At 34.8% G+C, this 128,550-nt stretch overlaps 2 protein-coding genes across 2 annotated transcripts; both read left to right on the forward strand.

Annotated features, from left to right (window-relative positions):
* The first annotated feature begins 10,147 nt into the window (after positions 1–10,147).
* Positions 10,148–27,921, forward strand: LOC138712086 (sodium-coupled monocarboxylate transporter 2-like). The gene is made up of 9 exons (XM_069843480.1): positions 10,148–10,211; positions 11,881–12,035; positions 12,699–12,839; positions 15,178–15,286; positions 17,512–17,621; positions 18,911–19,094; positions 20,710–20,796; positions 23,324–23,481; positions 26,937–27,921. Exons 1-9 carry the CDS (start codon positions 10,206–10,208, stop codon positions 27,223–27,225), a joined length of 1,239 nt encoding a protein of 412 aa, XP_069699581.1. The 5' UTR covers positions 10,148–10,205; the 3' UTR covers positions 27,226–27,921.
* A 17,410-nt stretch (positions 27,922–45,331) lies between these two features.
* On the forward strand, positions 45,332–121,525 carry LOC138711644 (uncharacterized). The gene is made up of 25 exons (XM_069842776.1): positions 45,332–45,469; positions 48,346–48,554; positions 52,626–52,785; positions 54,861–54,978; positions 57,390–57,457; positions 59,024–59,178; positions 61,018–61,158; positions 62,366–62,474; positions 65,150–65,259; positions 67,906–68,089; positions 70,121–70,207; positions 73,072–73,223; positions 76,930–77,168; positions 87,913–88,141; positions 90,033–90,192; positions 91,640–91,757; positions 93,289–93,356; positions 93,707–93,861; positions 95,436–95,576; positions 99,049–99,157; positions 106,253–106,362; positions 108,923–109,106; positions 112,925–113,011; positions 116,626–116,777; positions 121,086–121,525. The coding sequence occupies exons 2-25, from the start codon at positions 48,346–48,348 to the stop codon at positions 121,339–121,341; spliced, it is 3,501 nt and encodes a 1,166-aa protein (XP_069698877.1). The 5' UTR covers positions 45,332–45,469; the 3' UTR covers positions 121,342–121,525.
* The last annotated feature ends 7,025 nt before the right edge of the window (positions 121,526–128,550 follow it).

Raw genomic sequence — 128,550 nt, forward strand, 5'->3', positions numbered from 1 at the left:
ACTCAAGCTGATTTTTTTTATTTTTAATTAACTACATTATGTAGAATTACTCAGATAATATCTCAGCGGGCTATTTCATGAAAATCCCATTTCTGAAGAAAACATGTCGAAGTGTGTTCTATCTATCTATTAGTCCCATTTCAGGGTAGAGCACAGACTGGGACCATCCTCGCACGCAGGCTACTCTGTTGGGCTCCTTGTACTACTCAGGATGGAATGGTTTGCGTGCCCTAAGGCTCACCATGCTACAGATCCCCCTGCGCGCCGCCCCTGAACTCTCCTACAGCCTTTGATTTCTTGTACCTTCCAACAAAGGCGTAACCGCGGTCCCTAAATCCCGGTCTCACAAGTTACCAAGCCCAGTGGAGTGTCCACAGTGCGTAGTGCTACCACCAACAACGAATGACCACATATCCACGGGGTTCAAGTTCGCCGACGACCCGCAGCCGACTCTACATCGGAGCAAGCCCGAAACCTAGGAAAGAAACGGAGATGATGAAGAAAGTGTAATCACAGTCTAGTATTACAGTCACGAAGCTTGAGTTTATGAGGGTATAATGAACAATATTATAGACTGTGCAGGTACTATTTCGCATTATCTGTAATAGGCGATTGTAGCGATCCTAGTGGTTATCAACTATCTATGGGTGCATATTTACCACGTATTGAGCTTCGTGACTGTATATACTAGACTGTGGTGTAATTATGTTGGCAAAATGAAACCAAGGTTCAACGCCGAGCAATTCAGCTTCGATTGGCTGAGGTAAAACCTCGGCAAAAACCTCAACCAGGTAACTTGCCCAGCCAGGACTTATAACCGAGCCCGCTCGTTCAACGGTTAGGCATGCTAACCCTTACTCCAGTCGTGGACGCTTCCATTACGCGAATCGCCTGTTCTGAATTCACGGAAAATCCATCGTCTTGTCGACCTGGTTGGCGAGTTGGTATAGCACTGGCTTTCTATGCCCAAGGTTGCGGGTTCGATCCCGGACCAGGTCGATGGCATTTAAGTGTGCTTAAATGCGACAGGCTTATGTCAGTAGATTTACTGCCATGTAAAAGAACTCCTGCGGGACAAAATTACGGCACATCCGGCGACGCTGATATAACCTCTGCAGTTGCGAGCGTCGTTAAATAAAACATAACATTAATTCCATCGTCTGACTCTTGTCTTTCTACATCTCGGAATTCCGATGGTTAATACTGATATACCAACCTTGGTTTTCTGGTTTAATTCCGTCTACATGTAGCATCCAGTTACAGAGATACTGTTGTAACTTAACCATATTTTATTCTTTTCAAAACTACGTAAATTTACACTAATTTTATATCACACACTCTGTAATGCAATATTTATCTATATCTTCAGCTACATATCGGGAATTACTGTACTGGGAGCGCCATCTGAAGTCTATCTTTTCGGAACTCTGTCGTGGCTATATGTAGGAGGAATGATGCTCATGGGTGTGGCCAATTACTACTTCTTCCTGCCCGTGTTGTACGAACTCAAACTGGTATCAATTTATGAGGTAAGAAGAGACACATTTTAACATATTAAACATCACCATATGTTTTCTTTACTAAAAATAAAAATAATTTATTCTAATTTCGTCTTCCATCTACAAAATTATTTCACAATTTTTTTTTTATTTTGCTAATATTTGTAACATAAAATATAATATAGGCCTATACACAAAAACATTTTGGCTCACCCCTGAAAGAGTAAAACTCGTGATCAGGGTCGGATTCCTGCTTTAAAATTAAAAAAGTGTATAATACAATTTGATTTATATCTACTACACAATAAGAGTATATAAATTTAATTTCGGAATATGTAGTTTATTGCTTTTGCGTGTTAAATATAATGTATGGTATCTTGTTCAATAGTTTCAGCCTGTTCTGAGCTATCTTCAGAACTGGTTGGTCCTGGTCTTCGCGCCTTCTGTTTGTGTTTCCTGTGGGGGTGTGTTTGTGTAGTGTAATATGGAGTCAAAAAGTGTGTGTGTTCTGAAATTGAGTTGTGTGTTGAGAATTTCATGCAGGTGAGTTTTTGTGTTCCTGTACATTTCGTATTGTTCTATTATGTTTAGTTTCTGGTTTTTCGGTTCAGTATGTAGAATTTCTGTCTGTGTTTATGTTTCAGTAGGTGTGGTTGGCATTTGTGATGTGTTCCGCATTTGTGGAAGTATTCTGTAGTTTTGTTATGGCTGTGATGTGTTCTTTGTAACATCTTTGAAATGATCTACTCTATGTTCTATGTAGAAGTTGTTGCTGGTGTTGCATTTGAATTTGTATACACCTGTGTTATTGTATTTGTTTGTTTGTGTTGTTTGCGTGTTGAGATGCTTTTGTAGTCTGTTTTTTGTTCTGTATGCAATGCTGTAATTTAATTTCTTGAATGAGGTTGCAATCTTGTATGTCTTTGTTTTCGTATATTATTGTGATGTATGTATAATAGGCAACATAATAAGAAAGAAAGAACCTAATTGTTGTGGGCTATCTTCAGAACTGGTTGGTCCTGGCCTTCGCGCCTTCTGTTTGCGCTTCCTGTGGGGGTGTATTTGTGTAGTGTAATGTGGAGTCAAAAGTGTGTGTGTTCTGAAATTGAGTTGTGTGTTGAGAATTTCATGCAGGTGGGGTTTTGTATTCCTGTATATTTCCTATTGTTCTAGTGTGTTTAGTTTCTGGTTTTTCGGTTCAATATGTAGAATTTCTATGTCTGTGTTTGTTTCATTCATTCATTCATTCATTCATTCATTCATTCATTCATTCATTCATTTATTTTATTCCATAGATCTTACATGAGCAATGAAGCTTTAAGATGTGGAACATGTCAACATTTTACAATATTACAATTACAACTTTTACAAATTTTTATAGTTTTACAATTTAGTAATTTTCTACAATTTTTACAATTTTGTACAATTTTTTTACATTTTTTTACATTTATTTATTTATTTATTTTTTTTTACATTTTGGCGAGATGTAGTGAGATGAGATGAGGTCCGAGGATTCGCCAAAATATTACCCGGCATTTGCCTTTTCGGTGGGGGAAACCTCGGAAAAACCCAACCAGGTAATCAAATCAAAGGGGGTAATCAAATCAAAGGGGTTGATGCCAAGGACTCGCCATAGACCATCCGGCTTCAGTCCCACGGATGGGGAAAACCTCCGAAGAAACCAAAGTCCAAAGGGGGATCCAACCCAAGCCCGAACGCAGCTCCGGATCAGCGGCCCGGCGAGTCTGCCGACTGAGCTACATCGATGGCTCTACTAAAAGTATACAATACATAGCCAATCAGATTATTAAATTTACAAACGCAAACGATCATTCATAAGTTGAGCTATATTATAATGCAAAACAATTTAATTAAATTTAAGGCATAAACAATTCAACCAGTTGTGATATACAGAAATTGATCATACATATCATGCAAACTACTTCAAATTACAAACACAAACAATATCAGTAGAGCTATATAGATTACTATTCAATTTAAAGCATATACAATTCATCGGTCAAAACTATACAAATATATAAAATACAATGTAGCATACTTTCATTAAGCTATACAAATTTGTGCAATTAATATCAAGTAGATTAATTCAATTTATAATCATAAACAATTCATCAGTTGAGCTATACATATTACCATTCAATTTACAGTAGGTCTATATACAATTCATCAGTAGAGCTACACAGACTAGAAATAATTTTAAGAAGATATACAATTCATCAGCCAAACTATACAAACATATACAATCAAATTAGTTCAATTTACAAACTTATTTTCGTTAAGCTATACAATTCATATGAAGTAGATTAATTCAATTTATAAGCTTAAACAATTCATCAGTTGACCTATACAGTATACTCTTCAATTTACAGTACATACAATTCATCAGTTATGCTAAACAAAAAATACAATACATAGTAAACAGATTAAGTCAATATAAAAACATATTTTAGTTGAGCTATATAAAATTGTACATGTCATTTAAGTAGAATAATTCAATTCACAAGCATAAACAATTCATCAATTGTGTAGAAGGTATGAGTATGTAGAAATTTGGTTAATTCTTTTCTGAACCTTTTCTCGTTGTTCTTCAAATCTTTAACATAATTAGGCAGTTCATTGAAGACTGTTATACATGAATAGCGAACTCCTTTTTTAAAACAGCTTAGACTAACAGAGGGTAGATGAAGATCTGATTTATGTCTTGTATTAAAATGATGGAGTCTTGATTAGTACTGAATTTATTTTGGTTCTTAATATACAGCATCATTAGGGAAAGAATGTATTCACAAGGTAAAGTCAAGATTTCTAAGTTTCGGAAAATATTTTTTACATGAGGTCCTTTTATGCACACCGGCCATTATTCTTATAGCTTTCTTTTGTAAAACAAAAACGTGTTTAGCTTCAGACGAGTTACCCCAGAATATTAATCCATATTTCATTACAGAGTGAAAATATGCAAAGTATGACATTTTAAGTAAGTTTATATCACCAATAGTAGATAAGGATCTTAATGCATAACAGGCAGAGCTCAATTTACGAGTAATACATTCTATATGCGTTTTCCAGTTCAAGTGATTATCCAATTCTAAACCAAGAAACTTTGTGCTTATAGATTCTTTGAGATGAGTTCCATTTAATCGAATATTGTAGGAAACCTGAGCACTATTGTGTGTACTAGATTTGACTGCACTGGTTTTATCAACATTAAGTGCTAGTTTATTTGCATGGAACCATTCATTCATTAGATTCAGCACTGTATTAGAAGTGTTTATAAAATGATCGTATTGTTTGCTTGAAATAATTACACTTGTATCATCTGCAAATAAAATTACATGGGATGAATTGTTTATGGTCTAGGCTAAATCATTAATATAAACTAGAAACAACAATGGACCTAAAATTGACCCCTGCGGAACACCATGTTTAATATTTCTAAATTCTGAATAAGTAATTTTATGACTATTTGGTACATTTATTTCTACTTTTTGTTTTCTATTTGATAAGTACGATGTAAACCAACCCAACATCTCATCTTTAATACCATAAAACTTCAATTTTTTTACTAATATACTATGGTCTACACAATCAAATCCTTTAGCCAAGTCACAAAAAATCCCACCTACATGTAGTTTCGAATTTAATGAATTTAGTATTTCATCCACCAAACTAAAAGCAGCATTCTCTGTCGATTTTTGTTTTCTAAATCCAAACTGTTCTAAAACTAATATATTGTTGGACTCCAGGTAATTATATAATCTATTATACATAACTTTCTCAAACACTTTTGAAAATGTTGTTAATAATGATATGGGTCTGTAATTAGCAATAGAACATTTATCTCCCTTTTTGTATATTGGTTTTACTATTGAATATTTGAGTCTTTCTGGAAAAATACCACATTGCATTGACAAATTGCATAGATAGCTTAACGGAGGGGATAATATTTCAGAACAAGCTTTCAGAACTTTACTTGGAATTTCATCATATCCAGAGGAATATTTTGTTTTTAGTTGTTTTATCACATGCATGATTTCTGCTGCGGTAGTGGGAATAAATTTGAGATCTAAAAACTCAGTGTTAAATGCATCAGTTAGGTAACCAAGTGCAGCATCTTCTGCACAATCTTGAATGTTTAAGTTCTGAATAATATTTATATAGAAGTCGTTAAAATGATTTGCAATTGATTTTGGGTTATCTATTTTACTATCATTGATTTTAATGCAAGTAATATTTTCACTCTTTGAATATCGATTAGTTTCATTTTTAATAATATCCCAAATAGTTTTAATCTTATTATCTGAATTTTGTATTTTTTTCATTCAGATACATTTTCTTTGCATCTTTTATAACTTTTGTCAAAGTTTTACAGTAATTCTTGTAGTAATTAAGAACATGAGGATCATCACTATTCCTACTCATTAAATATAGATTCCTTTTTCTAGCACATGATATTTTAATTCCCTGAGTTATCCACATGTTTTTACTTTTACATTTTTTCACCACCTTGACTGGAAAACATTCATTGAAATAATTCGTAAATGTAGTGAAAAATGCATTAAATTTAGTATTAATATCAATGGTATCGGTACTATATACATTTTCCCAAGATTCATTTTGTAGACATGTATTTAAATGATGAAGAGATTCAGCATTTATAATCCTTTTTCTTATTTTTAGATTAACACTTTGGAATTTTTCACTCATATTGAAAACACTTAGAATTTGTGCATCGTGATCAGACAGGCCATTGACTAATGGTACTGTTGAATAGGAATTCAATCTACTTTTATCTATAAATATATTATCAATGGCAGTACTACTTCCAGCTTGTGTTCTGGTTGGAAAACTTACTGTGTGACTAAGATTATAAGTTTCAAGAAGTGAGTTTAATTTTCTTTTACATGAGCTTTCTGATAGATAATCTATGTTTATGTCACCACAGATTACATATTCGGTATGTGATTTATAAAGTCTTTTCAATAATGAATCTAAGTTAGTTGTAAATTTCTTATAATCTCCCATTGGCGCCCTATAAACACATAAGATAATTAAATTTGATATCTCATAACCAATTTGTATTCCACAGATTTCAATATCTTGTTCAAGGCAAAAATCAGATATATCAATTTTACTAAATAATAGATCCTCTCTGATAAAAATACAGGCACCCCCTTTTTGGAAGACATGTCTACAGAAATGAGAACCTAATACATATCCATGTAAAGACAGTTGTAATATTTCCTGTTGCTTCATATGATGTTCAGTTATACATAATATCTGAGGTTTATGCTTTTGAGTTGCTAAAGAAGTGATCAATTCATCAGTTTTTTGTTTTAATCCCCTAATGTTTTGATGAAAAATAGTGAAGTTACTGTGTTCATTACTAGAAACATCAGAGCATTTACAATTTAGTTGAACTTGTTTCAAACACCTTACTGGTGGGAGGTTTAACCTAGAAAAGGAGAAGCCCTAGCATTAACTAACACAGGAATATTACAACTCTGCTTTTTAACATGGCTGCCTCTGATGCTATTAGCAATAAGAACCGAAAGGTGCTCCTTGCCTCTACCATTCAGATGCAGGCCATGTGACGTATATTCATACCTTCTTATAGGACTTACATCTATCAAACCAATGTGTGATGCCCCAGGTCTCATCAGAGCCCGCTCAAGCCGCATATTCACACTCCGCACCCTCCTGTGAAGATACGGCTTGTCGTACCTGCCGAAAAGACTGAGAAATCCCACATTGGTATGGCTGTTCATCTCAATTATGTTGTTGACATCTTTCTCAATAGAATAGTTACAATCGTTATCAATACTGGCCCACCCACTATAACTACATGATCCCTCTTAGAAAAATCTGAACTCAATTTCATCATATCCTCAACAACATTCTTGAGAGGAGCATTAGGTGTGGTTGGCATTTGTGATGTGTTCCGCATTTGTAGAAGTGTTTTGTAGTTTTGTTGTGGCTGTGATGTGTTCTTGTAACATCTTTGAAATGTTCTGCTGTCTGTTCTATGTAGAAGTTGTTGCAGGTGTTGCATTTGAGTTTGTATACACCTGTGTTATAGTATGTGTATGTTTTCGTTGTTTGTGTGTTGAGATGCTTTTGTAGATATTTTTTGTTCTGTATGCAATGCTGCAATTTAATTTCTTGATTGCAATCTTATGGGTGTTTTTGTTTTTGTATAGGCTATTAGTGTGATGTATGTATAATAGGCAACATAATAAGAAATACAGAACATAATTACAAAAAACATAGCAACACAACACAAACAAAACAAAAAATACGCAAACAGAAAGCGCGAAAACCAAGGCCAACCAGTTCGTAAGATAACCTACAACAGGTTGAAACTAATCACCAAGTTACCGTAACCTAGTATTTAACACGCGAAATCAATAAACTACATATTGTTTTTATTTTAGTAGGTTATTTTACGACGCTTTATCAACAGCTTAGGTTATTTAGCGTCTGAATAAGCTGAAGGTGATAATGCCGGTGAAATGAGTCCGGGGTCCAACACCGAAAGTTACCCAGCATTTGCTCATAGTGGGTTGAGGGAAAATCCCGGAAAAATCCTCAACCAGGTAACTTGCCCCGACCGAGAATCGAACCCGGGCCACCTCGTTTCGCGGATAGACGTGCTAATCGTTACTCCACAGGTGATATATTGTTAGAAGTTGTGTAGTCAAGATAATATAAATTTAAATTTAAAATTTTTCATTATTTATAATATCAAAACATAAATTTTTAAATTTAAAACTAGAACTATTAGAATTGACAAGATTAGGATATTTAAATATAAATTTGTTACAAATTCTTGGACCTAAATTAGTACTATTATTAAATATTGTAGCAGTGCTGCATTTTGGTAAACAGGAGTTGTTCGAAAATTAATAAGGAGAAAATAATTTTCTTAACAATTATTGTTCTCTAATTTTCTAATTCTCAAATATCTACCTTGTTCAGTCCCTCTTAAAAAGGAAATCATCTTATCCTGTGTACTAAAATTAGTTAATTCATTGATTCATAGTTTTATGCTAAATAGCCCTTCACTGCAATCCAGCATTATCCAATTTCCTATATTTTCCGCCTTTCTCTCAGTCTCCGCATACGATCCATGTATCTTATCTTAATGTTGTCTATCATCTAATACCTTCTTCTGCCCCGAACTTTCCTCTCGTTCAACATTCCTTCCATGCATCCTACAGTAGGCAGTTTCCTCTTAGCCAGTGTCCCAGCCAATTTTCTTTTCTTTTTCTGATCAAATTCAACATTATTCTTACTTCATCCACTCTTACTAGCAAATCTTAATTCCTTATTTTGTCTGCCCATGTCACACACCCCTTTCTTCTCCATATCCACATTTAAATTTATTTCAGCTGTTGTTCCTCTTCACTTCGTCATCATGTCCATATCTCTGCCCTACACAATTCCACACCCCACACAAAACATTTCACTAGTTTCTTCCTCAGTTATCTTTCCTGAGGTCCTCAACAGATTCTCCTTTTTCTATTAAAAGCTGCATTTGCCATTGCTATCCTCCTTTTGACTTCTGGCAGAAGCTCATATTACTGCTTATAAAATACCCCAAGTATTTGAAAATGTTCAGTATTGTTCATGTACTACCTCATTTCGAATTCGTAGATTCACTTCCGCAAGATTACTTTCTTTAATGAAAGATTAGTGGAACGGAGAAAAATTCTCTCCGGATTTGAACTCGGGTTTTTTTAGCTCTATTTGCTGATGCTCTATCCACTAAGCCACACCGGATTCCCATCCCGATGTCGGATCGAATCCTCTCAGTTTAAGTTCCACCTTTTGGGTTACCTCTAGTGGCCTACCCTCATGCACTGCGTCGTAGATGTATGACAGTGGGACCATGTCCACACACACATGTGCAGAGGTACACTCATTATGAGTGACCAAGTGGCCGGGATCCGACGGAATAAGTGCCGTCTTAAATCACTAAGTGATTATTCGCATATCATAATATATTATTATGATGTACCAAAGTACATATAATATCTGCACGGAAATATCATATGTACTTCGGTACATGATAATAATAATTACTTCCTTTGCTTTTTTTTCTATAGCCATGTCCTTCGTTTTGTTTGCATTTACCTTCATTCCATATTGCTCACGGCTATCATTTAGCCCTTAATGTTATCTCCTCTTGTGCTACAACGTCGTATCATGAGCAGTCTTAGGCTTTTCATCAGAGAAATTTATCTCTCTCTGTGTTCCAGTACTTAGAGCTTAGATTCAATCATCATGTACGAAGAGCGGTGTCATTTCTCTCTACAATTGACCAGATCTTGAGAGTGTCAATGGCTGTTTATGTTACGTCGCTGGCTTTCAGTCAAGGCAAGTAAATTATATGATATATTTGCTTGTCAAAAAAGTACGTATGTTTTGCAGACAAATACAGTAGTTTCTTTCATGAGCTGATTGTACAAGTTTGTTCATGCCCAGTATCAGTAATTGAGTCCTTGCTCGTATCATTCGTTTCACAAACCAATGTAAACCATAAGTATGTGATCACTAAACTTGTAGTACAATGTGACCAAACATTGGGCTTTAGTTATAATTATAACACTACCTTTCTTAACAGTTATAGGTATCGGAGTAGAGGTGACATCCCCAGCTATCTCATTTCTTTGCATCTTGTACACCATGTTGGTGAGTTTGAAGTGAATTATACTCACACAACCATTTCAATATATATAGTTTCAAATCGTTGTGAACTACAGGCTCGTGGAAATGAATAATATAAGTTAAACTCAAGCAATCAATGAAGTTATATCCGTGTTGAAAAGAGAATTAGAAAATATAATACAGTCTGTCTGTACTGCTTCCCTGCAAGCTTGTGCAGGGCAGACACAGTTTACCGAGTTCTTCTTGAGATTTCGAAACATTCATCATATGTTTACAAAAATAATAATAAATAATTTTCACTTCTTGTTCATATTTCATGACTTCAATAATATCCTAAATCCTAGTAATATGTGTAATGGTGCTCATAGTTCAACGGGAGTGTCTACTGAATATAAATTTGGTGTCTGAAAAAGATTTGTGTGATTTTATCTGTGGGCCTAAAAATTGAACTGAATAATGAAACAAATAATAAATAAAGATAATGCAAGTTTGACTCTCGAGGCATGTAGCTCATATTTCTGTAACTTTATCAACCAATCAATAGTTGACAGTTCGATATGTTAGAGGCTCCGATGTTCAAGAACTAATAAGCAAACATTCTGATGGGGACAGATAAAATAGTCTTTTTTTTTCTTCCATCATATTAATAATGTGAAAACAAATGCTTATACAAATTTTGGCCACTCCATCGCAATTACAAAGCCGTCTAGAAAGTGATTTTCCCTGGAATCGTTTACAAAAAAAAAATCACAATATCATGGGAAAGATTTATTGAAGCAGATACAGCATTTGTTGAACTATTTTTTAACGTATTCCCCACTGGAACCGAGACATTTGTCATACTATGGGACCAATATTTGTATCCTTGTGTCGTGTTGTGCACCTCTCTGTTGATCCCACGGTGTAACAAATGTTTCAATTCTGATGGGAAATATGTTGCAGAATAACACAACAATTGCTGTATCTGTTCCAATAAATATTTCCATGAAATTGTAATTTTTTTTCTGTAAATGGCCCCAGGGAAAATCACTTCTGAATGGCCTCTTAATTGCGGTGGAGCGGCCAAAATTTGTATAAGCACTTGTTTTGACATTATTAACATGGTGAAAGGAAAAAAATTACTTTTTATCTGTCCCCATGAGAATGTTTGCTTGTAAGAGAACGATTTAACAAATTAATAACATAAACAAATCAATGGTAACTGAATAGATATCTCAGTGTTCTAGAAACTGACATAATTTAATTTACATGCATGAATAGTTAATTAGTTGAGTAAAAGATATTTACATGTAGAAAATTTGTTAATTCTGTTGTAAACCCTATGTTTTGTTTGCCCTATGAAGCTCTAAGGTCATTATTTACGAAGGGCGTTGTGAATTATTAATGAATAGTGAACTCATTTTTCATAACAAGTGAGACTTACAGAGGGTAGATTGAGGTCGTCTATTAAAATTACTAATGTTCTGATTAGTACTAAAAGTATCCTTATTTTTAACATGCTACAGCACAGAGAAAAAGTATTTAGTAACAATTTAAATTAAATTATTACAACTTTCAATATATTTCTCTTCATATACACGTATATGACGTAAACATCTTATAAGTATTTTACCATGATATTTTTAATTTATCACATTTATCGATATTACTTAAAGATATTACAATCTGAATTACGATGATATAACATACTCAGGGTGGAATCAGAGCTGTTGTATGGACAGATTTACTGCAGGGAATAATGATGCTCATGTCAAGTTTGGCTGTTATCATCATCGGAATTCAGCAAGTGGGTGGACTGGACACTGTATGGCGAAGGAGCGAAGCCGGAGGAAGGATAAGATTTTTTGAGTGAGTACAGATTATTATTATTATTATTACTATTATTATTATTATTATTATTATTATTATTATTATTATTATTATTATTAGCCCCCTCCAGTACTCGCCCGGTATAAATTTGTAATCCACTGCTGTTTATCACGTCATCATCTCTCTGCTTTGAAAATCGACAACGTGTAATCTGCGTGAGTACTGGTGTCAAACATTATGGCGCCAACACTGAAGGGTTAAAGATGACATATTAAGGTCACAATAATTATACAACAATGTTTATTTAAAATGAGTAATTTGTGAAGTAGCTACTATCTTCTTATTGTACATTGTAGACAATTATAGAAGATTAAAGTCTGCAGAAAGTTTCCTTTTCTACCTTTCAATTGTATATTGTTTTATGGGTTCATGAATTTGTTTTCATATATGTAATTGGGACAAATGGAATGTAATATGTTTTTAACTCAGTAAATATTTCTACAATAGAATTAGGTTGTATCAATTCTCTTCTGACAGCTATTAAGGCCTGATCTAAATGTAATAAATTTTCATTAGATTCTAATATAATTCAAGCGCTTTCTTCGAAATATTTTATCCATGCTTAAGTGTATATCGCTATATTTATTTGCATATTAATATTGAAAATGTATCGGGTTGTAATAATATGAACTTTATTTCCAGATTTAGCGCTTCTCCTTACGTAAGACTGACTTTTTGGAATGCCATATTTTGTCAAATGTTCTTTGAAATTGGATTCGTTTCCCTCAACCAGTCCATTGTGCAGAGATACGTTTCCCTACCAACGTATTCAAGAGCACGCATGTAAGTTATCTACATTAAAAGTTCATCACTTTGTGTTGTAATCTCTGAAAAAAAGACTACTCTCACATGTTACACACTGTGTAACTGAGATTCATTTACATAATGATGAGTAGGTTGCCATCATAATATAAATAATGAGTAATTTGTGAAGTAACTAGTAGTCTATCTTCTTATCTTACATTGTAAATCTAATAATTTTATTGTTATTTTAAGCTACGTTCTTGCTAATGAATTTTCTGAAGAACAATGAATTCAAATTCACGTTGTTCATTTCTTATTGTAATATCTGAAAAAAATTACTACTGTCAAATATTTTAGTGTGTAAGTGAGATTCATTCACTTCAGCGGTCGTCAGCACGGAGCACTCTGGGACTAGCGTCTCTTACCCGCGGAATACACAGTGCACCATGGTGCACTCGTAGCTGCTAGCGGGTATGCTCTCTACCTATTCCTGCTGCACGACGGGGCTCATGGGACGGCTCTGCTTACCCTTTTCACATTTCAGCGAGTGCTGACGACACTGATTCACATAATAAAGAGAAGGATACTACCATTGTTAAATTTATAGCGAGTCTATTGAAAAGTAGGAAGTATTTTCTTATCATTAAATGCAACAATTTTATTGTTATTTGAAGCTACGGTCTAAATCAGCGGTAGCGAAAATGTAATCGTGCGCCGAGCCACTGTGTAACCTGCAACGTGCATAGCATCTATGGAGGGAGGCGGACATCCGAAGGGGAAGTAAAGCAACTGTCTGACTTATTAACGGATTTTCATTTTCCTTCCGTCAAGCACTTAAATATAATTTTATACAGTACAAGGCTACAAACCAATGTTTAGTACGTGTAACGAAGAAATAAATGAACAGTAAATGAACATCAACCTAAAATTAACTGTCTTCAGAATGTCTCTGAGAAAAAGTTTCAAAATCAGGAATTATGTCACTTACTGCCAGTCGTAGTTGATCACGAAGGTATTTGTCTGTCAGTCGTGATCTAAATGTGGTTTTTACTATTTTAATTGTTGGAAATATTTTTTCACAACGCAAGTTGTAGCGAACATGGCTTCAACAGAGCAAGTGAAAAAACGAAGCTTCGGATATTTATTTTTCGGCAAAGATTTGAAAGTTCAACATTTGTCAAGTCCTTACATCTAGCTTTCATTTAACATCACACATTGTAAATCTGTGAGTTTAAATTGAAGAGCTAACCGCATTATTCGTACATCTACTGAAAAAGGATCGACGTACAGAGATGATGATGATGATGATGATGATGATGATGATGATGGTGATGATGATGGTGGTGATGATGATGATGATGATGATGATGGTGATGATAATGATAACACTTAACCTTTTCATGTTTCATGAGTAACATGTAGTATAATGCCGTTTTATGTTATACAACCGTTTTTCTCGTAATACTTGTGAACAAATCATGCATTTAATATTACCATCATATTGACAGCAAAAAATGCGTCCTCCCATCCTACTTGGAATTATCGTACATGGTTTCGAGAGAGACATATGCCACTCGCAGGTCAGAGACAAATACATGGAACGGAGTTTGACTCCAGTGAGTGGGAGGGTGGGGGTTGGAGGAGGTTAGAAGCTGGCGAAATGCACACTATCACTGCGAGCCACAATGTCTCGCGAGTCACGTTCTCCCCACGGCTGATCTAAATAATCAACTGCCAGAAATATTGTGATTTCTGTTTCATTTCTCGTTAACACAAGTTTTATGTAGTATTATATAAAAATTTATTTTCTTATTTTTGATCACATACAAATAGACTACCTGTTATCATCTCATATTTGAATATTTGAATGAATTTGTCATTAAGCAATACCTTTTTGGTGAGGCGGCACTTCACAATTGGTATACAGTGCCGTCTTCCCGTTTTACAACGCCTCTCGTACAAGTTATTAGGTCATTAATTATTTGTAATTCATTATTACATTTCTTCTACTCTGTCTTTTCTTGTCCGTCATCATTTCTTCGACAAACCTTATTCCTCTTCCATTAACACACCAAAATATTATACTTATTATCATCTCATATGAATTTTAATTATAATAAATAGTTTGAAATAAGTTAGGCCTACGTTCATAATTTTCATTTAGAATTCTATAAAAAGAAAGGAGTCTCTGTGAAGTGCTCAAAATATAAGAAGACCTATGTATCAATTTGAAGTCAACGATTTTAAAACTGAATTGCGTGATAAAGTTTATTGATAGTCTCCTTTGTTACTAATTAAAGAAGATAAAGAGAAAGTGTATATAGTGTTCATTTCCAGTGTTTGGTCTGTCATATTTATCATCTAATAAATGTTACAGGTCTGTAATTTCTTCCTGCATTGGATTGGTGGTACTGTGGTCTCTAGGCTGCTTTTCAGGACTTGTCATCTACTCCAAGTATTATGAATGCGATCCCCTCAAATCTAAGGTATTTATTATCTAGTAAATTTTAAAATAAATTTCAATACATCATTTATGATTTATTAAAGATTCAAACACAACATTTCGGTTCAATTTGTAGCAACTGGAGGGCGTGTATTTCTGCCCGGTCTCTGTTGATGTACGTATGTCAACGGCTGTTGACAGTTATTTCTGCGAGGTTTATACGAAACTCGCAAAATTACGCAAGATGTTTAAATAAGCCAAAAAAATAATTTGGTTAGATACTTATTATAAGGTTTATTTCGAAACAACTTATTTTGTAATAAGCAATTAAAGGATAATCATTTACAGGGAGATTTGATTTATATGAATTTGACAAAGCGTGTGTTATAACCTCATGTCGACTTTTAATTTCATGAAATTCCATCCTACTTTTGACTAACATGTAGGTTTGCCTTGCATTGTTTTGAATGTCATATAACCTCATGTATAAAAACCCGAACGTATCTTTTATTGTCATGTCATCTACAGATAGTGTATTTTGGATATCATATTGGTTTTGCATGCCTCAAAGCTTCATTCTACATTTCACTGCACTGAAACCTTGTCATATAACCTTCTCCTATATTTTAATGTGAAATTACCGCAGGATACTTATTTATGTCATATAAACTCATATTATTTAGGGATGTAATATACTTTCAATTAATATTTAATATCACAAAATCTCATTGAAATTTTGGATGTCATATAACCCGAGGATTTAATGGCAAACCATATATTGTACATTCAACCTCATACAATTTCATTTTATTTTTTAATGTCATATAACCTCAATATTGTTTTGGATGCGACATAAAATTCTTTTATTTCTGGATGTTATAACCTCCGAATTTTGAAGTCAAATTACCGCATGCTATTCATATGCCATATGATATCATTCTATTATTCGTTGCCATGTAATATCTCTGATATTTAATATCATAACACTTCATTCTATATTTGGATTCTATACAAAGTTGTGCTTTAATTGACTACCAAAAATATTAAATTATATCCTCATGAATCACTCTATATACCAAAAATGAACAATTTAAAGTGATGTCACATCCAAAACTAGGAGGAATATATATACATTTACTAGTATTTATTTATTTATACCTATCAGAGATAAGACCATTAGGTCTTCTCTTTCCCTCTACAAGTGGATTAAACTACAATATGAATAAAATTTAAATTATAATTGCAATTAATATTAAGTTAATATTAAATTTATAATTATGACAATTACAATAAAAATCAGTGTACGAAAATATTATCTGACTAATAAAGGTTAGACAATTTACATAGTTATATGACATCCAAAAGCTGAACGAGATTATATGATATCCCAAAAATATAATGAAGTTGCATCCAAAAATAGAACAAAGATTATTACGATATCGAAAAATGAAATGAAATTATATGATGTTATATGCTATCCAAGAATAGATTTAGGTTAGATGACATCCAAAAATTGAACGGCGTTACTTCACATCCAAATTAAAGAAATGGTTTATGTATTTGAATATACAATCTCTTAAACCCTATTTTCACCCGAAAGTACATTAGGGTTATAGTTATAGACGGAAATTTTGTATTATTATAATAAGAATAACATTTTACGTATAGTGCTTCCAAAATTAGAATGAGCTTACATGGCACAAATAAATGGTATGTGGTAATTTGAATTACAAAATCAGTAGGAAGTTATGTCATATCCAAAACGTAATGGAGTTGTATGCCATTTAAAATAAGAATAAGGCTATATGAAATTCAAGAATAAAATATAGTTGTACGAGGTTAGACACTCAATTTGTATGACCTTTAATTAAGGCATGAGGTTACAAGACATCCAAAATTGGAATTATGTTTCATAATATTAAATATTAATCGATATTATATGACATTTTAAAATTGCATGACGTTGAATTTCATAAATGAATACCATGCGGTAATTTCGCATTCAAATTTAGAAGGAAATTATATAATAATGAGAAATGAAATGAGGTTGTATGACATCGAAAATGTTCATTAAGTTATTTATGAACAAAATAAAGTTTTATGGAGTTAAGTATACAATTTCTCCAAATTTCTTTGGAAATATTCTCCGTAAGTGCCGGTAAGCCTTCGTGAATCATGCCATATAACCTCCACGATATTTGGGACGTTCATTGTATAGTACTGTAGGCCTATTTCCTTTTTAAAATGTATTATTTACATTTGAAACAGGTAATTCAGAGGCCAGATCAGATATTTCCCTATTATGTGATGGATATCTGTGCCTCGATTCCAGGACTCCCTGGTCTCTTCGTGGCAGGAGTATTTAGTGCAACATTAAGGTAATTACAAAGTTTATATGTCACCATCACCTGCCTTCACAGAATTGAGCCCTTGGGTATTTATCATTTATTAGCGAATATATCAATGATAGATAAAAAAAACTCCCTTGATAGTTGGTCAGCATGTAGCTTAAAACAAAAGATAACAAAATTACACGTGATACGTATCTAATCTCTTGGAATCGAGTTCCGGTCCCTTGAATTTGTTTGTAGAAATGATATATTTGAGCCACAGCAAATTCCAAGTTCATAGCAACTGTACTTCTGGAAACAGGTTCCGCTTAGTACGGCGCAGTTCGATAAGTGACATGGGCAAGTGACAGCCCGCTTAGCGGTGATTCAGCGCAACAGCTTTCGTCAACAACATCACTCAATTAACATATTATATTACAGATGTCATGCATTAGCTTATCTTATAATAATATTGGAACTCTTAATAGTGAAAGCTTCGTGCAAACATTTCGTACTATTTCTTCTCCCTTTCTAATGTACGGTAAAGTTGCCTATTTCCGTGATACTCCTAATCCCGTGATATTTTTTCTTAAATTGAATGTCAGTCAAAGATTAGCCATTTGATCATAGAGCCAGATATCTTTCTCGAAAGAGTGCATCTTCCGCCTACTTTTGAGACATCGGTAAACTTCCTAACAATATACCCAATCTTGTGACATTGAGTGAAAAAAAGTATCACGGCATTAGGCAACTTTACCCTATACTGTGCTGCTACTAAACTGAAGTGTACTGAATGGAAATAAGCTATGTGTTAATTCTCTAACCTTGATGTTCGGTCAGTCTGTGCTTTCTGTTCATACTATCCAACACAGATCTATCCCATGAGAGATTCAGGGGAAATGTAGACAATATTTCTTAGGCAGTCGCGTTCGATTTATGATAGTAAAAGGACAACGGATGGCATTTACCTGAGTGAAAATAGTTTCACGATGAACGCCTTCTAACTTCAGAGCACTTCATTGAGGGTAGTAGCCAACTTTATCAGATACATCATATCGTAAATAGTCTTATGTTTATATAAACGTTAGAATTACACTTCAGATAAGAGCATTTGCAGATATTGGACTCCAATAAAAATGGTAGGAGGAACCTTTGTAAGACGTTATCAGGCTACCATGTATGTAAAATGATAATAATGAATATTATTTTATTTTAAATTATAGAAAATGTGTTTGGTGTCAAATTTATGACCCGGTATAGTTTGCATTTTATATAGGCCTAGTTGACACTTCTTTTGCTATGTTTAATTACACAATAATTTTTGTCCCTTTCCTCAGCACGATGTCCAGCAGTCTTAACTCTATGGGAGCCACACTTTACGAAGATTTCATCAGACCTTGCCTGAGAAGAAACGTAACGGATAAGACGGCAAATAACATTATAAAACTCATTGTGACTTTATCTGGCTTGCTCTGCATTTGTGTAGCTTTTCTTGTAGCAGAATTAGGCAATATTGTGCAGGTAAATATAATACGTTCTTTTAATGTGGGTCGGTATAACTTCTTTCCCGAGATCGAAGTGTAATGATGCATTTCTTACTACTGTTTAAGGTAAGGTAAAATACTCGTACGATTAATTCTCTACTTATTTCCAAAATATCGCATTGTTGTCCCATGAAGTTGTGTAGTGAACTCGAATTCAATTGCTTCAGGAGCTTATGTTTTATTTTCTAGATCAGGCCTAAGTCAACAATTTCTGTGAACATAGATCAGAAAAATAAAAACAGCTTTCGAGGTTTGTCTTTGTATTTTCCAAACTGAAACTTAGTCATTCCTCCTTTTTCATGACATATCAAACTTTTGTACATTAACCACAGTTTCTGCAATTCAGATTAGATTTGATTGTAAGCAGTAGACTTTCAGAAAATGTCACGTTCATGTACGCCAGTCATGTGAGTGTATAGCGCTTTCTCTTTCGAATCTGTTACCACACAAGTCGTCCAATCTTGAGGATGCTATAAATTGTAATTATCAACTTGAAACGGTTCAATATTACAGACATAACGTATCAAATTCGTTGAATGCTGTAAAAGAAAGTATTTTCCTCGCCTTAAGATACACAATAACTTTGATACAATAATTGCAATCGCTGTGCAGTAAAACAAAATATGTAGTTGTTTTTATTACAATGAAGAAAACTTGCATACAAACAAACTCATATGCGTTGTGTTTGAACAATCCTGATTGTACAAATATAAATTTTGATTTAGAAATTTACTTCAGTTTGTGGTTTTTCATGATATGAGAAAATTATGTGAGCATTGAATGTATTTATAAAACATCTTTAGATCCTGTCATAAAAACTGACTTAACTCGTTTTGGGATCAAACTCTTCAATTGGGTTATGATTGATTTTTGAGTTTTGCTTTAATTAGATTAGAGTGGGATGTATGGTAACATTCATCTCAAGAAACAATAATCCTTATGAAAATAATACAGCTTTTGTGAAATTGAATATAGTCTATTAAGGAAGTTGTGAGGTACACATTATATGAATGTGATTCTTTACATGAAATATATTATATGTATACAGGTGAAACGTAAGTAATGTCATTGATTTTAAGGGATTATTCTTTTAGATATTTCAAACAAAATGTTTAATTCAATTTTGCTATTTTTTGCTTAATTTTCGAGATAAAAATTGTTTTATGCGAAACATTTCATAGCGTATTTTTGGAAAGCTATTAATTTAATTTCCAATATGCTCAATCAATTTAAGAGATCAGTGTATTATGATAACAAATGATTTGAAGAATTTTAGTTTTTTCCTTTGAATGTCCAGAAATTCTTTCAATAATGTATTATCATAATGCACTGCTCTCTTAAATTGACTGAGCATATTGGGAATTAATTGAATGGCTCTCATGAAACACTCTATGAAATGTTTCATATCAAACAATTTTTTTCTCGAAAAGGGAACAGAAAAGAAGAAAATAGTATGGAAAATTTTTGTCTGAAATATTTCACAGATTAACCTCCTGGAAATAATTAAAAAAACATATCTTACAAATATTAAGGAATACACTATGCAACAATTTTACGACTTTCCAATATACCCATTCAAATTCTATTTTCAGATGCTTTATGCATTTGGAGGTATAACTTTGGGAGCAATTGTAGGAGTCTTCACTTTTGGGATGTTCTATCCTAGAGGAAATTCTAAGGTTAGTACCAGACACAAATAAAATTTTTCCACATTTCTTCTTAAGGTTTAATTTGACGTATTTTTCAGTGTATGCACCTTTCCGCTTTTATTGTGTAAGATCGTATATTTGTGTACCTATCCTGCAACATACACAAGTACTTACATCTACCTACATACATACCTACCCAACTAATTACACATCTACATACTCAACTAACTACTTACCTACGCACTTAGGCCTATCCATTCTTTTATCTATGAGCCCATCTAGCTATCCACTCAAACATCCCGGCATTTATTTCTCTACCTATTGTAGCCAAGTTGTGGGCCATCCTGCATCAGCCCATTATATAGCCAGTGCCAGCGTTTTTGGCGTGTGTCCTTGAGTAAAATGCCAGTCAGTGAGCACTTGTTGCCAGTGCAGCTGAGAACGGTACCACTGAGCACGTCACGTCATCAATCTGTCCACTGCGTCAAAGGCAAGACACTCGCACTTCGCATTACTGGGATGTGTCCTTGAGTGCACTGTACAATCTGTTGCTACTTAGGCTGAGAATGGTACCACCCCCTAACCACATGTGACGTCAACGATCTGTCAATGACAGTTGTCAGCTTTCTCGCCCACATTTTGTGGCAAAGATGAGATACTCTCTCTCAACGTTCCCATTACATATTTCACATGCCAGAAACGGTGGCAATGGCTGTACAGCCCGGTGCCATCCGCAGACGAGTAGCCCAATAAGTCTCAGTAATCATTAGCCGCAAACCTACCAGAATCAGCATCGTGAAAACTAAGCTGATAGTTGGGCCATCCTGCTTCAGCTTCGATACAGCCAGTGCAAATCCGCAGATGTGTATCCTGATAACCTTTAGAGAACCGAAGCTCCAAGCTCTCCCTATATCAACATCGGAAATCCGTACTACTCCTAAGACTTTACCCCAAGCATACTGTACCTTACTGACGAGTCTGACTCTGACCTACATGAGCATCTGTGGTTTCCCCGTGCGAGACAAGACGAACAAGTGGCGATGAACACTTTTCCCAGATCAGATTCAGCCTGAAGTGTAATTGTGGTGTGCTGTGCACATTAACTGAAGTTCAATAACACCCAATAATAATTGTCTGATTCTGTGTGAAGATCAGGCCTGTTCTTCATAGCCTAAATTACAAGGTTCCATCTCCTAACTTACAACATTCCGTTCTCAAGAACTGCAGGAAATGATAACGCATACGCTCGTCGTCTATGCCCGAAGAAATAACGAAATATATTTTATTAATTTATCAACAAAATAAAAGTAAAAATAGATATTACATTTCAGTCTCTTACCGACTTTATATAACACACAATAATTCTAACCATATAGTGGTACAGCGCCAGGCTGCAGCGTAGCTCAGGCTGTAGAGCATTTGCCTTCTGATTCGGGCTGCGCTCGGGCGTGAATTCGATTCCCGCTTGACCTGATTATCTGATTGGGGTTTTCCGAGGTTTTCCCCATTCGTGAGGCAAATTATAGTTAATCTAGAGAGAATCCTTGGCCTCATATCGCCAAATACAATATCAGTTTCACTAATTACATCGACGATAGGTAGGCCTAGTTTATACAAGTTCGTTAAATAAAAAAGTAAAGAAAGTAAAAAAAAATGGAGTAGGTTGTATCGGAGTGATAGCCACAAGCTTCTTGCGTCATACATCGCTGATAGAATTGCTGTTAAGTTAAACGTCAGTAGTAACAATCAACTTCTCTTCTTTTCAGATAATTACCAAAAACCCGGTAGGCTACATCTTCGCTGTGCTGGGAATCCTGGGAGTAACATTTTCTACGCATTGACAATAAACATTTCGCTTGCAATAGTAACCATCGTGCTCTTTCGTTTGTTACTCGTTGCTTATACGCCCACTCCCATTTGCGCTGCTTATGCTTCGATAATGTGATTTTTTCATTTTACTCAAGTTCACTCTTTAATTTTTTTCAATTTAACCTGTCTTCTGTTGATTTTTGCCCAATTGAGATTGTATAATCGTTACGAATCGCTTTACATCACTGCGAACGATCTATCCCTTCGCATTCTGAAGTTACACTGCCTTGGCTACCGCGCGACCTGCTAATTCGTGCCTCAAATTCCCCCCTGTTGCGTATCGCTGAATGATGTCACCCGATATAACACAAGGTCACGTAGGTTACATTGATCTTTTATCTGTCGATTGTCGTTAACTTTATTGGAATATGTCGTGTAGTTTAGAAATTATAGGCGCGACAAAATTGGCCTGATATTGTGTCGGTCGACATTCTCGGACGGCACCCTACTACTGGACCGATCTTAGAGACATATTCACGTCAGGAACAGCGTCGAAGGTTCGCGCAAATTCACCCGTACTCCTGTAATAATTATAAAATACGATTCGCCAACATGTTTATAAGCATATCTGTTTCGCAGATGGACCTTCAATGTACATGGGAATCTTCAAGTAATGTTTACTTTATAGAGGTATAAGTGTAACGTTTGTACTATTAATAATACTTAATGTGCTCATGTTGTTGATCAGGGCGCTCTAGCAGGCAGTGTATGCAGTTTCCTGATTATGTCTTGGATCGTCATCGGCACCGAGAAGGCCATTGCCGACAAGAAGATCGAGTTACCAGTACTACCAACCAGAATTGATGGATGCCAGTCAAATGTGACCCTTACAAATTCCACTCCAAGGTTAGTCTTCACTTACCGTAAAACAAGCGAAGCAAATTAGTTTGAAAATATAATTATGAAGCAATGTTACAGAGGACGAAACTGAAACTTGCTATAATAACCCATACAGAGTGGAAGTGATACAACTGTGCAAATTGAAGAAGGCAAAGGGGTACATCATAATAATAAAAAGTATTTTTTTAATTAAGTGCTTAGTACAGCCTTGGTTTTTCTCAACCGACTCATGCGAGGTGCGAGTCCCGCCTCACACAAATCCGGACTACACGAGACATAGTGAGTGGTAGAAACCACTCACTACTGTACTCCAACCACGAGAAAATCTTTGGGGAATGAAACGAAGCGGGGTAATGCTGTGAATGAATGTTGATGTCATAAGACGTCATAAGGTCACACACGTGGGTACTCTTATCTCTATTGACTAGCTCTCACAGCACAAACCATAACATTGATACACACATATTGATACTACCCTAGTTACAAAATTAGATCACTGTTAATCTCCTGGTCTTTTAATCTTTCCATACAGGAAATAACATATGCAGGAGAGAAGCATGGTTTTTAAACTGACGTTATAACGGTAATATTATCTATATACTTCGTTCCAATAGATGACGCAATAGTAAGCACATTCCTTTCACGGTTGATCTCCTGGTTGGAGAACAGTATCTCTCGTGTAGTCCGGATTTGTGCGAGGCGGGCCTCGCACTTCGCATGCGTCAGTTCAGAAAAACCAAGGCTTAAGAAAATTAAGCTCAAAGTCTGCGTAGTTTGGCAACAGTGCATTGCCGGCTCACCTACGAATACACCAACTCAGGTGTAAACTGCAGCATTCCGTTCCTTACTCACTTCAGCAAGGTTCCGAGACTTCCAAATGGTAGCAAATAACGATACGTGCTAGTCCCTTTGTTTAATTTGTAAGAAAATCATCCATTTTCTTTAAAACCTGCAGACAGATAAATCACTTCTTATCAGTTTCTCTAATGTTAAGAATTAAAATAGAATCCTACGTATAGAACTTATCGAGTGAAACACTGTTAACATTTAGGTGATAGTTATTTTTTCTGAGAAAATTATTCATTTGGGACTAATATGGTATTTGCATATTTTCTTTTTCACTATCCGAGGAATAAGCCGTTAAAATCTTTACAGTCATATTACTTCTACTCAATATGTTGATTAGGTAAGGTTATTGGAGCGAATAGAGTGGTCATCCCCCCGTTCAAAATGATAGGTCGAGGTCGAAAGACATACTCATCTAATTGAAATATTCTGGAACTGCTGAGCGATACTGTCACCTCTTAGACATTCCCAAACTACATCAGTATACGGGAAGTACGCAATGGATCTAACCACAAATTTCGAAGCTACTCGTACCTATAACCCGACCAGAATATTATTACCCGTGGCAGAAATCGGAACACATCTGTGTACATATTCGTCCGTCCCCTCAACATCCCGCAGCTTCAAACTGATGAAAGATGATGTAAGTAATAAACAAACAGCAGCGCCGTCAAGGCCAGGAGTAATAACATTCTGGTGAACTATAGATCGCTAACTGCCTATCACGGAAGCTTTAGGGACTGAGACAGTGAATTACATGTTCCGCCATTTGTCCAACAGGCACGAAATTATGTATTACTCACGTAATTCCTATTTGTGCACCCAAAAGCAGCACATATCACTGTCATAACGTCACACACGTTCTTGTCAGCATTAAAGCTGGCGACTTCTGATTATACTCATTTCAGTAGACTTAAAACCGGTGGTTTGTGCGCCTAAAAGCGACACGTGATATTGACACCTTTGTGCTAATATCACACTCAGTATGTATACTGCTCTTTTATACATTGTTAATAGAAATCTCTGGAGCAAAAACAGATTCTTTCTCACTTTAAAAATGGCGGCTTACGGCCTCACTTCCCGCTGCGAAGTTAGCGATCTGGCTAGGTTTGAAATCTGTCGGTTTAACTTTGTGTCATCACTAATAATGAAACCTCTCCTTCCTTGGACACGAGGTTGCTTACGCTTCAACTATACAGTGTGGGGTTCTTCTGAACTCTGCACAACAGTTAGAAGTAAACAAGAGTAGGTTTAAGACATACAGACAGAGTGGAAAATAAACGTTGCGCACTACATAGGCTATTCAGAACATTTGGAGTGAAATATCATCATCATAATCATCATCATTGGTACTACAGCCCGTTATGAGCCCTGGCCTCCCTCAGTAGGCGTTGCCATCTGTCTCTGTCCTGTGCAACAGTCCTCCATTTCCTGTATCCCATTCTTGCAAGATCCTCCTCCACTCCATCAATCCATCGCAGATGTGGTCGTCCTCGTATCCTTTGTGAGAATAATTTTTTACAAGGTTCTGATGCATCCATTCTTATTACATGTCCCACCCACCTCAATCTATTGGTTTTCATTATATTTATTATATTGAGCTCTTTAAACATGCTATATAATTCCCCATTATATCTTTTTCTCCATAATCCATTTTCAAAAACTGGACCATATATTCTTCGAAGAATCTTCCTTTCAAAAGGAGTGAAATATGACCACTAAAAAGTTGTTACTCTTGGTAGTCCTGTATGGAGTGTACAATTCAACTAAGGCGTACCTATTATTCGTATATTAGAAAAGATATATAAAGTAATGTCCACACCTGTGGAGTAACGGTTAGAGCGTCTGGCTGTGAAACCAGGTGGGCCGAGTTCGATTCCCGGTCGGGGCAAGTTACCTGGTTGAGGTTTTTCCGGGTTTTTCCCTCAACCCAGTATGAGCAAATGCTAGGTAAATTTCGGTGCTGGACCTCGGACTCATTTCACCGGCATTAATACCTTCATCTCATTCAGACGCTAAATAACCTAAGATGTTGATAAAGTATTGTAAAGTAACCTACTAAAATAAAAAAATATATAGCTAAAGTAATGACAGTAACACTACACTATAGGTTATAAATCGACTCGCTCAATTACTACGACACAGGACACGTAGTAGCAAAGTTCAGCACTGTTGCTGTAACCAGACAGTACAGAAAACAATTATTCTAAACCCTTTTCTCTCTGACGTCATGTACAATACTCGAGTCACATATATCGTTTTTACGAAGGAATTGCTTCATCTCTAGTAATCACATTCATATGAATATCATCACTTACCAGCATATTACTCTACCGAGGCGAGTGTAACCGCGGGCGTAATATGAACTATCGCGATGACGCTATTCGAACGCACAGAGCAGTACAAGTGGCGCTCTGGGCTGCAAGACTCCACTGGCCTCGGTCGAGTATTACCAATAATAATGTACTTGCCCGCTTTCTGTTTCGGGCATTTACCTTATCTCCCGTCACACAGGACGCAAGAGATAAGGCGTAAAGATCGTGTATTATAGCAATAAAAACAATCGTACTATTACTTATACTACCATCACAGAACAACTTATGCATATGTTTCAGGACAGAAACCGCAGTACAAGACGTTTTCTTTCTATATCGAATTTCATACCAATATTACACGCTGATAGGAATGGTCATCATGCTAGTCGTCGGAATTATAGTCAGTTTCCTGACAGGAGAACAAGACGCAGAGAACATTAATCCTGTTTTCTTCACACCAATTGTGAGGAAATACATTGAAAAGAACAGACAGAAATCATGCAGTATGCAATCCGCTCTACGCAGCTTACTACAACAGGATTTAGCAAGATGGCAGAAAGAGAATACGACTGCTACCGGTCTCTTGTGAAACTTCCTAATGACAATTATTGACAAAGTTCATTCCGAAGTGATACAGTGTTAAAAGTTGTGTAAGCAAGATGTATGGACAACGTTCATTTCTTTGTTAGTGTGAACTGCTTGTAATTGGAAAATGAAAAGTCTCAACTAAATATACCATCATGGAGGAAATAATTGTGCATTTTGCGAAGACTCAAATTCTAGTGGGTCAGTGAATTCACAAAATTTGGTGACATTGTATAGATAATTCATTAATTCCATTTCATTGTTTTTAATTAAATACACTGCTCCATCGATTTAGGAGTAAGTAAATGTCCACCTACTTTGATATAACACGCGGAGCAAGTTCCCTATAATCACAAGTATGGTGCTTGAGTAGAACAAAGACAAGTCTATGTACAGTAGTGGCAAAAAAAACCGGGTCGACCCTTACAGCTGATTTCAGAGCTTCGATCACTTCAGAACACGATAGACTGGTAATAAGACTTTCGTGGTTCCAATCTTGCGTGGGAAGGAAAATTTTTTGTGTTTCTTATTCAAATTTATTCTAAATACTTTTCGATTGCAGCGATATTTTATTACTTAATTAAATTACTATTCCCAGAACATGAATATTACCATCAATCGAAAAGTATTGGGAATAAATTTGAATACGGAACAAAAGAAAGTTTCATTCCCAGGCAGGATTCGAACCACAAAAGTCTTAGTTACCAGTCTATCGTGCTCTGGAGTGAACAAGGTTCAGAAATTGGTGCAAGGTTCGGACCGGTTTTGTTTTTGCCACTACTGTACACTGGTCTCGGTAGAGCATGAAAGTCGAGGAATATGATAGACAGTAAAATATTCATCATACGGAAATGGGTCTTTAAGATTTGTTAATTAATTATAAATAGTGAATCTCATGCAACGTTAATGCAAATTAATTTTATTTCCTATAATTTACCTATCTATAAAATACAATGATAAATAAATCAATAAATAATAAATAAATGTATGACTAAATGACTAAACAAATAAATTATAAATTGAATGACTGAATGAATAAATAAATAAATAAATAAATAAACAAAACCTTAATCTCTCGAGCAATATTCTTAATATTTGCACCGTTTTCTAGGCGTTGATTAATATTTACTTCGTCAGAAATACTTGGACGTGAACGTTTTGTAACATGATGCCTTATCGGTATGCGGAGGCTTGGATTCTCGTCACAACAGACCACATGTACTGTGTTCTTCTTTCTTAGGCGCAAACGCATTCTACTAAATCGGTGGAGCAGTGTAATTAATTAGGCTACAAGTATATAACAAGAAGAATTTTTAAAAATAAACACTAAGGACCATATTCATAGACATTCTTAGCGCGGGCTTCCGGTGGATGATCAGCGAACTAACGTTTTTCGTATTCATATGATATGATATGATATGATATGAAATGATATGATATGATATGATATGATATGATATGATATGATATGATATGATATGATATGATATGATATGATATGAATCCCGTACAAGAAACCAGTTGATAGCCGGGTCTAGTTTAGCACGTTCTTAGCGCGGGCTTGCGAAATGTCTGTGAATAGCATACTAGAGAACTTTGTCTAAGCTACCCTTGGTGACGGTTAAGGATATGGAAACTGAGAAATATGAGGGTAAAGTAATGAATACAATAAGATATTCCTCTGCTTTCGGTGATTGCCCGTGTTTGCCAGTCGTAAAGCAACACTAGAAATATGCAGATTATCTTGTACCTTGAACTTCAGCTTTCTTCGAAACAGTGTACAATAAGATTAATTTTGGACTCCAGAACTCGTTCCGTGCATTTGTAATACTTGCTATTTCTTTGCTTCTTTTCAATTCATTGTAGGGTTGATAGACGTCGGAAGGAAAAAAATCCCAATCCAAGAAGAGGAGAAATTAAAACACAATTATTTCGCACAAATTAACATAAAGGTCTCATATTCCCTGTAATCATGACTAATGTAGATTTATATTTTTAAAAATTTGCTTCAAAACGTCGTATTAATGCTAAATACATAAATACGTATATGTATAATGAGGATATATGAGACAATTTTCTTAATACTCTCATCAAGATGTTCTCTCAGGTGTAATAAAATGCTTTCTCTTCTTGGTAACATATTCAACTGAAGTAAAGAAGACATTATGCCATCCCATGTTTTATTACGTTCGTCGTTTGCATTAACATACATTTATAATGCAAATGGAAATGATTATACAGGGAGTAAACGGCATACGTGAACAGTATTAGAGGTAATCAGGTTAATAACATGATGTAAAAAATTTCCCAATCTTCGAAGATTTCGTGTATTGTACATGAATAACAGCCTGTTTTTAAGTTTGTCCATATTGCTTGGGTGAAGGGATTCTGTATCCTGGAATATTTGATGCACAGCAAAGAACATTATTATATTTGTAATCCAAATATCTAGAGATATTTGATGACAAATCTCCTTAGTACGCTTACGGATTCTTTTTATACTATCGACATTAAATGAATGCAGGTTTAATTCACAGTCAGTGAATCCTTCTATTACGTCAAATATTGGCGAGTTTCCTATCAAGTACAGAACAATCAAGTGAGGGTACTTTTTGAAAAGATCTTAATGAGCATATATATATTGGGTTTTCCATTTAAACCAGAAGTAGCAAAAACTTGGTAATATCATTACTGAGTTGTTAGTAGGCTATATGGTTATCCCCACACACCAAGTTTAATGTCACTGAACCACATGCTTCAAAAGTTATTTAGGTGGTGCTAGATTTTTAACTAACCCTGTATATACGAATTGGAGTGATCAAATAACTTTCGTGTAGTCGATTATCTAAATATAAATTATATAATTTATCATTATTATATGTGTGTTTCTTGTTTACATTCAGAAAATAATAAAAATTTTGTTTCAAAAGACCTCAATTATTTATTTGTCCTTTACTTATTTATTTCTTTATTTAGTTACAGTAGAATCCTTCTTAACCGGCACCAAAGGGACCTGGCTAGTTCCGGATACAAGATTTTGCCGGATAATTGAATAGACACCGGTGTATATAAAAAAATGTTCGTATTTTATGGTGCCAAATGTTGAAACCGCAGCCAAGTGAGGCTAATTTCTCTCTCACTTGCTCATAACTGAATTAAATTAAAAACTGTGGTGATTTTATTTATTAGAGCACATCACACAACACAAATAATACATTAATTTTTGGTTCGAATATTCACTGAAAACGAAAGTTCGTGAGGACTTCCTAATGTGGCAACACTGACGGTCCGAACAAAATTAAATAAACATAAGTTAAGTAGGCTAGGTAAGTTAAGTAGGTTATAAGTTAAGTAGGCTAGGAATAGATAAAAGAGTGGTGCTATGGATCCAAGAATTCTTAAAAGGTAGAACCCAGAGAGTTAGAGTAGGTCATGAAATATCGGAAATAGGAAATATAAGTTCAGGGGTGCCACAGGGCAGCGTTCTGGGTCCATTACTCTTTATAATATAAGTAAATGACTTATGCCAGAATATTACATCAAATGTGAGGCTATTTTCAGACGACTGCATTATCTATAGAAAGATTAGAAGTAATTCAGATGTAGATGCTATTCAAACAGACTTGAATAAAATTTATAACTGGGAGTTAATGCATAGGGTGAAAATAAATGGTTCTAAAAGTAAATCTATAACATTTTGTAAAACCCGAGAGGAAACTAGTCTTAATTACGAATTCAGTGGTGTTGTAATTCCACAAGAACAATGTTGTAAGTACCTAGGAGTGTATTTAAACTCCAAACGTTCTTGGGGAGAGCATGTTGATAATGTTACGGGTAAAGCATGGAGGGCACTTCACTTTATTATGAGAATCTTGAGAAAGGCTAGCCCCAAATCGAGGGAAATAGCTTATCTAACGTTATTGCGACCGTTAATGGAATATGGAACTACGTGTTGGGATCCCTATAGAATATATCAGATAAATTCCTTAGAAAGAATCCAGTATAGGGCAGCTAAATTTGTTAAAGGTAAAAGAGAAGATGGAAACGATACGATAAAAGAACTTAGATGGGAAACTTTGGAAAACAGACGTAGGAAAACTACATTAACATCATTATATAGAGCACATCTAGGTCAGAAAGCATGGGTAGACATAACGGCTCGGTTAGAAAAGCCAACGTACTATGGTAGGAACGATCATGATTTTAAAATCAAATGTAGGCCTAGGAAACAGAAAACGGATGTAGGTAAATTCTCATTTTTAAATAGAACTATAAATGATTGGAATGACCTACCTGCAGCGGTCTTTGAGGGCTGTCCTTCCTTAAGGAGATTCAAGAATAACTTAAAAAGTTGTGTATCAAGTGCAAATTAAAATTAAGGTGACATTTAACATTTAATTTTTTAAGGTGACATGTATTTATCTAGCCTGACGAGTTACTTCCTTGGTTTGAATTGTAAATTATTTAAAAATAGCGTGTAAGAGGGCCTTAGACTATAAATGTTTAGTTTAAATGTAGTTCTGTTTATAAGTATGCATAAGGATGCAATTATTTGACTTATTTGAACTGTTGTATCAGTGAAGCGAGGTGAGTCAGTGAAGTTATGGTTTTACAGTGCAGTGAACAGTTCCGATCAGTGATAATTTATAGCGTCAATGAAATGTGTCCTATAGTGTCAGTGAAATGTGTTACAGAGTGTCAGTGAAATGTGTGCTAAAGTGTCAGTGAAATGCGTCATAGTGCCACTAGAGGGAGTGAGATGAGAGTAAAGTGAAAGACTATTGAAACTTATGTACGGCCTATGCATAATTATGTAGGTTGTATTGTAAAATTAGGTATTTTATTTATGTTTTATTATTATTGTGTTAAATTGTATTGTGTATAAAATGGTATGTGTATTGTAAAATTGCATTGTGTACTGTAAATTTTATTGTGTATTGTTTATATTGTGTATACCACTGCCACCGGGTGCTTGCCCACTTGCAGTGTAAATACATACATACATACATACATACATACATACATACATACAACTGTATTTTTTTTATTAAAACAAATCACTAAACACAAATAATATGATTAATTGGTTAACTAGCGGACTTACTCGTGTTAATTAGGTAAGATTTGTGCGGCTTACAGCTGTTTCAGTGCTTCACGCACCATCCTCAGAGCCTACTAGATCTCGGCGTCATTTCGAACTTCTCTGCCTGTTATGTGGGTGTGTTTGATTATTGAAAGTTGTTGAAGTGTGGAGTCAAATAGTGTATGTGTACTGAAATTGATCTGTGTGTTGAGAATTTGATTGGGGTGTGTTTTAGTGTGTTTGTATATTTCGTATTGTTCTAGTGTGTTGAGTTTTTAGTTCATGGGTTGTATGTGTAGGATTTCCATGTCATCATTTATGTTATTGTATGTATGGTTAGCATTGGTTATGTGATCGGCATATGTAGATCCATACTTGTCATTGTTGTTAGTCTAACAGTTACCTTGGGTGAGTTAGGACGTGTTGATTTGTCACTGGGTCAGACTAACCCCCACGCGACTAATAGTGTAACTTTTTGTTGGCGATCAGATTTTCAGCTGAGAGAGTTCTAAAGCCTTCATCTGCATACTTATGAGTGAGAATATATTTTATTTTATGTCCTTTTGTTTTTTTATAGCCTACTTAATTAATTATTTAATTTATTCATTATTTTGAACAGGCCTAATTCAGGTAACCCGAGTTTCTTTCAGATAGAAAAAGTAACGAATTACACCAATGCCTAAGCCATATTTATTCACATCTGTCACACTACAAATTTTACGATATATATATATATATATATATATATATATATATATAGAGAGAGAGAGAGAGAGAGAGAGAGAGAGAGAAATTGGCTGTGATTTGGCCAAACAACAAATAGCGAATAGAGCAATGACTAGCCACATTCCAAGACATCTTCGGGCTAGTGCTGCTACAATTGCTAAACTCGAAACACTCCCCCGCGCACGCACGCACACACTCACACACAGACGAAAGAAATAGAGGAGAATCTCCGACGTGCAAGATGTAGTGTTATTTCCGAGAAACAAACACAATAAAAGAAGCAATTTTTGTGTCGCATCCAGGAAACGTATGTGTACCCAAAGCTAATATATGAAAAACGTAGTGTGTCTAGAAGATAGGGAAAATGAAGAAAATGAGTAAATTCCTCCACAAAGGTTATTAATCTTGAATTTAATTAAATCTTTATTACCTTATTTGAACGAGACTAGCTTAATAATTTATATAATGTAAATTCATGTTTTACTCGACTAACATCTATGAACATTTTGCAGGATTTGCATTTGTGTTATTTTCTGTGTAATTCCTCTTAAAGTTTTGTGTTTTTTTAGAGTAGAAATATTTAACACGCTTATAAACTAATACTATGAGTAAAATGATTTACTAAAAATTAATTAAGGGCCTTTTTTTAGATTTTGTTTGGGGGTCAAAACAAACCCTACGCGACTAGCTGTGTCCATTTGTTTCACGCGACTACTTAAGGGTTAGTCAAGTTAAATCTATTATTATTATTATTATTATTATTATTATTATTACTGTTAACGAAGATCTAATGTGAGATAGCTACGTTATATAATAAGTTATTGAAATAACATGGCAAAATATATAATTTTAAGTTCTCAGCCCTCTTTATCGATCGATGGACAGGCTTCCAGATACTTTGTGTTGAATTAAGATTCAACTACCTTCGTTTGAATTTAAGGAAACTGGGTAGCGATTCCTGTACGATTAAAGAATTTCTGTACAAAAGTTTAGTTCAGGGATGTCAAAGCGCCTGCACTGCGTGTTTTCAAGAACCAGCATAACTTTCCTTAAGAGCGATGATTGTATATATATTTTGCTGGAAAGTGAACGTTATTGGATTTGTATTGCTTACAGTATGAGCACGCAATGCAGGCGCTTTTGCATCTCAGGTTTAGTTCAATATTTCAGGGGTTTTAGTGCTCAGAGTGGAAAAAATTTCCATACGTGTACAATACATCATTCTGAATTCAATGGTATAAAAGTCAACTAATTATTATCAAGTTCACATTATCTGCTACAATATCGTTCATATTCCTTGAATTTTTTTAGTTATCATGTAATATATATTGTAAATTCTAAAGCAATATTTAGTTAAATGCGCATTTCATCCTTAGTAAATAGAAAAAAATATATATTTATTTCACAATTTTTGCCATTTTCTCAATCCGTATTATATTTTCTTTTTTTTATCTTATGTGTGTTATACCCATAAGTCTGTAGATCTACTTTGTAGAACACAGGCTGCAGAAAACACTATAAAATAACATATACCTAAATAGATTCAGTAATTTCAGAGAAAAATGGCTTAAGTTTAAAAAACCTAAGTTACGGGACTATGGTTTTAAAAAAGAGAGAGAATGTGTGAATTATATGTGGCGCCATATATTATATAGTAGTTCCGTACGTAGTAGTATTGAAGAAACCATTTAAAGGGCTTATCTACAGAGATAACTCCACAACATGTATTGCTTTAAGGAGCAAATTTTGTATTTTTTCTTTGAAACACAAAACAAAAATCGGGTTTTTCACCTCAAATCACTATCCTGTTCTCTTAAAATACAACACTTTATAACTACACAGTTCCTGTAGGTACACTATTTTCTTCGACAGGAATTAACTAGGTTTCTTCTTCTTCTTCTTCTTCTTCTTCTTCTTCTTCTTCTTCTACTTCTTCGTCTTCTCAGTCAAGCATGAACCATTGTTTCATATTCTCAGTCTGTACCTTCTAATATCTCTTTCTTGAGTGGTCTCTATTCTGTTTACCAGCAGGGTCATAAAAACATGCTTTCGTAGATAGACATTCCGGGGGCATTCTTCTTGACTGTTTTTGGCAAATGTTTTTATTGCTTTTTATATTTTCCATGATATTTCTTACTTTCCATCTTTCTCATATATCAGTGAACTTTATTTCATTCAACAATCTGAAATTTACCAGAGATCAGATTAATCTCATCTGTGCTGTCTCAAACCTTTTTTTTCTTGTTGAAATAAACTCCTCGTCTCAAACCAGATAGTGGCGTTGATTTTGGGAGTATATTGCAGAAGCTTATTTGAATATCTTCTGACATCGATTTATTACAATGCTTTCTTATAAAACAATTAAGGAGCTTGGTATCAAAATTGGACAACTCCACTTTTGCTTTTTTTTTTACAGGAGAGGCGAAAAAGTAGGTCCTCGGAAACGAATGTCACTGTCATACGTACATTTTTTTAAACGTTCTCGTGGATCGTAGAAACATTTTTTCAGTCTCAAAATGTGATTAAAATTAATATTGAGGTCGCAATTTAAGTTTAAAAAGTGGAGTTGTCCATCTTTGAAAATAAGTCATGGAGTTGTCTGTTTTTGAAACCAAATGAAGATACATTTAAAGTGCAGTTGTCTGTTTTTGAAACCGAACGAAGCTTCCTCGCTTCCTTTTGAGGAACTTCTTTGACATTAACTTCCATATACTTATTGAAATAACGATGTAGCCTAACATAATTTTACAAAGAAAATTTACGGAAAACAGTAAGTTTTATTCATCCACAAACCGCATATATAAACAATGAGCCATGTTGGATTCGCGATGCGTGATAGGAAAAGGTGATACGAATGTGGGCTTCTCATTGGCTGCTGAAGGAATTGTCCTAATTTGAAACCAAGCCACTGTGGAATTGTCTATATTTTGATTCTAAAGCTTACAATTAAGTGCCATTTTCGCTTTCTATCCGTTTTTTAACCTAAACAGTTCCAAAATCGTATTTAGCATACAAAATTCTATAAGAAACAATTGATATCTCGAAGTCGAAAAAAATGGATTTGTCTAACTATGATACTATGCTCCTCAATTTATTCTACTTTGTTTTCATAACATTTCCTCATTCATTCATTTTATAGTTCCGTACAGAGCAACAGAATACTTGAACTCTTCAATTTGTATAATCGTACTATCATTATGCTAAACTATTTTTTCTATTAATCCATAGAATTTTAAAATTTTTAAATTCATGTGCAAGAAATTGGTTATAAATTTTATCCGAAAATATTTAATTAATAATCACAATCAATTTGTTTTCACTAACATCACGGCTAGATATCTTGTTCTTATTTTATTTTCTGTAATTTGGCTATAAGTCTGATTCCACTTCAAGAGGAGAAGAATCCTTCCACCTTTCAGAGGACGGCGAATATTTCTTCTTCCTGTAGCTATACAGTGCTGTAAAATGTGTGGTATTCTATAGGGTGACATACTTAGTATACAATTCTCCCTTGTCATAATCATCTATTACGACTGTAATATGGATCCACTGCCGATGGTGCGCTCTGGGTAGATTCTGACGAACTAAGTTGTATACGCTTCTCGACACAATCAGCGTATTCCGAATCTCACCGGATCGGTGGACAACAATGACGTCACGCTGCAGAAAAATAGGAACAAAACTGCTGGAAGGTTCGATGGCTATCATGGCGGCTGTAGAAGTTGTTGTCAGTGCTACGCTAGCAAGATTTTGCCAAAAATTTCCGTACTGTCATCTCGTTCAAAGAAAAGAGAGCATAAACAATTTATTTCTTGAACCAGTAGTAATAACTGGTCCGTTGATATGTTCGCTCATAGGTAATTAACATATTGTTTTTACGTTATGCTCCTTACAAACAATACAGCAGAACTAAAACAGAACACACCGCCATGACACAACAGTGAACGATGTCATTCGTCTGCTAATTCCCGCCCTATACAAGAACAAATCAGATTCGCTGATGGCGGCTGATGGAGACTCCCACCACCTCTGCAAGCAGATGGAACCGGTGCGACACCGGTGGAGCATCAGTGACATCATCGTTGAAATTCGGAACACCGTCATGCCGTCATATTGCTCAGCGCTGAGATTCGGAATACGCTCTTTTGATATCTATGAGGCACGCTCGTAGAGTAAGGGCGAATAACGGCAAATTAAGGACTCTGCCATTGGACAAAAAAAAAATTTCAAGCATTCGTATTTATTTATTGGTCTCGTGATATGGATGTATTATATGAAATGTTTTCCCTTGCTTCTACCGCAACGCAAATATTAACTGGTGTTGTACATAGAATAGAACAGGAAGTTACTTTGTTTAATTTAATTGAAAAACCTTTCAAGCTTGCTCTCTGGAGTCTCCATGCTGGGACGGCCTACGGAAATTTACATGAACGGAACCATGATGTGGCTGCAGGTCGTCACCATGGTGATCGTGGCAGTGTTCACATGCAGCTCCTACCTATCCGTGTTCTATGAACTCAAGATCCTTTCCATTTACGAGGTAAGAACAAAACAGCATCGTACAGCACACAATAATAACAGTTATACATTTATTATATACACATATTACATCGCAGGTATAGGTTACATTTGGCATTTGTTTTACTCGGATTTATGAACATCAGTATTGAGGCATTAAAAAATTCTCAATGGTGGTAAGTGATAAACTGATAGTCCTGTGTCACATTTTATCATTTTTCATATACAGTGTGATTCAGGAGGAGTTACCACCACTAACGGAGCTTATTTCCCAAGACATTCTGAGCAAAAAAATGTCATATAAACATGGGTCCGTTTCTCAATATTTTCAGAGATAGGCCTACGTTAATTTGAAGTTGTTTCTAAAATACCTTTTTCCTTTAGTTTTAGGAGCAAAGGAACATTAAAAATAGAAAATTAACTATTCAGAAATATTATTTCTTTAATTGCATAGTATTCTGAAGCTAAAAATGTGTTCTTAATTCCTTAATTGTTTTGTACAGAATTTTAATTTTTTCAATTTTTAACTAAAAATTATATTATTCTTACTCACTTAACACAACAAAATGATTCTTTAGAGTTAAATTCTGCATCCTAATATATAGAGTGTCCATAAAATAAGTAACTATTTCGTGATTACGTTACTTACGAATATTTTTGTTATAGTTTGACCACTAGTCTATGCTAAAGCAGGACGGGAGGATATTTTTAAACCGACTATTGGAAAAGAGAGCCTACACATAACTAGTAATGACAATGGAGTTAGGTTAGTCAACTTTGCCACATCAAAAAATTTAATTGTCGAAAGTACAACATTCCCCCATAAGGATATGCATAAATATACTTGGACTTCTCCAGATGGATTGACACATAACCAGTTAGATCACATCATGATAGATAAAACACGTAGGTGGGAAGATAATATTAAAATGGATATGAGGGAGGTGGGATATGATGATAGAGAATGGATTAATCTTGCTCAAGATAGGGACCGATGGGGGACTTATGTGAGGGCAGCAATGAACCTCCGGGTCCCTTAAAAGCCAGTAAGTAAATAAGTAAGTAACTAAGTAAGTAAGTATAGGTTGACCACTAAGTACAATGTTGTCTATTGTTGAACGTGTTGCCATTGTGACATGGCGTCTACAGGGTGTTCCGTACGATGAGCTGCGACGACAGTTTCAACGGAAATTTTGAAAGGATGGTCCAACGAATAAATCCATATGGAGGCTGTTGAATAAGTTTCAACGAACAGGCAAAGTTGGTGGCGATTCTCGCCCAGGTCGACATTCCACAAGCCCAGCTGACATTGACGCTATACAGGAGTCAATTGAACGGAATCCTAAATCTCTACGTTGTCTTTCGCGTCAATTGTAAATTTCGAAATCAACAGTGTTCAAGGTGCTGAAGTTCACCTTGAAAAGCGTGCATATGCGTTACTGGTGCCTGTTACTTAGATATGCTGACAGAGTTTCTGCAGCCACAATTAGAACAAGATGGTATCGTAGACACTGTTGTTTACCAACAAGACGGGGACCCTTGCCACTATGCGACATTTGTTAGGGACTACTTGAATGAAGTCTTTCCCAACCGGTGGATAGGACGAGGCGACCGTAGACCATGGGCAGCAAGATCCCCAGACCTTACCCCATTAGACTTTTTTGTACGGGAATTTGTTAAATACAAGGTCTACACAAGAAAAGTGTCTAACTTTTATGAACTGAAACAAAAAATTCGTGATGCAGTGTCACTAATCACACAAGAGTTTCTGCGAAATGCATTCCGTGAAACCGTGTCCAGATGGGAAATGTGCAGGGACATCAATGGACGACATGTCGAAAGGAACCAATGAGTGTGTATGAATGTGTTTGTAGTGTACAATCGTCTTATGAATACAAATATCATGAACTATATCGTTTTCATGAAAATAGTTTCTTATTTTATTGACACTCTGTATAACCTAGTGTTAAAGAGTTAGAAGACTATCGCCATTTGTAACAATTGTTGTGATAAGTGCGTAAGAAAGTGTAGTTCTGTAGTTAAACATTGCAAAAAAATTCTGTACGAAGCAATTATAGAATTAACAACACATTTTTAGCTTTACAATAATAGCCAATTACAGAAATGATGCTCATAAATAGTTCATTCTCTATTTGCAATACCCTTAGCCTACAACTCAAGAAAATAGGTATTTTACAGACAACTACAAATTAGTGTAACTCTGAAAATATTGGGAATAGGAGTTACGTTTATATGATATTTTTTTGCTCAAAATGTATTCGGAAATAAGCTCCGCAAGTGGCGCTAACTCCTCGTGAATCACCCTGTATTGTAACTTAACATATTTATTCAGGAAAGGTATTAATGAACACGAAATGAAGTGTATTAATACAAAAATATCAACTTGAAAAGTTTTTGTTTTCACAAATTGAGTTAAGACACTGAAAACATAATCGTTGACACCACGTATTTTACGAAAAAGAAAACTGTATATTTTTACTGAGGACAAAAATCAAGTTTTGGAAATTTTTGTCTTCTCTCTGTCTGTCTGGATGTTTGTTACCTTTTCACGCGATAATGGCTGAACCGATTTATATGAAAATTGCAATAAAATTTAAAGTTGTATAACTTAGATTTTAGGCTATATAACATTCAAAATAGTTTATTTGAAAGGGGGTTATAAGGGAGCCTGAATTAAATAAATCGAAATATCTCCCTTTTTATTGATTATCATGAAAAATGTTACATAACAAAACATTCTTTACAAATGATTTCCGGTAAGTTTTACTTTGTGCAAAATTTTGGTAGGACTGATATTTAACGAGGTACACGAGTGTTAAAATAACAATGCTTTTTATGTCATTGTCGCCTCAGATTATAGGACTAATAAAGATAAAACAAATGAATCTGCATTTATTTAAAGCGTTCTTCGACAACACTCGGATTAATATTAATTTAACAGCTCTTTTTATATGGATTATATTCATATGTGTTTATAATATACTAAAATTATAAAGAGCGAGTGTTTGTATGCTTGTATGAGGCAGTGTTAGGAAACTATTTAGGCCGAATCGATTTGGATAGTTCCTTCATCATTGTAAAGCGTAGTTCCTTCAGTGGACTTAGGCTTTATGTCACTACAGAAGCTCCTGAGTGAATTGAGGACTGGGATCAAATGCTTAGTAAGGTATGATTAAAACAGACACAGAAAACTTGGTACGCGGTCGAAAGTAACGATGAATGAGCGATATGCAGTTAAATTTAATGCTATTAGAAGGTAATAAGATTTTATGTCCGATTTGTGTTGCGCTTATTTATGAACCAATGATAAGGGTGGATGCGTATCATGTTAACTTTAATGTGTTTTTATTTATGTAAACAAAGATGCGCAGTGAGGCCAACACAAAAAATTACCTTCGTACCCAATCAACGCTATATTCATATTGGTTTCGAGTGGTTTGTTAAGGAATGTATTCAAGACTAATTTAGAAACATGTTAAAATAATTATTTTTGCACCAAAAGCGGATGCTCCCTGGACCAAATAGTTGTATATAGATGTCTTGATTTTGAACATGATATTTTAAAAGGTCAAATCACAATTTTTTATACTAAGGTAACGATTGAGGTATGGATTTAAAATTTGTGTTTGTGATTATAAGAAGACATTTAAAACATTTTATGGTAAATAATGACTCGTAACTCACCTAGAGATCTAGATATAGGCCTACCAGGAATGTTGAGCGCGGGAAAATTCGGAAACACCATTTTCTCTTACCTGAAAAAAGAACAACATATTTCAATGAAAAGTCACTTTATATTGCTTAAACGTTCCCTATAAATAAATTAATAAGGTATATTAGGCCTAGTTTAAAAACTCTCTTATCTTGAACTGGTAGTCAAATCCTCACATTATTTCACAACAAATAGCCTACACAACAGGAATAGATGGCCATTGGGATGGTGTCAACTTCTTTTGTTAACAAGTAATATCATCATTAGTATTTCAGCTATATCAATTTCGTCCAGAACTTCTTGTTTTATGTTTATTTCATCAACAAATGGGCTTCAAAACGTATCAACATTTAACATTTACCATTGTACACATAGCGATACAATAAATATGTCTTTCAGAAGATACTAAAAACTGTATGGTGTCATTTCAAATTGTTTTAGATGATGTTATAACTCCCACAACAATAGGCTAAAACATATTGCTTTTCCGTGAAAATATTCGTTTCTATACTTATACAAAGTATGATGTGTCTGAGTTTTTAGTTAAAAATCCCCGCATACAATTTTAATTGCAATTATCATTAATTAAATCTTATATCTTGGAACTTGAAATAAAATATAGCTTACATTATCAATTCTGATAATCGCATACGGATGTAGTACATAGGCCTAGGCCATTTTACGTGTTTTGTGTCGCTGTCATATGTATTACATATCCTTTTACATACACAATTTTCCAGACTTTCACGAAATGTATCTTGTGAAAAGTTTTAATATAAGCTTAGTAAAAGAAGAAAAACCTATTTGAAAGTTATGTGTATGAAAATTACGCTCACTTAACGACTTTGCACAAATAAATAGATAACCAAGTTGAAGCCGGTAAAGGTTTTAGAAGTAGAAAAGAAACGCAGTATTAGTTTTCAGTTTATTATTATTGGAGTACCGGATTAACACTTCATTTGATGTATGTTACAAATTTATGCCATGCGCTATTACCTATATCCATTAATTAAAAACGTAATTAATATTGCACTATGCAGCGTATAGACCTATACTCAAAATAGCATTCCTAATAAATATTAATTTCCATGCATAATTCAATAATAATAAATACTCATTCCATCAGCTGAAACCCGAGATAAAATGAAAACAATAAGTTCAATTTCATATGAGTGCCATATCACAGGCTATTGCGTTTGGTTTCAGTACTTGAGACTCTATACTGCGTTTCATAAACACTGCCTGTGAAGGAAGGGAGAAAATTAACTGCTACTCAAGCAATGGCAGAGTTCACATCTAACGTTTATTTCCAAAGTTGGGCGGTCTGAAGCGTTCTACTTTCGTTCAACTTTAAGATAAGTCTGGAATGTGACCTCTGCCATTGCTTGAGTAGCAATTATCCTTCTCCCTTCTTCTACAGGCAATGTTTACTTTGCCTGTCAGAAATTATGAAACGCAGTATAGATCATTGACAGTAAATGGAAATTGACTTGTATTAGGCAGAGACGTTGTAGAGAAGATTCTACCGGGGTACTATGCTCCATCTTACGCAATTCTAATAATCTGAGTAAATCACAACCGACATCACAACAGAAGAAATGAAAACTACTTTACCGTCCCATTTATTCAATAATAATAATAACAATAATAATAATAATAATAATAATAATAATAATAATAATAATATTTATTTGACAAAGTGTGTAGGGAAAAGGAGGGGGATATGAAATAACAGTTGATTTCTTCAATCCTATCGTCTAAAATATTCGTATAAAAAGAGTTTTTTTTTTAATTAAAATCTTACTACTAGCAATGAAACATTTAAGTCTACATATTGCAACATTCTTTTACGTAAAATTTTAACTTAAAATGTTACTGAATGAGAGGCACAACTCCTAACAACATTCTAAAGCCTACATTACAATAATATTTTATGTAAAATTTTTAATCAACATGTTACTGTTTCATGGGTACTGTTCTTAACGCAATGTTTAACCTCGTTTTACGATAATCTCTGTTATGCTATTTCAACTTAAAAAGCCGCTATAACTGTAACACAAGTACCGCTCTTAATGCAATGTTTAAGCTTATATTACTATAATCTTACAAGCAAACATTCTGATGGGAACAGATAAAAAAGTTAAATTTCTTTCTTCCACCATGTTATAGTAATAATGTCAAAAGAAGTGTTTATACAAATTTTGGCCACTCGAAAGCAATTACGAGGGCCGTAAAAAAATAAGTTCGCCTAGGGCCGTTAACAGAAAGAAAACAAAATTTCATTGCAAAAATATATTGGAACAGACACAGAAATTGTTGGGCTATTTTTCAATATATTCCCCACCGGAATTGAGACATTTGTCATATCACGGGATCGACAGAGAGGTGCAGACGGCTGTCAAACGCTGGTTCTGATCCCAGGCGGCTGACGTCTACCACACAAGGTTACAAAAATTGATTCCATATATTGTCATATATTTCAATTGCAGTGGGGGATATGTTGACAAACAGCACAACAATTGCTGTATCTGTTTCAATAAGTCTTTCCATGCAATTCTGATTTTTTTCTGTAAGCGGCCCAGGGAAAATCACTTTCTGGAAGGTCACGTAATTGCGGTCGAGTGGCCAAAATTTGTATAACCACTTCTTTTGACAATATTAACATGGTGGAAGAAAAAATTTAACTTTTTTATCTGCCCCCATCAGAATGTTTGCTTGTTATTTGTAAAATTTTAACTTAGGCTATAACATCAGCACAACTGTAACACGTAATGCAATGTTTAAGCCTATATTACGATAATCTTTGTTGTACTCGTAATATTTTAACTTAAAACACTGAAATAACTGTAACATAGGTACCGCTCTATCTACTTAAGAAACCGATACAACTGTGACACAGATACTGCACCAAATGAAATGTTTAACCCTATATTAGGCTTACAATAATCCTTGCTGTAAAATTTAACTTAAAACACCGATACTACTATAACACAGATACTGCGCTTGTGTCCAAGTGTACTTATCAATAAAATGTTTAAAGTTATTGTCCTCAACTTTGTTGAACTTTGGCCTGCACCATCATTTCATAACGATCTGTATTAACTTCGTCTGTAGATACTGAATTACCGAGTATTAGCCTAGTTGAAGGTAGATCGACAGACTCACTTCTTTCTTCATCGTACTTGTAGTTGTCCATATCGTGATCCTTATAGTGGTCCTAATTGTTGTCCTCATTGTGGTCGTTTATTGTCGTGGTCCTTGTCTTTGTCATGGTTTTTTTGTCTTTGTCGTGGTCGTTATAGCTATCCTTTTCGTGGTGTTTGTCGTGGTCCATGTCGTGATGCTTATTGTAGCCCTTTTTGTTTTTCATCTAGGGGCACTTATCGTCGTCCTTATTGTCTTCGTCATGGCCATGTATTTGTCATTTCGAAATCATGTTTTTTTCCCTCTTTCGGCAAATGATTTTCCTATAACACGGTATTTGAGTTGTTCGCAAAGTGTGAGAATTCAGAAATCTGGCAGCACATCGTTTGTCTCAAAATAGATCTATCAGAACTGATGAAACTTAGTTTTTTTCTAGCACTATTTACAATGTAAAACTACCGTTAACTTTCTGTCTCTGAATTTTTTAATCTGCATTTATACTTATATTTATCCAATGAAGAGTAAGCTGCATAAAAACAGAGTGAGTCAAAGAACTCAGTTTCATAATGCTGAAGATTGCGATGTTGATGGTGATTATTAACGATGATGATGGTGACGACGACAACGGCGACGACTACGACGATGATGATGATGATGATGATGAAAGAAGTGACGAATGTACTGAAGTTGATCCTAACACAACTCAATTTGGCGAATTTCAATAGGTATAAAAGAAATGGCATTAAGAGATCCAGTTCTCCCTTGTTTCAAGCATGATTTACAATTCACGGTCTGTCTCTATAATCCCGCTTGTAATCTCTTTAATACTGTTACAACATAAAAAAGAATGTTGAGGTAAATCATACCTATTTTGCACGTAATGCATTTCTTTGATAAAGTTATCTATAAGTATACCAGCAAGTGTGTTTGACCTCATCTTTCTCATACATATTTTTCCACAAAAGAAAGTCTGAATAGTTCGTTGAAATTACCCAACACTGTTGTATCTTGTATACAATTTCAGTACTCTACCTTGCAGAGTTGGTGAGTAGAAATTTGTTATATAGATCTATGTGTCACATTCTCAGTTCTTCCTTTGTTAATAGGCCTATGTGACTCTTTGTTCAACGTTCCCTTTAAGTAAAAAGGCTATTCAGGAACTATAATTTCATAACTTTAATTGTTAATATTGATTTAACGCCCGGTTCCAGTAATAGACGTTCACTTACTTACTTACAAATGGCATTTAAGGAACGCGCAGGTCCATTGCCGCCCTCATATAAGCCCGCCATCGGTCCCTATCCCGTGCAAGATTAATCCAATCTCTATTATCATATCCCACCTCCCTCAAATCCATTTTAATATTATCCTCCCATCTACGTCTCGGGCTTCCCAAAGGTCTTTTTCCCTCCGGTCTCCCAACTAACACACTATATGCATTTCTGGATTCGCCCATACGTGCTACATGTCCTGCTCATCTCAAACGTTTGCATTTAATGTTCCTAATTTTGTCAGGTGAAAAAAAAACAATGCGTCCAGTTCTGCGTTGTGTAACTTTCTCCATTCTCCTGTAACTTCATCTCTCTTAGACCCAAATATTTTCCTAAGAACTTTATTCTCAAACACCCTTAATCTCTGTTCCTCTCTCAAAGTGAGATTCCAAGTTTCACAACCATACAGAACAACAGGTAATAACACTGTTTTATAAATTCTAACTTTCCGATTTTTTGACAGCAGACTACATGACAAATCTTAACTGAATAATAACACGCATTTTCCATATTTATTCTGCGTTTAATTTCCCCTCGAGTGTCATTTATATTTGTTACTGTTGCTCCAAGATATTTGAATTTTTCCACCTCTTAGAAGGATAGATCTCCAATTTTTATATTTCTATTTCTTACAATATTCTGGTCACGAAACATAATCATATACTTCGTCTTTTAGGAATTTATTTCCAAACCTATCGCTGTACTTGCTTCAAGTATAATTTCCCTAATCGTTTGTGAATTTTGTCCTAACCTATTCACGTCATCCCCATAGACAAGAAGCTGATGTAATCCGTTCAATTCCAAACCCTGTCTGTTATCCTGAACTTTCCTAATGGCATTTTCTAGAGCGAAGCTAAAAAGTAAAGGTGATAGTGTATTTCCTTCCTTTAGCCTGCAGTAAATTGAATAAGGATCAGATAGAAACTGTCTTATATGGACTCAGCTGTACGTTTCACGTAATAGAAGCTCACACACACACACACACACACACACACAAATTGTAAGTGTAATTCTTTATTTATTCTTCTTTTTAACTGCAAAAACTATGAACGATAATGAGAATTAAGGACTAATTACGACTAAAATCATAAATCCACTTGTAAATTACTCAAAAGTATCTTAGAAAATATAAAGTTATAATTGAAAAACAATTCTTAATTTCTTTGAACAAGAGAATAATAAATTAAGCTGACTTGGAGACGCGCAATGCAATATTATAGATATTTTAAACTAAATTTGAATGAGATGGAATTAATACTCCACATTGTAAGTTTTATTGTTTGTTTAGTAGAAGTTTAAGATGAAACTTCCTGCATCAAAGTTTTCCATTTTGTCAGTCACGTTCTGTTCTCTATTTACAGTGGGTGATCGTAATATTAGGGCCAATTCATTCATTCATTCATTCATTCATTCATTCATTCATTCGGCTTTGCGAACTCTTAACGTAATAGTATACTCATAATTCAGTCTAACTTAATAATTCGCCTCTTCATAAATTAAACGTCAATTCAAGCACAGAGTAAGTAATTAAACTGGAAAGTCACAGGAATAATGGCTTAATCAGTTATGTACCTGGTTTTAATGAGTGCACTGATTCTATAATTAACATGGAGGTTTGAGATAATTATTCTGCCTGAGATGAGACTACAATTCACTCTTGCTCCACTCCTATTTCACTGAATAATTTAATGAAAATCCATTTCTTTCCAATAGCTAATTATCGGAAAGGATATACTCATCCTGCCTGTAATATTAGGCGTAATTATTTAATCCTTAAACTCAACTACACGTCGGCCTAATCCTAAATTTACACGCCAAGAATGAAGACGTTTCACGTAATCCAAAGGGTTCCATAAATTCAATGTCACCTTTTTAATCGATCTAAGCAATATAAAAGCCTTCATAAACGATGAGATGAGAAGCGTCATTGTAAATGTTCCCTAAAAATATCTTTCTGATTATAGACGACATTTAGAGACGATAAATAATAATTCTAATTTTGTTATCATTATTATTATTTTAAATGTACTTTAAAATATAACTTAATACAGTACAGCATCGATTATCCGAAACAACTGGGGACGGGGGGGGGGTGTTCGGGTAACTGATTTTTCGGATAACCGATCATTTACAAAAAAAATTGTAGCGGTGTCATAGGAGCAGTATGAAACAAGGAAACACTGATACTAAACACAAAACTGTACATACGGTATATATTTTGTATCACACGTCTTACAAATAACACAGAGAACTGAGTAGCCTAGATTGGCAAGTTCAAAATGGTCATTAAAGTAGGTCTACAGTTTAGGAAAAGAAGTCCAATTTCTTTTTTCTAGCTTCAGAGATGAGACTCGTTTTTTGCCGCTAAATCTCGCAAACAGCGCTAGTGAAACTTCTACATGGCGCGCGCGCAAATCTCAATTTGCCGCTGAAACGCTTTCCGTTAACCGATGTTTCGGTTGATCGATATTCGGATAATCGATGCTCTACTGTAGTAGACTAAAAGAAGTAATGAGTAAATAACTTTTTTTTTCGTTAGCTACAACTAGACAGTAGTTGTTCCTGGTCATTATATTCCGAATAATTAATACAGTAAGGAAATTGTTTACTGCCATTCATCCAATTTAATTTTTCCATTGCTGATTACAGATGAATTCCACAAATATCCGTGCCGGCACCGAGAATGAACTCTTCTTCGGGTGGCTGGACTTCACCATATTTGGGTGCATGCTTGGATTATCCACACTCATCGGTATATATTTCGGATTTTGGGGCAAGAAGGAAGATACTCCGAAAGAATATCTTCATGGTGGGAAGACAATGAGTACTCTTCCCGTAGCGATGTCGCTTATATTCTGGTAAGACAAATAAAACCGAACAATAAGGTTTATAATATTCTCTTAAGAGTTCATGTAGCCTGAATGTAGAATTCATTTGCTATATTCATTGCGGGATTCTGAAACTTGAATTATCTTCCAGATTCAGAATTTTGTCAAACATAGAAAATTGTTTACATTTATTTACGATGGCCTAACTAGTTCTGCTATTAGTAAGGCACGGATTCTCAGGTTTTGACCCATTTTATTATTTTGAATTGAATTCGAATTCTGTAAGAATTGTATTGTATAATTACAAACTAAATAATTCAAGGGAAAGGATATTAACATTCAAATTTTTTCCTAATTGAAGCATAATTTTATACTGAGTATGTAGAAATATTATTGCTGCAAAAAATTAAATTCAAAATTAGTTCTTGAAAACAAAAATGAACAACCAAATTTTGAAATAAATACAAACATACAGTGATTCATTACAATTGGTAAAATGCAGTCATTTTTAAAGATAAATTCATATTTCCTAAGCATTATTATTCCTATAGGCCTAATCACGTTCTTTAAAATAATTAGCGCACAATTTTGATGGTGAATAAAAATGTTTCCTTAGTAAGTTTGAATAATATTTATTTTTTTGCCTTATTTTGCAAGAATTTGTGTCATAACTTGGTATTTTCAGGGCATAGATATATGCATATTTCCAGAGCTTTTATGTAATAAAAATCAGAGCCCTAATGATGATAGGCTTATAGGCCTAGATAGTGACTTTGTAACCGCCGATCTTGAGGTGAACCAAAAATTATCTCTAGGCCTAACTAGGCCTATTTTGTATATTTAATTTTCATTGAATGATATTTACACAAAAAATTAATTATGCTTTTCAGCGCATTATTTTAGTTGTTCTTGACTGCGTTTTTAGTTGGAAAATTATTGTAATACTGCAAGTTGCCAGATAGGTCTTTTCACGCTCCGGTTTGAACGCATACATAGCCTATCGTTTAAAATACACTACAAAGTACACACATTTTCTGTCTTTGTCTTCGGGTAAGGGCAATCTATGAGAACAGTTGTCATTTCTTCCCAACACAAAAACATCCCGTCCGCACACATCAACCAATAGGAACGCAGAGTCATCGTCTCTAGTCTATTATCGTGTCGAGCTTAAGTGCAGTGTTACTCCAAAATCGTCTTCTATATTTCCCGGAGTAGGTATTTCAAGTTAGGCCTATAGTATTGTGTTGTTCATTCATACATACATACATACATACATACATACATACATACATACATACATACATACATACATACATACATACATACATACATACATACATACATACATACACAGGGTGTTTCCGAGGTGGTGTTACAAACTTTCAAACTTTCAGGGATGATGGCGAAGGGCACATATATCAATTTGAGATAAGGAACCATTGCCCGGAAATGACTGAGTCGAAAGTTATAAGGAAACATAGTTGTGTGGAAATGGAATTGTAATTTGGCACCACGTACCCTCCTTCCCTTAACCTTTGGACAGTCGTGGAAAGATAGTATGGACCGGATGTCTCCTACGTGGGTACTTGTCCCGATACAATCTGTGAGCTTGTGTACTCTTCCCATTGGATCATCCGTATTCGAAAATCAGGTCTGCTTATTCCGCTCTCGTGTACTCCTCCATTTCACTAGGACTGATCGACTGGACACTGCAACTTGTACACACACACACTCTCTGTCTACAGACGTGCATATCAGGACCGACCATGTCCATTACACATTACGCTATCTGCATTGCTTTAGTGTAGTTTCCTGTCCCCATCCCTCAGACAGCGCACTGAATGGAATACTGTAAATAGACAACGTAAACAACGTCAGATGAATACAGTAGGCTATGAGTAATATGTACAGATAAATACACATAAATAAGGTGTACAGAGGAATAAAATTATTTCATTTCCACAGAACTACTTTTGCTTGTAACTTTCGACTCGGTCATTTCCGGACCAGGGTTCCTTATCACAAATTGATACATGAGCCCTTCGCCATCATCCCTGAAAATTTGTAACTCACCTCGGAAGCACCCTGTGTATATATATAGAGAGAGAGAGAGAGAATACAAATGATGCAAGTACAAAAATTAAACATTTGCTAATTTAATGTTTAATAAGTGCAGCAGTGTAAGATCTTTCTAAATTAATAATAGAATGAATCTAGGCCTATTATTTAATAGTTTGACCATAGGGCCTAGATGTAGCCCTTTACCACAACACTGAAACACATTGCCATTTTTTAAAAGACAAGTGAAGCAAGTCCACCTCACTCGGCAACGTGTGCTGCTTACTTTGCTGTTTGTTTTTTGTTCAGTAGGCTAATTATTAGTGCTATTTTCCTTTGTGGCCTGAATTTAAAATTATTATATTTAGTTGTTTATTTTACGACGCTTTATCAACTGTTATGGTTATCTAGCGTCTGATAATTGATTTATTTTAGTAGGTTATTTTACGACACTTTATCAACATCTTAGGTTATTTAGCTTCTGAATGAGATGAAGGTGATAATGCGGTGAAATGAATCCGGGGTCCAACACCGAAAGTTACCCAGCATTTTCTCAGATTGGGTTGAGGAAAAACCCCGGAATAACCTCAACCAGGTAACTTGCCAAAACCGGGAATCAAACCCGGGCCACCTTGTTTCGAGGCCAGACTCGCTAACCGTTATTCCACAGGTATGGACTGTAGGTGATAATACTAGCGAGATGAGACCTCTAATAAATAGTAAGGAGAAATGCGGTGGATGGCTTCGAAGAACATAAAATTAAAATAAAATAAATATAGGCTAATCTTTGTCGTAAACATTTCCGAGACATGTGTTCGATTTGACCATATGCAGGACGACAGAGTGTCTAAAAAATAAACTGACAAAATTTTGTAGATGGATCTTTAATTAAAAGGACACGAAAGTGAAAGGTTCCAATCTTCGAACTCAAATTATAATTCAGATTTCAAATAAATAAAATGATTAGACAGTGTGTTGGTGTAGGGTATACATCATACGTACTGCACATTTGTTTACTATAAGCTTACTCCGTTTCTGGAATCTATAGAGGATAGGAGACGAAACAAGTCCTTTGCGCAAGTGGTGAACGGAGGGGACTAGTCCAATGACCCACTTTGGGGGGGGAAGAATTATTTGCATTGAGCGAGCGTCTACAGAGAGGAGATTACTTCTATCTGAACTCAGGATGCCACTGCGCATCTTAATCCTTAGCGACTACGAGCCGATGCAGCCTGCAACACACTCTCGCACTGCTAGGCTCCGTGTCCACTCAAATGCGCTGTCTAGCTTTACAGATTCCAGAAACGGAGTTTACTAGCTTCACACTCTTCAACTTATAACGTGCCTTGGAATCAGAGGACAGATCTCCATACACTGTCTAATCCAAGTTTCCAAAATTTCACCTATTAAAATTGAAAAACATTTGAGTGAATAGAAACATAACGTCGAAAATTCCAAAATTTCACCTATTAAAATTGAAAAACATTTGAGGGAATAGAAACATAACGTCGAAAATGTCTTTCCTACCAATAACATAGCCTAGGTTATATCCTTTTACTTCTTTACGCGTTTCAGGTATTATTTAACGTTCATTATTGGGATTGGGCTTTAACAAATTCACAAAATGACAACGAAAATTATTTTTAAAAGGACTCTACATTTTCACTTTCTTTACACTGTGGCTACTATCACAATTTATTTTGTCGGTCTACTTTTTTAGGAATTCTGTATATCAATTTGTGTATCAATGTAGGAAACCTACGCGATAGCAGTAAGTTAAAGTCTATAGTTGTTTAGTCAACTGACCGAAGACATGTTTGAACCTCATAAGTGTCACCAATAAGGCATTACTCATGGAGCAACTTAGCCAGCAATAATAATATGGTTGGATGGTCAGTTCCTTTCCATCTTCATTGCAATTATTGCTGACTAATAACGTATTACACTAATCTATCATATAATATTAGAAATTGTTTTATAAGTTCGTAACTCTTAACATCTTTTGGAACACTATGTACAATGTCAATTTGAACTGATTCACAGCTTCTTATCCGGAGTGACTTCCCTGGGTGTCCCCACAGAGATCTACATGTACGGCACTCTATATCTGTGGGTATGCGTGACCTCTATTCTACTAGGAATCGGCAACTACTACATCTTCCTGCCCGTGTTCTACGAGTTACAACTCACATCGACTTATGAAGTACGTATGTATAACTGGGAAGAATGTAAGCCTATCTTAGTTCAAAATGCACAGAGGGTAAGGCACTTCCTATCTACCGCCGACCGCTACAGAGCAGATTATAAAATCATGGCGTTAATTATATATAATAACTTTCAATGCCTTTCGCATTTTGCCATTCGTATTACCAAAGCAGTAAAACAAATGTCTTTCTGTTTTTGCGAGTAAAACTGCAAATATGCTTAGGAGTGATTTGGCCAATTTCGGCAGAGACGAAACCAACTGATATTGTGTTCCTGTTGATTCTTGGTTAGCAAAGACAAGAACTTACTGCAACAAAATTTACCGCCGAATGTGAACTTCAAGGTTAAGCTGATCCCGCCTGGTCGTAAGTCAAGATCCAGCCTCTTGATGTCTATTTCTTCATGCCTCATAAAAACTTCGTAAATTATGTGACAGACCTTGTCATATACGACACTGATGAATTCAATATATCTGATCCCGAGAGAATTTTCTGAAACTTCAAGTCTTGACATGTTAACAGTTTATGGCAGAGATCTTCAAGCCATTTATCAGGTTTGCTTCCTTTAGATGCAGTTAGACACGGACACCGCTGGAGTATTGTTTTGAAGCATTCACCGGCGATCATTGTTCGAAGTGTAACGGATTGAGAGTATTTAGATGTGCTACGTTTTGTTTACAGCACTGTGTCATCAAATAGTTGTCTGTGGCATGTTGAAAAGCATAAGTAATTATAGTACACCGTGGACAGAACAACCAGAAGCTTCAGTGACGTCACTACAGAAGAGCCTACACACAGCAGAATTGTTCGTTGCACTACAAACTGAAAACGTTGACCACTTACTTTCACTGATCCAGCTGCGCTTTCACTATACAATAACTTCCGTTCAGAAAATGTTTTGCAGATGAATGGTACCGTACCTGCTAGTGCGGGAGGAGGGGGTGGTCGGACCGATAAAAGTAACGGCCTCCAAGTTCTAGATGTTCTGTCCCCGGTGTAAGTGTCTTAATATTTCTAACTTTTCTTCAGTATATGGGAATATTAGTAAAAAGTACTCTTCTCTAGTATACTCCATTGCATGTTTATAGCCTTATACATCTTCAACCCCTTGACATGGGCAGCTAGTTTTTTTCGGAATGAATAAGTCTTTAGTAGATTTTTAAACTGCAATAAGTTACATCCTTCACTGCGAGTTGCATTTTCGGAAGGGTCCCTTATTAGACAAAAGAACACGAATAAATGTCAAGCTCTTTTCGCATGAAGAGTGATTTTATTCAATTACAATACTTGAGTTCACACTGAAAAATCAACAAGGGAAGAGATGCAAAGAGATCCATTGGAAACATTACCACACCTTCACCCAGACTACCTACTACAGATAGATTTAGATAGATAGATTTATTGATATTAGTTCACAAAAGTAGAAAACTTAATAATTTAACAAAAAGATCTATGTACAAATGTAGTTAGGGGAGAGTCGGGTAGTATCGGACATCGGGTAATATCGGACAGTGCGTTTCTTTCATCTACCACCATATGGTAGTACCTGAATGACATGGTTACGTTTCTCTTTGCGACATCGCAGAAACGTAACCATGTCAATTAGGTACTATCATCGTGTGGTAGATGAAAGAAACTCACTGTCCGATATTACCCGATGTCCGATACTACCCGACTCTCCCCTATACATAATAAATATACAATTTCCTAAACTAATTAATTTATCGCAAATCTCAATAATTTATTGGTTCAAACTTGCACTTACGTCTGACTACCTACTGTAAGATTTCCATAATTTTGGAGATATTAAGACAAAACTGAAGAGGACCACATATCCATCGGACTAAGCGGTGCAAAATTCTGTTAAACAATGGTTATCCTCTAGGCCTCAGGAAATGGATGATGTTACAGCGCGAGAAATGTGTTAACCATGGCGAGTATTAAGCTGGAAGATTAATTTCTATTAAAGATGGCGAGATTCAGTTGAACAACCTAATATTTGCTAATAACAATTATTTATGTGTAAGTATTTATCTTAGTTTGTGTCTGAACGGAATAACTTGGGATGTTTCAGTACCTGCAGCTGCGTTTCAACAGGAATGTCAGAGTCATAACATCACTGTTGTTTACAATTGGGGTTGTTATGTACGTCCCTGTGGTACTCTACGTTCCGGCACTAGCTTTCAGCCAAGGTAAAGAAAAAAGTGTTTACTTCACTAATATAATTACATCTTTACACATACGCCACAATCTATGGTCTGTCCAAAACTACTTCCGTTCAACCATTCAAATCAACCAATCACGAGAGACGCGTAACCATGGTAACGGGACGGTGTTGCCGTATCTATGTTTACAAGTTACACGTGAATACCATGGCCTAGTGGTGAATACAGTGCCCGGAATGACTTTTGAATTGGCTGGTTAGCGCGTGCTATGTGTGAATTAAATATTGTTTAGTTTTGTTGTTGTTTTAGTGTATCGATAATTAATGTGTTTAACTTATATTACACGTATTATTTTCGTTGTCATTGGTGGAGTGTGTGGCTATAATGTGTTTTCTAATGCCAGTGAGAGTTTCTAAACAGGTGACTTGTGCAATGTCGGAAGGAAAGAAGGAAGAAAAGGCAAGCATAGAACAAAGAATATTGTACAAGGTGTCCCGTTAGAGAGTCAAGCGCGAGAGATGGTGTGTAACGTAAGAGAGTATTTTGAGAGGGAAAAAGATAATGGCGGGCCTCTTTTACTTTTGGCGCAAATCGTAATGAGAACTGCTGCTTGTGTTAAAATTAATAAGAGCACTGTTATCGATATTGGAAAAGAAAAATATTTTTACAGTTTACAATTTTTTCAACGCTTTTCTCACAATATTACATTGAAGAATACCGGCACTTATAAAAGTTAAGGTTTCGTGTTAAATTTAAACCTGTCCTTTCGACGCTTTTCTAACGGTATTACATTGAAGACGACTACTATTAGTTACTACTACTACTGCTGCTGCTGCTGCTGCTGCTACTACTTCTTATAATAATAGACTAATAAAAATAATAATGTGCACCATTTTAATGCTTAGTGTTCAACAAATTGTTTAGAAATATATGTGTTCATTCAGCCGTTCACTACTGCGCTCTATCGGCAGCCCGCTCGCTTGCAAGAAAGATGGGCAACATGACAACATTGCTCCCCCTTCTCTGTCAGCTGTCAAGTCGGAAGTAGTTTTGGTCAAGATTATGTTTTTACGTATATTGTCGTACTTTTTACTAATTTACAGAATATCAATAACAACCTCATAAAATTACTTACAAAAAACACTCCCAAAAATAATATACACTTATGAAAAAAAATAAATAAAAAATTATTTGATTAACAATATTTTCACCGTTACAATTACACATATATAAAACTAAATATAAACATTTACATAGAGATAAAAAATTTTACAGAGAAAAAATTCGTGCAAAGGATCAAGATATATTTTATGTTTTATCCTCCTGAGACCTGAGACATTTGTTGTTTTATTTTTAAAGTTCAATGTAATGTCTGCACTTCAAAAAGTCACAGAAATGAGGGAAAATGCTTAAATAATTCTGTAGGTTACAGTTAGTTCACAAATGCAGGTATAGGCCTGTTATACTATACTCGGGAAGATAGCTACTGCATGTTGGCAGATTGTGTAAATGCTCTCTCTCTTCCCCTCCCCTACCAGATCTCGCAGTAACACGCATATAAACATGATAGTGTCACCCTCGGAGACAGCGGTATTCCTGTTTGTCCCGAGTAATACTTCATACATGATTATAAAGTAGGCTGTACATATATACGTTGTAGTATTAAAACTACTTGAACATATAATATGACCCGGAAGTATTAAATCAGGTATGAATATTCTTAAAAAAAACTATATATTCTGAAAGTCTATTTCAAAAGAAAGTCACAAGTCTTAAGAAAACACAATATGTTAGGCCTATTATTTCATCTCGATATATCATCCATCTCAAAAGTTATAACAAGAAAAACACAATGCAGCGTCGGTTATGCGACCACCCGAACGGCAATGTATGTAGCTACCTTTTCCGATTTATGAGTAAATTCTGTTATTGTAACGGTTAAATAATGAATCCATTCTTCATTCTACTTAATATGATCTGCACTATTTACATCAAACGTAATCATGATCAGAATTGCACACGAGATTTGCTCATACGGGTATTCCTGATTATTATTATTATTATTATTATTATTATTATTATTATTATTATTATTATTATTATTATTATTATTATTGTAGTTTTTATATCAGAAAGCAAGAATAGTTTCAAATGATGACATGTTGAGTATACTTACCTCTATGTGGTCCGTGTTAGAATTGACACACTCACAAGAGAATTTGTATACATATTACTCTGCAGAATGGGATTGCACAGGGGAAATGAGGATATATAGGAATTTTCATAACTTTCCGAATAAATGTGGGTTACGAAAACATGCCCCTGAATAATAATTAGGGAAATATATATCGTACTTAATAAGCTGATTCCAATAATTTCTTAAACTGTTATGTAATAAGAAAGTTCAAGTCACTCATTGATACTTTTATTTTTTGCAGTTAGTGGTATAAATGTTCACTACATCACCCCAATTATTGCCGTAATATGCATATTCTACACGATGGTGGTGAGTATGTTCAAACGCTCTAAATAGAGGAACTTCAATATATGTAGTCTGATATGAGATTTACGTCAGTGAGAGATATGGAGTGTTTACAAATTAGCAGTTATACACCATAAGTTATTTCATATGCACTAAGTATAATAAAGTAATGGTATACAATGTATAATTCATTCGTTCATTCATTCATTCATTCATACATTCATTCATTCACAGTGTCCTGCCCAAGGACAGTTCCTTCACTGCAAACCCAGCATTCTCAGTCTTTCCTATTTTCTTCCTTCCTTTTAGTGTTACATTACCCATTATTAAATTTTTTTTTCAGAGCTGTTCATTTTTGTTAAGCCCATTTTATTACATTTTCTGCTGAAATTTATTTTTGTATATACTTAAAAATAAATATGAATTCAATGTGAGAGAAAATGCGACAGTAGTAAGCCATAATCAATAATGTATTAATTATACACACAGCACTTACACGTGACAATAGCAAATTAAAATTAGTTAGAAATCAAAATTTATATTCCAATACTTCAATACATGTTTAGTGAATTTGTTACGCATTTCAAGATTTTCTTTACAGTTCAATACGACTTGGGAAAGTCCATTTCACTGTTTCGACACATTTCATTCTTCGAGTTTTTAGCCCTTCTTAAAGTTACTTCGTATAGCAGGATATAATTTTCTATCGAAATTCTGCTATAAAATTTCGTTTCTTATTAATAACAAGTATTTATATAATGCGTTTTATAAGACAGTTTATAAAGAGGGCATTTTATAATAATCAGCACGTAAATATTAAGAAGGTGTAAGTGCTAACATAGGGATTAGGTAAGTTTCTAGCTACTACAACTGGAAATCAATTTATAACCAACTATACTTATTTCTAGTTCCTTACGCTATCTCTCGCATTGTTAAAAATATTCAAGTATATGACTTGCCACTTCTATCATACTTTCATCACAGAAATAAATGCTTAGTCGAATGGAGTGTTGTGTTTGATGAATCGACAGATGCAACCATAGAGTGTGTAAGGATACTCACAGGAAAATGAGATCCTACAGACTTCAGTAAACATCACTAAGATAGTAGTAGTGAAAGCAATAAGCCTCAGGGTGGTCTCCTACCTCAAGGTAAAGAAATGACCTAAACATTTAGAAACGCCTTCGACAGTTGAAATCAAACGTGAACATACAGTAATTCATAATTTGTCTAACTTCTGCCATTTGAAAATGTAAACAATAGAAAGATTTCGTGGCATTTATTAATCTCATTAAAATAGTAATTAACTTATATAAAATATCACATTGCCACTGTCAGATTCAATCTTAAACAAACCTAACGTCAAAGTCGTATTTGTGTTCCACTGAATAGCAAAATACGTCACATATCTCCGTGTATTTTTTTTTTCGAAAATCTACGGAATACAATAAATGAAATAAAAATGAAACATATCTTCATTACGTTACATACGATAACTTCACACATATCGTAACTGCTAAAACCTATTCATTCACTAGTGTAAGGACTTCTTTTTAGCAACATTAAAATTAGTACTCAAACTATTTGCAGGGCGGAATCAAAGCTGTGGTGTGGACGGACTTCCTACAAGGCTTCATGATGGTGGGATCGAGTGTTGTTGTCGCATGCCTGGGTCTCATTCACGTCGGCGGATTCGGAGAAGTATGGAGGAGAAATGAGGAAGGAGGACGGATAAGGTTTTTTGAGTTAGTAATGTATTCTGTACCCAATACACAACTTTTACCACATTGGATAAATAAATGTCTTAAAATTGTATTAGTCGACACGTTAAAAGTGTTAAAATTTAAAATAGGTTATATATCTGAGACAGACGGCCCGTTTCGATGCCGGTGCTGCGTCATCTTCAGTTTCCTACGAACTACTGTACTATTTTTAATTTTAACACTTTTAACGTGTCGACTAATACAATTTTAAGTTTTTAAACAAAGTGTTAACGTGAAATAGAATCAATGAAATAAAATGTCTTTGCTTTCTCACATTAAATAAATGAATGTCTTTGCTTTCTCACTACATTCATTATAATGGTGAAATAATTTGTTTTTGTAAAATATAAATTTCGATTACCATTGAACACAAACATTCAACATCTCTGACGTCGAACATTTTTTTTTCCGAGGACGGCCCAAAGACAAGAACCGCTGACTTAGACTTATTGTGAAACATCCTTATATTGGAATGTTTTTAGTAGAGTCCTTAGGGTCCAATTTTCTTTAAGCACGTGATTAACTGCTTGGTGCCATGTTATCAGTTCTGACGAAGCCCGTGAATAGACAGTAGGTAGAAACTCCCTCCGTTTGCCTGTAAATATGCCGTCGCCTCAGATTGACGTCATCTGTTCGAAATTCACATGTTTGTGCCCTGCTGCATCCTTTGACGTGAGGATGGCGGCACCGTAGGTTCCTCGATTCACCAAGGCGCTGTCTGTCCGAGGAAGCCACAATCCCCGGTCTGTCGTAGTCCGCTGTAGAAGACGGATGACACTTGTAGGCGAATCCCGGAACCACGTCTGCCATGACTCCATGACCCATATGCCACAGATATATGCTGATGTACGTTACAAGTTACTTGTGAAAGTTTTTTAAAGTATGAAATTGTAGCTTTCTGTTCCACGAAAGAATTAAGTGCTTTGTGCATTACCAGGCAATCGCTACAAGTGGAATCATGTCAACAAACACACTACGTTATAACATTAAACAACTCTTTATCTTTGTATTTCATTCTTAGAATTAAGTTATAGTTGTCTCCTTAATTGTATCTTCGTTATAGTTTCTCGTATTAACCAATAGATACAGCTATAACGATATTTACCCGCCAAATTTAATTGTTATGAAAATTCACACAAAGAAAAATTATGGAATTGCTGTTAAAGGAAACGAAGCTCTTTCTTTTCAAAGAAAACGTAACAAGAAAATATATTCTATATTACATATTTATAAAAATATGTCATAACATTATTAAGTAAGTAAATTTAAATAATACTAGTGGGTCTACATGTACTCTTAGTAAATGTTTAACTTGCATACCATAGTTGTAGTTTTAGCCGTTGAAACTTTCATTGCATACTGTTTAGCTATCTTAATTTTATTAAATTGCAAGCTGCTCATTGTGAATCATCTTCTGACATTTATATTAATAATTTATAAATTATTTTACTCCTAGACACGGAATAAAAATATTCGTGAAATAGTTTAGGTAGTTAAAATCAAGGTACAGGTGTACAAAAAGAGATACTAACATAGACCACAGTCGTAATTTCGAAATCCACTTTCTCTGTATAGCAGATTTTGAACACAAATATTTTCATGAAAATTTTGTAATAGAGATTTTTCAGTAACAGATAATTTATGCTTTGAATAATGAGACAGTAAAATTTAAAACATTTGTTCCGAAATTGTTATGTAGGCTAATTCAAAGACATTATATGTATTTGTTTTATGTATAAATTTTAGTTTATAAAGTTTTATATATACACACATATGCAAAATTCTTTGCCTTCTATTCTTGACTAAGAAATTTTCGTACAGGATGAGTCTCTCACCATTCGAGAGGATGACCTTCTGGAACGTGTGTGTAACGTACGCCTTTCATTGGGCAGGCCAGACAACGGTCAGTCAGGGCCTGGTGCAGAAGTTCCTATCATTACCGACGTACAGAAGCGCTAAAATGTAAGTTATAACACTCTTTAACAGTTACCTGCCATGTCATACTCGTGCAATATTTGCGAGTTCATCATTCTTCATCAAGATATTATGACAATTTCATAAGTTTGGTATAGGCTAATGGCTGATTACTTACGTCTTTGATATTCGCACCGCGTTAAGCTCAAACATCCCATATTTCACTCAATTACTAGGAACAGATTTAATGACAACGTTTTTATTTCAATTTTATAATAGATGGAAGTAAAACTCTAATTATTTTTCATCTGCTATTACATCCCTACATTATTCGTCTCTATGGCAAATAAATAATGATGATTCCATAGCTGCGAACATATATTGTCGTGTGATACGTAGAAGAAAAATCAACGATGTTAGTGTAAAAATATTGTTGACGAGTTTATAAAGACGACTGAACTGGGAGAAAACAATATAGATCTGACTGAAGATCATTCTAGAATCTTGAAATGTTGTGAATCAATCTGGGAGGTCGCACAGAAGGGTATCCGAATATAAGAATTGGGATTATTTCAGAAGTTGTTGCAGTGAAGTCCAAGAAAATTCACACGTAAAGCATAAAGCCAATTTAATAAACATAAAAATGGAAGAGAAAAAGATGACAAAAATCAGAAACATTACACTGTCCAACTTAATCGTATCAGTCAGGATGTGTTACCCGAATACAATGCTTGTTTAGCCGAGAAAGGACGACATTTTCAGCAAATTCTATGAGGTAAGATTTCATGCAAGGTTTAGGAAGCGGAGTTGAGGTACGGGCGGCACCGACTGCGACATGCTCAGTAGCCGAGATATAAAACACCGCGTGAGCGGACAAGGTTTATAAATAAAACTTTTACCATTTCGGTAGCAGCAATAGGCATACCCTTCTAATCCTGAACTGCACTTTGGCGTAGGTTCGATTCCCGCTTTGCCTGATTACCTAGTTCGTTTTTATCAAGATATTCCCTTATTTAAAGGAGAAAATCGAGTATTAAAATGGCGAATCATCGGCCTTTTCTCGCCAGATACCATCTCGCTATCCCCAATTCCATAAGTGCTTGATAAAACGTAATTAAAAAGCGAAATTGTGTGTGAAACTGAGAGCTATCCCCAAAATAGACCTGCTGTGCCTAGAAGTCCTGGTTTAGATATACGAGATCGCTTATTCTATGATTTTTTGTGACTTGTTAAGTATTGTATGTTTCCTCTACAGATCCTTAGTCATCTTCGTGGTTGGCCTGATTCTCATCAACATAGTTACTTGCTTCATAGGCATGCTCATGTTTGCTGCTTACCACGACTGTGACCCGCTCAAAACTAAGGTGATGGAAGACTTTTTCCTCTCATGAAATGCATGTCCAATGAATACCTCTTATTGTAATCACGGATAACGTTATCAATGGGTTTATGTTATTATTTCTATGAATTCCCGTACGGACTAATAGGCCTACTAAAACATTGAAAAATTCTGTTTACTGTGATCATGCATTCGATTAATGTTGTTACATGTTTTTTCTTTCACAGCTTTTGTTTCCAAGCATTACACTGTTTTCGAGCATAAAGTAATGGGCAGTTTATAACAAACTTTTTTCTTTGAAGTCGAACATCCTACCCACCCCCAACTCAGCTGTTGAAGGACCCGTCGCTGGCAGTACAGCTATGCAAGGCTTGGAAGTTCGGTATAGCTCGAACAGAACCTGGGGAAGCTTGACCTTGACGGCGAAACCAGTTCTACGGGCGGTTAGGAGTAGAGGGGTAACGCGTGTTCAGTCTCGCTTGCATCTCGTCACTCATATATCGGCCAGTAGCCGACCCCACACCACACTACTGCTCTCTCCATTCAAGTTTCACCAGGTTCTGCACGAGCTACACATTCTTCCCCAATCACAATAATTGACGGAAGATCAGTCAGCATAAGTAGTAACCCTCCCAATTTTTCTCTTTTACACGACAAAAGATGTTTCATCCCTTATGTTAATAGAGTAATTTAATTTCTGCTTTTGCATTGTGAAAAGCATTAGATGTTTAGTTACATGGTGTTCAGTACAGGTCAGAGGACTTTCAAAATCACTGAGAATGAAATATTCATTAATGAACTCCTACAGGAAAATAAAAAGCAACAATTAATGAATATTTTAGTTATTGAAACAGTCAGTAATACTGTGTTATAAATAACTTAGGTAAATTTATGACCATAGTGTAATTATAGGCTATGAATATGTACTAAATGCATCAACTTTCAATTGCATTTTTCGCACACTGTATATCACTGTCGATCAGAGAAAATGCAAAGAGAGTTTTTACGTGAGAAGTCTGAAAATTTAACCACTTACAGACATAATAATTTGGAATATTAAATAAGCTATTTCACATGAGGGTGAATGAAAACTGTCATGAAGGGACACAAAATGCAGAATGTATATAAAACTATTTTCTTTCTACTAGGACCTATATCAGTCTATACATTGGAATATTGAATATTACGCAAGATATCATTCTGTCCTTCAAATATTTTGAAAAAAAAATTCTAAAAAGAATTACAGTTCATTTATTTCAGAACATCAAGTGGCAAATAAGCAATAAAAGATATTTAAAAAAATTACAACTTCAAAGTGCAACTTCCGAACTCCTTGAACCATTAATTCTCCTTAATACTACGAGTATAATAACATTTTTACGTGCAAGATTTTTTCCGAGCTCAGGAGACGAGACAGATCTGCATTTTGCAAGTTCGCACAATGCACTCTACAAACCTAAGGCGTATACATCTTTTCAGAAAGAATAAGTGACATACTACATTTATGGAATAGCCAAAGAATTACATTCGAAGTATACAAGATAGATCTGAATTGATTAGCTCTTATTGAAATAAAATAGATATATACTGGGGAATCATAGGTAGTAGCATACTAAATTTTAAGTGTTAACAGTTCTATTTGATATCAAAATGCAGGCCAATAAGTCTATTATAAAATTGTTTTCAATCTCTCAATACACGAATTACATTACGGAGCGAGATGGCTCAATTGTAAGGCACTAGACTAGTATTCGGGATATTGGGTTGAAACCTTGTGGTCGGCCAATCTGACTGAGGTTCTTCATAGTTTCCCCTCAGTCACCAACGCAAATGTCAGATTTAAAATTTATATAGTTTTCATAATAATTAATAGCAATTAAATTCATTACAATGAATACAACAGAATAGATGACAATACAAACAAAGTCACAAAATACTCCACTATCTATTGATATATCCAAAGATCATACGTATGCAACAAAATAACTTACATGTTAAAATGTGTGTAAATAATCTTTAAAAAATATATATATTTTCGACCGAAAATGAAATAGGTGCACATGTATGTTCCTAAAGTTTACTTTATTTTTATTTTACCGGAATAGAGTTGCTTTTATTATATTCCAATGTTTAGATCTGTATCTCACTTTCTTTTCTTCTATTATAGTTTTATTTTTATATTGTTTAGTGTCGATTTTGTTATGCTATTATTTTTTGTAATATGTTAGTATCCTGTTCGTCAACTTTTTGTTAAATTTTCACTCCTTTTATACTTTGTCACCTGGTAGTCTGTTTGAGAAGGCCCTATGACAGGTAGACAGAACTGGCGAGAGAGGGGTGGAAAGCATGGAGAAAGCGTTGGTTCCCTATCCGCAGTCCACCGACGTTGAGTGACGTATCTGTGGCCCTTACCCAATCACATAAGACAGACACTGAATACAAATCCCCTCTCCTATCAAGTCAATGACGCGGGGTTGGAAGGAAGAGATGAGCGACGTTACCGATGAGTGACGCAACGCCACAATTGTCGCCCAGATATGGAAGCCTATCCTATGGCCTTAACTTTGCCAGTATAAATAAAATAAATTATTATTATTATTATTATTATTATTATTATTATTATTATTATTATTATTACTCTCTTTCCTAACATATAACAGGTTAAATAACGTTTCTCTTGTTTACTGTATTTATTAACAGGGCATATCCAGGGCAGACCAGATCCTTCCATATTACGTAATGGATATAGCAGGGACTATACCAGGTTTACCCGGACTCTTCATAGCTGGCATTTTCAGCGCTTCTCTTAGGTAAGGATAAACAGCCATATTCTATCGCCGATGCCCTCATCATCATTATCATCATCATCATCATCATCATCATCATCATCATCATCATCATCATCATCATCATCATCAGAAGCAGAAGCAGTAGCAAGGTGTCGGCCAGAAGCCTGTTCCAGCAGTCATATCCCAATGTCCTCGTGGCTGTTTTTATTATTTTGCCATTTTATCATTAATATTGAATAAATACCGTATATATAATTTTAAAATCCCATTAACCGATCAAATGTGTTTAAGTGTTTTAATCGATTAATTGAATTGATTAAAAACTGTCGTGTAGTGGAATAAACATAACTTCCTGCTTTACAAAGGTAAATTCAATAATACTTTAAGTAAAACAATAAAAACTAGAAGATCCCTCTTCAATTGTTTTTTTAATAAGGCTTAGGAGAGGATTTAATTTTACAAACTACGAAAAGGACGTACCGTACATTGTTCATTCATTCATTCATTTATTCATTTTATTCCATAGATCTTATATGAGCAATGAAGCTTTAAGATGTGGAACAAGTCAAAATTTTACAATATTACAATTACAAATTTTACAGATTTTTATAGTTTTACAATTTAGTAATTTTCTACAATTTTTTACAATATTTTGGCGAGATGTAGTGAGATGAGGTGAGGTCCGAGGATTCGCCAAAATATTACCCGGCGGATATTTGTCAAAATAACCACCAGAGGTAGATGGCTATCTGCAATTAAAAGAGGGTTAATAATCCGAGTAATAATATTTCTTGAAATTAAATACTTCTATTTCCTTCACATGCACCTGAATGTTCATTGATTGTTTATGATACTGTAAAAGATCAGCTCTCGGTTGCTTTAGATCAGGCATGATCAGCGCGGGCATTTCTAGCCTTTAAACGAGGTGTAACAGTGACATAGAATATCTTTTAAGCGTGCACCTGCTCTACATCACAGTCACACCTCATTTAAAGGCAAGAATTGCCCACGCTGAACATACCTGCTTTAGATTATCAGTTCACTTTCAAATACACCTACCTATTGTACGTTATTGTTCGTTATTTAGAAATCGGAGTATTCAGTGTGATATATAGCATAGAAAACTTTGTGATTTTAATAAAATATTGTGGAAATGTAACGAACTGAAGGGCAGTGTTTTGTAAGAAATGCAGTTATAGTTCAATCACAAGTAGTCCACAATATTATATTAAACATATTTTACCACTCCAGCCATTAATAATTGTGTGTGTAAAAAATACATTTTACAAATCACGGTGAAACAAATCACAAAAATGCTTAATATTTATATATTCATCTCGTAAATGCAGGATTTGTTAACATACTCATTATCAATACAATAGCGATGAAATCATTAAAATACTCGAAATTGTAAAAGATATCAAGTAAACCTATTTTACCTTGGACAAATTGCACATCTCTTATTTGTAAATATAATTAGAGGAAGCGTTACAAAACGAAATAGGAATACAAATATGAAATAGTGTGATATACGACCTGAGACGTTGTGTATTCTATTGGAAGCCTTCCAAGTTACTACGCACTGATGTACTTTCTTTGGCAGGAATGTTAAAAACGTTTTATTGTTTTCGAGGAAAGTGGAAATTTGGCGGTAAGTTCTTTTCTTGAATATACTTTATTATTCCTTAATGTTAGAAATATTAAAAATATAATTAAATTCTTAAAGACAAACAATCTAGGTTTATAGCGTATATACTTTCATTGACTTCGTGTTTAATTTATGATATATTTCGAGGTTATGACTTAAAACATCAGTGTGTCACAAATATGAAATTCTAATATTATTAGTAAGCCATCTTTTTACCCTGGTTTTCGGTTTCTTTATTAGTGTTGACACCTGTAGGAGGAGGAAAAATCTCATCTTTCAACACATTTAGAAAACTTGAATTGAAAAGGCAATGCAACAAGCCATAAAACAGTTGTAGGAAAGACGTGAGAGACAATTCATATGGAATCAATATTAATGTTAGGAAAACGAAGATGCTGAATGCTTGTTCCGATCTTTTCTTAATACAGACCAATTTGATTGTGCAATTTTGTTAATATTGTGACTTGTTAATAGTATTCCATATTTGTACCTCCATCTTTATGAAGAAGATATGTTAGATTTTGTGAAAATTATTTTTTTCAAACATTTTATAACATCTTACGAAGTTCTAAGTCCGGTATACCATTCACAGTGACATTCAGCAATAAACAGGACGATACTTCACGTTCAGTATTCAAACCACGTAGGTTACAAAACGAAAAAACCAAAATGGTATTCCATATTTGTAACACTTCCTCTACTCTTGACAATTTTTGTCTTTCATAAAAATTGTTTATCAACCTAGAAGTATTGTCTGATCATTATACCAAATCACAGGATAAAATTTTCCTAAGTATATAGGCTACTATCAAAACGTTTACAAACCCCCGTATGTACTTGTAAGTTACTGGGGAGGGGACTTAAACAAGAGTTTCTCCCAAAAGTGAGTCGCTCCTTCAAAACGTTTGGGAACCACTGGATAAATATGATGACGAAGACGATGAAGAATAAGATGAAAAATAACAAGAGTTTGGTACAAACAAAAGCCTTAATTTGAATTCCTAATGTCTATGTTCTAGCACCATGTCCAGCTGTCTGAATTCAGTAGGCGCCACACTATTTGAGGACTTTGTACGCCCCTGTTTCAAACATAAGCTATCAGACAAGACTATCAACAATATCATCAAGTTTGTCGTCGTGGTCATTGGTGCCATCTGCGTGATCAATGTGTTTGTTGTTGACAGGCTTGGCACAATTCTACAGGTAGATATAAAAGTGATCTGCATATTCGACCAGTCAGCTAATTAGCAAAGATGATACTGTAAAATTTTAATGGGTTATTTTACGGCGCTCTATCAACTTCTGTGGTTACCTATCGTCTGAATGATATGAAGACGTTACCTAACATTTGCTTTTAATTAGTTGAGGGAAAAATCTAAAATAAAAACACACAACAACCAGGTAATTTGTCCCAAACAGGATTTGCTCTGTGCAAATCGCATTTTTTATAGTATTATTGGTTTAGTAACAAAGCCAATCAATGTAATTTTTCCCGTCGATTGCAATGAAGTCATCATATTTGTTGGAACCTTAGATACTTACGAGTAATAATTCATGGATTTCAAAATTTTGAAACTTCTTAAGGCATTCGGCAATGCTATTCCCCACCATGCGGCGTCTATTATTTATGTGAATTCTATCATAATTTCTCCTGCAGCTTCTAATTCAGACCTGCAGAACTGCAGCTCCTCAGAGCGACTGCCCTTTATCCCTTCTTACCCCACCCACCTTTTCTACCAGTGCGGTCATAGCGTTATAGTTACGCTCGGCTGCATCAACATTCATTCTCGCGGCGGCAGTTATACAATACGCTATCAAGAATTACAAATGAACAGATAATAAAATCGTGAGGAACATACCTTTAGAAAATAAGAGAAAAATGAGTGAGGGAAACAAATAAGTTAAAAGACACGTAAAATAAATTTTAAAAATGTATGTGTGCATAAAATAATGTAAGAAGGTCTATCTATGTATATATCGTCATATTACTAGTAAAGCCGATTAAGTGCACGTTTTGTGTAAAATAAGTTAAGTACAGTCCCGGACTTGTCTTTCCGTGCTCTGTATTCTAATAAAATGAAATAATTCCGAAATGTTGCATGCAGGCATCAAACCAATTACTTTATTTGAAGAATTTATTATGAATTTTCGTGCATTAATAAAGTTTTAATTCCTGTTTTTACAAAACTTGCATTACTGGTCTTAACTGGTTTTACTAGTAATAGGACGATTGTACGTTGATAAGTGACTGATAGCTATATGACTGTATGTCAATGCTGTCATTCAGCACTGTAACACACTCCAGCCAAATAAATAAACAAATAAAACAAACAAACAAATAACTAAATAATAAATAAATACACAATACGCGTACTGCAGTTTAAAGACAACTGGAACATGGCAAAATCTAAACCCGCGAAGGAATACTACTTCCAAAGGAAATGTGAATATGATTATTTTGTTGTTGAAGACGAAAGAATTGCTTGTTTACTGTGTCCCATTCAATTTATTTCTACCCGTCATTTCAATATTAAACCATATTTCAACAAAGCCCATATTAAGAATTATAGAATGTACAAACTTTCGGGTAAGTTCATTATTACCAACTGTATATTGCTTATTTATTTATATACTGTTAAATTAAGGACGTCACTCGTTTTGTTCATTTTGAATTGAAATTAATAGTGACTTTCAAGGTTCATTACTTCCGTAAGTGATGATAGGAGGAAAGTTTTCGAAAATCTAAAGCAGGTTTGGTGGAAAGAAATCTCAAAGAAACTACCGACAGAAAATCTAGCATAATTGTAAACCTTGAAAAGAGATAACGCATTATAAATACAATGAATGTATTACAGTCCTTTTTGAAAATTACATGTCGCCACTGATAGACCTTTACACGGCAGAGAATGTAAACAACTCTACGCGGAAGTCGATCATCCCCAATAGAAGTGGAGTGAGGCTGACGTCATATTTCCCCTACTTACGGGTTCTGCAGACCTGTTCTAATCAATGAGGCACTTTGTATGTAGTATTTATTTTGCAGAAGAAGTAGGGTACTAGGCTATATCTTCTAAGAAGAATATTTAATGTCATTGATTTTGCTCCCAGCTCGCACCTTGTTTGCATTAATACTCATATGTATTATTGAATTAAGTAGTATTGCATCTTATTAAAGTTTCGAAATTTTTATTCAATATATTCCACAAAATCTGATACATTCCAAATGCTTGGCAGGTAACAGGTTCCGCTGTGGGCGTTACAAGTGGTGCCATTTTGGGTATCTTCTCCTTCGGAATGTTGTATCCAAGAGGAAATGCAAAGGTAAAAGTAACTAAACTAAATCTTCTCACAAGACTTACTCTTACTGATTTCGACATGTAAGTACAGTGAATGTAAAAAGTATTCGCACGGTGGGTAATAAAGATAAAAATATATAGCAATAATAAATGTGCTTCAAATCCTATACTCTCAACTTTGTAGACATTAACACAAGTTACGTACAAGTGTATATATATTTTCTGTTATTAGTTTACATATAAACACAAAATGAATTGAACAATTCTTACAATGAACAATTATGTTTGATTAAAACACAATGATACCAAACAAAAATAGGAACAAAAAGTATTCGCACACTGATCTCACTTTAGTCAGTTCCTTTTCATTTTCAATATTTTGTAAGGTAGCCCTTGCATTTTACAATAGCCTCTAACCTTCTGGGGATAGAATTAACTAAATTTGAAGTAATACTTGCTGGAATGCTGTTCCACTCTTCTATGATTGAAGTCTTTAGAGACTCTTTACGGTAATATGCCTAGTCTTAGGTCTTATTTCTAAATAAGCCCAAAGGTGTTGGTTGGGTTGATGTCTGGTGACTGGTGGGGTGTCTGAAGATATGAAGGGATGCTATAGAGAATCCACAGTCGAGTATTGTGGGCCTTTATGTTTGTGGTCGTTGTTTTGCATGAATATGAAATTGCCCCTGATGCCAAAATTTGGGCACTAGGCACTAGATAACCCTTCAGAATATCAATGTAACGTTGGTGATCCATATTGTCCTCAATAAAAGCCAACTACTCCACTCCTGCTGAACTCATGCACCCCCATACTAGTACCCAAACTCCACCGTGTTTTTCTTTTCCAGTTCAGTATTTTTTTCTCCACACAGAACTTCTCCCACCAGACTGAAATATATTGAACTTATTTTCATCAGTGAAAAGTATTCTGTTCCAAAATTCTTGGGGCCGGTTAAGATTTGTTTAAGCAAAGTGTAATCTTTTACTCTTATTAACTTTTCTTATGGTATTTCATATGGGCGATTCTACCATGGCATTCGCTGCTTCTTAGGTAATTTCGGAATGTACACATACACTTATACCGAGATCACATTGGAGCTCTGCCGTACTAATATGCGGATTCTTTTTAATTTTTCGTATGATTGCTCTGCCACTGTATTCGTTTATTTTTCTCTGCCGGCCACTTCTCCTTAAATTTCCGTTCGAATTTCTTTCCCCGTATCTGTCTATGATTCCCTTGATGGCTGACTTACCCCTATTCACAATCGTTGATGTTTCACTCTGTGTTTAACATTGATTATGCAGACGAATGATAGTAGCCCTTCCTTTCTTAGAATTTCTTTCCCTCTTAGTCCCATTTGACGTGATGGCTATATACTACTTGTGATTCTAGAATCAAACTGACTTGGAATATGAATTACGTGCGTTTTCTTAGTATACCATGTGCCTACTGTGTTCCGCAGGAATGTTTTTATTCGTCAACAGAGTTGAGTGTGCGAATACTTTTTACGCTGTAATTTTGTTAGGCATTAAATTTATTGAACTATGACAGAACCTACACGCAAAATTATGAAATTTTATTGTGTGTATTTGCTATGTGATGCATTATTATTATAAGTGAACAGTTTATTTCATATCAAGAGTTAATAGTACTTCATTTAGGTCCCAATTTGTAGTAAAAAATCATCGTGCGAATACTTTTTACATTCACTGTAAAACAAATTGATATGCACAATGTGCTTATTAATTAGAGATTTTGTCTTCTTAATATAAATATGCCAAATTCTGTAAGAAATGAAGGAAATGAATATCCACTCATTCACGAAAATAGTACTTTATTTTATTAATCAACGAAAAGCAATTTTTACAGCCTTATCTCCACGATTATTTCATGGATGAAACAGTAAATTTGTTTCCACATCCGCGGTATTGTAGATGTAGGATTATTGTAGGGCTTAAAAAATACAGGGCTCTCATTTTATGAGGAAACTTCGCATTATTCCGCCGCCGGCCTACTTTCTATTCTCCCGACCGCAACGTGGGAAGCCACTTCTACAAAACATTCCCGAAGTTAATTACTTTCGAGAACGTGTGTGTGGCTGTTGCTTGTATATTAAGTAATCAATTGAAAAATGAAGTATACGGTTGAACAGGGAATTTATTTGGTGGAATGTTACGTGAAAAAAGGTAACTTTAAGAGACTCATTCGGAGATTACTGTAGTTGCTAAATGTCTTCATGTGCCGGTAGTAACGCAACACGTTCCCCGCCGGTGCAAGCTCAACAAGCAGGAAAGTGTACGTCGGGGTTTCGCTGTAATCTAGTTTCCTCATAAAATGAGAACACTGTATTTTTAGGGTTGGTAGCATGGATTATCCTTAGCAAAATGTTTAAATAAACATTTGTCCTTTTTCCAATGGGTGTGGAAATAGAGATGTTAAAATGTTACACATAACAAGTTTTACAAGTGACAAGAAGGAAAAAAAATGGCCGCACTCGTTAACAGCAAATATTTCTAAGACCACCTCGGATAACGGTGGTGTTACATGATGCATGCGCTTATAGTAGCAGTTTCAGAACTAAGTCATCCACATCTGTGTATCGTAGAACAGTGGTACTGTGTTCGCTTAATGACTCGAAGGCTGAGAGTTGGAGCCTTGTTCAAGTTATCATTTTATTTTGTTATCGTTATTTAGCGATATAATTAATATTCATGCTTTCCCTCTCTCTCCCCTAGTTCTACATCCCTGCTCTACACAAAGAGACTATAACGCCATATACCACATGTTCACACAGTACTTTAATTACAGCTGATGTATATATTCATCTTAAATTACGTAGGCCTACATCAAGTTTCGTTAATTATTATTTGTAATAATTGTGTTAACAGGGAGCGTTAGCCGGTGGCATATGTAGCATGCTCACCATTGGTTGGATCGTATTCGGTACACAGACAGCAAGACTTGATGGGAGGATCAAGGATCCAGAGCTGCCAACATCAGTTGAGGGATGTGGTTTAAATGTCACAATAGAAACACCGGAGTAAGTAAAATAAAACACTAATTCCTAACAAACTTCATGAAAATATTGCTTCTGTGAAATCTGGAAACAGAAAATTACAATTATTATAAAATATAACATTTTTTATACGGAATTAGCAATGATGTGGTGATAACACAACTGATTTCTTCCTTTGGCAAATATGGGTGTATCCACTTCACTTGCGTGAATCGGGATCCGCATATTGGGGATAGATGGCAGACTGTGACCCATATTTTAAGTTGCATATTACTTCGCCGGACCACGCTGTGCATTATGTGTATGATTACCCAAATGGTGATGTTTTCTCCACTTGTGACACTCAGAAGAAATATCCCTGCTCAAAACTTACTCATAGAACATGAAACTTCAGAAAATATTTACAAAAGGGACCTTCCAGCATAATACATTTAATATATTGCTTTTAAAATTGTATACTAATAGATGGAATTCAGGCCATAAGTTTTTATAAGAAACTAGTTCTGAATATAGCTTCCATAAATATCGTAAAACTTGTATCAGAATGTTCTTTTTGTAACACTAACGGAAAACACGTGTTTTTTATGGTTCTCCGTGATATTTTAGCCTTCTTTATCTGGTAGACCTGTACAACGAATAACCTTCATTGAAAATTATTTAGGCTAAATCTTGCGTTGTGTCGCAGCAAATTTGCAAGAGTTTTTAATTTTTAATATTTATGTAGTGTCAAAGATTCAGGAACATCAGGCGAGACAAAAAAATATTATGAGTGTGCAAATTCTCCGCGTGGCAGAAGCGAAACTTCTAAAGCTGTAAATCATGCATGTTGTCCCAGTACTTTTATCTGATGTGAAGTCCACACATGGTGAACTAAGATTTAATTTTAAATTACTGACACCAGTTGGATCGAGCATTGCACTCGTTATTATTTTTGTAGATTTTTGACAGTATAGGATCATTCACTAAATTTTTGACACTCCGTAACTAAACTGTTGGACAGACGCCATTTTCCTCTTCATTTATTCCCGCAGTCGTTCCACTTTTATTTTTTCGTTTTGGCCCAATTTTCGTGGGTTCATTTGCACGCTTTCTTTTACGCCACACTTTCGTTGGTTTAGCATCTGATTTCGGTTTATTTTCTAGAAAAAGCTTCTCAACAATATACTCTGATTTCGGTACATTTTCTAGCAAAAGCTTCTCAACAAAATACTTTGATTTCGGTACAGTTTCTAGCAAAAGCTTCTCAACAATATACTTTGATTTCAGTACACTTTCTAGCAAAAGTTTCTCAACAATATACTTTCACTCACTGTTTTCGACTGTATAAAGTCGCAACACTACACAGATGACGCACTGCACAGCAGCAGCCAGCCTCAGTCATACAAACTTACGCATTAACTTGTGTAAATTTTCGATAAACTAAAAAATTAACTTATTTAAGAAATAGCACAGGAACGTATACAAACCCGTAGAAAAGTCCTCTTTTTCGAATGCAGTCACAGAATTTCTTGCACAGATGATTAATCTTTTTACGCATATTTGTAAACTATTTTTACATCCTACAGTTCGTGTTGACAATGAAATTATCCCTTTATTAAAAGTACATACAGTTCCCAAGGATGTTTTGACGTTATTTCGTATGTTTTCCTCCGACAGGGAAAGATATGAACTTCCTGAATCCAAATCAGTACTGTATGGTGTGTGATACATTACTCTGAAATGAAATACTCGCAGTAATTACGGTACTTCGTTTGTTGTAAAGTGTGCAATATGGTCATACAGAAGTATCAAACGGTTTTTCAGAAGACAATGAAACCTTCTGTTAAGGATTTTTCGAAATCTTTTAACATTATTTCTTACCTTCTGACTGATGTCCACAACTGTGGAGTAATGGTTAGCGCGTCTGGCTGTTAAACGAGGTAACCCGGGTTCGAATCCCGACCGGAGCAAGTTACCTAGTTGAGGTTTTCTCCGGGATTTTCCCCCAATCCAATATGAGCAAATGTAGGGTAACTATCGTTGCTGGACCCTGGACTCATTTCATCGGCATTACTACCTTCATTCCATTCAGACGCTAAATAACCTGAGATGTTGTTACAGCGTCGTAAAATATCCACTTACTTTCTGACATTAAGAGTTTGTCCTTATCCTAAGAAGTCTGTCAAGATCAAACAATACAAAAAGACTGTTTCCGTCACTTTTTCAGCAAAATAGAGGACTTCAAACTCTTTCTAGATTGCTCCAATTGCAAAATTACATTCTTATTGGTAGGAGTATAGTGATGGTGCAAATCATATTAGCTTATGACATAGTTTTAAACCTTATCTGGTACTTATTGTTTCACTCTAATCTCTCTAAACTTGTAATACTTTCTTTACGTTTTCAGTGTTCAACAGTTAATCAGTAATGACAGCTACAAACTATCCTTTGTTCAAAGCAGGAAACGCCGATTTCCTCCCAAAAATGAGGTTCCGATTCCTTCCCCAAAAAGGGTGTAGCCCTATTCCCTTCCTTTTTTTGTTTGAATTCAGTGTAGTCCAATTCCCTCCATGCCTTAACCATACACACAATTTTCCATCACACTTCACACTTTATAACTGAAATAACCAATCCATACCATTGGTGAGTTCATCGTTTCAATCAGTTTTTATAATTCACTTGCATGTTTTCAACACACTTCCAACTCCTAACACCATTCTTCAATGTTTTCTGGAAGCTAAACTTGTAGTTCCATCAACACCATTAGTTCCTTGTCCTTTTCACTTATGGTTTTTTTCTACACTCCAATGGTATAACGAATGAACATGCCACACCCCCTTTAACTCATTCAGTATTACCAACACAAAACTAACGACAAATGTAGGCCTACTTAACGACCGAATCGATTGTTGTCTTTATTATCGATTTATATTTATGTGCATATGTATTTTTCTGTATAAAAAAGTGCAAATATGTATTGTTGGAAGTAGTCGAGAGCACTATAATGAACCATTATTGTCTACATTTTTCTTAGTTAAGTATAATGAAAACATTATGATGTTTTTAGATTCACTAACAGATAGACTGCTTACATGGACACTAGTGTACTTAAGCATTCATGTCTGCAACGATATGTAACCAAAAACAGACGGACTATGATACCTATCCAACAACCCAGCCAGATTTCACGGGACGGAATCGGAGTATTTAATTCCAGCAGCTCCTTTTTGGCGCGGAGGGAATCGGTATATTTACAGTTACTGCTTCGGAGGAAATTGGGAAGAAAAATTAAACGCTGGAGGGAGTCAGCCACCCGTTAAAAGTATTAGCCCTTTTATTACCTTCGACATAACCGCGTGCAAAAACCAATAAAATATTGGTATAATTTTATTATATAATTTTCAGCCTTAAAATTGTTTTGGTAGTTTGTTTTAATTTCACATTATAGAATCTACGTATGTAATGTGACGATGTAGAAAATACTCTTCTTTTTTTTTTTTTTCATAAATACATGATATCATCAGTGAAATTGAAGAAGTGGTTTTAGGCAAACCATATCTTTAACTGCTAGTGTACAGCGACTTATCCTAAATTTCTGAATGTATTTTTGCTCTCATTCATTTTCTATGTGTTAGGCCTAATATATCCGGAAATGTTGTGAATTATAAACCTTATCAGCAAAATATTACATATCATTGGAACTCTAGATGTGGGCTAGATTTATTATTGTAATATTTATCTATGTTTTCAGGCTTGTAGATACTGAAGACGACGTTTTCATCCTGTACAAGTTATCCTTCATGTGTTATACGATAACAGGCTGTTTCATCACGATGGTTGTAGGGGCGATAGTCAGTCAGTTGACAGAGCCTCCTACCACTCAGAACTCGGACCCGAAATTATTCTCGCCGTTCATAAGAAAGTACGTAAACAGACGCAAAAAGGAAGAGGCTGCAGAACTAGATCTGCTGGGCGCCACTACTCCAGACTGAACAAGAAGTAATGCTACCACAGTCTAGTATATTATACAATCACGAAGCTCGAGTTGTGAGGGTACTAGGAACAATAGACTGTGTAGGTAGTATTTCGCATTGTCTGTAATGAGGCGATACTAGCGATCCTAGTGGTTAGCAACTATCTATGGATGCATATTTACTACGTATTGAGCTTCGTGACTGTATATACTAGACTGTGATGCTATTGAAGGTCTCGCCAGATCTCTGCCAGAATGGACGATAGAGCCAGAAGGTCATGCAAAAGTGAAATTGTGGAAAATGTTTGGAAGAGAAGACGAGAAAATACCTTGCAAACATAGTTATATTTCTGTGAGTGTGTGTTGAAGAAGAGATGACAGAAATTTACATTATTAATGTTGTATTCAATTTGTCAGTGAAATAAACGAATAGCTATATAAATATAATTTATCTTTTTCTCGTAGATGACTGGCAGAAGTCACATACGACGACTTTAAGATATAGGCTAATATTTATCAACACCTTCAAGAAGACATGAAGTACAGTAATTATTTAACAATAATAGAATACTCAAAACAAGTCTAGCTTAGGCTTTCATTAACCGAACGAAGTCCTCATGTGTACCGCACGGGACTCGCATTCGAGAGGGCTGCGGTTCAAATTCCCGAATCAACCAACCTGACTGTTTTTTTCGTTGTTTTCCATACTTATTTAGGCAAATGCCGGGTTGCAATTTTATTACCACTGTCCATTTCCCTTCCTATTTCCTGTAAAAAAAAGAATTTAGGTTTCATAATATCATATCATTTATCTTCATCATCTCATTCCATAGGCATATCCAAGTCATGACACATGTCTTCGTCCAATTGCAGGACTCCCAGAAATGGTCTCTGAGTTCCAAGCCTTTCGCAATACCTCTACCCGGATTCATTCCTTAAGAGCACTTACGAGTATGCTTTGACACCTCAGAAGGACCTCAGAAATAGATCCTGTACTGCTTGATCAACTTGGTGGTATGATTTTAAGCTGGGGGTTGTAGGGGGCGCATTAGGTGAGCGGGTGAGGGGTCTCATGTGGCAAGTGGGCTGGTACACCTCATTCTCATTCATCCCATAATTCAGGATGCACAATAGGCCACTGTCCAGCGGACGTACTGAAGGGTCAATCCTAACCCGCCCCTAGCCACTTAATATAGTAGTGCATATTAATAAAGAAAGCATTAAATTTACATCATTATTATGAAATGTACATACCCATAATTTGAAACAGAGCTCTTTTCGGTTGCTGGCTGAAGGGATTACAGTCCATTCGAGGAAAAATTATTGAAGACGAAAAGAGTGTAGAGCCAAAAACAAAATGCCAATAAAAACTCGATGACTCAGATTGCAGGCTGCAACAGTCTTCCACGAAATCGTTAAAAAACTCAACTGAAAAGCGACGAACTTGTTAAAAGTAATGCCTTACAAAACATTTTTTAAATACTATGAAGCGAACAATGTAGGTACTTACACTTCAATTCTATCGATAGAGACGAAATGCAATGTGTGTCTAGGAATCTTTTAAAAAATGTCAAATACAGAGGATGGTTGACAAGTTCTAACACTTATTAAGAGGTAAGCTAACAAATTACAGTAGAATTCCTAGTATCCGGCAACTGTGGGACAAAGCCAGTGTCGGATAAATTGGAATATACATTTATAGGTTATGTGAAGATATACTGTACTGCACAAACATTTTTTTCATGTTGAAATTTAGTAATATTTTAGTATAGATATTTAAAAATAAGGTTTTGAAATACGTACAATGTTTATTTTTAGTACTGAATACGGTAATGTACATTCATCGTTTATAGTTACAGTAATACATAATAGCGTAAAAAATACTCAAAGTTTTCGTAACATTATGACAATTTTAAATGGTAGCCATGTGACGTGAAGAGCAGTGTAGCCAACATCGCAACTGTGAAGACGATGATGTAACACTCGATGATTTGAACCTCTTTAACATATTTCTAATGTCTGCTTGTTTGTATATACTATCTATTATTTGAATGAAATTTTTACGCACTACAGCGTAACAGAGAATTTCACACTTTCCTATTTAGACTCATCCAATAACTCTTCGAAACAGGCGAGTTCAAGTGGTAAATTTAAAGATATCGTCTCTGCGCATTGTTTGCAAGATCCAAGTCACAGCTTACCGACGCTACCCGATCTACTCCAGGGACATAACGGGGTTTTATGTCTATGTTTTTACGCGTGAACAATGATAAGAGTAAACACAATATGTGGCATGTGCGATCCACAAAAACCACTCACATCTTCGTACGACTCTTCTCTTTCGCATGAATGACAATTTTTTTGGCCTACCGAAAAGTGCCGTTGTTTTCATATTGCTGGTTATTTGGGTGCCGGATACGAGGGATTTTCCTGTACATAATATGTAGTATAATGTAGCCTATAAGTTGCAACATTTTATTGCCGAAAACTGACGCGCTGAATTACAGCCAAGAGCGCCATTACTTGACCATGTTACTTTTCTATGAAAACCTGTATCCAAACGTCCACTCGTTACATATAATGACATCATGAAACTATGTAGCCTATTTAAAATGTAGCCTATGGTATTTTTACACTTATTATAATAAATATCTCCTGATTCTTTCCTGGCTTATATATTGTCGCTGCATCAAATACTAAGTTATTTCTCTTCTATGGAATAATGGTATTTTGCAAGATGAGGTCTAGATTCGCTTTAGTACCCGATATTCATATTCCACTTAGAACTGGGGCAAACTTCGGACAAAACACAAGTATATAAACAGACCAAGAGGGAAATTAACCCACGTCAGAACTCAACATTCAGATCAGAATGTTTTTTGTGCTTAGTCAAGAGAAGTGAAGATTACGATTTTGTGGTTCAATGTACAATTATCTGATTTTCCCTCAAGATTTAGTTATAAAAACAACTTTCTCTTGTTGAATTGACACTAAGATGCTAAATTACTTGAATTTACTAGTTCCGACTGGACTGTTAAGCATCTTTAGGACTAGTAGCTTTTATAACTAAATCTTAAGTGATATAAAATATTAGAACTGTGTAATCAAAATGTATGTGTGATTTTCATTACACATTCCTTTTGAATAATAGTTCAAGAGATAAAATATGAGTGGGAATAATATTTACCTATACTAACTGAATTGTTATGGAACGTTTGAAATCAATAATATATATACTCTATCTTCATCGTACCAGAGTTTTTACTCAGTTTTCTAACGTAGTCTACAGGTAGAATAAACATGGAAATTTATAAGACTGGATGAAACAACAATTGAAGGGTTCAGAGCCATAGTACGCCAAGAGCCATTAAATAAAAACGGAGAAAGCAAGGGTTAAAGTTAAGTGAATACCATATTTTAATGAAGATTAACATATAGTTAGTTTTAATGTGTATACTTTATATTACTTGCATTTTTTTGTCTGCATTAAACTTGGTATTACCTTCATTTTAACCCTTGTTTTCTACTGTTTTAGTAAATGGCGCTTGGCCCACTACGGTTCTGAACCCTTCAATTAAAAGCGGTTTTCTTGTAACGATTTGGATAGTCTATATAACTCTTACCTTACTGTCCACCGCTAGAATGGACATATAAGATGAATTTCTGATGTGCACACCTATAAACGGATTTTACAGAATCAAAGGAGGAAAACTCTTTTTTTCTGGGTGAGATGTTCAAATATAAATTTTGTCTATACTTAACAGTTGTCGACATATGTGAAACTGTTTGAATCTAAAGATTTACCTGTATAGTATCTTGAATATTGTGCTGCCAATGTAAATACAGGGTGAACAATAAGCATTAGATTCACGCGCTCGGCATGTCCGTCCGCGGCAAGACAAACTGATAGCCTCACCATACGACTGATTGTGAAGCCCACTGCCTAAAGGTTACGTCACGTCAGTCTTTGTTCTTATTATCATTTCGCAATAGAAATACGTCTTCTATAAAGGCGGCATTATTCAGTGTATATGTGTGTCAATTAAGTTAATATAACTCAATGTTCCATATATATCTGTAATTGCTTAAGAAAAGTAAAAGTAATTTATTCCTCCATTCCATGTATGGAGATAATGAACCTTTTCTTCTTTATCTTTATTTAACAATTTCTTCTGGGTTTTACATGCAATGTGAGTAGAGATGGTATAAGTTTTTTTATACCGCACGCGAGATATGGACAATGGAGGTACTTCCCTGGTGAGGGATCAGCTCGATCATGTTTATTATAACCCTGGTTGGTAGGTTTAACTAATACTAAACTGCGGACCGACCAAGAATTGACTGGAGAAACCGTGGGCGACCGAGAACCAGATGGGGGGACGAGTTCAAGTTGCAGCTAGGACTGTGGACCAGAATAGGACGCCAAAGAACAAGGTGGAAGGACTCAGTCAACCAACTTTGAGCAGCAGCAACAACTAGTGCTAGTGAAATTGTGAAAAAAATCTAGGAATGTAAATAGACCATCAGGTCGGCTCTTTTGATGGTCAAGACTTGAACCACCCCTGCCCAAGCAGGAGGCCTTGCCCCACTGGGAATATACGGCTTTTATTATTATTAATTATTTTATTATTATTATTATTATTATTATTATTATTATTATTATTATTATTATTATTATTATTATTATTATTATTATTATTATTATTAAACTGCGGACTTTCTGACACGTTCAGCATCGGCCTAACCTGCTGACGGGCAAGACAAGCGCAAGTGGTAAAAATTATTATTGTTCATGACCAGCCTCATGAGCTAGTAGTCAGAGCTTCTGACTACAGTTCATGAGGTTTCGAGTTCGATTCCCGGTTAGAACAGGAATTCTTCCTTAAAGGGAAATGTTCCTGTGTCCGTCCATGGTCTGAAAATTGGGTTAGGCTTTGGTTTAAGACCTCTCCTGGCACTTCATAATCATCCTATCATAACATCATCAGAACAGCGTAACTCCGCCTTCCAGGCGCCCCAACCTCAGAAGTGGGTTACAAATAAACCATTGCCAGGAGAAACCAGAAATTTTAAATGACAACCTGCTGGCAATGGTAAAAATATATATAGGATAAAATTGTAAGTGGCCGTGCATTGTCATGGAAACTTCGTAACGCACATAGCTGATTTGTTATTGTGGATTGTGACATGAGCGGTGTAGTGGACCATTGGACTGTAGACGTGGTTTTCGAAATGCCACACATCTGAAAATATACTTTCAGTATGAAAGAGCCTCTTCCCATTATTAGCACAGTGTGGGAGCTCATCTAAATATCGATTTCCTTAATCGGCGTATATCCAGTGGAAATTTTATTTCCTGGCCACCGAGATCTCCAGACCTTAACATCTTGGATTTTAGTTTATGGGACTGGATGAACGGTAAAATGTACAGGGGAAAATTTAATTCGTGAAATGAAATAAGAGCTCTCACAATGAATGCTGTTGCCGGTATTGAGAAACGTTTCAATAATCTTCGACGAACAATACGTCATCTTCTCGCTGAAATTAAAAAATACAGGGCGTTAAAAATATTCGATAATTTGAGACATGGTATTATTCTTCAAAACGAGAAGAAAAACCCAATAGACCTAGATCCTAAATTAATAAGTACCTCCCGAGATATGAGTAATTGTTCCATGTGATTTCCATTTAAAAATGCTCAGTATTATAAGAGATGGTAATATTCATCAAAGCAATACAAAAGTCTAATAAATATAGGTATGAAAATTAAATTCTCTACCAAACGAGGAGCTTCGAAATGATATATCTTCCAATGTGAGCTATTTGCTATTGGGTCTACTGTTTACTGGAGAAACCAAATGACTGCCCAAACTCTTTCTTTTTACTGCATTTCAGATATGAATCAATATACCGAATAAGAAACAATTAAATAATTATTAACACTACAAAATATGCTGTTCTTAAAATACCAATTTCAAAACTCCTGTTTCCTAACAAATTTAATTTTAGGACTCAAGTTTAGTGGACTTAGTTTTCTTGTGTTTATGAATACTAATACATCTCAGGAGATTGAATGCTTTTTTTAACGTAAATCACATTCAGTTTCTCCTATGAAGTTGAAAAATAAGCACTCACATACTATCTACAACCCTTCGAAATATTGAATCTTTTTAAAGCTTAGAGAGAGAAATAAACGGTGGAATTTTTGTGAATGTATCTTAAAGCCTTTTTAACTTGAACAAGAACATAAAATATGTAAGACAAGAATTTGCACTGAAGTAGTTCTATCCCAAAAACCGTTCGGTATAGAGCTATAGACTATATATTCCTATGAAATTGTTTGTTAAAAATAACCGATACTGTAATTTCTCAGAGTATTAACCTTTTTTCCCCCTCGGACACTCTGTATTAATTATGTATTATGAAGAAAGACTAAACTGGTCTTGACTAAAGGTGATTTTTATTATCAGTTTGGAACTACCGGTACCGATAAGTACTGCCTAAATGCTTTGTTCATTATAGCTACGTAAGACGAAAGGAAAATTTGTCAAAATGCTCGTTACGTATGCAGAAACAGTGATATAATATTTGCAAATATCTTACTCTTACCACATTTCAATTGTGCGTGAAGTTAAAGATTTCCACTGATAAAATTTGTTGCATATATCTGACCTTGTAGGAAGCAGGAAAGATTTATATTTCATGTAAATAATTTGTAAGGACTTTGTCTCAAGCAGTTAACTGTAAATCATAAACATCACAGGCTTTAACATATTGGTACAAAATTACGCAGTTAAAACCTCAGCAAGTTCAAGAACACGCACGTTAGCGAAAACTTGGAGAGGAAACGAACTACATTAAATATGATATACAAATCAAAGTGGTAGAATATTAACTTCATTACGATATCTACTTGTTCAAGAACAAATGATAAAATAATTTATAAATTCCCACAACACTAAGCAAAACACAAATCATTTTTTATAAAATCAGGTACGTATATCAATAAATTAATTTTACATCACTTATTAACTTATGTATTGACAACATTCTTAAAATGCTTGATTTATTTTATTCTACCACAATGTTATGTGTTTATTTTATTTTAGTTGGTTATTTAACGACGCTGTATCAACTACTAGGTTATTTAGCGTCGATGAGATTGGTGATAGCGAGATGATATTTGGCGAGATGAGGCCTAGTATTCGCCATAGATTACCTTGCATTCACATTACGGTTGGGGAAAACCTCGGAAAAATTCCAACAAGGTAATCAGCCCAAGCGGGGATCGAACCCGCGCCCGAATGCAACTTCAGACCGGCAGGCAAGCGCCTTAACCGACTGAGCCACGCCGGTGGCACAATGCTATGTAACAAACAATACAGTAAAATAAATGTACTGTAGTGTACTACACTATGGCACAGAATATTAAATTACAAATTATGACAGTGTTATAAAAGAGTATATTTCAGTAAATTTTATTGTTTTGAATTTTAATATATCAGATATGATTATGTCTTCTATCATATTATATGTATTATACGAGGGCCATTTCATAAGCCATAGCAAGTATGTTATGTCTGCCGAATAACCGAAAATATGATTAGTTCAGTATAGGCCTATACGTTTGAAAACCTGTTGTACATTGTACGGAATGCCACCACCAGATTGCGTCTCTATTCACTGGTGGCTAGTTGACAGCACACGATAACGTAAGTATGCTAGAGGCTAGAAAAGGTATAAATTATATTTTATTTAACGACGCTGGCAACTGCCGAGATTATATCAGCGACGCCTGTATGCCGGAATTTTGTCCCGCAGGAGTTTTTTTACATGGGTCTCTCGCATTTAAGAACACTTAAATGCCATCGACCTGGGCCGGGATTGAACCCGCAACCTCGGTCACAGAAGGCAAGCACTATACCGCCTTCACCACCCAGGGCGACTCCAAGATGGATGTAAGTAAATTTGAACAGCGGTCATACGTGAAAATTGCAGTTCTTCGTGGCAGAAATACTAGATCATTTTTGGTGTATGACAGCCAAGATGTTCTGGAATGTCATTCTGCTCGCGAAGACCACACTGTCAATGCCCATCATTTTATTTTTACTAATATTTCTAATATTAACTTGGTTATACCTTTGGATCAACGGTTTCTACCCCCTTCCACGACTGGAGTTCGATGATACTGGCGTAAAATACAAACAAATCACTTTACTAGGTATAGGAGGGAAGAAAAGTAGTTCAGCCATTTACGTAAACTAGGAAATATCACGCTTTTGAGTCTGATAACTTTCTTAGGTTTTTCTTTAATCAAAATACAGTACAGTAACAACAATGAGTGCTTTTACTCGAACTGAGTTCTCCATAAGAAAGTATTCATTATGGAGATTATATTGTACTGTCTACAGCACTTTAGCGTACAATATAGAGAATGAAGTCAAATTAAAAAATAATCATAATATGGATATTTAAACACATTTTTAAAATGGTGGCCGTTCATTCGATACAGGCTTCAGTTCTTTTGTGCATATCATTGCACTATAGACTATTGTACCTAATCCCAATTACCAGTTTCGTCCTTCGTACTAGTAACTCATGTTGAAATAATTCTGTACCTACTCTATAAAAGAGTACCTTACTTACTTACTTACTTACTGGCTTTTAAGGAACCCGTAGGTTCATTGCCGCCCTCACATAAGCCCGCCATTGGTCCCTAACCTGAGCAAGATTAATCCAGTCTCTACCATCATATCCTATCTCCCTCAAATCCATTTTAATATTATCTTCCCATCTACGTCTCGGCCTCCCCAAAGGTCTTTTTCCTTCTAGCCTCCCAACTAACACTCTATATGCATTTCTGGATTCGCCCATACGTGCTACATGTCCTGCCCATCTGGATTTTATGTTCCTAATTATGTCAGGTGAAGTATACAATGCGTGCAGCTCTGCGTTGTGTAACTTTCTCCATTCTCCTGTAACTTCATCCCTCTTAACCCCAAATATTTTCCTAAGAACCTTATTCTCAAACACTCTTAATCTCTGTTCCTCTCTCAAAGTGAGAGTCCAAGTTTCACAACCATACAGAACAACCGGTAATATAACTCTGTTATAAATTCTAACTTTCAGACTTTTTGACAGAAGACTAGATGACAAAAGCTTCTCAACCGAATAATAACAGGCATTTCCCATATTTATTCTGCGTTTAATTTCCTCCCGAGTGTCATTTAGGTTTGTTACTGTTGCTCCAAGTTATTTGAATTTTTCCACCTCTTCGAAGGATAAATCTCCAATTTTTATAGTTCCATTTCGTACTATATTCTGGTCACGAGACATAATCATATACTTTGTCTTTTCGGGATTTATTTCCAACCCTATCGCTCCACTTGCTTCAAGAAGAATTTCCGCGTTTTCCCTAATTGTTTGTGGATTTTCTCCTAACATATTCACGTCATCCGCATAGACAAGAAGCTGATGTAACCCGTTCAATTCCAAACCCTCTGTGTTATCCTGAACTTTCCTAATGGCATATTCTAGAGCGAAGTTAAAAAGTAAAGGTGATAGTGCATCTCCCTGCTTTAGCCCGCAGTGAATTGGAAAAGTATCAGATAGAAAATGGCCTATACGGACTCTGCTGTAAGTTTCACTAAGAAAAGAGTACCTTACGTACTGTAAATTCAGTCTTCACTTCTGCCCGATCCGAAAAGATAAAATTACTCAGACATGCTATCTGCTGTCCGTCCAAGCGGTTATGTCGTAGGGTCGCAGAAAGGGAGGAAATCACGTAACAGTTAATAACTTAACGAGACCCTTTTATTTAAGCTATTTTAAACAGTTTTATAATATTACATGGACATCCAATTCCTAACAGAAATTAATGTTCTCAGAAGAGCTAAGACAGCCCAGCCACTTGCTGGCGAATAAAAGCTGGTGGGGGAAACCGCGATACGACGTAGGCAAATGGACGACAATACCTGTGCGAAAATGATTCAATATTGAAAGCTCTTTCGTCACTGAAAAACGCGAACATTTTTTGGAAGGTACTGTTTACTATGGCCGTAAGGCTACTATGGCTGTATATGCGGTCTTGGTTCTGTGTGGAGGACGGTTGAACTTCATTATTAGAGGGAGTGGGAGTGAAGTACATTCAAAAACTCAGGTACAATAAAAATTGAAGTAAAAATAAAATGAAGTCCCTGTACATACCGTTCTTGATGTACCATTTGCGTCGTACAATTCGGAGGACAAGTTCAGCACTGCTGGACAATGCCATGATCCTCCGTAATAACGCAACAACGAACACTGCAGCTCCTGTCAGGAACCTTTTACAGCGATGGGGATGAGAGGTCTTGGAACAAGCTCCCTACTCGCCTGATCCCAGTCCATGCAACTTTGACCTCATTCCACAATAAAATTGAAGAAGACGCTGCGTGGAAATTGGTTTGCAAACAGGGAGGACATCTTAACTTCGTTTCCACGAGAGGTGGTACACATAGACGATAGACTAGATGTATGTACGAGTATGTATAGGTTCTTTTCTTTCAAATCATATGTATGCTATAGAAATAAACAGTTTTTTTTCAATTTTATTTCGTAATATTGGTACTGGTACATAACTCCTTGTGGTTTACCCCTCTTCAATAATATGAGCTTCAAACTAGTTTATTTATTAATATATTATGATCGAGCGCCGATATACGTTCATTCCACTGTCTCCAATATTATAATCTCTAGTCATTTATTGACTGTAATGTTATGCAGTCACTGTCAACAAACCCGTCATGAATTCAACGGATGGGCACGAAGTGCTCGGAGCGCAGATGGTGTTCAGCTGGCTGGACATGCTGAGCTTCGTGCTGATGCTGGCCTTGTCTACGCTGATCGGCGTGTACTTCGGCCTGTGGGGCAAGAAGGAGGACACGCCCAAGGAGTATCTGCACGGAGGAAAGACCATGAGCATCCTTCCCGTCGCAATGTCGCTGTCCGTCAGGTCAGTCACGAAGCAGTAATGACAAGAGAGCCTACATTTAAGAACTAACCATATTTCGCTATTTATTCCCCCTATATAATCCTTATCCGTTTGGTTTATTAAATTTAATTTCTCCAACTGCTCTACAGGCTATGGTAATCACTATTTCCTTTCCCTTATTACGCTAATTCTTCCCTAATTCCCCAACATTGTTTTCTTCTTCATTATCATCTTTATTTAACAGCATTGTCTTTCACATCCTCATTCTCTCACGTTCTCTTTTCCCTCCTCCTAATTCATTCAAGTTCACATTTTCTTCCTCGTCATTCGCTCACGTTTCCTTTTCTCTCTTTCTCATTCACTCAAGTTCTCCTTTTCATCCTCTTCATTCACTCACGTTCTGTTTTTCATCTCCATTCACTCATGGTCTAGTTTCCTCCTCATTCACTCATAATCTCTTTTCTCTGCTCATTCGGTCACGGTCTGTTTTCGTCCTCAATCACTCACGTTCTGTTTTGACACCTCCTTATTCACTCAAGTACTCTTTTTCATTTTCTATGTTCACTCACGTTCTCTTTTTCCTCCTTACTCATTCATGGTCTATTTTCCTCTTCATTCACTCATGTCCTCTTTTGCCTTCTTATTCATTCAAGTTCTCCTTTTCATCTTCTTCATTCATTCAAGTTCTCTTTTTTCTCCTCATTCACTCACGGTATATTTTTCTCCCCATTTACTCACGTTCTCTTTTGCCTACATATTCACTGAAATTCTCCTTTTTACCCTCTTCATTCACTCACGTTCTCTCTTTCCTTCTCATTCACTCATGGTCTATTTTTTTCCTCATTGAATCCTGCTTCTTTTGCCTCCTCCTTATTCACTCAAGTTCCCTTTTTCTTACTCTTTATTAATTCACTCACGTTCTCTCTTTCCTCCTCATTCACTTCGTTCTCTTTTGCCTCCTCCTTATTCTCTCAAGTTCTCTTTCTCATCCTCTTCATTCATTCATTCATTCATTCATTCATTCATTCATTCATTCATTCAGGTTCTCTTCATTCACTCATGGTCCAATTTCCTCCGCATTCACTCGCATTCTCTTTTTCCTTCTCATTCACTCATGGTCTATTTTCCTTCTCGCTCACTCATGTTCTATTTTCCTCCTCATTTACTCCCTCTCATCTCATTCTCATTAATTCCTACTCCTCATTCATTTCTGTTCTCTTTTTTCTCATCTTCTTTCACTCACGTTCTCTTTTCTTCCCTTCTTGTCATTTACTCACCTTTTCTTTTCCTTCCCATATATTTACGTTTTCTTTTCCACCTCATATATTCACATTCTCTTTCTCCTCCTCATTCACTCACGTTCTCCATTTCCTTTTCATTCAAGCTCTTTTTTCCTCCTCCTCCTCAATCACTCACGTTCTTTTTTTCCTTCTCATTACTTATTCACGTTCTCTCTTTCCTACTCATAATTCACTCATGCTCTCTTTTTCCTCATTCTCATACATTCTTCTCACTCCTCGACTTTCTCTTATTACCCTCAAGTTAAGTCTTGTGTTCATCAATTTCGCTTGCTGTCAATCCCTATCCACTCTCTTTTTTATCTTTTATCTTCTCCTTACCTTTTTACATTTCCTCTAATTTCCATTTTATCTACTTCTTATTCCCAGTTTTCATTATTATAGTCGTTTTCCTTTTGCATTTAACTCATATATTTTACACCCTTTCCTTATTTCTGTATCTTTGAACAACATTTCTTTTTCTATATTTTAGAATTTATAACGCATTCTTTTTTAAGCTATACTACGTAAAGTTATTAAGATTAGACAGTTTCACGCTCCCATCTCTTTTATCTTTATTTTTTAGATTAATAGAATTACTTTGTGTTGACAGAAATGAAATATTCATGTTACAGTGTTGTATCCGGCGTTACTGTTATGGGCGCCCCTTCAGAGATCTACTTGTACGGCACACTCTACTGGCTCATATGTATATCTTGTGTTATTGTTGGGTTAATCAACAATTACTTCTATTTACCAGTTTTCTACGATTTGCAACTCACATCTACTTATGAGGTAATATAAATAAGCCAGAATGAATATCACAATCCTCACTTTTAATTATAATTACCTATGTCAATTCTAGTTTGGTATTTAACACAGAATTGGTATTTACCTATAAATATTAATTACGGGCCTCTGATTAATGCCAATATTATAAAATTAAGTATTTTTTTAATTGTTAATTTAAATTTTTAAATGTTTTTTCAATTGTTATTTTACATTTTGAGATTCTATTTAAGTTATTTCTCTGTAAATTTCTCTAAGTTCTATTCAATTGAAATATTTGATTTCGTTAAATTTTTCAGCGTAGATTTATAGGATAAGTTTACAAATCATTACACATTACTCCAATTACACCTTCGGGTTAATATACAAGGGCATTACAAATGATTCATCAGGATTTAAGAGGCTGTATAAAAAAGTATAAAACTTAGAATAATGTATGATACATCAAAGTAAACAGAAACTTTGCAAGTTTCGAGCACACCTTCACAAGTGTTCGATATGGCTTCCTCTCATTACACAACACACATCGATGCGATATTTACGTTCGTCCCATACGCAAAGTAGCACATCCCTGGTAATGGTCGTAAATTAATCTGTAATGCGATCCTTGAGCTGAACAAAAGTTGCTGCAAGTGGTGGCACGTACACTATGCCTTTTACACATCCCCAGAAAAAAAAAATCACAGACCGTTAGGTCGGGGGATCTAGGAGGCCACTGTAACAACGCTAAGTCATCTTCAGCGCATCGCCCAATTCAACGGCGAGGAAGTTCTGTGTTCAGGTAGCGACGCACTTCAGTGTGATAATGGGGCGGCGCCCCATCAAGTTGGAATATGAAGTTATTGGAATCCTCAATCACTCGAGGAAACAACCATTGCTGCAGCATATCGAGGAATGACATATCTCCGTGAAAAAAGAGCTCGTATGCCTTTGATTTAGATACTCCAGCAAACACATTCACTTCTGAAAAATTTAGTTCATGTTGCTTTGTCAAATGTGGTTTTTTCAGTATCCAGATGTTTTCAGTACCCCAGATGCGTACATTATAGCTATTAACTTTGCCACTCAAGTGAAATGTGGCCTAGTTACTTAACACTAGAAGATCCTCAATTCTCTTCCATAGAGGCCAGCATGGAATTACAAAATTCACATCGTTCAACGAGGTCTTCCGGTTTTAGCTTTTGCAGTAACTGTATGTGGTATGGGTTCATTCGAAATCTGGTTCTTCAAATTTTCCATACAGTCCATTGAGGAATATCACCGGGGCAGCGTAGCTCCGCCTTTCAGAAGTTGGTTACACATAAGCTACTGCCAAGAGAGAACACGAGTAATATCTAAGTACAACCTGGTGGTATTCTACTGACGTTAAATGATTTTAAAATTTCCTTTAAAATAAACATATTTCTAGCTGTAAAGTTTTCTTCGATTGTATTATTCTCTCATTTTATTTCAGTATCTTGAACTCCGGTTCAGCAAGAAGGTTCGTGTAATGGCATCTGTGTTGTACACAATCAATCTGATCTTGTTTATTCCCATAGCAGTTTATGTGCCAGCTCTAGCTCTAAATCTAGGTAAGATCTTCGGTCATATCACTCTCGTTCAGTTATTAGTTTTTAAGAGAACATACAGGGTGTAAGGAGGAATAATAAATATGTTAGGAGTGGCAGTATGAATTATTCCGAGTCAAATAGTTCATCCAAGCACGTGTCCAATATTCAATATATGAACACCTCCCTCAAAGAACGTTGTATATCAACGGCTTTTGCATATGATATATAACGTTCTTTGAGGGAGGTCTTCATATGTGGAGATAGAACTATTTATAGAAAATCTTAAAATTGGCTTCATGATTACATTTAAGAACTTATTGCTTACATGCTCCGTTGCAAAATTTCCGGAATATATATTTTTCTAGCCGACATGAATAATGTTACGTGGCTTATTTCTGTTTCTGGTGTTGGCATCATTCATAACGTCACTTTCGTAGTAGAAGTTTCAAGATCATAGTCATTGTTGTTTTGTGGCAACTGGGCTGTTGTTGTTTGTGTGGTACTCGTTCATCGCAACACTTAGTTGTCCCGTTTTCAACTCAAATAATTACTTTATAATCAATTTATGGACCTGTTTAACCCGTCTGCCAATTGCAATTCTTAGGGGAGACTGTTGTACCTTTATCATGGTGAACCTTTGAACATTTTTTGTTTTTTAATTTTTGCTGCTACCTATAGGACTCAAACTGAAGTAGATTGTAGAGAAAGCCTATAAGTAGCTCTGGTCGTAGTTTCAGTTTGATTTACTGCAAAGTGTGAGTTCCGTGGACAAAAGAAGTTTTTTAGTATTAAAAGTAAACATTTCGTTCATTGATATATGTTTTCTAACACAAAACCAGATTGTATTTGTTAATATGTTTCAAGTACGGTGTGTTCGCTATCATCTGGTGAGTAATAACATATTTTAATTTCCATGATTAATTCGAATCTCTACTTTTGGAAGCCATATTTGTTTAAAAGTGCACCCTCCTGTACCTTTGAGCACAAAAAATCTTGTACCATGGAACACGTTCCAAAGTACACGATACTATCAATTTTTGTTTTTCTCTTATTTTAAGATCATGTCACGAAGTAAATCTGGAGTTAAGAGGCCCCCCAATTTATCCAGATGCCTTGAAGAAAGCTGTTGAAGCAGTTATTGCTTCTCCAGAAATAAAATCTCAAACAGAGAAGCCTGCTCTGGTTTATGATGGCAAATAAATTTTAAATACGATTGTCAGTTTTTACAGCTATATTCCCACATCTGTTCCAACTTACAAGAGGATATGTTCCAAGGTACATGAACCTGTTGTACCTTTGAACACATTACATTATCCCTTCATTTTATTTTTCCCATCCTTAATAGATCTGTAAAACAGGAAAATACATAGTAAGGTGTAAACGAATATTCAATAATTGTTTCAAGCATTTTTTTATTTTAAAAATTTCATTTCCCAAAATTAAAAAAAATAAAATGTGAAAAGTGTTTAAAGGTACAACGGTCTCCCCTATCAACAGTCATATTCTAGAAAATAGAGCGAGAATAAATGACAATTTTTTCATTTTATTCCAGTCAGTGGCATGAACATCTACTTCATCAGCATTATTATAACCGTTCTCTGCGTCTTCTACACTATGGTAGTAAGTAAGAATATATTTTACACTTAAGTGGACAAGATGTGCATCACATGGAATTTGAAAATAAAGTGACGTTGAGATCACAAATTAGCAAATTTAGCTTATCATTGGTATTGTTACCAATATATTATTATTATTATTATTATTATTATTATTATTATTATTATTATTATTATTATTATTATTTTGTCAAATCCTAACACGATGCACAAATTTAGAAATAATTTCCGGATTCGGGGTAAAAAAGAAATTAAAGAGGACAAGTCTTATAAATCACCAGAAAAAATAACACAATGCAGAGTATGCTATAGATAGTTTTGCTTCCTGTGGATATTTTATTCTGGTCTCTCTAGGGTGGAATAAAAGCTGTGGTGTGGACAGACTTCCTGCAAGGGATTGTAATGCTGGTGTCTAGCTTCATGGTCGTCATACTTGGGCTGCAGTACGTCGGAGGATTCGAGACGATGTGGGAGAGGAATACAGAGGCCGGGAGAATACGTTTCTTCGAGTGAGTATTAATAGTGTCAAAACATTAGAGTTAAAGCCGGAAATAACGCATTGATGTATTATGGATTATGCTAATATATATTGTTCTTTTACCGCAACTTCATAAAAATGTTAATTTCATATTTTGTGTTTTCATTCATCCGTCTCTCTAAAGAATAAACTATTATTACTATATTCCCTTCTATTTAATTATCCTCTTACTGAGTCTAAGTTTAATTTATTCCTATTCTTTTACACTCAAAATATTTTCCATCTCTTTTTTCCTTTATCACTTAATTTCTTTCATTCGCCTCTTTCTACTTTCATTTCATTTAACTAATTTTCCTTATTATATTTTTCTAAGCTATGTTTAATTTTTCTTATATACACATTTCAGTTATAGCTCGCGCAAGAAACGATTACCGAAAACAAATGATGGCGTTGCTGTCTGTTTTGACGTGTGTATGTAGGCACGCCGAGGGGGGAAAGGTGCGAGCCGATGGAAGTACTGTCTCTTCCGAGAAGAGGAACAAATGAGGACATCGCTGTGGAAATAAAGAACGTAGCAAGAGAAAAATTCGAAGCTAATTAAACGCGCAACATATGTTTACGAATGAAATAATTGTGCGATACAAGACACGCATTCACATGCAATGGAATAAACTAAAGTCGTAATGTAACTATCTCAACGCAAGACTGATTCTATCGATGTCATTTCTTTTCCAGCTGTACTCTTGAACATAATTCAAGTTATCTCATGACCTGTCCTGTCGCCCACTCATCCTTATCGCAGTGTTTGATTCGCATTCCTTCCGTCGGTATTCTGTGCTTGCGAGACCTATACCGTTGTTCTCTTGTAATAGATCGTATTTATGATTACATAACTTTTTTGCTTCTATTATCGGCATTTGTCTTGTTTTTGCTATTATAAAATTGTATTTCCTACTTTATTTCCTTGCTTCCATCGGTATTCACCATTCATAACTTAATGAAGCCAGTCAGCAAGATTATTAAATAATTAACCAATCCATAGATTCGTTTAGTCAGTCCATTCGGTAAATCAGGCAGTTGGGTCATTCAGTCACACACTCAAAGTTTGCCAGCAACGTAATTTCAATCAATCAATCAATCAATCAATCAATCCATTCATTCAGTTAGTTCATTCAGTAAAACATACTTTATTTATGTACATACTAGTTTATTTATTTATTTAAAATTTATCTACCTATGTATTTATTTGTAATTTATTTACCTATTTTTATTTATTTATTTATTTTATTTATTCCTTTACTTGTTTGTTTGTTTATTTGTTATTTATTGTTTATGTATTAGTTTATGTATTTGTTCATATATTAGTCTGTCGATTTATTTGTCTGTTTGTCTACTTATTTAATTATTTATTTGTGTATTCATTTATTTATTCACTCATTTATTTTTTCAGTCAGTTGAATATTGAACTCATAAATGTTTGTATTCATTCATTCAAATAACTATTTACTTATTCATTCATTCATTCATTCATTCATTCATTCATTCAGATTAATGTTAAGTTTATAAATATATTATGACAAATTATCTCTCAATGTTAAATTTCAGAATGAGCCTGTCCCCCTTCAAAAGGATGACTTTCTGGAGTGCTGTAATTGGTGACTCATTTGGCTGGATGGGCACCTTCGTTGTGAACCAGGCAATGGTACAGAAGTTTATGGCTCTGCCTACTTACTCCAACGCGCAATGGTAAAGTAACTCATAACTTTCGTAAAAGTTTAAGTACCGTAATTTCCCATAACTATGGTCTAGGCATCCAACTATGGTCCAAAACGCATTATGTACTACTTAGTCCCCCAAGAGTTCTGTGTTTGCCAGTTAAGGCGCCACTGTGATGGATTTATGTTCCCCATATATATACTTCTATCTACCATTACACGTGGAAATTATATGGATGCTTAACAAGGTCAGTGTGCATCGTTCTTTTGAATGCGTGAAGACACGAAATCATTCAGTTTGTGTTTGTCTGTTTTATTAAGCTCTCCTCTATAGAACTGGTACGTTATAGATATATGATTCTTTGTACAATTAAACCTGGGTATATAGTGTTTACATTCACCTAATAATTATACTGGCAGAGGTTAAGGACTCTGCGTGAAAAATGTTTAACCTCAAGGCTAGAAGTCAGTCCTCAACTATGTACCACATTTTTTCGTGGACCATAGTTGTATTTCATTTTGAAATATTTGTTTCAATGAAATGTGAACAATTTGATTATTTACTTCTGCAAATACGGTATCTCAGTATACTCTAAAACACCATTTAACATTATAGTCCAGTAAATAAAGAAACAGGCTATTCCAGCATTCAATGGTACTAGCACAAATAATGGTCCGGTAAAACGAAAACTTCAGGGTAGAAGGATCACAACCGTCCCTGTAAGTGACTATGAAAGCGATTAAATTGAATTGGATACAGATTATGTTGTTTCCGGTGTTCTCTCCATATTTACAGACACTGAGTCAAACATGGAAAAGAAGACGAAATCTGTTAAATTAATGCTAAAGGCACATAGTTATATGGTAGTTACTTATATTTATTCATTATATTTATTCATTAATGGAGGTGCTTTGACTGCTGCAAGATACATCGAAGGAGGTCTAATTTAACATGTGGTAACATATGCCCCACTTATTGGTGGAAAATTCCTGTTAATCCATGACAGTGCTTGCCCTCATGCTACAAGAATCGTGGATCGAATAGGATGACATGACCAGCAAGAAGTCCTGATATAAACCCTATTTAACATGTGTGGAAAATGCTAAGGAAGCGAGTTAGATGTCGTGTAACTCCTCACAGCAACTTATAGCAGCACCGAAATGTTCTAAGTAAAGAATGGAAATTACCTGGTTGAGGTTTTTTCCGGGGTTTTCCCTCAACCCAATACGAGCAAATGCTGGGTAACTTTCGGTGCTGGACACCGGACTCATTTCACTGGCATTATCACCTTCATTTCATTCAAACGCTAAATAACCTAGATGTTGATACAGCGTCGTAAAATACCCAATAAAATAAAATAAAAAGCGATCCAGGTCAGGGAGTCGAACACATAGTATTTGCTTAAGATTACTCATCTTTTATGTTGCTGTTGCTTACTAATACTATCTACTTATGGCATGGTGGTTCACTTAGATTTTTTCTCGTTTTTGGTAACTCTATACCACCTATTACAGGGCTGGGCACATTACGCGATTCTGAGAAATGAGCGCTGTGTACTTTAAAGAGCTTGTCTCGCGAGCGGTGTGACGTATGCATACTGTACGTCATTCAGTGTCGGTGGAGTGGTGACTCTGCACTATGAAGGCGAACTTTGAAGACGGAGCTTCCGCTCATAGACTAAAGCGGACCGCTACTCCCAATGCTTTTAATGTATCATGGGAGAAGTAGTTATTTTTCGTAGAGAGCAGTGGATTAGCAAAGTGTTTATTTTGTCATAAAACACTCCAACTGATTAAGAGGTTCAACATCCAACGACATTATTCTTTACAACATGGTACTGAATATGACAAATATGTATATAATGAAGGCCATAAATTAATACAACTTAAAGAAAATGTTTCTCAGGTACATTATATTAGAGTATCTATTTGATATTTGCATTTCATTATAAGTTATTATACAGTTAGTAATATATAATTTTAATTTATACATATATAATAATATATATCATGAACTGTAATATACTATACGGTACTATGATATATCATAATATTTGTATAATTTAAAATTATATATTACTAAATGTACTATAATAACTTATAATACAATATAAATATCGAATAGACACTCTAATATAATGTACCTGAGAAACATTTTCTTTAAGTTGTATTAATTTATGATCATATATCATATCATATCATATCATATCATATCATATCATATCATATCATATCATATCATATCATATCATATCATATCATATCATATCATATCATATATCGCATCGCATCATTTTATATTATATTATATTATGTTATATTATATCATATCATATATCGTATCACATTATATTATATCATATCATATCATATCATATCATATCATATATCGCATCGCATCATTTTATATTATATTATATTATGTTATATTATATCATATCATATATCGTATCACATTATATTATATTATATCATATCATATCATATCATATCATATCATATCATATCATATTATATTATATTATATTATATTATATTATATTAACAGAATGACAATAATGCACTTAGTGAATCGGCCATGAGAATTAGCTACAAAATTTGCCACGAAATTGCAAAGGAATTGAAAACATTCAACGAAGGTGAATTCATCAAGCGATGTTTAATTATATTGGCAGATGAACTCTGTCCACAGCAAGTAGGGGAAGGGGAAACCATATGCCTGTCTCGTAGAACCGTGGTGAGGAGGTTGCAATATGTGTGTATGGGTTATGTAAATAAGCGTAATGATTTGTGTGTGTGCATAGAGCGAAGTTTATTTCATTAAATTAATGAGTGTTATAAATTCTGTAAAGTACAACGGATTGATGTAATATTCTTATAAACTATTATGTACTGAAAGACTGAATGACTAGAACAACCGTGGCTTTTGTTACATTAATTCAGGGAAGGTAGCTGTAATGCGAGTCCGCCACTGCATGAGCGTTCTGCAACAAATTTCATTGTTACAATTAATTATACAAGAAGCATGTGTTTTGTGACTAGCAAAATTTGAATCTGTGACTCTGAAATCAGCTACAAGGATCGATCCGGTTTCTTTTGCCACTACTGTACTTCTCGTATAAGACATATAACAATATTTTAATATTAAAATTTAATCCAGTGTTTAAAATATATTGATACACATTCATATCATCTATTTGCAAAAATTCTGGTTCAGAAAATGTTTAAAATAATAATAATAATAATAATAATAATAATAATAATAATAATAATAATGGATATTTATTTATTAAGGCTACTTTCTTCAGTACAAACAAAAGAATTGCAATAATGAGATTACTAAGGATCCAAATTTCGTTATTATGCAGTATTATATTCGTACTAAAACAATAAACTAAAATACATTCCCAGAATTAGCGCTTATGTAGACAGGTATTAAAACTCCCTTCTCGTATCACAGACAAGAAATTTTATTTAATTTCTTTCCGTACCTATGTTTGCAGGGCCCAGTTGATCGCTGTAAGCGGCCTTATTGTCTTGAAAAGCACCAGCTGCTTCACGGGCCTCCTTATTTACGCCTACTACTACGACTGCGACCCAATCAAAGCAGGGGTAAGAAACTATTCACGTTATCTACTCAGTTTTGGTTTCCCGCTCTTTCTCTTTTTGTTGTTATTTTCTTCATCTATTTCTCTATCCCGTTTCATTTTTTTCTCCCTATTTACAGTGTTCTTTGCAATAACATTTTGTGTCGCTGAACAGCATGGAAATTTTGTAACCACGATTGGAATAAGCTGATGGGGATCATAAAGAAAATTGGCGTGGATTGGAAAGAGAGGAGGCTGTTCAGTAACCTTTATATGAAACAACGAGTCTAAGTCAGGATAGGAGAAGAAATGTTAGAAGGAAGCGAAATAGGGAGAGCAGAGCGTCAAGGATGCCCTTTATCAAATATCCTGTTCAACTTGGAAGACTTAGTGAACAACTATTTTCAGAACATGGGAGGAGTGATAGTAGGAGTAAGAATAAAGTGCATAAGTTTTGCTGATGATATCGCATTGCTAGCAAAAGAGGAGATGATACTAAGGGATATGTTACTGCAGTTAAATGACAGCTTTCAGCAGTATGGGATGAAGATAAATGCCAACAAGACTTAGACCATTGTCATAGCTGTTTCAAGTTTCTCAATGTTTAATGGTGCTATATATATAAATAGAATAAATATTTAACTTGTTTCACTATTATTATTATTATTATTATTATTATTATTATTATTATTATTATTTCTTCCTACAAATATTTATTATTCTCTCACTAACATTACTTATCTAACTTCTAACTTTCATTATTGACTTTTGCTTTCATTATTCACTTTCATGTTATTTTACGGTCTACATGTTAATGTAATAACTAGGCCTACTGTAAACCAGTTGTATTCAATTAGAATGAGTCTGGCTGGGCAGACGAGAAGTCCTACTGGCACTAGCTCTGCCAGATTAAATTAATAAATAATGATAATAATAATCATAATAATCATCATCATAATAATACAGTAACAAACAGAAATATCTGCCTTGTAAACTAAATAATTGATACTTTAACCTTAAATGGCATACCTTGACCAATGTTAGCTTATGCCATGTCTAGCTTCAATCCAACTCAGCTACGGATGGGTATTACGTAAGTCAAAATCATGAGTTCATTCCGTCCCATCTTGTATATATCTAATAAAGATTTATTTTAGTTCTACAGAACTATCTGTGGTAATTAATAACAAATGGTAACCAACACAGCACAATTTGTTATTTTATTTTACGATATCTTGAATTTAACACTAGTAGTAACACTACCATAATCACATCATAACATCGGTATACATAGAAAAACGTTGGATTCAGACTGTGATAGATCATAGTCTATGAGAGCGACGAGGAACTGCCTCTCTCAGAGAGATTTGCTTCTATCGCTACCTTAGTTGCTGTTATAATATGTAGATTCTCATGCTGACAGCTCTGTTTACAATATGAGTTCCTCGTTCCTGATCTAACAAGGGAACCTTCCTAAAATGCAACTCGCAGTGAAATATGTAACTTATTTTAGTTTGAAAATCTACTGAGGACATATTCATTCCAAAGGGTTGAAGAAATATAAGAACACGGGCATGAAAGACAGTACAGTTTGCAGACGAACTGAAATGGAAATGGGGAGGCCACGTAGCTATCTAGGATGCGTGACACCCAGTGCACAGAGTGACCATGTGGGACTCCAGGATCGGGAAGCGGAGTGCAGGAAGACAGAGAACCAGATGGACGGATATGTTCACACAGAGAGCGGGGAAGCAGTGGACGAGGCGTGCAAGAAGCAGATCAACGTGAAAAAAACTGTAGAAGGAAACGTCAATCGGTGAAAACTGAAATGTGTTCTAATGTGCCAGCAGCAACGCGAATGAATATGTGAATAGTAAAATGATGCAACGTGCTTGGCAGAATCAGTGATTAGTGACCGTAAACCAGTGAAATGCTTCATACCCAACACGAGAGATGATGAACAAGAGAACAGGGTCGAACACTCTCTAGGCTAGCTCACCTAAAGAGTGAATCAGAGCTACCATGCCTACGTGCAGGAGGTCTTAGACCTCAAAGGATGTCATAGGCTAAATTCTAAAGGGTATAAACATGACACGGAGTATATTAGAGAAGGGTATTTTTCACTAATATTCTCATATATTGAAGAAAAATTAGAAATATTAATACACTATAATTACCGATGCTTTTCGACATACCACAGACAACTCTTTTATGAGACAATGCTTTAAACAAAACGTAGAAGTGCAGTGAGCACATCTGATTACTTTCAATCTATTACACATCGAACAATGAACGCCTGTGAATGCTTCAAAACAATAGGCCTACTCCAGCAGTGTCCGAAACTTCCCGGTCTTTCATACAGATAACCGCATTTGAAAGAAAACAAACCTGATTAATGGCTTGAAGATGTCTGCCATAAACTGATTTTGTGTCAAGGATGGAAGTTTCAGAAATTTCTCTCGAGACCAGATATTGAATTCATCAGTGTCCCATATGACAAATTCTGTCGCATACTTTACGAAGTTTTTATAAGGCCTGAAGAAATAGACATCAAGAGGCTGAATCTTGACTTACGACCAGGTGGGATCAGTTTAACTTTGAAGTTCACATTCAGCGGTTCACTTTGTTGCAGTAAGTTGTTATCTTTGTTTGCTGACCAAGACTCAACGAGGAGCACATCAGTTGGTTTCATCCATGCCGAAATTGGCCAAATCACTCTTATGCATATTTTCAGTTACATCCATGTAATTTCAACGACGAAAAGTGTTTTCTCCACGACTATTGATGTGCGTGATGTTTAAAACAATTTATGAACGACGTGAATAGGGCACTCTACAAAGTACGTACAAAGCTGTGTTATGTAACAAAATAAACTTGAAGGATAAAATGAAATCCGATTTTACATTCAAATTTAATAAAATAATTGATTGGAAAATTGATGGTTTGTCCTAAGTTCTGTGGATATATTATCATAAGACACGTACTTTTTCTAAATGAATGTATGGCAGATATTCTATACTTATACACAGAATTTTCTTTAAGCGAATTCGTAGCAGAATTCTGATAAGTTTGGACAAAAAATTGGAGTTCTGTTTTCTCCTAAATAAAACTTAATTCATGAAAAAGGTAAAATTCTACCTCTTCTGGAAAATTGTACCAATTTCTCCTTTCCTCTTCCTTTCAAGTACACAGGGAACACCTTTGAAATGCATGTGCATCGTCTTTTAAGATCCAGTAAGCCTACATTTCTCCCTGTATTTATATTTTAGAATTTTACTTTTTATGAAGTTCTCCTTACGGGAAAGTTCGAAAAATGTTTGAGAATTTTATGATAAAAATAAATATTAAATGTTGTTATAAGTTTAATTTACAATGGGTTTTACTATAAATTTTGAGAGGTTCAATTGCCATATATTAAAAAAAAATAACAAACATGAAAATTAAAGAATTCGTCTGTGGTAAAATATACATATATTAAAACGCAGGGGAATATTTATTCAAAATTTCAAGGTAATAGCATTGAAACTGCTACACAGAGGATTTTCCTATTCGCTAGTAGGCCTAATTAAAAGTTAATAAATGCTAATAGCTTTATAATTAATAAAACCACGTTTTCCAAATTTTGTGTAACGTGTACTGTTAACGGCATAAACATGTGATAAAAATTTCAGAACGATAATTTTAGATATGTGAAAGTTAAAAAATTCAATCGTAACTACCCTTAAAATAATGATTTCCAAATAAAGTTTTTGAGGATATATTATTCGGCATGTTATGTTTTAAAACAAATGTTGAGTCGTAGACATTGCATTTTTATATCTTTCAAAGACAAGGCAATGACAAGTTTCACAGGGTGGTGGAACTTGTTTCGAAATGATGTACGAATGAGTTAATATTTTGTGCTCCGTTATATCTTTTTACTAAACTCTGGCCTCTTCCTTGAAGCTTGTAGATGAAACAACTGATTTCAATTCGTACAGTTTGTTAGTTGGATTATCATTCCAGCAGACACTGAAACAATACCAATTATAACAAATTCAACTTAAACGGCTCATATTCCTAACTCCTGAGATTTTGTTTTACTCAAAAAAAAACACACACACAAAAAAAAGAATGAATCGTATATTTACAGATGCTTTTCTCAAGCGCTGTCTATGAAGACAGAATTCGATTGCAGATATAGTTTGTTTAGCAGCGGAAAGCCTACATGGCTTATGAAGCTGCAATGATGATGATAATGATGATGATGATGATGATGATGATGATGTTTGTTTAGTCAGCAGTCCGAAGAATAGTACGAACATAAGTGATACAAATAAGTCAAATAAGCCAGCAGATAATGGATTACAATGGTCAGTTCCTTTCCCCCTCCTCTGCATACATCGTCGACTAGTAGCTTAGTTCACTAATTAGACTTGCAATATTGTTATTTAGTTAAATGTCCGAAGACAGTTCCAAACGCTATAAAACATCACTCATGAGGCAACTAAGCCAGGATATAGTGATATAGGATGCCCAGTTAATTTCCCCCTTCATTGAATACATCGTCGACTAGTTACATATTTCACTAATCGTACATGTACTGCTTGGTAATGAATGTATAGTCTTGGAAAAAAGCTTTTTCGCACAGATACTTTGTAAGTCTCAGAAAGGAATCAGTGCGCATGATCAGACATACATAATAATTGATTGATTAAATGGCGATCTTACTCGTGTTAATTATGTAAGCATGTGCGGCTTACGGCTGTTTCGGTGCTACTTGACATCATCCTCAGAGCCTACTAGATCTCGGCGTTATCTCAACTTCGCTGCCTGTTGTGTGGGTGCGTTCGTGTGAAAGAGTTGTGTCAAATAGTGTGTGTTCTGAAATTGATCTGTGTGTTGAGAATTTGATTAGGGTGTGTTTTAGTGTTTCTGTATATTTCATATTGTTCTAGTGTGTTGAGTTTTTGGTTTTTGGGTTGTATATGTAGAATTTCCATGTCTGTATTTATGTTATTGTATGTGTGGTTAGCATTAGATATGTGTTCGGCATATGTAGATGTATTGTGTCCTCTGGTTATTGCTTTAATGTGTTCTTTGTATCGAGTTTGGAATGATCTGCCTGTCTGTCCAATGTAGAAACTGTCGCAACTATTGAATGTGAGTTTGTATACGCCTGTGTGGTTATATTTATTTGTTTGTGTTGTTTATGTGTTGAGATGTCTTTGTAGTGTGTTTGCTGTTCTGTATGTTATGTTGTATTTCTATTTTCTGAATGAGGATGCAATCTTGTGTGTGTTTTTGTTTTCGTATGTTAGTGTGATGTATTTCTTGTGTTCTTGTGTTTGTGCTGTGTGTTTTTTGTATTTGTTGAGTTTTTGTTTTGTCTTTCTTATGATATTGTCTATTATATTTGGGTTGTAACCATTTTCTTGAGCTATGTATTTGATTATGTTCACTTCTTCATTGTAGTGTTGCTGGCTCATGGGTATGTTGAATAATCTGTCTACCATTGTCCTGAATGCAGCATGTTTGTGTTGTGTGGGGTGATTAGATGAATTGTGTATGTGTGTGTTGATGGTGGTTGGTTTTCTGTATATTTTAAGGTGTGTTTGTTGTCAACTTTTGTTATGGTGATGTCTAGGAAATTTATGGAGTTATTGTTTTCAAGTTCCAGTGTGTGTTTTATTACTTCAACTAGTCCTCCTCTTGTGAACCTGGAGGTCGCTCGTCCTTTGATCATGCGCACTGCTTCCTTTCTGAGACTTAATAGGCTAAGCATCTGTGTGATAAAACTTTTGTCTAAGACTGTACATATCAGTGATAATCTCAATTACAAAAACAGTCAAGTGAGATGCACTGCCTGATAATTTATGTATCAGCCACAGAGGTAAATAGTAATAATAATAATAATAATAATAATAATAATAATAATAATAATAATAATAATAATAATAATAATGAAATAATAATGAGTACACAAGATTAACAATAATCTTCAATTAAACAGTTTACCTGATTAGGGAGGAACACATAGTTTTTTTAATCTAATTTTTTATTATGGTATTCAACTAATTCATGTAGCCTCCAACATTAAAAATAATACTTAGACGTCTATTCGGAAACAATGGCTTTGGTCAAGATACAGAGCGGAAGTAATATAATCAGACAGCGGATTTTCAGTCCCCACACAGCGACAAGACGTCTGTCTCTTGGCGTGAGAAGGGAACTTAGCAGTGAGTTCAATGACACCCTGCAACTGATGTGAACCTAACATTCAGTATCAGGATCGAAAATCCGCTGTCTGAATATAACTGTGCCCTTGGTTGGGCAGAAAACTATGAATGAATGAATGAATTAATGAATTATTTGCATGGAGTACAACAAAAAAATTCTAATAGCATATCAGTCCCAAATGAATAACTTTCTCAGAAAAATAATTTCCCCTAAATTATGGCACTGTTTTACTCGATAAGTGTAGACCATATATATGCTCCTTTTTTTATTAAAATTTATTTTGTCATTGCTATCGTCCTTTTCACTTTCTGATAGGAGCTCATGTCTCTACTTATAGTAGCCTACATCTCAAGTATTTGAAGCTGCCCACATTTCAAATTCACAAGTTTATCTTCTTTAATTTTATCCCGATAACCATGGTATTCATTTTTCTTGCATTGATCTTCATTCGATATTGTTAACAGCTGTAATTTAGCTCCAGTAGCATATCCCTAAGTATCATCCCCTCTTTTACTAACGACACCATAACATCATTAAATCGTATACATTTATATTTCTTCCTCATATTATCACACCTTTCTTATTTTAAAAACAGTTTTTCACTACATCTTTCAAGTAGATGTTGAACAGGGTAGGCGATAAAATGAACCCTTGTTATACCCCTTTCTCCATTCCACTTAGTTCTGATATTTATTCTCCTATCCTGACTTAGACTTATTGTTTGATACAAAAATTACCTAACAGCCTTCTCCCTTTCCAATTCACCGCAACTGCCTTCAGGATCCCCCTTAATTTTCATAATTGAATAACAGATTTAAATAACAAAAAATTGAACTTATTTTTAAATACAACTTTGGCCATGTACGAAGATATAAAAACATAAAGATTATTCATATTTCAGTTCGTCACAAGGCAGGACCAGATTCTGCCGTACTATGTAGTGGACATAGCTTCCTCGATTCCAGGATTTTCAGGTATTTTCATCTCGGGGATCTTCAGCGCTTCACTAAGGTAACGTCATTAACTTTCTGGCTAATAAGTGCTTTCACGTTGTCGTTAGGACAATAAGTCGCAAGAATTCTCTTACTTCTTCGCACAAAACGATATAAATACGCCACATAAATAAGGAATATGTTATTTTATACATCTTGTCTCTGTCTGCTAGAATAAAATACATTGATGAAAGATTTTATGCAGCACTGTTAAGTTAATCTTAAACGTACAACACGTGAGACTTTCCTTTTGAAACGTAGTGTGTTATTTTAAAATGGAATCCTTTATATCTAGGAAACGTTACGAAAATTTGAAGACATTTTTCATTTCCTTTTCTGTTTTATAGTGGAGGATTTGAAATAATTGAATTATTATTTCATTTCCACAATATTTCAGACCTTATGTTAAGACTACAAGGAATTGAATAGGCCTAGTAAAGGGCCCACATGACTAAAAATTGTATTTTCGGATTTGATCATAAATATTCAGTTTTCAATAAGTTTAAAATATATTCCTTTACATTTATATGACACTTTTAGTACTAGAACTGTCTTTCTAATAAATAGGTCGTGATTACGCTTAAATACCATCTTATGTGCAAGTTGAAAAAGTCCCTTTGACTTTATTTCTCACTAAAGGTTCCAAAGAAAGATGAGTTTCTTAATGTCCAAACAAGTACAGTAATAAGTATTGTAGTATATTACCACAATACTAAGACAACGCAATTTCATCATTATGTATGAGGGAGAGTAAAAAAGTAACCTTAATAATTGTTTTATTAATTGAATATGTATAATAAGAATACAAACACTTCATCACTTTTCAACATAGTATAACAGTAATACTTGTATTGAACGTAGTTGGAACTATGTTGAAAAGTGATGAAGTGTTCATTCTTTCATTCTTTTATTATATTCCATAGATCTTATATGAGCAATGAAACTTTAAGATGTGGAACAAGTCAAAATTTTACAATATTACAATTACAATTTTTACAAATTTTTACAATATTTTACCATTTTTACTGTTTTACAATTTAGTAATTTTCTACAATGATGAGGTGAGCTCCGAGGATTCGCCAAAAGATTACCCGGCATTTGTACCTTTTGTTTTTGTTGTGTTTTGCTTATTTTTCTTGATTATTTTATGTATCTCTTGTTACTACAGAATGTTACATAAGGGTAAATGCCAACGTGGCCACCAGGCCACGAAGACAAGTAAAGAGACTAACAAAATACTGATTGTAATTCATTGAAACCATCCTTCACGAAATTTGAACTAGTGAATTGTAAAACAAAATATTAAATACTAAGTAATTTGAATGGACTCACTTTCATATAAGAGTGAAGAATTATAATATGGAACGAATAATTCCAGGTTGTAGCACTGACCTACCATTCTCAGAAACGATATCTACCTGGGGGATTTAGTGAAGAACGTTTTCCAGTACATAATAATAATAATAATAATAATAATAATAATAATAATAATAATAATAATAATAATAATAATAATAATAATGATTTATTTAACCTGGCAGAGTTAAGGCCATACGGCCTTCTCTAACACTCAACCAGGAAAGGGTGATAGTAGGGAAAGAATAATAAAGGTCATAAGATTTTCAGATGATATGCGTTGTTAGCAGAAGAGGATATGACGCTAATGGAGCTAAATGACAACAGTATGGGTGGAGGAAAGTGCAAAAAAGACTAAGAAAGAAAAATAAAGAGATAACGTGCGAATTCGAAATGAAGCGGTAGCACAAAAGGACAGCTTCAAATACTTGGCATCTACTACAAGTGGTGACAAGAGCTGCTGCCAAAAAGTCAAAAAGAGGATAGCAATGGCAAAGGAAGAGCTGAATAGAAAGCGGACGTCGTCTGGAAAAAAAAACTAAGGAAGAGATTAGTGAAATTCTTTGTGTGGAGTGTGGCATTTTATGGGGCAGAGACATGGACAATAAGAAAAATTGAAGAGAAAACACTAGAGACGTTTGAAATGTGGATATGGAGAAGAATGGAGCATGTGAAATTCACAGAAAATAAGGAATGAAGCTGTGGTAGAAAGAGAGGGCGAAGGAAAAATAATGCTGAAATTGATCAAAGAAAAAAATTGGCAATGTCACTGGCTGAGAAAAAACAGGCTCCTGAAGGATGCTCTGGAAGGAGTGACGAAGGGTGATGAATGGAAGAAAAGTTCTGGGCAGAAGAATAATGTAAGATGAAAGACGACATTAAGATATACTATGGATCGCATGCGTGGACTAAGAGACAAGTTGAAAATTGGAGAGATTGAAGAGATCTGGGTTCCCAGGGAAAGACCTCCCTTAGTTGGTAAACTATAATGAATGAATGAATGAATGAATGAACGAATGAATTGTTCATTGACTTTCTCACATTTCAAAATCAGTTATTTAACAACGCTGTATCAACTGTTTGCTTACCTAATCTAAGTGAAAGTAGAACTTGTTTTGTGGTTTATCATACATTGTGGAATAAATAAGCGTGGAATTTAATTTCTTAATTATAAATTTTGGTAAGTGAGTATGAAATTAATGTTCTCATTCCTTCCCACCCAGCTCCATGTCCAGCGGACTGAACTCGCTGGGCGCCACTCTGTTCGAGGACTTCATACGTCCCTGTCTCAAGCAAAAGATATCCGAAAAGACGGTCAACAACATCATCAAGTGCGTCGTCGTGATAATCGGTGCTATCTCCGTGATGAATGTCTTCGTTGTTGATAAACTGGGCGGTGTCCTGCAGGTACTTCGAGCAACCTTCCAATCTTACATTCTGTCCATCATTTCTACCGTTTTCTCGTTTGTTTTCTTATCTCACTCTCTTTCTCACTACTTGTATATCTGTTTCTCTCGATTTATCCAATCACTCCCACACATCCATTCATCCACCTGCCCACCCACTTTTCCATATTTCTTTCTATATATCTTTTTGTTTTTATTTCTTTCCTTCTGCAAAAGTTTTTTTTTTAAGTTGTCTTCTTGTATTTTCTTTTTTTTTCTCCAATTACATAAATATTTGTTTTATAATTACAATTCTTTCTTTCTTTCCCATTTTTAATCTTACAGCTTTCATTCCATTATTCAATCCTACTTACATTTAACTATTCATTTCCAATATCTCTTATTTCTTTTTGTCCCTTTTCCCCCTCATCTTCTGATTTTTTTTTATTTCTTCAATTTTCTTCTTCCGTTTCAACTTGAAACTTTTATGATAGCATGTCAATTAAACATTATATATATATATATATATATATATATATATATATTCTTTTACGAAAATTTGAACATGTGACGTCACTTGCTTAGCAACAGATCAAAATTTTCACTATTATGGTTTTGCTAGAGGGATAGACTTCCTTTATATTATTTAATATTTCTTATTTCTCTTATCATAGACTAATACTAATAGCTCTCTAAAAAACTAATTCATAATATGAAACATAATACTTTCCATTATGAATACCAGTATAGATATATCACATAAATTTAATAAAGGTACTGTATCTAAGGAATGAATAATACAACTCATAAACTGAATTATATTTACTTCTCACTCAATTATATTCACAAACCCTATAACTAACAAGCTAACATTCTCATAGGAGCCGATAAAAGAATATATTTTTCTTCCACGTTAACAATGCCAAACAAGTACTTGCACAAATTTGACCACTGGAGAGCAATTACGATTGCAGTAAAAAATTCCTTGAAGCCGTTTACAGAAAGAATTCACAATTCCGTTGCAAAATTTTTAAACAGATACAACAAATGTTGTGCTATTTTTCAACATATTCCCCATTGAAAATTGAGGCATTTGTCATATCATGGGATCGACAGAGATGTGCAGACGGCTGTCACACACTGGTTTCGATCCCAGGCGGCAGACGTCTACGACATAGGGATACAAACGTTGATCTCATGGTATCACAAATGTCTCAATTCCAGAGAGGAATATGTTGAAAAATAGCTCCACAATTGTTGTATCAGTTTCAATAAATCTTTCCATAAAATTGTGTTTTCTTTCTGTAAACGGCACCAGGGAAAATAATTTTTACTGCCCACGTAATTGCGCTCGAGTGACGAAAATTAGTATAAGCACTTGATTTACATTATTAACATAGGAAGAAAAAAAAATAACTTTTTTATCTGCTCCCATGAGAATGTTTCCTTCTAAGAACAAATTCCATAAAAGTCTGTACCACATTATTATTTTAAACCGAAAGAACAAACGTTTCACGTAATTACAGGGATCCTATAAATACCTTAAGACTTATTTCAATGATATCCTTTATTCTTCTTCTTTCTATTTTCTTTATTTTGCTGCTGTCCTTTAACCCTCCCGTTTTTAATTCTTTTTGCATACTTTCTTATTTCTTCTCCCTTATTTTCATTGGTTTTCGTAATTTTTAAATATTGTCACAATGTTTTAGAACTGTCTCTTTTCTTCTACCAACGTGTTATTTTCTCTTTTCCCTATATTTTAACATTTTTTGATTATTTATTTTTATTCTTCCTTATTTGATGATATGGCGTTGTTAGCAGAAGAGGAGATGATACTAAGGGATATGGTACTGGAGCTAAATGACAGTTGTGAGCAGTGTGGAATGAAGATAAATGCCAACAAGACGAAGACCATGGTTGTCGGAAGAAAAATATAGAAGGAAGACTTGCGAATTCTAAATGAAGCAGTAGAGCAATTGGAGATTTATCCTTCGAAGATGTGGAAAAATTCAAATATCTTGGAGCAACAGTAACAAATATAAATGACACTCGGGGAAAATTAAACGCAGAATAAATATGGGAAATGTCTGTTATTATTCGGTTGAGAAGTTTTTGTCATCTAGTCTGCTGTCAAAAATCTGAAAGTTAGAATTTATAAAACAGTTATATTATCAGTTGTTCTGTATGGTTGTGAAACTTGGACTCTCACTTTGAAAGAGTAACAGAGATCAAGAGTGTTAGAGAATAAGATGCTAAGAAAAATATTTGGGGCTAAGAGGGACGAAGTTACAGGAGAATGGGAAAAGTTACATAACACAGAACTGCATACATTGTATTCTTCACCTGACATAATTAGGAACATTAAATCCAGACGTTTGAGAACGGCAGGGCATGTAGGTCGTATGGGCGAATCCAGATATGCATTGAGAGTTTTAGTTGGGAGGCAGGAGGGAATAAGACCTTTGGGGAGGCCGAGACGTAGATGGGAGGATACTATTAAAGTGGATTCGAGGGAGGTGCGATATGATGGTAGGGACTGGATTAATCTTGCTCAGGATAGGGACCGATGGCGGGCTTATGTGAGGGCGGCAGTGAACCTCCGTACGTAGGAGCAAGTGAACAGCTTCAAATACTGGGATGTACTATAAGCAGTAACATGAGCTACAGCCAGGAAGTCAAAAGGAGATAACAATGGCAAAGGAAGCTTTTAATAGAAAAAGGAGCATCTTCTGAGGATCTCTGGAAAAAAAAAAACTAAGGAAGAGACTAGTGAAATGCTTTGTGAGGGGTGTGGCATTGTATGGGGCAGAAACATGGACATGGAAGCGAAGAGAAATGAATAGAAGCGTTTGAAATGTGGATATGGGGAACAATGAAGCGAGTGGAGTGGACATATAAAATAAGAAATGAAGTTGTGTTGGAAGAAGTGGATGAAGAAAGAATGATGCTGAAATTGATCAGGAAGAAAAAAGGGAATTAATTGGGACACTGGCTGAGAAGAAACTGCCTACTGAATGATGCACTGGAAGGAATGGTGAACGGAAGAAGAGTTCGGAGCAGAAGAAGGTATCAGATGATAGACGACATTGGAGACTAAGAGGAAGGCAAAAAGTAGGAAAGATTGGAGAATGCTGGGTTTGCAATGAAAGACCTACCCATGGGCAAAACACTTATGTATGTAAGTCTTCCTTATTTTTATAGCTATTTCCTCATAAGTCTCTTAATTTTCTTCTTTTTCTAATTATTTACCTCCTTTCCTGCCATAATTTTTCATCATTAATTCCTGAATTGTATATTCGTCTTTCTAAACACCTACATAATTTACACACTAGTTTCCTAATTTCTTCCCTACAGGCTATTTTTTATATACTTCCTTATTTTCTTGCCTTCCACATTCTGTTTCTATTTTTCCTAAGTTTCATATTTAATTCCTTCCTCTTCCATCTTTATTCTTCATTGTTTCCGCTTGCCTTCATTTCTTTGCCCTCCTTCTCTCCTCTATCTTTCTGTAACATAAAGTATTTTCTATTTATCTTTTTCTTCAGTTTGTATTGTTTCTTTCTCATTCTCTCTCTTCGTTTACTCTTTTATTTTGAAGTTTTGTTTAAAATAATATTGTATAATAATCACGAATTGAAAATAATTTATTCTAACTCTATGTAGCAGAAAAAGAGACTACTTAAATTTCTTCTTTAATTATCCTTCCTTCCCACAGAATGAACTTTACAATTTCAAAGTTATAAATATACAAATGCTGCTATTATATATATATATATATATATATATATATATATATATATATATATATATACTACGAATTTCTACATCTTTATGTTACAGATGACGATTGCTGTGGGTGGAGTAACGTCTGGAGCCACGCTGGGATTGTTCACTTTCGGAATGTTATTTCCAAGAGGAAACACACAAGTCAGTATTCACTAAAAAAATCTTAGCATGATTCATGCAATACATTTTAACTATAGAGTAGAGTAGAATACAATAGAATATAACAAAATATAACATATTAGGACAGAAAGAATAGAACGCAATGGAATAGGACAGAATAGAATAGAATAGAACAGACCAGATCAGAATAGAATAGAACAAAATATAACAGAGTACAATATAATAGAAAAAATAGAGCATAATAGAAGAGCATAGAACAGAAGAGGAAAGAACAAAATAGAATGTAACAGAATAGGATAGACTGAAATAGATCGTATACTAAATTAACGTTTAAGGTATATGTACACCCACAAACCGCAAAAAATGATGAAAACTTAGAATTTTCAAAATATAACTATTTTAATAGATAATTTTCTCCGCTTTAATTTGATATAAGAATTTTCGATTTATGACTTATGGTTTTTCAGATAAGTCCCATTTTCCAAAATTCTGCGTCATCAGCCATAGTCACTTCTACGAAGATCACTCCAAAAGTAATGCACAACACTTTTTAAAATTTATTTTTTATTCTAAACCTTTGCAATTTACGGAGGTCATAGATACATCCTTCCCCCTTGTATTCAAATTTAATTTAAGTCGTTCCCGTGAGTGGCATCAGAGAGTAGCTCAGACATGTTGGTTCAGACTTTTATTTTGAAGGTATACAGGCCCTTATTCCAAGGTGGCGTAAGGCAGTTGAAAGGTGCGGGGATTATGTGGAAAAGTGACGTATTGTTCCTGAAGGATGTATCTACATTATATGAGAATAGCAAAGCTGTAGGATAAAAATGTAATTTTTAAATAAATATTGTGGATTACTTTTTGAGTGATTCTCGTAGCAGTCAATCCCCTCATCCAGCATTACTTGTAAAATAAACTTATTTCTAGTCCCAAAATAAATGCATAGATATCAGGGCATGATCATTAGATTGAAAACACGTTTTTACATAATGAAGTAATTTATAATCTTTTACTGTTAGTCATAAAACTGTAAATTTGTGTGTCAGTGATGTTGTACGTCATTTTAATAAGAGTCCAAAAGGAGAAATTAAAAATTCTGTGGAGGACGAGCATAAACCCTGGGACAAACACCATCGCAGGTTTTGTTGCATCAATGGAAAATAAGGACAAAAATGCCAAAAAAACATTCCACACCTGAAGTTAAAACAAGGAGGAGGTATTTGAGAGGCAGAAAGAAGCTGAAACAGGACCGACATGAAGCTGCTTAAGGGGTGACATGATGATGCAGTCTTCTAGACTAAAGATATACACAGGCCTATACCTTAAGCTATGCAGAGTGAGTTTTTTATGCATAGCGGAATACATGAAAATATTAAATACATAGAGTCTTTAGCAGAAGATATGAGAATTATAGGAGAAATAGAGGATGTTCTACAGAAGATTCTGAAACAGGGAACATCGAGCATGCAAAGTCAGATTAAGGACTTCTGCGCTTAAAATATATACAGCTTTCGCTGACTGTTTTCCATAACATCTACATTTATTACTTATATTTATTTACACATATTATTTACATTTAATTAAATTTCAAAATTATTTTCATATAATTTACAAAACTCAGTTAACAACGTACCATTACTTACCTCAAAGTATGTTCCCAAAATTTACATTTCGTAATTTCATTTAAAACAGAATTTGTTATTTACATTACCTTTTTATGTTTAATATTTAGGTCTACATAGACATATAATTATATATCTGCATGTAGGAAATTCATCATTGATTTCCATTGCTGTATAGTACACAAGGTGTTCTATCATATTTACATTGTCAAATTAAAAGAATGATAGCGTCAACGAAGGACTCATTCACACCATTCAAAGTACGTTGTTAATTCAGATTGTAATTATATGAAAATTATTTTAAAATGTAAATAAATATAATACATCCAAATATATTCAAATAAAAACTGTAAATAAATGCAAATAATAAATGTAAATAAATAACGGTTTTACTTAACCCGGCAGAATTAAGGTCATAGAATCTTCTCAATACTTAACCCAGAATAATTGTAAATATAAGTTTAAAATATAAAGTAATAATAATAATAATAATAATAGTAATACTAATAATAATGATAATAATAATAATGATAATAATATTATAGTGTATAATATGATTATGTCTCGTGACGAGAATATTGTACGAAATGGAAATATAAAACTTGGAAATTTATCTTTTGAAGAGCTGGAGAAGTTCAAATATCTTGGAGCAACAGTAACAAATATAAATAATACTCGGGAGGAAATTAAACACATAATAAATATGAGAAATGCCTGTTATTATTCGGTTAAGAAGCTTTTATCATCCAGTCAGCTGTCAAAAAATCTGAAAGTTAGAATTCATAAAACAGTTATATTACCGGTTGTTCTTTATGGCTGAGAAACTTGGACTCTCACTTTGAAAGAGGAACATAGGTTAAGGGTGTTTGAGAATAAGGTGCTTAGGAAAATATTTGGGGCTAAGAGGGATGAAGTTACAGGAGAATGGAGAAAGTTACACAACACAGAACTGCACGCATTGTATTCTTCACCTGACTTAATTAGGAACATTAAATCCAGATGTTTGAGATGGGCAGGGCATGTAGCACATATGGGCGAATCCAGAAATGCATATACAGTATTAGTTGGAAGGCCGGAGGAAAAAGACCTTTAGGGAGGCCGAGACGTAGATGGGAGGATAATATTAAAATGGATTTGAGGGAGGTGGGATATGATGATAAAGAATGGATTAATCTTGCACAGGTTAGGGACCAATGGCGGGCTTATGTGATGGCGGCAATGAACCTCCGGGTTCCTTAAAAGCCAGTAAGCAAGTAAGTAAGTAAGTGTATAATATGGAAAACAGTCGGAGATAGCGATAGACATGTTCAAGCTCTTATCTCCTTAATATGACTTCGCAGACCCCAAGTTTCCAACTCAAAATGTTCGGTGGAGTATTTTCTGTTAAATTTTGTAAGCTTATACTGAATCACCCTCTATTTCCTTCTTATATGCCACGTACTACATTCAAGATTTTTATACATTCGTTCTCAGTGAGGAAATTCGTTTTCTATATTCAGAGGTATAACAATGAAAAACGTCTTCAATAACTCTTAAGAAGGTAAAATATTGTCGCGAGTGGGTGAACTATGGAATGACTATTGATTACTTTAAATACACGTATTTTTACAAAATATAAATTGAAACGGTATGTATTTCGAACATTAAAAAATGTACATATAGTTGTAACACATACAGAAAGTATTATTGTTATTCGGAAGTGACTGTACTGTGCATCAGCTTCTTATCATAACAAATATTTCGCAGGGTGAAGTCAGGCAATAACTTACTGGTAGGTAAACTCGCATCCAAATTTTAAATAAAACAATTTCGTATATCAAAAAAGCTGGCGCTAGCTACAACATCTGATTATTATTAAGATAAGATGATGATTACCTTTATGATTATGATGAAATACTTCCTATTCTATATACAATACTACTGTTGTAACAAGTTTCCTCTGGGAACTTAATATGTAATGTATTATTAACTATTTTAAGTCTCTTCGTTTCATCTCTATGTTTATGCCTGCAGGGCGCTCTGGTGGGCAGTATTGCAAGCATGCTATTCATGTCATGGATCGTGTTTGGAAATATGAGAGCGATTGCAGATGGCTCCCTCGTACAATCGACGCTACCGACATCTGTGGATGGATGTGGAATCAATCTCAACGTCACGGAACCTCAGTACGTAGAAACCAATGGAAGAAAGATAATCCTCGTATACCATACTCATATATCTGTAATATTCCTGAAAATCAACCTCGTTATTCTAGCCGTTATGACGCTGGAAAACCTCTCGCGTATGTGAGTTTCGTGGCATAAACCGAACGAATTACCAACATAGATTTTATCATTCAGGAATTCATTAATTCCTCCGACCCCCAGTGTATACGTCAACTAACAAATCTATTTGTCCTCACCTTCTACCAATCACAGGTCCATTCATTCACCCACAAAACCATCCAACCACTGAGTCATCCACGAAAACGTTCATTCACCAAGTCACCTACCAAAATGTTAATTCACTCACGAAACCAGCCGTCTATCAGTCCACTCATCAAACAATTCATTCACTACGAAACCATTCATCCATCGATTCACCCATAAACCTATTTATCAGTCATGAGACCATTCAGCCATCGATTCATAAAAAAATCATTCATTTACCGATTAACCTACGAAATCATTCACTAACTAAAAAACCATTCATTCACAGACGAAACCATTTCTTTCACCCAAAAAATCATTCAGTCATCTACGAAATCATTAATTCGTCCGCGAAACTTTCATTCACCCAAGGGACCATTCATTCACCCACGAAACCCTTCTCGACCAATCTACCTACAAATCATTCATTCACCCAATGAATTATCTATACACTTGTTCATCCACCTGGCCAGAAACACTTATTGCCCCATGAAATCATCCACCTACCAAACCATTAATTGACCAATGAAAACAAAAAAAAAAAAAATAATTATTTAACCTACGACTTCATCTAGCCACCAAAGTACTACTCACCAAACCATTTATTCATCAACGAAATTATGCATACGCCAATCCACCCATCAAAACACTAATTCACTCATGAAACCATCCATCCAACAATCTATATATAATTTGAACTGGTAATGGAAATTACGGGAAAACGGCTGAACGGATTTTAATGAGTGACCCCTCATTTTCATGCCTGGCATCCAAAGTTTTTCGGAAAAGTAGTAGTTTTCAGTGAAATGTCAATTTTCCTACATAATTTTCCTATTTTCCAAAATCCATCTGTTGTCAGTTTTGAGAACTAATTTTATTCAATCACGGCTGACTTGATTGAATTTCAGAACAAAACACACACTACAATAAACAATAGGCTATTACACGAACGCATGGCATGCAGGATTGCCGACATATTTAGAGCTCAATTCAATTTGTTATTAAAAATTGATTCTGCAGTGTATAATTTTCTGAGTACAGCTGTGTATTGGATATTCAAATCTACGAAACTTGAGGTGGTTTGATGACATTATTACCATTAGAAATTAAATAGTATTATAGTTAATATCATGATGCATCTATTTTTCATTAATTGTACATAATATTGATGCTATATTGATGACATGAAAATGAAACGTTTTGAGGTTAAGTACGTAAATGTAGAGAATATCTTAATTTAGATCTTCATTTCTATAATTTACTGAGTGGCTGCTATATATAACTACAAAACTAAAGTAAGATAATAATATTGTTATTAAAAATCAAATATTTTTATACTTATTAACCCAGTGGGGTTAGGTCTTTTTCATATAGTTAATAGCGGTGTAGTGTAGATATTGATATGTGTCATTGTCTTCAGTATTGGCTCGATAGAGCGCAAAAATTACAGTTCCTAAGGAAAGATAAAAAGGTATTGCTTACTGATAAAATAAGAGGCCTAGAAAATTTTGTAGTCTCCAGATCATTTCAGCAGGATCTCTTAATAGGATAAAATGATTTTACGCTCTACATTTCAAGTAATACATGCAGCAGCTATACGAAAATGCTATTGTTCGAAAGCTTAGCAAACCTGACATTTTTAAAACTTTTCCCTACAATTCACAATGACCTGAAAGCTACTGCTATCGTCCTGACATTGATACTTGACTTGCGTTTTCGCGTTGAAATTCAAAAACTGAAGTTGGATAGGTTTAAGAATACGTATTTGGCCTAAAAAAAATCCATTCAGAGGGAGTATGTTTCATTATTATGGAAGGAAATAACTATCAAAAAGACAAGTATTCTTAATTGAAAATAAATCTGAAAATTTTTTATTTGAACGCCTAACGAACTTAGTTTGCAGCAGTATTTGCTGCACAAGCCACTAGTCTACCTATAATTCATTCAGTCATGAAAATATCCCTTCACCAACATACTCATACACTCACTCACCCACAAAACTACCCAACAATTAAATGGGTGAGGTGGCTCATGCGTATCGCAAGGGACTCGCATTCGGGAGGTCCGTGGTTCTATTCCCGGACCGACTAACCTGACTGTGGTTTTTCCGTGGTTTCCACAGTTACTTAGGCAAATGCCAGGTTGCATTGCCACGGTCCATTTCTCTTCCCCCACGCCGTGTAGAAAAATAATTTAAATTTCATATCATTCATCTTTCTCATCTCATTTCATAAATATAGGCCTACTCAGCTCAAGATGCATGTCTTCGTCCGCTTACGGGGGTGGGCGTCTTCTCCACAACCGTTCCTGGGTTTCCAGCCTTCCGCAAATACTTTGCCAGGATTCGTTTTTTAAAGGGACACTAAGGTGAAATAATGGTGAAAAATTAAGAAAATCCACTTAAAAATTTATTGTGACTCTTTATTTAGACCGGGCTCAAAAAGCTAATTAATTAATGTTTCCATGGACTGTTTTGATGCTCTTGAGCAAATATAAACTAAAAATTGTGAAAATTGTGACGCTAGGAGCCTTTATAGTGATGTCAATATAAAACATATTTAAAAAATATAATTTCAAAACTATTAGCCCTAATGGCACCAAATTTTGTACAGATGATAGTATTGTAGGCATGTTTATGTAGTTTAAAATTCATAAATTTTGGAACAAAATTGTAAAAGATTTAAAACTCATATAAGTGTCCCCTTAAGTTTACTTCCAAGGGCGCTTCGACACTTTGGAAGGGCTATTGGAATGAATCCTGTGCTTCTTGGTCACTTTGGTGGTATGAACATGGGACAGGGGGTAAGGGGCCCCATTCGGTGAGGGGTCATATGCGGCCGGTGGGCTGGTACACCTCATCCTCATTCATCCTATAAATTCGGGGTGCACAATAGGTCTCAGTATGTCTGACATGCTAAGGGTCGTCTCTAATCCGTCCCTAGTCACTGTTACCTAACCTAACCCACCTATTCATCCTTACACTAATCAATTCAACATTTCATTCAGCTATCTGTTCACCAGTTCATACACGCATGAATCTCTCCAATCACTAATTTATTTCTTTCTTTGAAATTTCAATTGATTAATCTGTCTGATCACTACTCTACCACACATTCATACCATTCGGCGCCTAATTCAACCGTTCATTCAACAAACCACTAGTACACAATTACATGAATCCATCCTCAAAACAACCTATTAATCAATCCATACAAGAAATACTTTCGCAAACGTTGCAGTGTGTGACCTAAGTCCATATTTAGGATCATTCTTGACCTACATTACCGAGTCACAAAAAGCGGTCTGTACGACGCCAAATCCCACCCGAGACAATACAGAATACTACACTGAAAACCATTGAATATCTATAGTTGTGCCAAGACACAAATTCACTATGATGAAGCTGCGCGTCCTAGCAGTTACCAGTAATCGAAACTGATTCCCTACTGACGTTAAAGTCTTTCTATATCACGATAAGAATTAATACAGCATTTTCTTTATTCACAGTGTAATAAGTTTATTATTATTATATTAATATTATTTTTATTATTATTACTATTATTGTTATTATTACTATTATTGTTATTATTATTACTATTATTGTTATTATTATTATTATTATTATTATTATTATTATTATTATTATTGTGTAGAAATTTTATAAATGTTTACATTTTACACTCCCGAAAAATACAAATTTAATATAATACATTAGAAATATAATTAGATATTAAAATTTTATGCTATGAATATTTTACTTTGAAACTCCAAAGTTCTCTGTCTGCAGCAGCCTCTTCCCGGATTCTAAGCTTTTCCATACTTTATTGCACATCATCCATCCATATCTTCGATAATCCGCCTTTCCTTCTTCTGCTTTCTACCTTACACCCCGACAATGCCCATGGCAATCTGCTATCAGCTATTCCTCTTACATGTTCATAGCACTTTTATCTTTTGTGTTCAATTTCTTCAAGGATAACTTCATTTATAGCAATGATAGTAATAAAGAGGTTTATTTGATATATTCAGGCACTGACATTATCATCCATTATGCTGCATGTTTAGGGTTGATCCCCACGAAGAGGACGATGTGTTCTTCCTGTATAAGCTCTCCTTTATGTACTTCACCACCATCGGCACCTTTGTGACGTTGTTGGTGGCCACAGTCGTCAGTCTGATGACGTCACCACCCGAGAAGAAACAGCAGAGTCCGAATTTCTTTTTCCCTTTCGTGAGAAGGCGTCTAGAGGCTCGAAGAAGGGACTCCCACACAATGGAGCCTGTGGACAGAGGCTTGTTGAATACAACTGAACGAGACTGAATTTTTTCGGAAGAAGTAATACTGTACGATCATTTATATAAAATTGTATCTCTGTAAATATGTAGCGAATTATATACGAAATGTGAATAACATATTAAAAATCGTGTTTCTTAAAATATTAAAAACATCAATGTGATTTCTTCCAGGTAATTTTTGGAGTAAATTTTCCTCTCTTTTTTAAGCACTTGATTCTTAACAATTTATTTTCCATTATTTTATTGCTTCCCGAAAATGTTTCATATACATCCAAGAAGAGAAAAAAAAAAACACACACACACACACACACATTCCATCTTGCGATTGTTTGTTGAAAATGAAAACAATTTTCTACACGCATAAGCCCTTAATATTTAGTTCATTTTCAAAAATACTGATTAATAATGAGTATGTGTAACATTATCAAGGTCCGCACCTGTGGAGTAACGGTCAGCGCGTCTGCCCTCGAAACCAGGTGGCCCGGGTTCGATTCCCCGTCGGGGCAAGTTACCTGGTTGAGGTTTTTTCCGAGGTTTTCCCTCAATCCAATATGAGCAAATGCTGGGTAAATTTCGGTGCTGGACCCCGGACTCATTTCACCGGCATTATCACCTTCATCTCATTCAGACGCTAAATAACCAAAGATGTTGATAAAGCGTCGTAAAATAACCTACTAAAAAACAAAAACGTTATCAACTAATTTTATTTATACTCCATTCAAGATTAAAATATTTTGGCGTCGCTGTTTAGACTAGTGTTCGACGTTTCTATTTATAATTAAAGTATTTTGGTCTCAATCTAATTTTCTTTTACGTGAAAACTCTTATATTGGACCTACAGGGTGGGTAAAATGTGTAGTAACACTTTCGTGTAAGACTTTAGATTGAACTTCCTAAAGATGATTGTAGGGGCAGCACCATCATTTTCGTTATTACATCAGCCGATAGAGAGCAGTTTGCAAGTAACATATGTATAAAAGGGAACCGGTTAAAAGAAAATATGTCAAAAAAACGTGGGAAAGAACGTCTGACGGATTGTAGACAAGACAGAAGGAAAAGAGAAATAATGTTACAAGATGTAATTACAAATAATAATGCATATAGGCCTACACCATATGTAAATGTGAAAATACAAAAAATTATTGTGATTTATTTTAAAAAGACGATGTTATAATTAATAATCCTTCAATTATTTTAATAATAGACATTTTACTAACAATAAATCTGACTACATTTTTATGTGTGTGATAGGGCATGGACAAATAATACAGAGTGATCCGTAAGTAATAGCATTAATTTGAAGAGGTTATTCTTCGAAACATTTCAAACAAAATAGATTAACATAGTTTACCTCATTTTTGCTTATCTTTTAAATAAAAATTGTTCTATACGAATAATTCAATTTAAAAGAGCAGTGTATTATGATAATAAATGATTGAAAGAATTTTACTTTTGTTCTTCAAATGTGCAGAAATTTGATCCAAACGAACGTAACATTTCGTTTTGAAAATAAATTAAAAAATGTGACATGTGTTTCCAATTTCTACATATGAGATTCAAACAGTTTCGTCATTACCCAAATTGGTTTTAAATTTCCACGTATGGGATGTTTAAACAGCTTAGTCATTATTCAAATAGTCCCTCGTTTTTTCATTTCTCAAATGTAGCGGATAAATTGGATAGCTCAGTTTTAGTATCAATTAAAACATAAATAATAATTTCATAGGTATGTCCGTTAAATTGCTTATCAAAATCACAGTGCTATAATTTAGTAAAATATTACAATATTTACAGTGTTAAACGTTTTCGGCATAAACTGCCATCTTCAGAACACATAACAATACAGAATATGAATACTTCGTGTGGAAATATTATGGCTAAGATACACAATGATTACATATTAAAATATATGAAACTAGATTGTACTGTATATGAACATAGACATATAAAAACAACGTTGCTGAATGATATGTCCATGTTGATATTACATCCGTCCGTTCTATGCTGGCAGAGGCACTGAAGGAAGTAGAATTTACAGTCCATCAAGAGGTGCAGGGATTAACCTCACAAGGAAGTATTCGGTGAATTGATATCATTGCCATTAAGAACAACTCGGCATACAATCTTGATCCCACCATCAGATCTGAGACACATGCAGATCAACCGCATGAGGTGGACAGTGAAAGGAAACGGATCTATGAACCAACAATCCTGTTCTATAAAGATAAATATAGCCTGTCTCACATTGATGTAATAGGTCTGATGGTGAGAGCACGAGGTACCATACCCTCCTTCTTTGCCAACAAATGTAAAAACCTGGGGCTAACACACAGCATTGTGAAGGAAATAGCCATTAGTGTCCTCAAAGGATCGATTCAGATATTGAGAAATCACTTGTATGGGATTGATAATTGAAATTTGAAGTTATCTTAACCGATGGCTGTTGATTGGTTTAGATATCAATGCCAACAAATCCGTACTATTATTTTTCTCGCGGTATATGGCATTCAAATGTATACCATTTTACCTTTTAGGTGTATTTCCAAATTATGTCAAATCTGGCAACCTTTTCATAAGAGAAGCTAAATAAAAAAAAAAAAAAAAAAAAGAAAACGTTCAACACTGTAAATGTTGTAATATTTTGCTAATTATACCACTGTGATTTTGATAAGCAATTTGACGGACATACATATTCAATTACTGCAAAAGAGCTTCTCGGACTCACACATCATGTTCATAAAAAAACATAAATAAATTTATTAACAAAAACTTCCGTAAGTTCCTAAGCATACACTATTAATTATTTTTAACCCTTAACCCGAAATACCAGCCTGCCAGGTCGATATGATATTTTGTTTCTTGAATATTTGCAACACTGCTTAATAATATGTATCATCCTTTGAACAATGTTTCCTTTAGTCTTTCTTTAGGTGTACTGTGTGACGTCACCAAAATCTGTTCAGTGCATTGTTGTCGCTGTTTCTTATTACAGAATGTAATTATTGTCTGCTATATTTGCCGGTCTGTGAGACCGGTATATCGTATTACGTAGTAGTGCGTCAATTTCAATGTTGTTCGAAGTATGTTTTGTGTTCAATTTTTTTCGGTAGTTTTTATTATGTCCAGGGCCGGTATTTACGGAGATCGCGAAAATCACGACATAATAGATATACAATAGACTTTAGGAATTAAGTGATTCTGATTAATAATATGCGGATAAAACAATCGCGAAATAGAGTTCTAATAGCGAAATATGAACACATTCGTGAATTATTGCTATTGCGTCGTTTTATAGCGATTTTTATATTTGAGTTTTTTTTTCGGATTATTTTTTTCACTTGAATACGTTACATATCCAAGTAGGATACATTGCATAGTATTCCAGGTGTTCTGATTATGTTAGTGAACTCAAAAGACGGAGAATTCAATTTTTCCTAATAATTTCAAAGTGTCAATTTGAGGGCTGCAAGTTTTTCCGTTTTTAATGAATGTGTGTTAAATACAGTTTCAATCCAACAAATATTGTCTACTGGCCATACAGCACCTTTACCAGAATCCAACGAACGTTTAATGTTAATTCTCTGGAAATTAATATTCATACTGAGTTAGTATTCCAATTCCAAAATAATTGTATTTTCTACAATTTACATTAATCTCCGTCAAGATTATAAATCAATCTTCAGCAATCTCCGCCGATACCAATATTAAAAAAAATACAAATATGATAAAATTAATCTCCATAAATACCTGCTCCTGATTATGTTCCACAGTTATTGCAAACATATCCCACCATGTCAGTTATAGTCTACTCACTGATCCTAATTTTCGGAAAATAATGCAGCAATGAATAAAAGATGAAGATAAACTTGATGATGAAAATGAAGTAGGTGAATGTCCACATTTCGATGATTTTGCCCAAACCTTGATTTTATCATCCTTAGTGCTAATCAGACTGAAATATCAGATTCAGACTCAGATGAAGAGTTGATAGAAAGAGACATACATATCTCTAATGAAGTTGTTAGATGAGAACAGAGATGAAACAGTCTCATCTCGTTCCCACAAATTAAATATCTTGGAGAAGACAAAATTGTATGGTACGGCCAACCTCAACGAAAAACCAGACAAACGCGCCTTCACAATATCATTCGAGATCTAACTGGTATTACCACATATGCTAAAGATTCGGTAGTGCAGCTGTTCCTGTAGATATATATAACCTGCTTCTGGTTAATTGATAAAAATAAAATTGTCTTAAATTAGAAATGATAAATTATATTTTAAAATATGTGTTTATTGATAAAAATATATTATCCTGAATTATAAGTGTATAAATTACTCATGGGGACAATAATGAAATATGCCCGGTCTCCTAGACCGATCCCTATGCAAGTGTGATTTTAATATATCTTTCAGGTTAAGGTTTAACATTGTATAGATTATAATTTTTGAGTTTTAGAAAATTATACTAAAACCTATTACAGAAATGATGCTGAAATACAGGAAGATAGCATAGCATTCATTTGTGAAGACAAGACTGTATGGTAAAGCCAACCCCAACGAAAATCCAGAGAAACGCCTTTATAATATTATTTGAGGTCTACCTGGTATTACCACATCTACTAAAGACTTCGGCAGTGCAGCTGTTCTATAGACATTCGTAAACTGCCTCTGGTTAATTGATAAAAATAAATATGTCCTGAATTAACAATTTTAAATTATAATATATATTGTAAAATATGTGTTTATTGACAAAAATACGAGATTTTATCTTGAATTAGAAGCGTGTAAATTACTCATGGGAACAATAATGAAATATGCCCGGTCTCCTAGACCGATCTTTCTGTAAGTGTGATTTTAATATATCTTTTGGGTTAAGGTTTAACATTGTATAGATACTGATTTTTTGATTTTAGAAACTTATACTAAAGCCTATTAAAGAGATGATGCTGAAATATCGGGAGATAGCATAGCATTCATTTCTGACAGCGATCCTTGTGGAAAAGACAAGATTGCATGGTACAGACAACCCCAACGAAAAACCAGAGAAACGCCTTCACAATATTATTCGAGTTCTACCTGGTATTACCACATCTTCTAGAAACTTCGATAGTGCAGCTGTTCCTAGAGACATCTGTAACCTGCTTCTGGTTAACTGATAAAAATATATTGTCTAGAATTAAATATTATAAATTTTATTTATTTTAAAATATATGTTCATTGGTAAAATATATTATCTTGAATACTTTAATTTACAGATGAAAACTGTTACAATTTCATTTTAAATCTCTGTGAATACAAAATTTCATTGTGACTCCTGATTTGTTTTAATACGTTAGGAAAAGAAAACTGCAATCGCTTGAGATATTCAAATAAGGAAAATCTCATCCAGAGAATTGGCGTCTGGAATGGTTCCCAAAATGCTGGCTGTGTTTCCACGTTGGATGGCTATTCCTATTCGTTGCCGTAAATAATAATTGGTGCAGTGAGGGTCTCCAGTAACAGTCACCAAACTTCTACCAATAATTTCGGAAAGCAGGTCTTTTGCTTCTTTACACCAGGAGCCTATTGTTTCAACAGCATACGATGAAGATGTAATTGTCTACTAGATGTACTTATTTATGACGTTTACTGCATACGGCAGATTCTGCTGCAGAACTTGCGATTTTAGAAGTTGACGGCAAGAGGGATGGAGCTAAGGTATCCATGCATGTCCTATGCTACATTAGCGATTTTCCTCTGCTCCACGGGACCAAGGTTAATCCATCAGAGCGCTTTCCATCCATGCGACTAATCCCAGTGGGTTCTAAAATAGCAGGGATACCAGAAGATGTTCATGCTCTCTTGATTATGTCGTTAATTGTTGAATGACTAAAAATGTCCCTTCCTCTTGACAGCTCAGAGCATGGTGACCGTAAGTGTCGACAACTTGAATTAAAAGTGTATAAATTACTCATGGGGGCAATAATGAAATATCCCCGGTCTCCTAGACCGATCTCTAAGCAAGTGTGATTTTAATATAGTTTTCGGGTTAAGAGTTAATATTGTATAGATTATAATGTTTGTGTTTTAAAAAATTATACGAAATCTTAATACAGAAAAGATGTTGAAATACCGGAAGATACCATAGCATTCATTTCTGACAGCGATCCTTGAACAGTAACTGCACTATAGGACATTAGTAACTTGATGCCAGATGTGTCTCTCTTTAAAGTTAAGTTTTAACTCGAGTTAACTCTAAATCTCGTTCCACTCTTATATTTAGTGGTTATTCTGTCCAAGGAGTGTTGCTAGGCCAAGCATTCTATTAAATTAAATGCGGTAAAGACTTTATATATCTTGAAACATTTTCGACGGAAAGAAAATTGGAGATACCCCGCTGTTGTTCGCAGCTCATCGTACTATTTCTCCGTGGTAAGAAATTCAGTTTCGTAAATTTTAATCCTATTACAGCGGTATAGATTAATCTAATGGCTTATTTAAGAGGCTGTTTGTGTTTGTTGATCCGGTTCAAAAGCTTTGTTTAGGTTTGTAATAAGGTTAAGCATTATAATGTAATCAAAATCCCTTCTCCATCGCTCCGCTGACATGCAGACAGACTGACAGGCAGACAGGATCTTCCGAAGCAAGTTCAACATTTCCTTTACTTGCAAGATGAGGCCCGCTTTGTTTTTAACAGCTCTCGTCAACCGTTAATGACTGCAAGAAAATCGATGCAGCGTGGCAAAATTTCTCCAGTGTGAAGTGATCCATAACAAATGTTCAGGAACTTCATTATTCAACACGGAAAACATAACATCATTAAATATATCTCTTTTTTCATTTTAATGTCGTTCAAATGGAAGCTCTTACAGGGAAAACTAGTGATCACTCGATTTCGAATATCAAGCTGACCACATGATCGGTAAGTCCATTCACTTACGGCTGCCCTATACTAATTTTAGAATTTTCGCCATTCCTATTCAACAGCTGAATATTTAAATTATGAAAATTATTATTTAAAGTTAACATTAAATGCAAATAGATTGTGTGATTATAATCGAAGACATCGACTTTTCCAAATCCGGTGTAAAGCTATGAATAGTATTCGGTAGAATATCTAAAGGTATTTTGACAAAAAAATGATTTAATCTTATTTGAGAATCGGGATGTTTAACAAAGGAACATAGACACAGAAGTAGCTTAGGCGGTAGTACATTTCTCTGCTGATCATGAATTGCGCTGGGGAGTGAGT

Source organism: Periplaneta americana, chromosome 13 (assembly GCF_040183065.1).
Source record: "Periplaneta americana isolate PAMFEO1 chromosome 13, P.americana_PAMFEO1_priV1, whole genome shotgun sequence".
Classification (NCBI taxonomy): Eukaryota; Metazoa; Arthropoda; class Insecta; order Blattodea; family Blattidae; genus Periplaneta; species Periplaneta americana.

Coding starts and splice junctions, on each gene's coding strand:
- LOC138712086 (XM_069843480.1), top strand. Junction 12,036..12,698: donor GGAAGGATAAGATTTTTTGA/GTGAGTACAGAT, acceptor CTTTATTTCCAG/ATTTAGCGCTTCTCCTTACG. Junction 19,095..20,709: donor AATTAGGCAATATTGTGCAG/GTAAATATAATA, acceptor TTCTATTTTCAG/ATGCTTTATGCATTTGGAGG.
- LOC138711644 (XM_069842776.1), top strand. CDS start 48,346: ATGAATTCCACAAATATCCGTGCCGGCACCGAGAATGAACTCTTCTTC. Junction 70,208..73,071: donor ATCCAAGAGGAAATGCAAAG/GTAAAAGTAACT, acceptor TTGTGTTAACAG/GGAGCGTTAGCCGGTGGCAT. Junction 99,158..106,252: donor GCGACCCAATCAAAGCAGGG/GTAAGAAACTAT, acceptor TTCATATTTCAG/TTCGTCACAAGGCAGGACCA.